This window comes from Pygocentrus nattereri, chromosome 13 (assembly GCF_015220715.1).
Source record: "Pygocentrus nattereri isolate fPygNat1 chromosome 13, fPygNat1.pri, whole genome shotgun sequence".
NCBI lineage: Eukaryota > Metazoa > Chordata > Actinopteri > Characiformes > Serrasalmidae > Pygocentrus > Pygocentrus nattereri.
In genome coordinates this window covers 31,358,116-31,502,294 of record NC_051223.1, presented here as the reverse complement: position 1 = coordinate 31,502,294, position 144,179 = coordinate 31,358,116, and the positions used below count along the sequence as shown (strand labels likewise).

The window sequence follows — 144,179 nt, the reverse complement described above, 5'->3', positions numbered from 1 at the left end:
CTCATTGTCTTGTACTATAGTCCCTGTGGCTTTCACTGATGTGAGATCAATGGTGGGACTGTTTAAACAGATTGCTTTAACAGACCAGCTCTACAGCAATGACCTGAAAGGGGTCTAAAAATGTGGAACCTTAGAAGGTTCTCTATTTAAAAAGAAAAAAAGAAAAAAAAGAAAAAGTTTTAGGTAACCTTTTAGAACCATTACTTGACTCAATTCTACACCAAAATTAGCTCAAAATGAACTCCAAAATAGGGCATTTCCTTTTCCTAGAGTGTGGTCCTGGCACTTGCTGATCAGAGAACATTTTGCAGGATTTTGGCTTATAGACAATACAGAACTTCAAGCTTTCAAGCTGTCTCAACTTTTCAATTTTCTCCTTAGTTTTTCCATTATTGACTCAGAGGTCAAGACTTAGTGTGACGCATGATGACCGCTCCAAGACTAGCTGACAGACTGAGTTTCTGACAGTTTTCTGGGGTAATGTACCATGCATAATGTTTTAGTGGTTTTGGACCTCTACCCTTCTTGCTGCCTCAAGGCCTATGTTGCCGCCATACCAAAAAAAAAAACTTGCTTGCCAGTCTCAGAGATTGCTAATTGGGTCTTTAAGCCACTGCTACAGTGCTTGACCGATCTGTGACTGTTTTCAATCTCAATCATGTCCACGCTGACACTGGTTTACATCTTTCAAGGGCAAAGTGAACATAGACCCTCAATGCTGCAGGTGTGACTTCACTCTGGAGACCCTGCCATCCAGAATGTTCCAACATGACCGCAGCTGCACAAACATGTCATGGCCAGTGTTCAGCTTCTCTCCTGAAGATTTCGGTCTGCGCCTCAGTGACACCACTCCAGAATGGCACATTTCAGAAATCAACAAGCGCAGGCGTGGTGCCGTTTTCAGGCCAACAGGTCAAACCGCACGGCTGGCTTTAGTTCCAGTTTGGCTCCAGTTCAAAACATCTCACCTTCTGTGCCAAGTGGAAATTGCCCGTTGATTGAGATGCAAGTCAAGGTATGCAAAAGAACTGTTATTCCTCCTGGTCCCAAGGGGCTCCAATCAATTGGTGTCTACTCAACGAGAAATATGAGGAATCAAATTTGCTGAAGTCAGGGTTTCTGCAATTAGGCCAGAGCAAGCACCAGAGTGGTCAGACGCACAAGGCTGAGACACCCAAAGCTGAGACTGCCAGTCAGAAGGTCTAATTAAGAGAAATGACCCCTCAAGTCATGAAAGCCAGACAGTGATTCATGAGAATGGTAATTACTTCAAGGCAACTTGTAGCTCAATAGAACAACAGGTCAGTGCCAGTTTCTTGCAGTTTCTCCACAGCGTGAAGCAGTTGTGATGTACAGCAGAGCCTACGGGCGTTCTACTGTACTTCTGTTTGCTAATTGGGGTGAATGGCCAATACTAATATTTGCAAAGAACCAAACAGGCGAGAGCATGGAAACAGCACAATCTCTATATGAAGGCATTTTTAGCCAAGCCTTGCGGCAATTCTTTGGCGCTGTGAATCTGGGCCAGAGAGTCAATTTGTCTCCTTCCTGCTTCCGTTAGGTCTCTGACAGCATGACAGGAAATCAGCGAGAGGAAGAGAAGAGCAGTAAGCCGCCAGCTGGAGGATGAAACGCCTTTCAGTGACAGCATCGCAGTGCTGCGTGTTCTCAACTGTGCACCAGAGCCAAATTGACTTTGTCACCCAGTCTTTTTCAGGTGTTCACCACATTTGTCACGTTATGTGCGTATGTGTTTGCGAATGTGTCTATGTACTTATATGGCAAGAGAGAAAGATTAATGACTGCCACTAAATAACAGAGCTAGGGGGGAATGTGCCGCCTCATTGTCTTGCTTTTAAATGTTTTAATTTGGTTCCCCTTGCGGGTTAAAAGACGAGCGCGCCCAAACAGCACTTAAGCAATTTAAATTCCATTCGCCATTACTGTGACTTTCATATAAACTCTGCAATTAAGTGCATGCCAGGCTGTGAATTTCTCTTTGCGTCTTTACAGCTTCCTGACAGTGTGAGAGAGTGCTATGTTCTTGTTTTAAAAGCAGAACTCGATAAGAAAAATAAGCAAGCTTTAAGAGGCATCCACAATGACACAACTCTGGGTGTCTGTGGTGTGGTGTGGAGTTATTGATATGTCATTAGTGGACATTTTTCTCTAATGGCTGACAGGCAGCAGTAACCTGTTGTCACACTAATGAAAAACGACAATCAGCTGTGTCACCTCTGATTGATTGCAGTATGCAATTACTGTCTGTAGAGTGAGAGCAGAGTGAAAAAGAGCCACAGCCATGTGGCCAAGTGGTCCACATCTCCCGCAGATGAATGTTCTGCTGGGAGTATATCATACAGTATGCTGCCCAACAAAAGTTTGGGGTTGCTTTGATCTTCTGATGTCTTATTCTCAGTCTTACTTTCCTGTTAAAATCAAAATTGACCTTTTTTCCAGTTTAGATGTCCTTCATCATAATAAATACTAGTTCATTACATCATCAATCAGCTGAGATATATATAGTGTCCAAATGTTGCTTCTTTTGTTTAGCACTGGGAACATGAGGCTACCACTAATATAACAGACAGCCATATCTTTTCTAAACACATCGCCAAAATGTCTCCCAACCCTCTTAAACCACCCCCAGGTCTTCCTTAAATGGAAATAATAAATGCAATAATCAATTCTTGAGATGAACCATTGCTACCTCAATTGTTACGATGTAAATAAAGTCAAGCATGGTGGTTTGAAATGATAAGAACCAGGAGTGGCGATGACTACTCAAATATAGCCATTTTATTAACAAACCTGTTTCCAAAACAGTTGGCATGCTGTCCAAAATGTAAATAAAAACAGAAAATCAAATGTTGAAGCCGAGAAGTTTTCTTGTTTTTAAAAAACAAAGGCCCTTTTTGAGTTTAATGCCATCAACACATTTCAAAAAAGCTGGGACAGGGGCATATTTACATGCACCATTGCATCTTTACATTGCACCATTGCTTCTTTTAACAATACTGTAAGTGTTTGTGAACTGTGGAGACTGACTGCTGTAGTTTTGAAACCAAAATGTTTTCCCATTCTTGCCTGATAAAAGGTTTCAGCTGCTCAACAGTTCATGGTCTCATGGTTTTATAATGTACCAAATGTTTTCAATGGGTCACAGGTCTGGACTGCAGGCAGGCCAGTTTAACACCCAGACTCTTTAGCTTTGGAGTCATGCTTGCAGAATGTGGGTTGACATTGTGTTGGTGAAACAAGCACGGCCTTCCCTGAAAAAGATGTCATCTGGATGGCAGCATATGTTCCATATACGCATATGCTCCAAAACCTGTGCAGATCATTCAGCATTAATGGTGCCTTCACAGATGTGCAAGTCATCCATGCCATGTGCACTAATGCACCTTGAACTGTGTGCTAATAAGCTGGATGGTCTCTCTCTCCATTTAAGCCTGGAGGCATCCATGATTTCCAAAAATAATTTAAAATTTTGATCCATTGGACTATAGCATATTTTTACACTTCACATCATTCCATCTCGAACACTTTGCAAATGTCTCAATATTTTCTGAAACAGGGTTGTATTCAAAATGTTGGATGCTATTTTCCCTAAAAATGTAACTGTCTGCCATGAATGCATTTTAAAAATGTGTTTTAGGCTGAAGGCTTAATTCAAAACTAACGTTTCAGGCATCGGGTGATATAATCGTATTTTCATATAGTAACTTTCTATGACAGACCTTAGAGACATTAAACTCTTTGAATATCTGGTTCCTATGTCTATCAATGTGAACAATTCTGACTCAAAGTTTATTTCAAATGAAACAATTAACATCAAACCACCCTGAATGACTTTCTTTACATTTAAAGAATGAATTATAATGAATTTTTGAGAATTTGGTGGAATTCCCCTATAAGGTCACCCGAACTTGTTAATGTGGTGTAAAACGTAATATGGCTTAATGAGACCTACAAACATGAACAAAACTTCACTGCATTGCAGGATGTCATTTAAGACGAGTGTAATGCTGTATTCCGGTGTCTAGTACGAATCTTCTTCATGTACAAACATGCCTTCATATTGAAAATTTAAGATGAACAGTTATTTCTTATTAGAAATAAGAGAAATTGTGATTGGTAGCATCCATATACCTGCTTTATGTGATTGCATTCAGCTGCAGTGAAGTTTTGTTTATTTTATAGTTCACAGTGAGTCACATTCTGTCCTAATCATTTTGAACTGGTTGAGAGAAATATAAAGGATGTATTTATGAGAAGAATTGGTTTACTATCGACTTCTAGTGTTTGTTAGACTCATAGCTCCAGTACTGAACTAAAGAAGCAAGATTTTGAAGATTTTGAAGATTTTTCATGAGTCTATTCCTTTACGTACAAAAGACTGAAGAAGTTTTAACATAAAGCAGCTATTTGCTAAAATCTTGGGTATATCTTGCAATGAAAAGCAGATTTTGCTTAAAAGACACATTACATTTCCCCCTGAGGTCCACTCATCATAGTCTTCATTCACCAATATCTCCCTAAGTTTTCTCTTAAATTTGTTCTTGAGAAATAGCCAAAGAAAAAGTCTACATCAGATACATGGCATATTTTTAAACTATAGAACTTTTCACATCTTTGTGCTCTTGGGTGTGCGTAGATTGTTTTCTTAGCTAAGAACACATTCCAAATAAGAAAACACTGGTCAATGGTAAAGAAATACCTTTGTAAGAACAGCTGAAGGATGAGACCCTTTGTTGTTGTGGATTTATGTAAAAATAAAACAGTTATAATTAATTTTTCCAAGATTGTTTTCTAAACTCTCTTCATCCGTTAAAATTAAACAGGCTCTTTTTGTTTTGTTATTGTGGCTCAAGACTCTGTTCTGATTGGCTGCCCTGTAGAGCAACTGTCTGGACTTAAATACTCCTTATAACTTAATCCTGTTGCAAGTGGAGCTAAACTGCTGTTGGCTGAAGAGGCAGACTTATGTAAATATACTGGTTTTCACAACAATTCAGAAACTATTAATTCAACAAGGTACATTTCCGAGCACTGTATGTACAGCCTTTTATTCTAGTCAAAAAGGAAGGAATAGTCTGCTTTCCACAAAATAAGGCATTTAAACAATGGACAGTTTTCCAAACTACTGTAAACTCACAAGAAGCATAAAATAAATAAGGGTTATCATCCTAACCAAGGCCGTATCAAGATGATGTAACCTTTTGTAGACAAAACAACAATTTGGTATTCACAGTTCGTGCCATTGTCTCACTGTGTGAAATGCAGCTTTAATATTTTAAGTTAGCCTTTTCAGGTTGTTAGAAACACACTTAGTTTTGTGGACCATGGCAAGCACTGTATGTGAGGGGGACAGCCAGGCTGTATTGCGCTCGTTTGTCGGAGATGTGGGATAGCGGAGCTCCATAACGACCCCAGTGTGGCGTCCATCCCTGCCTGTAAACACCCTCATCAGGCCCAGTCCCATTCTCTGCCTGGCTGCTTTTAACAGAAGCCCTTCAGAGATTGCTTCACAGCCTTCAGGGATACTAAAGTCTATCAGAGGTGTGCAAGTGTGTATGTGTGGTGTAGGGCAGGGGGCTGATTTACAGCTGGACTTTAATTGGGTTGTAAAATCAAATCCAGAGTTGTTTCAGGAACGCCAAGTCGTGATTCCTGCTGCACTGTTTACAGGAGGAACTCGACAGTCAAGGACATGGAGAGAGAGAGAGAGAGAGAGAGAGAGAGAGAGAGAGAGAGAGAGAGAGAGAGAGAGAGAAAGAAAGAATGAGAGTGCGAAGGAGAGAGAGAGAGAGAGAGAGAGAGAGAGAGAGAGAAAGACAGAGAGTGTGAGAGAGAGAGAGAGAGAGAGAGAGAGAGAGAGAGAGAGACAGCGTGTGTGTGTGTGTTTGTGTGTATGAGTGAAGGCAGATATGGGTTTTACTGTGATTAAAGAAGTGTGTGATGTGACTTGTGAGGCGTAAGCTGCGAGTTGCACCGTCTGGAGGTGAGAGAGTAGCATGTAAGTGAGAGAGAAAAAGAGGTAGAGAGACATTCATTTATTGAACTAGAGCACGAGGCATCATCATCTAGAGTGCTGCGCAGAAACAGCAAGAGTTTTCACAGCTCTTGCTCATTTCTCTATCCTTATGGTGCAACAAGCTATAGGAGTCTCGTTTACGCATAAATCAGAAAAAAAAATGTTAATTAGACTGCAGTAACTAGAGAGACTTGGGCTGACAAACAAATTACATAAATAATTGCAATTAATTGCAGATCTGCAATTAATTTTGCCTACTTAATTGCAATTAATCACATTTGCTCACCTCACAATTTGACCCTAAAAAGTTGTTTTCTATTTTAAAAAAAACAGTGCATTTGATAAAGTTATATGTCTGGACAAAAAAATAAAAAAGCTTCCTCAGAATGCACAGTCACAAGCAAAAGTTTTGGCACCCCAATCAAATCACAGTTGATTAAAAATAATGTATTCAAGTAATTGAATACATTTCAGCACGACGCATGCCAAAAAAAGTGGCCAAAAGTGACAGTTATCAAACATTTTATATTTAATGGTTTATTTTTTACCACTATGTTAAACTCTGCAAATAAATAAATTGAAATTGTGCACAAAAATGAGCAAAAAAATGCCATATCCAAGTTTGTTCCCTATAGTGGGTGTGTACTTATGTTCACAAAATATTATTATGCAACCAGGGGTATGCACGGTACATTTTACATACAACTGAATTTATTGCTTTCAACAATTTTATAACTGTGTTTTTATCACGTGAACTGTAGAGGTGGAACAATTCATAAACAAATAAATAAATAAAAATCATTGAAACTGCGATGTCTCAAATTGATACATTCTTAGATCCAGCAAAAATAAGAAGTGGATGGAAACAAACTCCAGATTCTATTATAGCAACACACAGTGTGCTGTGAATGGGCTTCAGCTGGTACCACTGTGGAAAGTGTGTAAAAAAAAAGAGTAATATCAAACATCATGTTAACACATTAACACACAACACATTGATAATGCATTAATAAAACAACAACTTTGACAGCCCTGTGAGAAATACATCTCACATATTATATTATATTATATGACACATAATGCATAAAGTACACTTAAGCCGAGAGCTAACGTTTAAAAGTTGAGGTCATCACCAAAGTGTCACCTTACCAGGTTTGTTATGATGTTATGTCTTACTTCTAGCTTTTTGACACAAGTGAAGACCTGTAAAAATGTTCAGCTAACAAAAACAAATGTAAAAAAAAGCCAGCCGTTGCTAAACTCTATGTAAAAGTAGAGCTTTTTTGATTATTTGAATTTGATGAAAAGTTGTTGTGTGTACAGTCTTGATATGCAGAAAGATAAGTCAAGTCAAGTGAAGTCAGGCTTTATTGTCATTCCAGCTCTATACAAGTACACAGTGAAATGAATCAACATTCCTCCAGGACCAACACAGCAACACAAGCGTGAGGCAGTGCAATATACACGTTGCAGACAATACAGTGCAATAAATATGGAAGACTGTCAATAAATACAAAACACGACATGGACACTACACGATACTGAGAGCATGTGGAGCTGTGCAAAGGAGGATGTAACATACTATGACATATTAGCAGCTTAGCAGATAGTCTAGCATGTATAAGCATAGCAGTCACTGAGGTATCAACCAGAGCAGCAATATACAGTATACAGTATTTGGTTGATACAGTAATTCCAGCAGCTAACATTGTTAAAGGGAAGTAAAATGTGCAAAAATGCAGTCAGATATTGTTGTGGAAATAAAATGTGCAAAAATGCAAGTATTCAGGTCTCCAGTGAATCCAGGTTTCAGTGAAATGCAGCGACTATATTTAAATACAGCATTTCATAACTTGGAACTGAGAGAAAAAGGGAGTGAGTTAGTCCCATATTGTTATATATATATGTGTGTGTGTGGGTGTTGATGAAACCGATGGCTTGTGGATAAAAACATATGCTGACATTTTCCCCATGATTTACTATGTTCTCTACATCAAAATCAACAAGCAAGCTTGAACCTGTTAAGACATATATATTAAATGAAAATATAACTCATTGCAGTATAAGTAAGGTAATTGTTTAATATATAATGACATTTATGTAATATGAATAAATTCATAGCAAAATGATAATAATACCTCTAAACACCTTAGGTTTAATGAGCACCATCGTACAACAGCTCACATGCTGGATGGGGGCAGCAGGCTCTGCTCTGAGTTGGAAAGCCAAGGAAATTTTGATCAACATATAATAAATTTAATGTGGAACATCTTAGTCAAGTTTCAGAGCCAATATTCTATAATAGGCCCTGGAGAGCTTCTCAAAGTGCCACTGGCAATGAAGAATCTCTTTGCTTCAGCTGTTCTTTAGAATTATAGTACACTAGTGACAACAACACCCAAACAGAGACAGATAGACACACAGCAGTTTGGCAGACGTAATCTCAGATGAGTTGTGGCCTCCAAAATGTGATTTCTGTGAGAAAGCAAGTTTAATGTGTTTTTGATAAATTGGCTGGTGCTGTGTCTTTATTAACAAATTATTTTCATATGTCATCTCACTATTACTGAAATGTTGTTATGGAAAACAATGAAATGTATGCACTCAAGCCAGATTTTAATAAGCCACATACTAAAGCCCAGCCCATGGAATGAATCAAACAGAACAAGTTGATCAATTCAAACGATTACCTTTAGATAATATCCCACTTTTAGAAAACAAATCTTATCTGAAAATAGTCCTGGAGCTGAATCACAGCCCTAAATACCTCCAAAGGCATTTGAGTCTGTAATATTCTTAGTGAACTCCTGAACTCTCATTATGCACCTCTATAAAGCCCTGTTCTCTCTCTGATAATTTACATCTGTGAATGAGATATTACAGCATTATCTCACTCATTATTCTTGACTGTTAAGCTAAGCTTGATTATTGAAGACAGTTTATCTAATTGGACGCAGGGGTCTGAAGGGAGCCCATCAATAGAGCCATATACATTTACTGTAAATTTTCAGTGACCTAAAATGAACTGAACTGCATGGGGACTATGTGCTCTCTCTCTCTCTCTCTCTCTCTCTCTCTCTCTCTCTCTCTCTCTCTCTCCCTCCCTCCCTCCCTCCCTCTCTCTCCCTCTCTCTCTCTCTCTCTCTCTCTCTATTGACCATAAAAAGCATGATTTTTTTACATATTTTGCTTTAGGGTGGATTTTGGGGGAAAATGTGGTTTTTAAAGGTTATGAGACTCAGTGTGATTTCAACAAAATTTAGTTTTAGCTGTTATAAGTGAGTCTATAACACGCAAAGACATTGTATATATAAGCAGTGAGTTATTGTACCACTTGATATTGTATGAATTAATTTTGTTACTGTTGGAACAAAACCTTATTTCTTTACAGGAGAAGGGAAAAAACACATTCTTAACTTTCAATGGAACTTAATTGATTTACATTTCTTCCCCAAGTGATTTTGAACTTTTCTATTGGTCCATTCATCACAAATGTTTGATACAAAGTAAATGGCAACTGGGGTTTTCAGATTCTGTTAAATAACAATAAAAAGAAAGAAACAGCAGCCACTGAGATATGTGGATTTGCCCTGATGGTCTGCAGTATGATAATTCTACCTTTAAACATCTTAGGTTTAACAAACACCATCATACCACAGCTTATATGCCATAAATATAATAGGGAAGCTGCGCTATGCCTGCAGTTACTGGTATTCCCTGCCCTGATTCAGCTCATAAAGGGTGTGCTTATTACCTGATGGGCTGAATCAGATGTTTTGGAGTGGGGAATAGCAAGGCTGGACTACTTGATCATAATGGAATAAACATGGCCGTTGTGTGCATAATACTAAAAAGTGTTGAAAATGAATTTGGTTGCATTTTTGCAGCAAATTAAATTGAATTTGCATGTATTTATTTGGTATTTTGTCATCAGTAAACATGTTAGTAATGGAGGAAAAACACCCCACACAGTTAAGCAGGCAAACACAGTCAAACAGGCAAGATTTTTGTTAATTTGCTAATTTTCTTCTCTAGATTTGCACTGAAGGAAAAAAAATATCACTTTAACATATGAGTGTTAAAGGTTACCATAAGACTATAGACGTCTATGAAGGGTTTGAAATTAATTAATAAATTGGTAGGTCCTTAGGTCATAAACACCTTAAAATCATTAATACACAGTTATAACACATACAGGGTTTGTAAACACTTTAGAATGAATTTATTAAGGTTATTTATTAGATCAGACACCATTATTAATGAGCAAACAAAATTTGTCTATGTGATGAATATGAATATTTGATGAAGCTGAAGGTTAATGCTGCCTGATGGAGAAGACTAAGTTTAGTAACCAGCAAAAGGTTTAGCAGTATAGATTAATGTGGGCTCACTATTTAGCAAGCAATACATCAATGGTAACCTTTTTATTTATGGATTATAAGTGCTTGTTACTGATTTTAAGGTGTTTAACTGAAATAATTTTAACCCATTCATAAACCCTTTAAAGGGTAGTCTGATTGTAAAGTGGTGTGCTTATAATATACGTTCTTTAATAACAGCATCATAAACTTCACAAGTCTATTTGGGATTACTTAGCAACTTTATTTGGTTTAACTGAAGTGCATGATGGTTTAGGACTTCAGTTTGTGCAGTTCTAATTAATGGAGTATAAGCTTCCATTACTTAGTTACATTAGCCCCATAGCTCCTGTACTTACTTAACATGCATTTGTAGATTGAAGAAATTGAGCTTGATTTTGTTAAACTTTTGTTTTTCAAACAGAAAAGACTAGAAATTTTGTCTCAGATATGATTCAAGGTGCAATAGTCAAATTTAGACTCAAGTAAACAGTAAGTAAAAGCTGTGGAACATTTTAGTGGGAGACGAGGTAATGTTAGTTTAATTCTCCATTAGCCCGAATGTTAAATGAGCTGAATGACTCTAAGCCCATCAGTGTGTCCGTATTACTCTATTAGAGCAAAGAACCATAACCACCGTGACCATCCACATTACCAAACCTCCTCAGGCTTTCATGCCTACAGCAAAGGGGTGGGTCATCCTGGATGTAAAACAAGGTCATTAGCATATGTAGTACAGGTAAGCTTACTTCAGGAGTTTCAGCTTCAGCAGACCAGCTTTCGCCTTGCTGACACTATAAAGGAAGGCCGCTTTTAAGAATGATGGAAGAGAGGATAGAAGGAGAAGAGGAGCAGAGAAAAAAAAAAGAGTGCAACTGTTTCTAATTAGCCATGCAAATCCTTGAGCTGACGGATTGAGTTTTGAAATGAAATTGCTCCTTTGGATCTTCAGTGTGCGTGTTAATCTCTGGGAACGTAGCTGGTTGAAGGCGGTTTGTCATTTTCAACAGAGGGTTCAAGAGCTTTTCTCATTGCCGTCTCTGCCCCTCTGACAGAGCCTCAGCTCAGCACTTATCCTCTTCCAGACAGACCCCGTCCCTCCCCCTCTAAGCCTAACACACTGAAACGGTTTAGATGTTATTTTCATCTTCTCCAATAACAGCTACAAACGTTCATTTCCATCTGAAGTTATAGTGCCTGAGCTTGAATCACTACATTAATCCTAAGTCACTAGACATTTAGGCATCCACTGGTATTCTTGTTTCTAACATAAAATGGGAATTTGTCTTTTTCAAAATACAGCTTAAACAGTTATGGGATAATTAAGTTGGCTGGACACATCAATGTTTTTATTATTTTATGTTTTTTTTTAGTACCATCTGCAGGTTGCAGTTTTCAACTGCACACCAGAGCAGTCTGATTGTGCTGTTTGGACTCAAATCTGCTTTTTTCATGGGAAATGAATGGTGGAATTCAAATCCAATGTCTTCAAATAATGTCACAAAAGGCAATCTGGGAATCATAGCAATGATCTAACAACATTTTAGCAAATACCTGGGATATCACAGCAACAGTCTAGTAGTGCCTTGGCAAACCACCTGTAATAGAAATAGCCAAGCCACACCTTAGCAACCACCTGGGAATCTGGGAATCATAGCAAAGACCTTGCAACATTTTAGCAACCACCTGGGATATCATAGTAGCCTAGCAGCACCTTAGCAACAATGTATAATGACATAGCAATACCCATGCATCTCAGCAACCACCTGGGATATGACAGTGAAAAGCCGGTGACACCTTTGCAGTAATCTGGGAGTGATAGCATTGGCCAAGTGACACTTTAACAACCACCTGTAATACCATGGCCATGGCCAAGCAACACATTAGCAAGAACCTGGGACAACATAGTACATAGCATTCTGGCTGCACAGTTTACTGTTGCTAAGTAGCAATAATGTTATAGGCTAGGCCAGCTAGCAATCGTTTCAGTTTCTATAGGTAAAAAGCACTTCCACTTGTTCCTTCCTCTTTGAAGAAGAAGAAGAATATAAGATCCACACTTGCTAGTTAATAGTAGGTCACAAGGAGCAAGTGGAAGCGCTTTTTACCTATAGAAACTGAAAGTGTGGCGCTTCTATTAAGAAAGCTAAATGCCAAGATAATTCTGTCTGTACTTAGTACTCATATCTGTCACTGAAGGCCCACCTCACCTTTGATCTGATTGTTCAGTGCAGAAAAATGCTCATAATGTAGGCTAGTTGACTGCTTCAAATGAAACTTTTTTCAACTAAAGGCACCGAGACAATTCTGCAGAAAAGAGATTGAGACAGGGTGCAGGAAATCCAAGGCACCCAGCATGTAAAAACAGTGAGTAAAATGCATCTCTCCCATTGAAGACAATTGGAAATAAGCTCCTTGGTCCATGCATGCAATGTTAATCCCCTCTTTAGAGTGTGAAGACAAGCATGCATTTCCTCCATGACATTTGAAGCATCACTATATATTTTTTATACTGCTAATGAATGTGCTTGGAAGAGAGTGCTAACTGCCCAAAAAGCACCTCAGAATGCATAATACATTAAACCTTGAGGTGGGTGACGTACAAAAGCAGAAGACCACCTCATGTTCCACTTCTGTAAGAGAAGAACAAAAAGCTTAGCCTACAGTAGACACAGGCTCACTAAAACTGGACCACTGATGACTAGAAAAAATAGATCAGATGAATTTTAACATCTGTTGAGGCACACAGATGATCAGAATTTGGCACCTACAGCATGAATCCACAGACACAACCTGCCTTGTGTCAACAGTCTAGGCTGGTGGAAGTGGTGTAATAGTGTGGGAAGGTTTTCTTGCCACATTTTAGGCCCATAAATACCAATCAATCATCGCTTGAATGATACAGCCTATTTGAGTATTATTGTTGTCCATGTGCATTTCTACATGGTCCCAAAAAACCCAACCTTGAATGGTTACTTCCTCCATGATGCACCATATCACAAAGCAAACGTGATCTCAAACTGGTTTCATGAACATGACAATGAGTTCAATGTTCTTTAGAGGCCTTCCCAGTCATTGGATCTGAATCCAATATTACACATTTGGGATGTGGAATAATGGGAAATTCACTGCACCTGTTAAAATGTAGGAATGGCATAATGCAATCCTGTCGACATGGATCAGAATCCGTCCATCCATCCATTTTCTAAGCCGCTTCTCCGTCAGGGTTGTGGGGGGATGCTGGAGCCTATCCCAGCAGTCTTCGGGCGGAAGGCAGGATGCACACTGGACTGGTCGCCAGTCCATCGCAGGGCAGACAGACAGACACAGACAGTCACTCACACACTCACACCAAGGGGCAATTTAGTATGTCCAATTGGCCTGACTGCATGACTTTGGGAGGAAACCAGAGAACCCGGAGAAAACCCACGCAGACACGGGGAGAACATGCAAACTCCACACAGAGAGGACCCTGGCCACCCGGCCGAGGAATCGAACCTAGGCCCTCCTCGCTGTGAGGAGACAGCGCTACCCACCATGCCACCGTGCCGCCCCTGCATCAGAATCTCAAAGGAATATTTCAAACATCTTGTGGAATCCATGTCACGAAGAATTGAAGCAATTTTCAAAGCAAAGGGAGGCCCACCCAGTATTAGCATAGTATTCCTATAGCGGTGCTCAGTGAATATATTTTCATTTAGAAAGTCTACTAAACCGCTGTATATGACTGAAGACAAATCAGCTCTTTCCCCCTGAAAATGTTCATTTTTTCCATTCACCTATAATCATGCAGCTCCTCTGGTTCAATGTCCTAACTGTCTCACACTCACCCCATGTATTATTCTGTGCTACTGCCACTGAAAAAGCATGCTGGTGATCTCTTTTAAAGAGTGCCAGACATAATAAGAGCTGTTTGCGTCCAAAACCCAGCCAGATCAAAAGCTTAGCAAATCAGATACTGATTTCAAATGTCAAGGATTAGCTGTTTTGGATCCAGATGCTGGCTGTAATATGCAATATGTCTACTGATCAAAGTTAATGCTTTAATATCAGACTGGTGCTCTCAGAGCACTTGGACAGTGGGCATGGTCAATGATACTCCCCTGGAAAAGGCACAGATAGGACAGCATACTGCCACTTGATTTATGAAGCTTGATAAGCACATGCAGGTACCCTCACCGTAAAACATTTGGAGACACCAGGTTTATAAAAAGGTTTTCATTCATTCATTCAATTCTTCAGTGAGTCTACTCCTCATGCCAAAGAAGAAGAGCAAACATGAAGCAGAATGAAGCAAACTATACCCAAAGCATTAGCAAAGAGCTGTTTGCTTATAGCTTTGAGGGTGAAGTTGTAAAAGCATCAGTACTCTAAACTTTTGACAAGAATCCATGCTGGCTGGTTGAATTGACTTTTATTTCAGAAGCACCAAATAAAGGACCAATGGGTGCTTTAAAGAATTGCATCTTCTAGGTCAGGATATCTGGGCTCTTTCAGGATCTCAGAAGAACTCATTGAATAAAAAAAGGAAAAATAGCTAAAACAATGTCATTATCTGTGTTCATATAATTTTGTACTAACATACTATGGCTCATGAATTAATTAATTAAATGAGGGAATAAGCAAACAGTTGGCTCACTAGATCAGTGGACAGTCAAATGGGCAAATCAAGGTGTCGGCTGCAGTGTTTGAGCTGATGCACGACTCCAGTATGGCTCAGAGATAGACCTGACAGTGATGGGAGTTGGCTGGAGCTGACGCAAAACAGCCTCTGCAGAAAAGCTTTTTGAAAGAGTCTGTTTGGAGAAAGCTGGCATCTCTAGGAGTTTCACTGTATTGCAGCACTTGGAGACACGCCGGCTAGATGCTCTATTTTTTGTGCTTATAGATACGAGGACTAAAGATGGAACTGACAACATCGTAATGGAGCTTTTGGATGAGGAATAATGAACCATTCTACAGACCAGAACTGTACCCTATTGTTAAAATAGGGGCACACATAGACAGGCACGGATTCATACAGCCTCACGCTCACACACACAGTCCTGGCCCAAATGGCTACAATATTCAGTAAATAGGGGGCTCATTCAGTGTGTATACAGGATCAATCTTCCTCTGAAGCATCTTGAAAATGACAGCACAAACATACAGTTGCAACCACAAAGTAAATGTAGCTCTCATTGTCTATAGAAGAACAGATATATGACAGCATACTGAAAGAAATGACATGGTGTGCAAAAAGTGGAGTTCAAATAAGAAAAACTGAAAAAAAAGATAATTCGCTCAGCAAGCCAAGAAATGGGTGTCCTCAGGGCAATGGACTGAGCCCTCAAAGTCCAGACTTCAACATCACTAAATGTTTCTGGGATTACTTGGATTGTGAGACACAAAAAGTACAGCTTTTAAGATTGAATTTTGGAGATGAGAAACAAGAGTCCTGCAGATTTAAATGCATTTGTTGAAGCAATAAGCCACGAGAAGCTGTGTGCTACTGCAATATTATCACGGGGAAGCGTGTTCTTACGCATGGCGTGAAGCTTTTACTTTTATAAAACTGCAGCCAACAAAAATAAGATAAAATACACAATTTTTCAGAAAATAATTTGAGTTTTTATTGTTTTTGATTGATACAAGCAAGTATTCCGCAAAGTAGCTCCTTTAGATTGTGGTAACACAGCCAATCGATTTAAACCATGAAGCAGTCACCACTGAATAAGGAGAACATTCAGTCACCCATTGCTGTATATTACAGTCGTTTCATGAATTTAACTTTTTGTCATTACCAAATTACCAATCTGGTAATCTCAAATCTCAAATCGAATCTCAAATGCCTTCTCCCTACATAGTGCAATGTGTAGGGATTTAAATACTTGATCCTGCACCCCAGATGTGCAAAATATAGCTAGGAAATAGTCATTTGGGATTCAGCCACATCCATACTTCATACATGATGCAGTATTTGGCTGTAGAGGCAAGAATTTCTAAAGTTTTATAGCTAGCACACTATATAGGAAGTACGGAGCCATTTGGGATTCAGCCTGACGCTACTTCCAACTGAAATACAAACATTTGAAGCATGTAATTCATTCAAGTGACATTTACACTTTTATACTGTCATTTTACAGTTGATTATATCAAAGGTACTTTAATCCAAAACTGTGATATTAATGATGGAGTTGTTTAGGCTGTTTGCTATCTTTTAGCCTGTTAGCTAGCTGACCAGCCTAGTTCTAGTTAAGAATACAAGTTGAACAAAATTTAAAAAGAACAAAATTTTCCTCCATGTAAATCAGCTAAGTCATCATACTATTCATTTTGCCATGCTAGTTAATGGAGCTTGCTAGTAGCTAAGGTTACATATACTAGCTACTTCCTTTCCATCTCGACAACAAAAAGTGAATTAAAGTTATCTCACTATGAAACTTTCAATTTGAGATGATCTAGTTTCAACCATCAAAAAGTGAATAAAATCACTCAGCATGGCTGCTACTAACAGGTTGCTACTGGGGTTATCATGCTATCAAAACTGGAACTGCCCCTCCATCCTTTCGGTGTCAAATGCTGAGCAAAGTCTGCTCAATATTGTCCGAGGTTTAAGAAACTAGACAGAGCAAAATGTGCAGAGCAACCTAACTTCACTGAATTAAAGTCTGGCATCCTGTTAAAGATGTGGGAGCTGAATTTGGCTTCCTATTTGCCAGCTTGTTTCATGAATTTTCCTTTCACCTTTAATGGTCCCACGTTACATTTTGGCACTGTACATTCTCGTGCCTGTACAAGCTGTAGCATTTAAGGTGGAACAGAACATTAGGTTAAGATGATGACGAATAGGATGGCAACGTCAGCCTCATTTAAAGACAATCAGTCATGCCCGTTGACAATTCAGTTCCTTGGAGTAGGTTTGAAAAGTGTTTTTGGGATTATTTGGATTGTGAGACACAGAAAGTATAAACAGCTTTTAAGATTGAGCTTTGGAGATGAGAAACAAGAGTCCAGCAGATTTAGGTGCACTTATTAAAGCAGTAAGCCATGAGAAGCTGTGTGTTACGGCGGTTTTATCACAGGGAAGGGTGTTCTTATGCATGACGTGAAGCTTTTGCTTTTATAAAACCGCAGCCAACAAAAGCATGATAAAATACAGAATATTTCAGAAAATAGAGGCTTGAATTTCTAAACTTTTATAGCTAGCACGCTATTTAGGGAGTACAGAGCCATTTGTGATTCAGCCTGGGTTTGATGCTACTTCCAACTGAAACATGAACATTTGAAGCATGTAATTCTAGTGACATTTTTGAGACTTTTATACTGCCATTTTATATTACCTATGCGCATTGACAGTTCAGTTCCTTGGAGTAGGTTTGAAAAGTGCCAACATCTCTTTCACAGCCTGGAATGATGCATTTCTCCTCATAGTCTGCTATTTTCATTGCTGTCGTTCCGTGCCTGCTGAGTTAGAATGTGGGCTGTATGTGTATTTTGTGGGTATAAATATTAAGGGTTCAAGACTGTTACACAGCAGTTTAGGAATTTGGAATTGGCCTGTTTTATCATCCTCTTTTGCAAACATGGGATTTGCATTTGAAGGAAGAAACAACAATGCTTGAGGTTTACAGTCAACTTCAGGTTCCAAACTCACCTTATGTCAATTATATAGCACCGCTAAAAAACTGAAAGTTAGTCTCCTGAAAAGAATGAAAGTAAAAGCTTCTGCTTCATTTTCTTTTGAGTATAGAATTTTTTCATGAAAGTGAGCAATCGTCAAAATCTTTATGCACAGTGTGGGCTAAAAAAACATTCAGACTTCTAGAATCCGCTTTGTTTTGAGAAGCATATGGACCATCGATCAGCATCCCATTGCACATCTGCAGACAATCAGGCTCTATTGGTTTGTGTAACTTATTCCAAATTTGTGCAACTTACTTATATATAATAGTAAAAGGTCACTTAGGGCACATCTGATATCAGATAGACCCTCTTTTTCAATCTGCAGTCTCCAAACATAGCTTAATGACTGTGGTAAGCCTTTAAACCACATGTGCCTTTAATATGTGTTTGGGCCATAATGTATCTTATACTGGAGAACAGTGCGTTCCCAGCACAGGTTGTGGTTGACCTACTATTGTTTTTGCCATGGTTTTATTTGCCATTTTGACTGTCCATGCTCTGTAAAACTCAGGCTCCAAAGCTGTTTTTGTTTTTCATTAAGGTAAATGGCATCTCTTTAAATATTCATTTGAAATTCCAAATGAGTCACAAAACTAAATGTAAAACCCGGCTTTCTATTTAGGGAAAAATGACAGATCTTCCTCAGTATTTTCCATCAAACAAGTTAAAAAAAAAGTCTTGATTAAATCAAAAATCTTTAAATCCAGCCTTGATTGTAGGCCTTGGTCTTCATGGAGTAAACATGAGTGTCAATTCCAGTGATTTACAGACAGCACAGTCATGAGTATATCAACTACCAGCAAACCCATAAGCCTACTGACATATCAGTTTACAATGCAAACATTCAGTGCATATGACCACCACTGCACTGTGATACCTGTAATCTCTGGTACCAACAATTCAAGCTTGTGTTAATTGTCGTAATTCTCTCCACACTGTTTATCCAGGCTTGGGTGACTGTCTGCGTGTGAGCACCACCCAAATAAAGCATGAATGAGCCATTCCCACCTTACACCCACCTAAATCCCGTAAAAGCCCAACACTTAATACAACCAGGCCTTAAACCTGCACCAGTCAGGCGGCTTTGTTATCATCACCTTCTTTATGGGCAAGTCAGGCGTATTCCTCACCCAGCCGGAGCTCCAGTATAACACCTCTTCTGTTCCACACCCTCCCAGTCCAGCCAGGCATTATGACCGGCCATATCCTTCCAGACAAGGCCTTAAAATATCCAACAAGTTAGTGACAGCTGGATAGAGGCCAGGGATGGATGAATATTGTGGAGCAGAATGTGCATGGACCATGGGTGTAGGCTCTCAGATGTGTGGCACATGGTGAACTGAATGTGGAAATGCATTTGAATAACTGTTTCACTGTTAGGAGATTATGGCTTTTGACAACGTACTATTTATTGTGTAATCCTTTACATGTAATTGCATAGTTACATAGTTGTAGTTACTGTGTAAATATATTAATTACTTTAATTAATTAATTAATTAATTATCAATCACATAATTAGTTACATAATCAAGTATAATTTCATTTGATTTACATTCTCTCTTCACAGGTTTTTTTTGCATTTATATAGAAATAAATCAAATATTTCTTCAAAATATACAAAACTGTCATGGGTTTTTTTCTGTTCTTCCTCAAAACAGACTCTGTGCATAACAAAACATAATAATAAACAGTCATAAATAAATGAATGCATAAATAAATAATTTCCTCTTCTTTTAACAAACTCAAAAGTGATGACAACTGAAGGTTTAGAATCACAGTTATATAGAATTACAGTTATATACAATACTTAAAAGTGCATCATACTTCTCTTATTACAGCCATGTTAAATGTGACTGCCATCAAATTTTTTGGTCAACAGCGAGGGTTCTAGCAATAATGTAACATTTAAACTCTTCATTACATGTGTTTGTTTATGCAGAGCCCTGTTTGTGTTGTTTGGTGTGGCTGGAATGCTCTCCATCCAGTCAGCAGTATTAAACCTGGCAATTTAAATAGCTTCGATTTTTCTCTACTAACACAAACATATACATGCTTAATAATGAAAGATGCTCCAAAAACAAAATGTCCACCCAGTCGTGCAGACCTTTGACCACACACAGAATCTGACCACACCACCAGAACAACAAGCACAACTTTAAAAGCAAAAGATTCCACTCATCATTTTCAGCTCTGACAACTGAAGCCCCAAAGTCTCACCAACCTATAAATCCATTTAACTCCCAAAACTACAGGCTTATTATAGAGTGCTTGAGGACATTTTTCCTGGTACTTTTTATGCATGATTGAATTACAGTAATTTGACTTTTGCCTGAGTTATTATTGTTGAATGAACTACTTCAAAGTTTTAAGTAATGTAAGACCAATAACTACTGTATGATTTAAATAATGTACTTTTATTGCATCATTTTACAATAACATGCAAAATAGCTAAATATATTGTTTCCATGTTCTTTTACAGGTGGCATTGTAATAATTGTTTTAACTTAAAAATTTGATGTAGTTAAATTCACTAAACTCAATTTTTTAAGGCAGCCCAGCTCATACTTTTTAACTAAAACAACTGTTAAGCCAACATTCAAGGTAAGCTAATGAATTCACTTTGGTAGCCAGTAACCTTTGTGAAACCTTGAGCATCGGACCTTCTTTATGTAAGGCAAAATGAAACTGTTTCTTTATTTGAATTTACATTAAACAGAGCATGTCATAACTTTGTGATGAGAGCTGACAATGTAAAGGAATCACTAATACTTCAGGCCACTGATGCCTTTCTCTGTTCTCTCCTTCTGGATGACATGTGGTGCTGTAATTGTGTCACAACCCATAGTCCAGCTGCACACTGAGATTTAACACTCAGATGCCTCAGATGGTTGAAAACCCTCAAAATGTGGTCAAAATGTAGGATAATATTATGTTGCATGATTAAAAAGAAATCAAATCAATGAATAAAAATGATAATGTAATAATATAAGATGAAAAGTGGGTTGGGATGGGATAGTGTAGTGGTTAACACCTCTGCCTTCTACACTGTAGACTGGGGTTCAAGCACCCTACACTATACCAATAGGAGTCCTTGGGCAAGACTCCTAACACCACCTTGGCCTACCTGTGTAAAATGACCAAATTGTGAGTCGCTCTGGATAAGAGCATCTGCCGAATGCCGTAAATGAAAAAATACAAACTTCATCCGTTACACAAGCACATACACTGGAAACGTAAATGTATATTACACAGAACAAATTCATGTTTTACTGAATTTAAGTTTTCAGAAGATACATTTAAAGACTTGCTACTTTCTAAAAGTGAGCCCACCCGACTTTAAGTAAATTCATCATAAGTACAGTGTAAGGGTGCAGTAGGCATTTTAAAGCAAACTCATTAATGTAAATTAACCTCTTTACGTGCCTTGAAATGTGTCATAATTAATGTTTGCCAGTGTTTATGAATAATTATAGGGTCAATATAGACACCCAATATGTCATATGAAAGCTTAGAACCTCTGCTTGCCAGCTATCTAGCCAGTTTAGCTGTATTTCCTTTCAGAAAATAACCATTTTGGGCAAAATATACCTTGTTAGCAAAAGTTTTATTAAAAAATAAGCTTAATATTTTTTATATTTGCGGTTTTTATAAATCCATATTTGATCCAATGTGGGCATGTTATACATCATTCAAACCATCTGGCTCTCCGGATTATGACGCGATGATCTGTTTTACTGTACGACGTAGGGTTTCCGAATTAGAGCCAAAAGAGTGTGGCATTTCAAACAGGAGATTTTTTTTTTCGAAAACTCAGCAGCCGTGCGTAATGACCCCTGGCGGTCGGCGGAACACTTCACACGCAAATAGCTTACAGCTCCAGTTACCTCTCCTTGTTGGCTTCAAAATGACACCACACCCGTGTATTTCCGGTAATGCATTCGGTAGTAATCCTCTTTTTTGTGCAAAGAGTGCTTGAAAAAAACAGAAGGCAAAAATCTTTTATGTCTAATTTAAACTCAAATTAAAATATGTTCTCCTTGGGCTATCGCTTTCAAACACACGTGTTCGTAAAGCTGAGATTCTCCCCTTTCCAACGACATGTCAATCAAACCTGTCGACCAACTAGGTGTCACGTGCCACAGGGGAGGCGGGATATAACCCGGAAGATTAGCACAGCAGGCACGGTAAACACAGCTTATTTGGCTTTTATAATACAGTTGAAATTGTTGTTATAACAAAATTTTGTCAAATAATGTAAAGAAATACACCATAGGATGTTGCCATCAAGAGTAGGTAATACATAAACACTTTTTTTCCTGCAAAAATTGTTAGAAAATTAGTTTTTTTCAATTTGGAGAGGTTGTGGTCCTTTGGAGACTTCAAAGGGACACTTGGAGAAATGTACACAGACATGTATGTACACTATCTACTCTAGAGTGAATAACTTCTGATCAGTGTGGGTTATCAGTTTAAAATTTTACATGGTAAAAATTTGACCCCAAGGGGCAAAATATGGAACTGCAAAAACATTTCATGGACATGACCTCTTCAGCTTATGGTCCCTAAAATCTAAAACAAAAAAAGAAATTTTGAAAAGCGCCTTGTTTTTTTTCCTATTTTTACCATATTTTGGCCATTATAGTTTAATTTCAATAATTTCAAGTGTTTTCAATTAATTTTGTAAAGGCTTTTGAGTAATAATACTTCTTAAAATTGCCTCTGGATTATATAATATTTGAGTAAAAAGCATTAATACTTGGGTATGTCATTTCAGGCAAAAATTGGCAAAAATAGGCTTGGAGTTTAAGAGGTTAACTATATACCGTAAAGTTCAGCTCTTTTATTTAAATTATTTTCAGAAGTTGCAGTTAACCACATGAACCTTATAGGTCCAGTAAAAGACAAAATAAAGCTGCTTCTGTAAATCTACTGCCAGAGGAGTCACATCACATGTACATTGCTGTTTGCAACAGTAGAAAGAGAAGCCTCAGCTTGTAGAACTGGACCTTTCTGTGTTTTACCATCTTTCTATCACTAAAGTGAACATATAAAAAGTACATAAGGCTTCCTTTTTTGTTAAGTGCACTATGGTTGTTTTTTCATCCTCTCAGCGAGCATGCAAGCTCAGTAATACAGTTGAGATTGTTAAGTGCTTATCATCAATTGGTTTATTCAGAGAAATAATATTACACGTTTGGTGTGTTCTTCTTGTTTATGTCCATGTTTCTTGACCAAAATGATCATTTTTGATACAGAGTTAAAAAATAGTTCACGCTCTTTACATATCAAAACAAATGAAATAACAGCATTCAGAAAATACAATATAAATGGAAAAAAGTATATAAAATGGCAGAAATAGACATTTCTTTACCACAGACTTAAATCCAGCAGCCCCCTCAGGACCCCCACTTCTTGCATTCTTGTATGTGAGAATGAGGAGCTGAGGTGTGGACTCACATACAGGACTTTACAGAGTTAACATTGATCACAGGTTCTTAACTGCTGGTCTGTCTGAAATTTGCAGCATTACAAACTTGGTAAAAGAAAGGAGTGGGGCGACTAGCGGCTTAGCATCTGTGTGAATGACGCTGCTTTAAATTTGTGACTGAAGTAAAGCAGGCAGAGGACCCACACACAGCTAATGCTCCTTAAACCTGGCTGAAGGCTGAGCTATTAACGGGCTCAGAGAGAGCTCTGTCTATGGAGACACTTCTCATGACTGCCAGTGGAAGCTGGAGTTGTTGTGCACAGTGCTAAGTTCACTGGTATGGAAACCAATGTTTTCGCAGTCCAACTGGAGCCCTGGTGGACCCGGCTGGCGGTCTCCACCAGGCAGGGGGTCCATGACCCTGTCATAGCAACAATTAAAGTGAGTGACACAGCAGCTCAAGCTCAGTCTGAAGAGCAATCCCTTCAAATCTGTCAGGCACCACCGTTTGACTGAGTTGTCAAAACAGCAGGGGGAGAAGATGGCCATATTTGGGACTCTGTGAGCAAAACGCAGGCAAGGATGTTGACAAAGAATTAGAAGAATGTCCAGTGAGGAGTCCACTTTCTTTAAATGGTCTTACTACATATCCTGGGACCTCTGTAGCCACCAATTTAACATACTTGGCATTTCTATATGTTTACTATGTAACCATTATGGCTTTGATCATGACTGCTGCTGTATTTTTATCTTATTCAGTCTTTTTTACTCATTTTAATCATCTGTTTTTGTTTTAATGTGCCCAAAGTTTACTGCATTCCATATTGTGTTTATGTCCTTATACTTTATCTCATCCCTTGTTTTTGAAAAATGATCTGCTACATTGTAAATAAGGGTCACCCTCAATGTATGCCAAAGTTGAAATAAAATCTGGTTGTTTGATTTATGCTTTATAGAGGCTCATCTCAGTTTTAATTGATGTTTACCTAATTAAATCCACCTTAAATTCCCCCTAACTCTAAATCTGAGTTTCTCCACATAGTTTGTTAATAGTATGAGCATTTGCAGACATTCTGTTGATGACCACACTAAAGTGGAGCTGTTTTAGTTGTAGCTTTAGTGATGTACTTCTTTTTTAACTACCTCTACCAAACGCACCCAGAATAGTTCTGCTTACACTAAATATTGCAAAGGTTTGAGGGACAGTGCCGCTAGAGTGGACAGAGTGGACCGCTGATAACCTTTACATGAGACAGGTGCTCCTTCACTTCTGTAAGCAGACTTACGAGCCACTACAGATAGTATTTACTCCAGCTAGTGGGCAGCATTAATCAGCCCCACCAAATAGGTCATCTCTTGTTCCCTCAGGGCCCACAGCCAAGCTACATAAACCTCATCCAAACACATCCAAAAAGCTCCCAGGTGTTCAAGCCACCCATGACATCACTCCCTAAAAGCACAAGCGGAACTTTGAGAGGTGCTGGAGAGAGATGGAGGAAAGCTTCTCGAAAAGTTTCAATATAATACAGTTTCTAATAACTTAACATGTAATCATCATCATTTAGTTAGCTAATTACCAGCTGCCTTTTTTTTACCTTTGCAAACATTACAGATATGAGACAATGTTATATTAAAATTTAAGCAGATTTGTTTTGACATTTTTAATATCATGGATTAAAAATGATATTTCAATACTGTAACGAATTTCTGTAATGAAGCAAAGATTATACTGTTTCAAAGTTCAGCACTACTTTAAAATAAGACTACTTTTATAAAGGGTTCATGAATGCTATAAAATTAGTTTATTAATGGTTATTAATTAGATCCTAAAGACCTTAACATCATTAATAAGCATTTACAACACATAAATAAAAAGGGCCACAGTGACCTGTTTGCCCAATAGGGATATACTGTTATATACACTATATGTTATATGTTATATATACTTATATACTATAAGTTGTACTGTTAAACCTTATATTTTTATGTTTACTGATCTTAGTTTGTCTTCACCAGTTAGCTTTCTGCCTGTCAGCTTCATCCAATAATTCAAAGTCATCAGCTGTGACTCATTTTTGCCCTTTTTGCCCTATTAATGTGTTATAACTGCTTATTAGTCAAAGTGTTTGTTTATGATCTAACCAATAACCATGAACAGAGTCATTTAAAACTATTATTAAACCTTTTATTAGGGTAGTCTTATTTTAGAGTGGTACCCACAGTTCTTAATGTATGGACACTCTGTTGCAATAGTGTTGTAATAATACATTATAATACAATAATATATTGCAATATTGCATTTTTTACTGTAATATTTGCTATAGCAATTTAAGTCTAAGGTAGAATTGTGGGTATCTCTGTCATTTAATATGCTGTTCTTTGTTAATAGGTCTGTTGCATTTCTTTGACATGATACACACTAGATGTATTTCATTGTTACTGTGATTAAACATAGCAGTGATAAGCTCTTACTGATATGAAAATTGCATGACTGCTCAGGGAGTAAAAAATAAAAAAAATCAATGGTATGTCCAACAGTTAAGGAAGACTTGTGCTTAGAAATAGAAACAAGTACATAGACATAGAGTACATAGAAATATGACAGAACATAAAAAAAACCCTGTGTGTGTAGTGTAACTCCTCTAGTGGCAGATCCTCTACTGTCATTGAGACATTCGGTTCCATTGGGTAAATAAACATTATGAGAGGTAAAATAGAGTATACACAAAAGCATAAAATTTCATTTAAAAAAATACAGTGCAACATGTCATTACAGTATGAAAGCTGTATTTGTAATTTCCAGTAACTACCTGGCAACTTTGCTGGCAGGTGTTTTTTGTTACTTCATTGAAAAGTAACAGAACAGTCAAATTCCTAAAGAAAGCAAAGTGTCCCCAAACTTTTGACAGTGGAGGTAGGAAAGAGGGCAAAAAAATGCAGCAGCTGCATCCAGTCTAGACCTGAAACAACATATGAGAACATGAGAGGGTAAAGCAGGCCATCTGTGACTGATGCGAGGGTGTGTATGGAGCTTTGCATGTGTTTTATGTGTATGTGTTGGATTACGTATGCAGTGGGAGGGTGATGGTGAGGGGGGTTGCATATTCAGAAAAACAATGTCATTTTCCTGAAGCCCTGTGTCTATCCGAAATTTCCGAGCCCAGCCCAGCCCTGCCCCGTTAGAACAACCAGCTGTTTGTGTGGCAGCCTGAGCTGTCGTCCCAAAGCTTATTAAAATGTCATTGACCCCTAAACTGCATATTTATGCCCTGCGAACTGAAGCCGCTGCACATAGGCTCATTGTCGGCGGGCCAGGCTGAGTCAGACAGACTGTGGCAGCCAGAGATAAGCTCTATGGCACAATGTGTGCATGGACCCCGTTTGATTGATGCCGCTCCATTATTATTACGCCCGTGCAAGGTAATACATTCAGAGGGGGTTGTCATAAAAAGGCCTCGGTCTAAATTAGTTGTGTCAAACCACGGCGGCCGCTGTGTCACCAGTATCACTCCATCAAAATGAGGTGGCAGTGACATGCGTGTGTGTGGTATGTGGGGGGAAGGAGCCAAAGCAGCTCAGCTGTATGTGTGGAGTATCTGGGATAAACAACAGCCGTTTCTCTGACTCTCTTCTCTGGTTTGGGGACAGTGGAATTATAAAAATGAGCAAAGCAGACAAATTTGCTCTAATCTTGGTTATTATATTCTATACAGTGGGTTGCAAAAGTATTCAGCCCCCTTGAACTTTTCAACCTTTTGCCACATTTCAGGCTTCAAACATAAAGATATGAAATTGACATTTTTTGTGAAGAGTCAACAACAAGTGGGACACAATCGTGAAGTGGAACGAAATTTGTTGGATATTTTAAACTTTTTTTAGAAATAAAAAACTGAAAAGTGGGGCGTGCAATATTATTCAGCCCCCTTGCTTTAATACTTTGTAGCGCCACCTTTTGCTGTGATTACAGCTGCAAGTGGCTTGGGGTACGTCTCTGTCAGTCTTGCACATCGAGAGACTGAAATTTTTGCCCATTCTTCCTAGCAAAACAGCTCGAGCTCAGTGAAGTTGGATGGAGAGCGTTTGTGAACAGCAGTTTTCAGCTCTTTCCACAGATTCTCGATTGGATTCAGGTCTGGACTTTGACTTGGCCATTCTAACACCTGGATACGTTTATTTGTGAACCATTCCATTGTAGATGTTGCTTTATGTTTTGGATCATTGTCTTGTTGGAAGATAAATCTCCGTCCCAGTCTCAGGTCTTTTGCAGACTCCAACAGGTTTTCTTCCAGAATGGTCCTGTATTTGGCTCCATCCATCTTCCCATCAATATTAACCATCTTCCCTGTCCCTGCTGAAGAAAAGCAGGCCCAAACCATGATGCTGCCACCACCATGTTTGACAGTGGGGATGGTGTGTTCAGGGTGATGAGCTGTATTGCTTTTACGCCAAACATAAGTTCGATTTTGGTTTCATCTGACCAGAGCACCTTCTTCCACATGTTTGGTGTGTCTCCCAGGTGGCTTGTGGCAAACATTAAATGAGACTTTTTATGGATATCTTTGAGAAATGGCTTTTTCTTGCCACTCTTCCATAAAGCCCAGATTTGTGCAGTGTACCACTGATCGTTGTCCTATGGACAAAGTCTCCCACCTCAGCTGTAGATCTCTGCAGTTCATCCAGAGTGATCATGGGCCTCTTGGCTGCATCTATGATCAGTCTTCTCCTTGTTTGAGCTGAAAGTTTAGAGGGACGGCCGGGTCTTGGTAGATTTGCAGTGGTCTGATGCTCCTTCCATTTCAATATGATCGCTTGCACAGTGCTCCTTGAGATGTTTAAAGCTTGGGAAATCTTTTTCTATCCAAATCCGGCTTTAAACCTCTCCACAACAGTATCTCGGACCTGCCTGGTGTGTTCCTTGGTCTTCATGATGCTCTCTGCGCTTTAAACAGAGCTCTGAGACTATCACAGAGCAGGTGCATTTATACGGAGACTTGATTACACACAGGTGGATTCTATTTATCATCATCAGTCATTTAGGTCAACATTGGATCATTCAGAGATCCTCACTGAACTTCTGGAGTGAGTTTGCTGCACTGAAAGTAAAGGGGCCGAATAATATTGCACGCCCCACTTTTCAGTTTTTTATTTCTAAAAAAAGTTTAAAATATCCAATAAATTTCGTTCCACTTCACAATTGTGTCCCACTTGTTGTTGATTCTTCACAAAAAATTACAATTTCATATCTTTATGTTTGAAGCCTGAAATGTGGCAAAAGGTTGAAAAGTTCAAGGGGGCTGAATACTTTTGCAACCCACTGTATATGGTTACTATATATTTGCTATTAGTAAAAAATAATAATAATAATAATAATAAAAGGAAAAATGCAAGCTGCCGTTTACATAGTGTGGACATTTCATCATGAATGAACCAACAGAAAGCCTCTAAAGCCAGATGCAATATTAAAAACATTTTTCCTTCTCATATAAAGGGATCATTGTGGAATTACTACTTTAGCAATGAGGAGAAAACATCTGTCTCTGACTCTTCATTCACACAAACTAAACTGTATTTTGCTGTTTCAGTGTTGATGGAATCATTCTATTTCCTTTCAACAGGGGAAACACTAATAGTTTAAACAGCCTTACCATTTACTATCCAGCATTTTATCATATGAAAACTGTTTAGCCTGTGTCAGTCTGAGCTCCAGACTGGTTCAGGAATGGAAAACTGGTAAATGAATGGGGAATAAAATAACAAGTGGAATAAGGGATAAAAAATAAACCTGAAAGTAGCCATATAATCTGACGAACAGCTGAATCAGAAAAGAATATGTCCATGTACACCCCTCCATTGGACTATACTAGACTAGACTAGACTAGACTAGACTAGACTAGACTAGTCTGAATGAAGCCATTCAGAATACAATTTCTACCTGAATAAATAAGGACAATCCTGTAAAAAAATCTATTAAATTGAAGAATAATAACTGTATAAACACTTGTGTCCAATTACATTCCCAATCGGAAAGTTTAAGTATGTTCTGCACATGTGTGTCACGTCATAGCGAAAGCGTATAACGTTCAACATGGTTGTAGCAGGAGGTGAAGTTTAAGCTTTGAGCTTTAACAGACGGCAGTGTTTATGTGTCTCAGAACATGATGTCGTCCCCTCACCCTTCTTAAAAAAAGTACATATGAAGTATGTTTTCCTGAGTCTGACATCATTTTAAACCAATTAAAACACAAGCACACCAAGTGAAAACTGAGGAAAACACACTGCTGCTCTTATGACTCTGACTGGACTTACATGACACTTGTTGTCATGGTAACATCTACAATAGGCAGTACTCTACATACTGTTTGTGTGTAATTTTGGATAGCACTACTTGTAGCGTGGATGTAAACTGAGATTTTCCATCAGAGTGTTGAATAGAGTGAGCATAAACACCTCAGTCTTAATCTATAAATCAGAATTAATTCAATTGGATTGGCAAAAATCTTTTCATGTAAACACAGCCAGTGTAATAATCTTGTTTCTGAGCATAAAACTTTACAGGTATCAGTTAATAATGATATATTTCTCACTCTGTCAATGTTGAGCCTTAGATTTAATACACATTCAAACAAAATAAGACTTTTATTTGACAATCAACATGAGTCATGCAGTAGAGCCTTCACATCGAGTCCAATATGTTTTAAATACTCTGAAAAATGGAAAAGGAAGAAGAAACATTCTTTGAATAGTAGTGATGGTTTCTCATTTTTCTCTCAAGCACTGCCATTAAAAGTGCGCACCCTGACTACAGCCCATTCTACAAAAAAGAAAAAACAACGTAGTCCAGCACAATACAAGATCATGAACAGAAAGGTTCTGTATGTCATGTGGGGAATTAATGCCAGCAATGTTCTGCTATATCTCTTTAACCTCTGCATTTCTATAGACCACAACATTGTCATATAAGCATCTGTGCTCTATTACCACAATATAAGGTGATCTGCTGTCATCTCAATACACATTTGCATGGACTGTATAAGCAAAGGAGCCCTGAAAGGTCAGTTTGATATTTTAATGTATATGTACAATGCAGAAAATCTAGCAGGCTGCAACTGGATTTTATTTTATTTTTTCTCAGCATTGATTAGTTTCAGACTTTGTATGAAAAACTGCTATAACTTTTGAACAGGCCAGTTTTTTTTTTTTTTTTTTAAGACGTTAAACAGTGTGCACTAAAATGTGCAGATGTGTGTTTTCTATAGCTGATGTTTTGACTTATTTAGAAAACCAACAAAGCATCATTTGACCAGGGGTGCCCAAACTTTTGCATATGACTATCAACATTTATGACAAAAAACAAACAAAACACACGCAGCAACGTCTTTATTTTGGTGAACGGATAGTTCTTTGTTTAGTGTTTAGCTATTCACAAACTTTTTTGGGCACCACAGATGGGAGAATCACGCTTTCATCATGTCACAGGCAGCTGAATGGTACCGATCTGTGCGATTTGTACTGTGTTTGGGTCTAAGAAATGTTGTTGGGACACTGAGAGGGCCTGAGAAACATTAGCTGTGCTAACTGCTCATCCAGATGTGCCGGCTACTTTAGCAATGAGGAGAAAACATCTGTCTCTGACTCTTCATTCACACAAACTAAACTGTATTTTGCTGTTTCAGTGTTGATGGAATCAACTATTTCCTTTCAACAGGGGAAACACTAATAGTTTAAACAGCCTTACCATTTACTATCCAGCATTAAAACTTAAGACCACCTCCACTTCAAAAACTCAGAATGTGCTCACCAATGTTCTTTCCATGAAACACATTAATTCTGCTATAGAGCTGCACTTTGGGGAGTTTTGTCGAGCATTTATGTGCCCTCCATGAACTACTCACACAAAAAGTAATTAATTCTTAAGGTTGCTCAAGGGGGACACCTGTGTTCTCTAAATGTCTTTAAAACGAGCTCCTAAAGTGATGTTCCTTTATGTAAGGGGAAGTTACTGTTGCCCATAACAGAGAAAGCTAAAGGCTGTTTGCTAAAGCTGAAGAAATAAAGATGCAGTGATTGACGCTTAAACAAACCACATATGCTTGTTGTCCATTTTATTGGAAGCATCTACGTTGTGCACTCACTGGCCACATTTTAGGCTCCATCCAACCTTTAGGTCCACTACATAGGTTTACAATCACAGACTGTAGGTAACTCTTGCTGTAAAATTTGTCACACGTCCCCCCTCAAGACCCTGCCTACACAGAGAAAAAAAAACACTTTGAATTTACCTGCTCATAATGTGAACACTGGTTTGACATGGATGAAGTATTATATGAACACATTCACTCATTAATTTTACTTCCATTTAGTAAGAATTGTGCAAATGTAACATTATGGAACAGATGTACACATTTGAATCAAATAAATAGAAAAATCCCAGTGTGAAAAAGGAATAACTAATGATGATCAAACAGTATCAGTGTGATAGACCTTTCTGATAAGTATGGTTCACTTTGTGAAAACCTTTGTGAAGGTTTTCAAAGCAGCAAAAACTTTTTCCATGTATTTCTAAAGACATAGTTCAAAAATGACCTTCCATGGGCTTCAATGCAGCATCACAATTGCTTTTAGAAATTCTACCACGTCATATCTTCGACAGTCTCAAATGAAATCTCCCAGAATACTTTGGGAGATCACATGACGCTACCGTGGTCCTATCAGAGATCACAATCACAATCCCCGGACTATTGATGATTCGCACCTGTGCCTACTTACTATGATGAGGCACTAGTGTATATAAACTCAAACTGAACTTCCTAACATTGCGAAGAATTGTTTTCATGCAATCACTGAGCGTTCTCTTTCTGTTCTGTTTGTCTTTACCGTGTACCGACCTGATTTCGTGCATTTCCCGATTTGGAATTCTGCCTGACCCTTTTGTACGTTCCCTTCTTAGATCTGATCTGTGTTTGACTATTTTTGCCTGGACTCTGACTTTGCTTTGTGATTTACCCTCTCTGGATATTAAAGCCTCATATCTTCTTATCCGCAAGCGTCTGGTACTCTGTCGCCACGTCACACCACACTGCTAGTGTAGTAACATTCTTTAACAATCTTAAAGTTGTGTGCAAATGTTTGGGTGTCTCTGGTGAAATTACAAGTTTTGTAAATTTTGTAAGTGAAAATAACATCCTCTACAGAGAACAAACTTCTGTACATTTTAATGCACACCCAATAAACACACCCACACCCACCCACACATATACACAATTTAAGCTGATTATCCTTATGAGTTGTGGGGGTGTTAAAGCGTATCTCAGTGGTCATTAGAAGGAAACAAAGCATAAAATGTGGCTTGCACAAAGGCTAAGGTACATTTAATATACTGAGTTTTACTTATTTATATTTTTTCTATGTGTTATGTAATATGGTAGCTGGCTTATATGGTTCAAGGCAGACTCAAGTGCAGAGTAGCAGAGACCTAAGAATGGGAGGCCAAATAAAAGAAATGCCAGAGCAGTCTTTACACAAAAGTTTCTAAAAACTAAGGAGAAGGCAGTCAACAAAAAAGGACACCATTTTTTTTTACTGCTTACACAAGGAAAACAACTGGGAGAAAGTTTAACAAAGACCCATGACCTGAAAGGATACTGTTTACAGGCTCAGCCAAGAGACATGCACATGACACCATAAACTCAAGACTGAGCAGTGAGCTGTGGGAGAGCTCTCTTTAAGTAGAGTGTGCACAGCTGCACCTGATCAGCCTCATCAGCTCATCCCGGTTCTCTGACTTTTCCTAGTGGTTGGTGGTGGCCTAGCATCCACATTACAGTTAAATTCAGCAAATAAATAAAATAGTGCTGGAAACATTGCTGACAATTGGCATGTTTAAGTTTATTTACTCTAGAAAAATCTCAACAGAAAATCAGCAGTTGCATCCCTCTGGCCAATTATTTGACCAGAGAGATGCAATCTTTTACATATGACTGTATGGTAAAACACAATATAAAAACAGAAAGCAGGTCATTTTATTACCTGCAATAATTTTTCTTTTTCTGAATTTATTTGAATGTTGGGGCAATGAGTAGTGTTATGTATGTGTAGATGTGCATTGTGTACCTGCCTCTCATAAAAATACTTGCCCACAAATAGTGAAAGATATGTCCATCAGCATGCTTTATTAAGATTTGACCATAAACATGGAAAGTAAAGATTTCACATTCATCCAGTCATGACTTTTATAACTAGTGCTGATTTTTACATGTTGTGATGGCATTCCGCTTTGCTTTACAGTCACTGATAAGGCTCAGTAACAGGATCTGACCTAGATACCAACTAGCTAATATATGGTCATGCCATTTATGATGAAGAGTAAAACCTGGACTGACAGCTAGGGTATAGATGGTAGTTTTTTTTTTTTTTCATTTGTTTTTTGTTTTTTTTGCCAAAAAAAGGTTTGAGTATGTATGTTTTGCAGTGTGTAAAAAAACAACCCTTGATTACTACATGTTATTTTGAGTCTGACTATGATGGTGCTAATTACTGAGTCATTCATGATGAGACTGCTGCCTGGCTGTGATTGGTCTATTGTATGGACTTTTCCATAGTGTTAATATGGCTTGCAGTGAATTATATTAGAATAAAGGAAATCATCAGAAATAAAGGTACTACACTGCCATTGGGGCAGTACCCCTTTTGACACTGGGGTGTTATCCTCAAGGGTGCATTTCAGACTTTAGTCAGGGAAAATAATTGTACCAACCACTGAAATCATATTTTCTAAGTTGCAGGCTTTTTATTTTACTGTTCTGTTTTAAAACATTAGGTTATACAAAACAACAAATCCATGTTTATCCTCTGGGGGAAAAGAAAAAATAAAACAATTTAAGGTGCACAATTGGACTTCAAACCACTGTTGTACCTTAAAGGGTACATTTAAATAATATTAGCTCGTGGGATCTCTTACAAAGCACAGCTGAATATAGTACTAGCTATTAAACATATTTAAATAACAATTTAATGCCATTTCATCCAATAAGCTGAGGCTGTGATGTCATTCAGTGTTTCTTATGCTCAGTTGTAAAAAAAAAATGGTCTCTATGCCTATGGAAGCCTTTTGGAGGTAAATATTGTGCTGCGTCTTATTTTAGAAGCTTGTATTCCACAAAGAAAAGACCAGAATGCCGGAAACAAAATGTGATTTTGATGATGTTCCTTTAAAGTTTAAGTTAGTACACAGCACAGTCATTCCACAGACACCAAAGCACCACAATTTGTCACCGCCCTATGATTATCCAGTGAGGCTAACAAGGTATCTTTCATGCTTCAGCTCATATTAACAAGTCATGGACGGCAGAAATTTAATTATACTGTTGGGGTCTAACAAAACCCCACTAACTGTGTAAATGAGCACTCCGCTTATGTCCCGGCTAATGACATTAGACTGGATGATGACGTTAACTAATAGTGTTCATTACATATTTTCCGTGTGGCCAGGCCAGATCCTCCTTTGAGGTAGATATCAGCAGAGGGGGGAGGTCTCATGCTTAAGGATGAAAAATGCTGCAGTGTCTGGTCACAAATGAATGATAATAACTCTTTATCGCCAAGCTGATATTAAAGACTAATGCTTCTGGCTTTTTCTTACATTGTTTTGTCTTAGACTGAAGGTTTGGCCATGGTGTTATCAGATTTCTTAAAAAAAATTGGTTCAAAGGAAAACAAACATATTCTAGCCAAGCCTGTCAAGTTCATATGTCAGCATTTTGATAGACTGAATTTAGTGCCAATAATACTGCAAGTACATTACAGAAAGACCACATTCAAAACAATAAATGGTTTTATGTACTTAATTCAGTTATGCCACATATTTCCATTCAGTCAAACTGAGCAATACGGAGTCAATATACATAGACTTTGTTACCTCAACATAAAATTAAGCTTTTGATTGAACAAAATGTAAATGTTTCAGAGTAGTGTGTCTGGTTTTGAATCAATGAAATTTTCTTTGGATCAATTTAAACAGAATTTAAAAATGATAGAAAATTACAAACTCTGTATCAAAATGTAACACATTTAACTGTAGTTTTAGCTGGAAGGCCTCTTTAAGAATGTGTTTTCCTTTGCTTGTAAAGTTTCAGTCAGTTTGTAGTTCCCATGACCTCCCATTTCTTTCCAGATTGTAATTATATGTTTCCAAAGTGTGAAGCTCTTTCTGTTATACCTGCTGTCCCCTGCTTTAACACATACATGCAGAGGCTCCATGTCTACAGTAAAGCTATATTACCATTATTTAAAAAAAATAGTCTCTGCACATTTCATTACCTAGACACATATAAGGGATGATTACACCAAAGTAGAATTAAAGCATATGGAGATGAGATGGCAGAAGTGTAATGTAGCATATACCATTAAGCTTTGAGGACTGATGGGAGCAGACTGTGCTTTCTTTCTCCCACCTATCTGAAAGAATGCCCCCCATTCTCTGATGATTGGATAGACTGGAGTGTGTGTTGATTTTGGCTTTAGCTTGAGCTCTCAGGTGTCTGAATATTTCAAGAGGGAGGAGGTTGTTTCTACTGTGGCCACTGGACGCATAGAACACCTCGCTACATCCACAGGAACATTTGGCATGAGGTAGAGGAAAGCTGATGTCAATCAGAGGATTTCTGAGCATGGTAGCAGTTTTTGGCTCATGTGTCTTGGTTTTTGACACAGTTATAGTGAAGACAACACATCTGCTGTGGCTCAATTTTGCTGCTCTGCAAAGGAATGCTGTTAGCTGTTAGGGAGCTGGAAAGAAAGAGGCCCATTCTGCTGCACAGTAACAGAAACCAAAGTGTTTTAAAGATTCAGACTGTTTTGGTATGTGTCAGTCGGTTCTGACCACAATAAAATGTGAATCTATGGATTTACTGTATCTTAAAGATTCTTTGCTTTGATTGCCCAATAATAGCATAGCAAATGTATGTAGCATGATTTTTTGAACATTTACCTACTATTAAATTGTATTTAATCTTCTAAGCCGCTTCTCCTTCTGGGTCGCGGGGGGTGCTGGAGCCTATCCCAGCTGTCATTGGGAGGAAGGCAGGATACACCCTGGACAGGTCGCCAGTCCATCGCAGGGCAGATAGACAGACAGACAGACACATTCACTCACACATTCACACCAAGGGGCGATTTAGCATGTCCAAACGGCCTGATTGCATGCCTTTGGACTGTGGGAGGAAACCCGGAGGAAACCCACAGAGACATGGGGAGAACATGCATACTCCACACAGGACCGTGGTCTCCCGGCCAGAAACTCGAACCCAGGCCCTCATTGCTGTGAGGCAACAGTGCTACCCACCGCACCACTGTGCTGCCCCCAAAATAAACAATTAAATTAAACTAATATATATATTAATATATATTAATATTTTTTTTAAAATCTAGAGAACAGGTCACTGATCTGTTTGCTAGATAGCTTAATGAACACTGGAAGTATATAATAAACAGTTAGCACAAGATGGACATTTTTTTATTCTGTTCTCTTGAATTCATACTGAGTGCTAAAACTCTGATACACAGCATGAGGACAGAGTCTGATATGTGATCTGATGTGTGAATCATGTCACTCTTTTAACCCTTTATTGGAATATGAAGGCCAAAAAGCAGAGCGATAATGTCTGCTTTGTAAACTCCATAGTTGACATCCTTGGCTCAAAAGCTTGCCAGATGTAGCAACAGCAATCAAAAGAGCCAGGAGTTAGCAAAGGGTTAATTCTGAACTGCAAGTTAAATCACTACCTTTAGAAGACCAGAGTTATAATTGTTGTGTTGTATGTAACATACATTATTATAATAACATAATGACATGTTTTCTTTTTTTTTGTGTGTGTGAATTATGAAAAATGTCTCCAGAGATAGTCTTGCAGGACAGACACCCAAGCGAGGATGGTAAGACGGCAGGGAAATAAAATGCTGTATCTTCCTTCTCTAAATGCATGAGGAGATGAGGATCAGCAGGAAATGGCTGCCTGCACCTCAGCATATTGGTTTTTAATGAAGAGCTGCTGTCCGGCTGGCCCGTTATGGACTGGTGTCATCACAGCGAGCGTCTTCCCTCCGCTCATAGCCACCATCCTTCTGGCTCCACCGCAGACTAACAGAAAGGTCAGGAGGTGAAGATGGCAGACATTTGTTTATGTTGGAGTGCAATCCATCTAATGACAGTGTCATCTCTTTAACAGAGGGCCTCCCAGTGAGGGGGTCACGAAGAACTTTCACACAGAGAGGCTGAGAAAGCTCTACCATACATCCAGTCCATTAGTATGATCGATAGACAGTCTTTTTTCCTTACTCCCTCCATTCTAGTCTTTCTACCTCTCCCTTTCTTCCTGTTCTCCTTTTTCCTGTCTTTCTCTCTTTTGTTTCTCTTTCTATCCATGTATCTTTGTCGCTCCTCACTCTCTGTCCATTCTCTCTTTCTTTCAGCTTTCTCTCTCTCCTTTCTTCTCCTCTTCTTTCTTTGTCTCCAGCCTTTCTCTTTCTGTACTTTTCTCTCTCTCTCTCTCTCTCTCTCTCTCTTTCTCTCTCTCTCTCTCTCTCTCTCTCTCTCTCTCTCTCTCTCTCTCTCTCTCACTTTCCTCCTTCCCTCTTTCTGTCTGTTTACTCCTTTTTCTTTCTTTGTTTCTGTTACTCTTTCTCACTTGCTTCTCTCTTCTTTTCTGTCTCTCTCCCCTTCATTCATTTATCATTCTGTCAATCTGCCTTCTCTTTCTCTCTCCTTTTTTTCTTTTCTCTCTCTCTCTCTCTCTCTCTCTCTCTCTCTCTCTCTCTCTCTATTCCAAAATTGATCTGTCACCAGTTGTGGTCATTGTCCATTGTCCTGATAGCATTGTGTGAATGACCTCCTGTGATGCTCCTCAGCATCAGTTACAAGCACTTGTCTGCTTCTGGGAGAGACATCCACCCATCCTGAGCCAAATACCGCCCCAACCCCAAAACACCTCCCACTCCGCCCCTTCTTCTGCCCCTTCTTTCAATCCTTCTGCGGCTGGTTTGGCTGCATCTTGCTGCCTCTTAGAGGATGGAATGTGCTTCTCTTACACACACACACATGTGTAAAGTCAAAATCATCCATGCTGTAAATCTAGTCTGCAGTTTGTATATCAGCTGCAGCCGTATATCAGGCAGGATTGGATCTAATATATGTGGGTATTTGTAAATTATGAATAAAGTGTAAATAGGCCTCAGGCCATTCAGCACAACTAAGCTCATTCTAAACATCTAAGCACCAGCTCAGATCCCTGTCTTAATTTGATTAAGAGCATGATTTATTTGCATTTCCGCGGTCACAAATGAAAGCTCTTCCTCCGGATGAGCACACTGCTCATCATCTGAGCTACAGCTGTGTATATACTGCTACAATAAATACACATGCATTCACTAAGAAAGGGCCTGTGTTCACATGAGTCATCTAAGCTTTTGCTGACCAAAAAAAGCAACATCCTTACATGTCCTCTGTAATTTAAGGTGACATGAAGGGTCCTTAGGGACAAATGCTAAATCATCAGTGGAAAATGATGAAAAAAAAAGAAAAAAACTATTGTCTGGTTCATATTTTGATCTTCCACTCAAAATGTGTCACTTTAATACTTTTTCACAATGCTAACAAGCTGGAAGGGCTAGCATGTGCTTCTTCCAGACATGTGAAGCACCAGCACAACTTTTTGAACTGCTGCTAATCTTTGCAGTGGTTCTAGAAAACTTTACCAGGGGTGGCAAAGGGATGGCAGGGAGTTTCTGCAGGGTGGCAGTGTGAAAGTGTGAGTGGTGTGGGGGGAGTTGGGGGAAGGTTGGACAGTTTGTCCTCCAATCTCCAGTTCACTTTCTCCTTAAAGTCAAAGCTGGACATATGAGATATACTCAGAATTATAATGTGCAAGCCTATGGGGGTAAAGGGGGGTGGGAGGGTGGAGAGTTGTTCACCTGGTAGTAAAGCAACTCTCTTCTTAAAGGTGCAAACACCAACCCAAAACTGAGATGGAAGCCAATGAGGTGGCAAGCCAGTAAGATTTAAGAAAATACTCTTGCCACCTAAGTCAATGCAGTTCCCCCTTTAAAACCATGCATGCATCTTTAGACACCTCAACATGCTTGGAGAACTTTAACTGCCAATTCTGTTACACCAGGTAACAGATACTCGTATTGGATTGGATGAATGTCCAGGTCCACCCTCCTCCCCATCAATCAGTGTAATACTATCCAAAGTGGGTGTCTTTTAGCTGAGACAACAGAATTGGCAGTTAGGGCTCGCCTCCAAGCATGATGAGCTGTTTACTGGTGCTTTGTTAGCAGGATTTCAAAACAATTAAATGGAATTAGCGATCAGATGACTTGGTGACTAAATAAAACCAAATTGAATTCATCCTAAAAAGTGCATTAATTTAACCCCATAATCTACAGGCTTATAATTCAGGCATTAGTAGTGTGCAATTAAATAATACAACCAGTTTGCTTCTGCATTGTGACATATTTCTGAGTGAAACACAAGGGAGGGTCTCTAAGCTAGTTAAACATTTTTTGCTCAATCACAGGCAGTGGCTGGAGGAAGAGGTGAAACCTGAGAATTCAATATTACATTGTCTGCATAAGTTTGAATTTTAAATGCTTATTTATACCACAACGTAGAAAAATTGAAAGAAGAATAAAACAAATAATAATATGGTTATGTCAGGATATGTTAATGATGAATTTATTTTTGATTATTTATTTATTTTTGTCACGATTGGCCCCTCCCCGCCCTGTCCATGTGTTCGTGTTGTGTTTTGGTTTAGCCCAGGTGTTCTTTGTTTTGTTTTTTTTAGTCCAGCCCCTTCATTTTGTGACACCACCCCTGATTGTTTCCACCTGTGTTCCCGCTTGTTCCTCATGCATTTAAAGCCTGTGTTTTCCCCTGTCTGGTCGCTGGTCTTTGTACTGTTGTTTGTACTGTTCTGCTTGTTTGATTCTGGTTTCTGTCATGTCTGTGCCCCGATCAATCCATGTTGGATCTACGACCCTGGACCGTTTAAACGATCATCCTGGATTTGCCCATAATAAATGCTGCTTATCTCCGCATATACGTCCGCCTCCTCGCTCCCCGTTACAACTTTAAAGTATTGATTATTATTTATTAATTATTCCGTAGCTATTCCATTCTAGTTGTCAACAGAGGTTATCTAATTAATACAATTTTAAATGAATTAATATTAATAGTATTTTTTTTCTGAGAGAAATGCATTGGATTCAAAATGAATTGTTTTCATATGTGAACAAAAAGAACAACAAAGCATAAAAAGATCCATCTTCAGCATGGTAATCTCTCCTAGCTGCTGCCCGGGTGTTCCTGTCACATCTTTGTTAAGATATAGCACCATATTTACCAGATATTTGCAGGCAAATAAAGTGTGTGTGGCCTAGCTCATCTGATTCTTTTGCAATTGTTTGATTCTGTTGTGGAATGCACTTTGTCAGTTTTTCCAGGTAGTATGTGAAGGAGATTAAGTAAATTACTGAGCTAATAAGCAAATTAATAAATAAATAAAACACCTGCCTTGCCTACATAGCAAGAACACAAGTACATTTGTCTACTATCAGTATATACAGTCATAATGACCACTGACCTGGCAAGGTCAAAATAGGCTCATGAATAACTGCTGTCAAAATAACATCCAACTCACTGGAAAAGCAGGAGAAAATATTTGCCAATATTTGGCATATTTGCCCGGTCCAGTGCTGATACATTACTGGCAGTTCAAAAAGATGTGGTGGTGCTTCATGTGTCTTGGGGGAAGCATGTATCAGCCTTCACCCTCCCAGCATGGTGGCATGATGTGATAAGAGGAGACCTAACCTGTAGTTGGAATTCAACATGAATAAATTGAAGAGAAAATTTAAAAAAAACAAAAAAAAAAAACCAAGGAAAACAATATGTAAATTATTTACTTTATGAATGTGAGGTATTGGCTCATGCTTCATTGAAGCACATTAACACAACTGGCATTATCACTCTAAGAGCTTAAGCTGTATTGCAGCTTGTTTTGTTGTATCCTTGATATATAGCTATATAAATTTCAGCAGTTTGTAAGAGCAAATTCTCCATATGCCTGTGTTCTCTGCAGCTCTATCTGTTTTACACATGCTGAAATTCTACCTCATATGCCCTTAGGCTCTTTTTCCTGTACTGGGACGGCACCGTACTGCCAGGCTCTGTTTTTCTGGCCTGCTCTGGCAGTAAAGATGTCTCTTACACGCTGAGATGTCCCTGAGCCATGCATAAACCTGTCTACGGACGATGCACAGGGCCAGAGCAACAAGAGTTTACATCCCAAATGCTCTGTTTGTCCTTGTGGTCATGCGCCGGTCGCAGAGCCTTTGCGGTTCAGTCATCAGGAAAAGAGTGGATGAGCGCTTCGTCAGATATTTATTTTACACAGAAATTCTCGGAATAAACAGAAATACGCATAGACTGAAAAAAGAAAATAAATGGTGTGTCTAAATTTCATGAATAATAAACAGCACTATGTTTGTGACAATTTCAAAATAAACCAAACTTCCAGCTACAGCCATAGTTAAGTAATTTGGATAATTGGCGAAGATGAAAGTGTGTCTACGGTTCCTGCATGCCATCGCCGTCTCCTCGTTTTTTGCTCCAGCACCACGGCCCATAGTGTGTAATTACCCACTGCCGGTCTTCTTTCATTCTCACACGAGAGAGAGAAAAAAAACGTCCATCCTGGCAGAGATGTTGCAGTTGGGAAAAGAAAAAAGAAGCTGTTTCTAGACTTACACAAACAATGGAAGGAGTGAATGTGGCTGTGCCGTCCACTCAGCAGTGACCCTCCTTAGCCCCCTCAGTGGACGCCCATCACCATGTATTCAGGCCGTGTTCCATTAGAAATAAATGGTGCACATATCAGCACAGAGCATTTTATCCAGACAGAAAAGACGTTTACACCTTATGACTTATGACTACACAAACCAGCCCCTAGTGAAGAGTAGGTGCAGTCGTAGTCTTAGCATCTTATAGTAGTCTTATTTCTCCTCAGAGGCAAGATTCAGCTCTCTTGTGTCGATCCAAACATCAAATTTACACAGTTTTACCAAATGAAGCCAATCATGGTGTCTGAAGTTGACACGTAGTGGAAGTCCATAAATACCAGGTTAGCATCGTGTGAACTGTATGCCTAAATCATGAAAAACTTGCCTTAAACCATGTTAAGTTAGAATCTCAAATAGACTTGCTTATGTGACTTCAGTTACAGTGTAACATACTGTGATTCTGGGGGTCATTAGAAACTACTGGGGCACATAAAGTTTTCCATTCTAGTGCTGTACATGCTATACACCACATAAATATTATGGCTGCACAACATCACTACAGACACTACATTTCCCATAAGTGCATTATCTTTCCCCTGAATGCTTTTAGCCTCAATGAATCAGGCTATACAACAACTATTCTCAGTGGGGAGCTAGGTTAGCTAGCTTGTAAGTGTTACAACCCTAGCTCAAGGGCAGTAGCATAAATGAGTCAAAACACTGAAGTTACAAATTGGAAGACAAGTTTATTATAGTAAATAGTAAATTCTAGAATAAGCAGGAAAGTTGTGATGGCTATAGGTGCATAACAGCCACCGAAAAGAAAAAAATAAGATACAAAAAATTTAAAAAACGCACAAAAATGCAACAGAAATGTTTAACAGTAAGTCATCCATGCTTATATTAAGACTAGCCTTGCAAACATGCATATTAGGTGGCTAAATCAAAGGCAATAGCTAAGTTAGCATTTCAGTTTTTAAATATATGGGATGCTGTGTATTTAGTAACTGCACATTTCCCAGTCTAGCTTGCATGAAGAGATGTTACAAAAACAAAACAAATAGGCCACAAAACAGATTGTAATACTTTTAGAAGTTCAATAAACTCAAAATGTTAAGGCAGCCCAACACTGTTTTTCTTTCACCAGTGTACATTTAAACTGATTATACAAACATTTGAAGTATTAACAGAAACACTATGCAGGCAAATTAAAGCCTTCATTCTATGCTTTCAGACATAAACCATTTTCTTATACTAATGTGCTGGTCTGCGTGTGTTAGGTATGGTGGAATTAGGACTTTTTATTCTGTATCTACAATATTGTAAGAACTATTAAACTAATATGATTTTAAATCTGGGCTAAAAACTTACTTGTATATTCAAGCCTTTGGTAATTAGTCTTCACTGTCAGATCTAAACCTGCTGGAGTCTCTGCTGCTCCATTAATACTGCAATCTGTGATCAGTCACTCATTACAGAACTGACTCTGTGTTTTTCTTTACTTTCTTTGCCTTGTCTGCCTTGACCGGGTGCTATTGTTCGCCATCCTTCTGGACCTGCTTGACCACCACTGAATTTCTTGTACAACGCTGTGCAATCCTCACCCTCAGATGCTGCTGCTGCTGTTAATCATAAACTAATCAAATGAACCACAGTTTTTTCCCCACTTTGTACTATAATACTTTATACTAACAATGTTTGCTATCCATTTACATTTACGGCATTTGGCCGACGCTCTTATCCAGAGCGACTTACAATTTGATCATTTTAGATAGGTAGGCCAAGGTGGTGTTAGGAGTCTTGCCCAAGGACTCTTATTGGTATAGTGTAGGTTGTTTTGCCCAGGTGGGGATTGAACCCCAGTCTACAGTGTAGAAGGCAGAGGTGTTAACCACTACACTATCCCAACCATCCGGTGTCGACCAGAGGAGGATGGGTTCCCCTTTTGAGTCTTGGCTCCTCTCAAGGGTTCTACCTCTTTTAGGGAGTTTTTCCCTGCCACTGCTCCCACTGGCTTGCTCATGGGGGCTTGAACCCGGATTTTTCTTTTTCTTTCCGTAATACTGATTGTTCTGTAAAGCTGCTTTGTGACAACACCTGTTGTAAAAAGCGCTATATAATTAAACTTTGCTTGCTTGCTTGCTAATATGTAGGTTACGAGGTCATGAGAGTGAAGAGACTGTAATTTCAAAACTAAGGCTGCAGCGCATGCTTTTGCACCCCCAATAGGACTGGCTCTGCCTACATTCCTTCATCATGAAGCCAAAGATGACAATGTAAAATCATTTGACCCCTGGGGGCAGTGCGGGGGGCCGGCCAGCCATGCCTCCTCCTTTCTCTCCATGAAGCCAAGCAGACCAAGGCTGTGATTTGTTAACCGCTGACCGGCCCTCGCTTTGTGTCCCCAACACTGGAGACATCTGGCATAAGCAAGCCGTCTTTGATTGAAGTCTCCATCGCCTTTCTGAAGCAGCATTGAGGCACTGTGTGGCCTTTCTAATGCTAATGGTGCTAACTATGGGAGCAGATGTGAAACATTTGGTTCTGTTCTTGTTCACTTGTAAAGAAATAATGTGGCTCTGTTACTTTTATTTTACTCTGCACTGTTCCCCTGCTTATTAAAAAAGAGAGAGAATGTGGTAAGAAAGTGCACAACTTAGGTGGCCTCAGTGAGACAGAGTGAGGGATTCTGGAATGGAGGAGTGTCTGGCAAAAGTTAAGGTTACCCAAACAGTAAAAGAAGTGTGCAAAAAAAGTGCAAACTTCCACCCATGAAAAATGAACCAAACGACTTACTAGACCTAAAAGCTGAAAATATATCAAAAACAAACACACATTCCAGCTTAAAACCAGAGTTCAGTATATCACTTGTTGTATAGTGAAACATTACATCCCTCACCCTCATTGACTTGACAGAATTTATGATTTTAAATTGTTTTCATGTTTCTGTTTTCTCAATACAGTACTGAGCAAACGTTATACAAACACAAGGAATCCCTGAGGCATCAACCAATCCTGACTGCCAGACTAGCCATTGACCTTTAGTCCTAGAAATACAACCAAACAAACATCAGTATAACTCTTACTGCTGTCATCAAACAAAATCATAAAGAAAACAAATTTTGTTCAGCACAGAATGAAAGTTTTTTGCTTTTTCAACCACAGAAAAGAAGATGAACTAATTTATCTAGAAAGGTAACTTTCAATAGTTTGTTGTTCTCCTCATCTGATGAATCATTACTGCTGTTGAAGTGATTTATTCTGTCCATTGTATTGATGATTTGAAGTGTCTACATTGTACAAAGTGGTTCGTCAGATTTACTTAAAATAATACTTCATGTGGTAACAAGTAAATTAAGGTTTTATTCAAAAAATGACTTTGATTGAAAGAATCATTCATTCAAAATGTTTATCTGGGTTGAATAACACTAGTTAATTTATTTGTTACCACATGAAGTATTTTTACATTTTTAAGCAGATCTGATGAATCACTTTTTACAGTGTACAAGTAAACAGCCAAAATAAGATATTTGTCTTCCTAGAAGTAATTTTAGCTATCCGCCTTGCTTGTTTGTTCACCAACTAATGAAGGAAAAAAACAAATACTTTCCAAAACAGCCTGCCCTCCAAAAATCCACCCTCAAAGCACTTGACATTTTTCAAATCTCAGATCTCACTCTGGAAACTAAAGCTGTAGAAATAAACTGAGCTGTGCAAGTAATATTTCTATTCATGAAGATATAAACAATGTAAATGTTTGCTCATAAGTACAACAGTAGTTTTAAGATTCAATTGTGAACCTTAATTTTTTTTTCAGGTGAAAAGCACAGATTTGTACCTTTTCCTAACTGAATGTTTTAAAACTGAGCAATAAAATAAAAAACACAGAGGTGAGATGGGGTGTGTGGAGTGAGTACAACTTAGAAAATATCATTTCAATAGATTATGGTACAATTACAGGTACTGAGATGTACCTTTGAGGGGACCACCCCAGTGACAAGAGGGGCACTGCCCCAGTGAGAGTTTACTACCTCAATTTCTGAGCATATCCTACAGCACTGCTACAAAATGTGAATTAGACTTTCCAGTTTAGGGAATTTTGCATGTTGGCCAGAATGTCAATTGCATTTTTTGGTGAGGTAGCATTTTCTGCATATGTCAGATCTATAGTATTTGACTGAATGCAAATGTGGGACATAATTAAATTCATACACTGATTAATGTTTTAACACACTGGCAAATGATTCTCTGCTCAAAACTTTGGGAAATGTAATTTTTGTTGTAAAACAACAGGACAAGCATGCACACATGCACACTCATCACAGCCAAAGACATCCAGTAGACTGCGGGGATTACGTCCCTGTTGGATGCGGAGATGATTTTATCTCGTCATGCTGTAACGCAGGTTGTTATTAATCTCATTAGACCAATATCTGTCTGCACACTCCCTCAAACTCACAGTACCATCGCATTTCATGCTACTGTTCTGTGCAAGATTATACATTTAAATGCATGATGCATTCAATTAGAAATTATATAACCTTTCATTTGAAATTGGCTGCTTGCAAGATTTGGTACATATACATCATTATAAAAGAAGAATGAAAAGGGTTTATGAGGTAATGCAGATAAATGCAGAAAGTTCACGGTTGAAAATCTAAGAAACCCACGTTTAAAAAAATATATTTACAATTATTTTGTAACTAATACACAGACCTCAAAGACCTTGCACACTTCAATTTTTGTCAACAATTTGTAACAGGCCCATTGAAAGGGGAATTCCATAGCCTTTGTATTTACCACCCCAGAATACAAGGGAACCTACACATTTCTGAGTTTTATATGTGATGTTGATGATGGTAAAATAGTGTGTAATCTGAAAAAGTTTGTTTTCTTGGGAACAATTTTTCCTTAGAACATGCACCTCTCTGCCAAAAAAGGTATAAAAATACTTTTGGGCCAAAATGTAAGCTCAATACTGTCATAAAACAATGTCTCAAGCATCAGGCACTATAAAGCACTGTGTAACAGTCAGAGACCATCCTTCATTTAATAGTTTTCCAATCAAAATTGAAAGTGAGAATTTTTCCATTTTTCATTTTTCAGCTTCAGGAAAAAAAAAGAGCAGAAAGCATGAATTAAACAGAAAATTATACAGAAGCATCAACAACTAAACACAATATAATTTCAATATAATTTCAGTATTCAGTGTGTCCTCTCTTTCTCTTTGTTGCAGCTGCCATTCTTTTCAGGAGATCTCCGCAGGGATATAAAGTTCGGTCTGAGAAGTTAGTTTTGCATTTTCTGCTTCACACAATGTTCTGGCCTCAGTTCTGGTGAGGTCAGTCCATTTTTTTTCTGCCAACACCAGCAGCTTTTTGTTTGATTTGCGTCTTTGTTTTGATTTTCTCCTTTGACTTTCTTCTCCTGATGCAAGAGGGTTTTCTTATATCTAATCTCTTTAGAAATATCTAGGAATAACTTGTTCTTAGATGTGATTTTAACTGAAAATTCAATGGAAATACCCCTGTTTTTTCTTTGTTTTTTCTTTAAACTCTGCATAATTAAATAGAAGAGATGTAAACAAAGTCATTCAGAGTATTTTTGTGTGTAATGTGCCGTTCTTTAATCCACTCTTGGCTTGTGTATATACAGGGTGTTGCAAGATAAAATAGTGTCCCCAAAGAAAACATTTTTCTGTTTTTTTTTTTTTTCAGATTTAACACTATTTTACCATCATCACTATTCCATATAATGTCTCAGAAGGCATGTGTACATGTACACCATATTACCAAACGTATTTGCTCGTCTGCCTTCACACGCATATAAAATTAAGTGAGATCCCATTATTAATCCATAGGGTTTAATATGATGTCGGCCCACCCTTTGCAGCTATAACAGCTTCAACTCTCCTGGGAAGGCTGGGAATTTTTGACCATTCTTCCGGAAGCGCATTTGTGAGGTCAGACACTGATGTAGGATGACAAGGTCTGGCTCACAGTCTCCACTCTAATTCATCCCAAAGATGTTCTGTCGGGTTGGGGTCAGGACTCTGTGCAGGCCAGTCAAGTTCTTCCACACCAAACTCGCTCCTCCATGTCTTTATGGACCGTCTTTGTGCACTGGTGTGCAGTCATGTTGGAACAGGAAGGGGCCATTTTGGGAGCATGAAATTGTCCAAAATCTCTTGGTGCTGAAGCATTAAGAGTTCCTTTCACTGGAACTAAGGGGTCGAGCCCAACTCCTGAAATACAACCCACACCATAATCCCCCCTCCACCAAACTTTACACTTAGCACAATGTAATCAGACAAGTACCGTTTTCCTGGCAACCATCAAACCCACACTCATCCATTGGATTGTCAGATGGAGAAGCGTGATTTATCACTCCAGAGAACACGTCTCCACTGCTCTAGAGTGGCAACGCTTTACACCACTGCATTCCACGCTTTGCATTGCGCTTGGTGATGTAAGCCATGGAAACCCATTCCATGAAGCTCTCTACGCTGTTCTTGAGCTGATCTGAAGGCCACATGAAGTTTGGAGGTCTCTAGTGATCGACTCTGCAGAAAGTTGGTGACTTCTGCACACTATGTGCCTCAGCATTCGCTGACCCTGCTCTGTCATTTTATGTAGCCTACCACTCCGTGGCTGAATTGCTGTCATTCCCAATCACTTCCATTTTGTTAAAACACCACTGACAGTTGACTGGAATATTTAATAGTAAGGAAATTTCATGACTGGACTTGTACAGGTGGCATCCTATCACGGTACCACGCTGGAATTCACTGAGCTCCTGAGAGCGACTCATTCTTTCACAAATGTTTGTAGAAGCGGTCTGCAGGCCTAGGTGCTTGGTTTTATGTACCTGTGGGCATGGAAGTGACTGGAATGCCTGAATTCAATGATTTGGATGGGTGAGTGAATACTTTTGGAAATATAGTGCATGTACATGTGTGTAGATATCACAAGTTCCCCCACACGTTTATCAGTCTTTACCAGTGGTGACTAGTGATTGTGGATAATATATAAAAAGGCTATATTTGTGTTATAGAAATTCCTATGACCATCACTGTAAAGAAATTTGAGACTGTGTCTCTACAATGAGCCATCTCACATCAAACCACTCTTAACAAATAGCAAAGGATGTTGCATTTAGAACCGTTTTATGTAACAACTTTCTGTGTGGAGATTTTAGAGGCATTAAACTCTTCTACTATCCTGTATGTTGATATCAGGTTCCACCAGATGTTCACCAGTCGTTAACATTGGTCACTGGTTTATCCCCTAGACCTTTCCTCTGTACAATATCAGCACTTTTTTATGGAGTTTTTTTACTCTTGGAGTGCTTTACCTTTTAAATCTTGGTTCCTCTCAGTGGTTCTTCCTGATGATCTTGGAGCGCTTTACCTTTTAAATCTTGGTTCCTCTCAGTGGTTCTTCCTGATGCTCTTGGAGCGCTTTACCTTTTAAATCTTGGTTCCTCTCAGTGGTTCATCCTGATGCTCTTGGAGCGCTTTACCTTTTAAATCTTGGTTCCTCTCAGTGGTTCTTCCTGATGCTGTTGAAGTGCTTTACCTTTTAAATCTTGGTTCCTCTCAGTGGTTCTTCCTGATGCTCATGGAGTGTTTTACCTTTTAAATCTTGGTTCCTCTCAGTGGTTCTTCCTGATGCTCTTGGAGAGTTTATTTGAGTCTTGGTGCCTCTCAGTCTTTCTTCCTGATGACTATAGAGGGTTTTCCCTTTCAAGTCCTTGTTCAGCTCAGTGGTTCTTTTTATGATCATATGGATTTTTTCCTGTTGACTCTTGGTTCTTTTTGTTTGTTCTTCAAGCTCTTAAACAGCTTTTCATTTGGGGCAATGCTCTCAAATCCTCTCTCTGAGGTTCTTTTTCATGCTCTTTTTTGGTCTTGGTGCCACTCAGTGTTTCTTCCTTATGCTTAAAGAATTTTTTCTACTTTCTACTTCTACTTTCTAATTTCTAACTAATTTAAAGCCGATTTCAGATGATGGTGTTTGGGGGAAATTGTTACAGGAATAACGTGAACTGAACAGTTTAACTGAACTGATTCCGTTTCCAACAGATGGCTGTGTTTGCATTGATTCGGTCGGATATCGATCACTGCTGCCTGCTTCTTGCTCTTCTGTCACCAAAGTGACATTTGCCTGCTGGTAGAGCGTCACCTGTACGTCAACGCCCACCCTCGATGTGATTGGCCCGCTGTCAGAGCCAGTGACGCTGCTGATTGGACACTGAGGAGCGCCCGAGTGACTTCACTGGGGAGTTCAGGCGCAGGCAGCGCGCGCGGGACAGAAAAAAAGTTTACAGCAACTTGACAGATGAGCTCGCGCGGATGGATTACGAGGCGTTTCTCTTTAAAGGCAGCTCGCGGGATAATCATGTGCACTTTTAATAACACGAATAAACGGATTTGAGCTTCGAGGCGCGCGATCTGATTTAGATGAAGACCCTTTTAAAAAGATAAAAAGACAAGATAAAAAAACAAACTTTATCAGAGCTCAGTGACGGTCACTGTGTAAAGACCTTGCAGATGCGCGTGCACGGCATATTCGCCTTCGAGTGAGTGAGAGAAGGTGTGTGTGTGTGTGTGTGAGAGAGAGAGAGAGAGAGAGAGAGAGAGAGAGAGAGAGAGAGAGAGAGAGAGAGAGAGTAGCATGGCAGTGGCTCGTGCTGCAGCGTCATGGTCCCGGAGCGCGCGCCCAGCCGGGCGACGGTGAGGAAGCAGCTCGCGCTCATGCTGCTCTCGGCGCTCGCGACCCTCTGCGTGCTGCAGAGCCTAGCTGTGACGTCTGCGCGCGCGCCCTCTGAGGTGGCGGCTGGAGGCGCGCGGTGGAGCGCTCGCAGGACGCTGCTGAGGCCGGACGATGACGGAGCCAAGCGCCTGCCCCAGGCCCTCATCATCGGCGTGAAGAAAGGGGGCACGCGCGCGCTGCTCGAGTTCCTCCGCGTGCATCCGGACGTCCGCGCGGTGGGAGCGGAGCCGCACTTTTTCGACCGCAACTACCAGAACGGGCTGCAGTGGTACAGGTGACCTCTTCATTCACTCCGTTAGAGTTATTAATCATATGAGATTGTTATTAGAACGAGATGATGATAATGATGATGATAATAATAACATTAGTAACAACAACAACAACAATAATAATAATAATAATAATAATAATTGTTATTGTTATTATTGCTATTATTAAATCTGTATCTACGTTCAAAGAGTGTGTGTGTGTGTGTGTGTGTGTGTGTGTGTGTGTGTGTGTGTGTGTGTGTGTGTGTGTGTGTATCTGGAGAAAACACGCACACTCGCTCTATGAGTTTTATTCTGTAGTTGTGAATATGATTATTAACGTGAGTCTTTACTGTGCCTTATTTAATTATTTATTAATTCTCCAGTGCTCCTGCCATGAAATTTACTCTGTTGATGTTCACAAAGTGGAGTTTTGAAAACTTCTTAACAGTTATTCATTGTACTGCCGTAGACTGTTTTTACACTTTTAAGTTGATCAGTATTCCTTTGGTTTTAAGATTTGTGGGGGGAAATGAATAAATTAATAATAATAATAATAATAATAATAATAATAATAACAACTTTATGAGTAATTTCACTTTAGTCAGTGCTGCTAAAACAGCGAGATGGACTGTAGATAACTGCAGTCTGATGTTGTGCTAATTCACATTGCCATTCAACTTCTCTGGCGTCTCTCTCTCTCTCTCTCTTTCTCTCTCTCTCTCTCTCTCTCTCTCTCTCTCCCTCTGTGTCTCTCTCTCTCTCTCTCTCTCTCTCTCTCTGTCTCTCTCTCTCATGAAGTTTCAAGTATTCAAGTACAAGTTTGAAGTATTTCAAATGTACTTAACTAATAGGAAAGAGAAGGAAAGTCTGAGAATGAATCAGGAGGTAAAAGAGAAACACATCTCTCTTCAACTGAGTGGAAATGGATACTTATTCAAAATCATTACTTGTGGTCTTTGTTTTTATCGATGAGGGATTAATTTGCTAATTTCAGTCTCTTCTCTTCTTCACTGCTCTGTATGTGTAGAATCAATGTGCTTATACTCTCTGATCAGTGTGGATGTGTGTGTGTGTGTGTGTGTGTGTGTGTGTGTGTGTGTGTGTGTGTGTGTGTGTGTGTGTGCGTGTTGGGGGGGGAGCGCTCTTGATTCTGGTATCTTGTGGCTCACACAGTGGTTTAAATGGCCTCTTTCAGTCGTGCTGCTAGCTGTAATGGGTCACAGCCCACATCACAAGCTTTTTATTAAGAAGGATTAGTGCTGTAATGAAAGGTTAGCTGTCAGCCAGTGGAGGTGTAATTCACCTTTAGACTAAGAACCATCTCCACACGCTTCAAAAGAGCCCAAAACACTAAGAAAAAACTCTAGACTAGCTTGTAAAAACTTTGGAACAGCCTGAAGAAAGTCAAACAGCCTAAGAAATATCTACAAATGCTTAAAGAATATCTAGAACAGTTTGAGGAAACTTTAAAACAGCCTGAAAAAAATAATAAAACAGCCTAAAGCATATCTAGAAACTCTTAATGAATATCTAGCACAGGGATATTCTCAGAGTCTCACCAAATTTTAAGACAGTCTGAAATCTAAAAACTAAAAATAAATTATGAAAAAAAAAGAAATCATCTAAAATCTGAGCAGCTTGAATGAAATCTATAAACAGTCTGAAAATCTTGAACAGCCTGAAAAAAAAAGTATTCAAAAGTGTGAGAGAGCTTTAAAACAGACTGATGAAATTCTAAAACTGGCTAAAGAAAAATTTGAGCTGCCTACTGAAAATCTAGAACAGTCAAAATCATCTAAAGTTCGAAGACACACATCAACTCCAAAACAGTCCATAGAAACGTTTTTTTTTACAAATGTTCAGAACTTTAAAGTAGTGTGAAAACATTGTGAAGCTGTCTAGAAAATCTAGTGCAGCTTAAGACACAAAGGAGCCTAAAGAAACCCCAAGAAGTCCTTGATGATCACTTGTTTGATCTACAAATGCTCAAACCTTTTAAGCAACTACCTGGTGAAACTCAGTTGGGTGTCAGGGTGAGGACTGAGCCTGAGGAAACACTGAAACTACTGAAAACAACATCAAAAAAACCTAAGAAAATAGCAGAAACACTCTGAACGAGCATTAAGGTTGAAAAGAGCCTGAGGAAACTTTGACAAACTGCACAACTGAATTTTACTCCAGTCTGTGCGCGCGCACACACACACACACACACACACACACACCATGATACGAGCTGGATTTTAATCCCCTGGCTCCTCACTCTTCCCTCTGAATGTTCACTCTGTCTTTTCTCCATCGCTCTCTCACACCCCTCTATTTACCGATTCATCCATTGTGCTGTTTTGTAGCCGTGAGAGTGCCATCAATCCTGAGCTGTTGCTATGATCGTATGGAACTCACTGTGGCTTTCTGAAGGCCTCGCAGCCTTCAGCTTTCCACTTAATGAATTGCCTTCTTAAGAAGGGGAGTTCACAATATGGGAAAATCGCTACCCACTCAAACAATGCAATAATAATGTACAAAAGGACAAAATTCAGGTTTCAAGATGGCTTTTAGGCAAATAGTTTGTCCATTTTATAGAGGACAGTATTCCATATGGCATAAGAAACTACATAAGCAAGTCTATTATAGATTAACCTCACACTGTTGAGGGAACAAAACCTCATATCTCCTTTGAAAATGTCTGCTGTCGTTTACATTGTGTGTAAATTTCATGATCAATTGACCAAAAGAAATAGCTCAAAATGACTTGGAACAATATCTGCTTCCATTGACTTCCATTGACAGTAAAGTCAAAAAAAGTTTTTTTCTTCTCCTGTAAAGTTGACATTTTGTAGATATAAGGTTTTGCGGTATGCAGCGTGTGTTATGGTAATTGGTGTAAGCTTCATGTTAGCTACATTAGCCCTGTAGCTTAAGTGCAAAACTAAAGAAGCGAACTCAATCACATTTGACATCAGGGGAAAACAATAAATTAGTTTTTTATTTTTATTTTTTTAACCGATGATGTGAAGGCAGTTATCCAGTTATGGTGCATAAAGTGTTTCCAATTGCTAACTCAAATTTAACAGCTCAGTCCAGCGCTCTGAGTGTGTTGATGTCAGCTGTTCAAGAGATTGAGCAAAGAACCCTGCCAGTCCGGTGTGAACTGGACCCCACATTTCTGTACCAGACATGACGATTTGATGGATACATACACATGTCTCAAAATTATAAAAACAAACATGAGAATAGTTTTGCTCCATAAATTTTCCTGCCATACCCTCCCCCTCCACCCCAAGTCAAACCCTCTGGAAATAATAGTCTCTCTCTTTCTCTGCAGAGCTAATGTTATGAATGGGGCCCCCTTTTTTCTCGCACTAATCACTGTGTCCAATTTGCTGGAATTATGGGGCTCTTTTCAGGCCGAGCTGTGAAGGCTTGAACACAGAGACACCCATCTGCAGGGATGACGGCTCTTTGTCCTCTGTAATGGCTGACGGAGAGAGTGTGAAGGAATTGCACGCTGGACTGGGAGCTGTGTGGGAATTGGGGATACTTGTGCTCAGTTGGTCTTGTTATTGTTGCGGATTATAGAGAAAAAGTCTTGAGTTCTCAACTTCACTTGAGTTTAAAACTGTGAGTGAGAAAAGTGGCACACTTTATTTTGAGGTTCCTCTCATCTTTAAACATTCAGTTGGTTAGCAAACTACCTGGTGAAACAATTATAGGGTTATGGGTTTTAAGTTAAGGTTAAGATTAGGATTGTTTTTTTGAGTTAAGGTGAAAAAGGCATTCCAGTTTTTTGTATGCTGTTATGTTATGCATTATTCTGTTGCCTCAGCTTTACTGGTTTGACAAGACCTCACAATTTTAAATTAATTTCATGAATTAATTAATCCATGTTTTCCCACCACAATACACAGCATTCTTTACTCAAGTACATTAAATGGCCAAAAGTATGTGGACACTAGACCATAACACCTATATATGTTTTTTGGACATCCCATTCCAAAACCATGGGCATTAATATGGAGTATGGACATCCCTTTCCAAAACCGTGAGCATTTATATGGAGTTGCCCCACCCACACACACACACACCTACTGACCCCACCAAGCAGGGCAGGCTTCCTATTTCAGTGACAGTGCAGTGTTTAAAGACACTGATCTCTTCCATATGACCTATTCCACTGCCAATGCTTGTCGATGGAGATTGCAGGGCTACATGCTTGATATTAAACACCTATTGGCTATGGGTGTGACTGAAACACCAGAACTCAATCATTAGGAAGGGTGTCCACATACTTTTGGTCATGTAATGGATATATTACTAACAGTGGGAATCCCTATGGTGTCAATCTATCCTGTCCGCAAGCCTTCCCACTGATCCACATGCTAGCAAATTCAACCAAGCTTTAATTAGTGTAATTCTTTCCTCCATCATCAACCGGACAGCTTTTGTCTTTGCCTTTACAGTTAGGAATAGGATGAGAACTAGAGAATGGTTCAGTTTTGAGTTTGACTGAGTATGAAGTTTATGATTGGTTTGAGCTTTGATGTGAGGTTAAGGGTAGGCTTAGCTAAGAAATTGACTCAGATTTTTTTTTATTATTATTAATTTAATGAAATAAAATATTTTTTCCAAGTAACTCTGTTGTCAGATTAACTATGATTCTGTATGTGAAATATGTGACTGTGCTGAGCTGCTAGTGAGCAATAAGGGGTGGAAGGGAACCTCTAATGTGGAAGATAGAATTTTACAGCTACTGTCAAAAGGCATAAAAGTGAGAATTAGGTTTCAGGTCAGGGTAATATTAAGGCTAAACTAATCCATGGTGAATGGATATCGGTAAAAAAAAAAAACAAATGAGTGTCTACAAGGCCTTTAAAGTGGACCATCAAAATAAAATATTACTAACACTTTAGTGGAGACAGATTCTCTGCTTTCTCTAATTATCTCTTGTTGGTGCCATTTCTAGCAGAAAACTAGGCTATTATTAAAACATTCAGCCTTCTATATGTACCTGACCTCTTTCCTCAGCATGTTGTTACTGTATCATTACCTGCCTAACTAAGCTCAGACTTAGCTTATCCTTTTTTCACACCATGTGTAAACATCAGCTGTCCTTCACATTGTGCGATCCAATGCATTAATAGAAATTCAGGGTCCTTAACAGGTGTTAGAGGCATTGCTTGCTTCTCTTACATCTTGTTTTGCAGATATTTTGTTACAGTAATGTAATATTAGTATGGAATCATCATCAAGCTCAGCAGGCCAAGACGGAAGCTGCTGTTTGTCTTTTTGAAACTGACATGCGATCAATGACTTCATCTCTAGTTACACAAAACACATTTTCATCCTTTTTGTCCACCCATACACAAGCCTGCTTATTCCTCTGACCTTTTCTTATGGTAATCCACTCTGTGAGCACACAAAGGGGTCAAAGGAAACGCTGTGTTACAACGAGGGGTCCTTGCTGAGGGTAGCGTCGTTCACGAGTCTGCCTACTCAAGTTTCCCTCAGAGCGTCCTTCACCTGTTCAGTCCACGAGGGGTGATAGGGGCTTTGCTGTGTTTAAACGGCCAGACCTGCTGGGTAAGGGTCAGGAGGCATCAGAGAGCAGGATCATGACCCGGTCATTAAAACATACATGACCTGCACCCTCAAAGGTCAGGCCAGATTCTTCCCCTGTGTGTGTTCCATAACACGTTGCATAGGCTGTGTTCATGTTACAAGGTTCAAAGGGCATATATTTGATTTTTTGCCTTAGAAAGGAATTCCACTGATTTTCTGTAATGTCTGCACAACATTAACATACATTGGTCTTCTTACTTGTCAGAACAAAACCTCATATCTCCAAAATGGTAACTTTGAAGGGAAAGGAAAAAAAAGACTTACTTTACTTTCTATGTAAGTCATTTTGGGCCATTTCTGAAGGTCAATTCTCCATGACATTTACAAAGAACATAAAGGGCAACAAGCATTTTCAAATTATGGTAAAAACTGAAAAAATGACAAAAAATGAGAAAAGTTTTGTTCTAACAGCAGGGATATGTGATGTAGATGGTAAAATAGTATAAAAGATTTTGTTTGAATGTGGCTCGCTGCCTTGAATAAGTTTTAAAAAAGATGTGTTTAAGGCCAAAAGCTTATCTCTAATATATCATAACATGATGCCTCAGATGTCAGGCAGTGTATTCATAACCATTTCATGTAATGACTTTCTGTACTGTAGTTTGTAGAGGCATTAAATGCTTTGGATGTCTGGTTCCTATCAGCACCACTGTGAACAACTGTGATTTGGTAAGTTTCTCTAGAACGGCACATTCAGAAAACACTAAATGACTTTTACGTCTAATTGATTTAATTACACAACATATGATGGATTATTTCACAAATAGTTGTTCTTTCTGTTAAAATCAAATGTGAATTTTTGTAGTTTTAGGGCAAAGGTGTGTTCACACTAATGAGAGGTAATGTGCCATGTTCACACACGAATGTGAACAATCAAAGATGAAAAATCAGATCTGAGCACAAAAAATCAGTATTCAACCAAAACCAGAGCTAGAAAATTCAGAATTCAGCAATAAATCTAGAACACGGCCTTAGACTTGGAAGTTTTTAAAACTTGCTGTAAAAAGTGGGTTTCCTCTGGGTTCTCCAGTTTTCTCCCACAGTACAAAGACATGCAGTTAGGCCAGTTGGACATGCTAAATCGCCCCTAGGTGTGAGTGTGTGAGTGGATGTGTATGTCTGTCTGTCTGTCTGCCCTGCGATGGACTGGCGACCTGTCCAGGGTGTATTCTGCCTTTCGCCCAATGACAGCTGGGATAGGCTCCAGCACCCCCCGCGACCCAGAAGGAGAAGCGGCTTAAAAGATGTGTGTGTGTGTGTGTGTGTGTGTATAAAAAGTGCTCAGGAAGAAATGGAAGGGGGGGTTGTTTTTAGAGTGGCGTTATATTGTGTTAAATCAGTGTTACAGTGTTTGTAGAGGCAGCACTGTGTCAGAGAGGAAATTCAGTAATAGTGCATTGAGTGGAGTTAATGGCAAAGACAGGGCAGCTATAGAGCTCTGGAAAGTGGAGTAAAACTCTGAGGGTGGGGGGGAGAGAAAGAGTGTATGTGTGCTCCACATTTCCTGTCCCCTCAGTAGCTCTGTGGTGAGGGTCTCTGTCTCTCTCATGTGGATTTGAGGAATGCGTATCAAAGTGCTGCCATTCCAGCTCCATTAAAACCTATTAAAAAAAAACCGGGCCTGAAATCATGGAATAATATTCCTCGCCCACACTACGGTACAAATCCTATAAACATCTTTGGCTGTTATCATTTTTCATGAGATTCTGTTCAAGGCTGAAGTTTCAAAAACAATATTCTGGAGAAATAAATGAGGGCCTGGAGCTGGACAGCTCTGTCATCAGCTGATGAACCTGTGGCCTGGTGGACTGAGGAGAATGCTATTATTATTGTGGTGCCTGGTTCTGCCTGTGTTTTTCATTTGTACAGTAAAGTACACTGAATTACATTCAAATGTGTCACATTAACACATGAATAAGCTGTACAAGAGAATTCGTGCCAAAAAGTCAATTAAAAGACAAAAGTTGTGTTGATGTTATATTATTTTTTTCATGCACATCTAACTGACACATTTGAATCGGGTGTGTTCAAAGTGCGTTTACATACATAACTGCAGATAATCAGATTTAGTGCATTTAGATTTTTGCTTTGCAACCAGCCAGTAAACTCATAGAAGGTGATGTGATGTAAACAGAATGTAAAACACAAAAACATTAAGTCACTTTACCTGAAAATATAAACATATATCATCTAGAACATGAAGAATAATTAAATCCTTCATTTTGTCAAGCATGTTGTTGGTTTCAGGTTTGCTCCAAAAGTGTTGTTCTTGCAGCAATGCTGCTTACTTTTTTCCGGTACCGTCATCTGAGAAATCTGAAAGAAATCAGAGTAAGAGTTTACATGCACTGAGAAATCTGATTACTAAGCTAAAATCCAGCTCTCTTTGTTGGACTTCCTTATCGGATTTCTAAACCTTATTCCAATCTAAGAAATCGGAGTATGCTGTTTACATGACCATTTGAATATTCAGCACTGCAGAAATCTGATTACGATCGGATTATTGAGTGCATGTAAATGCACCCAGTGTAAAAATGGCATGGTTTAATATATACAGATGTCTCCTGTTTTCTAACTTGTGTGAGTATTGCTTTTACTTAATTGAGTATTTGAATACAAAACTGATAAATTCATGTATTTTTCTTGAAGTCCTTTAACTTGGTTGTTAAAACATGTTGAAGCTAACTTTAGTATACTAAGCTTACATATACCAATAAGTTTCTTTCAAAGGTTTCTTCGACTGCTACAAGCTTGACATCGTAGAACTCTTTTCAAAAAGCTTCGTATAGAACCAGCTACAGCACATTTTCCATCAATCTGAAGAACCTTCATGATGCAAACAACCCTCATGCAATCATGCAAAGGGTTCTTTGTGTGTTAATGCTTCCATAAAGAGCCAAGAACCCTTGAAGAACATCTTTTTAAGGTTGAAGGCTACAGTGAGTGGCTACTATAAAATAAAAGAAGGAAAAGCCATGAAACAATATCCAGACCAGGTTCTGATGTCTGGCTCCAGCTATCAAAAATGCACTCCATGGTCCGTGACTCTGTGAGTTTAATATATGGAGGTGTAGCCTGCAGTAACTGGCTTGGTGCGCAATGGCAAAGATCCTGCACTGGAGACTGAGGGAAATAAAAACAATATGGCCATGGAAACAAGGACTCACACAATTGCACTCAGCCACTCACTTTCTACACCTTTCCCAGTGTTTCAGATTCACACACACACACACACACACACACACACACGCACACACACACACCTGCCTGTCTGCTGTTCGTTACAGTCTGGAAGCCCCTCTCTACCTGTGCCAGGGAGATGCAGGTTGTGTTGTAATGTTATAATAGCAGGGCGACAGGAACCAGCTGGGCTATGAGATCACACTGAACAAAGAGAGCACTATTTGTGGCTGCGTGAGCTTCTGCTTTGTGTCCCATTTTTTGATTTGGACAGGAGGCACTACTCTAACTTATTCTCTTGCAGGCCTTCTAGCGGCCACACCACCAGCTAAATGGAAATCAATTCAAATATTTTTAAAGAACATGAACAAATAAAATATTTTACCTCTTAAATTCTGTAATCAGATTCGATCAACTCTCTGTGTGTGAAATGCTGTCACTCTGTGTTGAACTGCTAGTGAGCAATGATGGGTGAAAGAGAATGCCTGCTATGAAAACAGTTCACATAAAGAGTGTCTACAAAGAAGGCTATGCAGCAGTAAAACAGACAGAATCACTGCAGCATTCTTCATAACAAAATATTATGCATAACTATCACAAAAACTGCATTTAAAAACATTAAAAACACTTTTATAAATGTTGACTTACTTACTCAGTTCATCCCATTCTCATTTCTATCAAAATATGTTCCAGAAATGTTACTAATTTTACTCAAAATCCCCAAAAAAAGCAGAAACTACATTTTGTGGAAGTTGAGAAAAGCTGAGTTTTGTGGAGGAACAAATTTATGCGTATATAGTCCTGGCACTGTATGACATACTGTTATCTATAAACGTTGCTGGCAAAATTCAGGCTACTATTGTTTTTTAATGATATTTAAATATTTTACAAGATGCACTATACCAATTGGTGCACATAAGCTTTCATTAATTGTAAAACCAAGATATCAAACATCTTGGCTGATGTGATTGAAAGAGTGAGGTTTACTACTACTACTACATTTTAGTGAGGTTACTGGTTCTATATCACCAGGGCCAAGAAAACCATTTAAAGTGTCAGAAAGCAGGAAATAAAATGCTAAAAGTTTCCTATCATGTTTAAAAGAGATAGATAAAAAATAAATCAATGTGAAAATACATCCCATCTCTCTCTGTCCGGATCAATGAGTTTGTATATTTGTGTCATCCACTGACTCTTCCTTTCTCTCTGTGTTCTTACTGTGATAATTAGAATAATCCATCACCAAAACTGGGCATGCCAGAAAGCAGAAGACAGACAAAGTGGAAACAAAAACATGAAAAGGTGGAGCAGTTTGTGTGTGTGTGTGTGTGTGTGTGTGTGTGTGTGTGTGTGTGTGTGTGTGTGTGTGTGTGTGAGGGAGAACCGATGCGGGTCAGTGGTCATTGCGGGTCTTTGTGTAGTTGATGTTTTGGGGTGAGGAGGTCAGTAATGTGATCTGAGCAGATCTTTGGACACACACACACACACACACACACACACACACACACACACACACACACACACACACAAAGATACATGCATATACTGTGATACCTTACAATCCTTAGAAATCAAGAGTTTAGCTGCTGTTTTGGTTTAGTGTTAACTGTCATTTTGTAATTACATATTAATGACATAATTACATTAATACTTGATTTACATTCTCTATCTGTTTTTTTTCTACTTTTTATATTAGTTTCAATATCAAGAAGAAAAGAAATGGCAAAAATGTTTTTTTCTACAAACACGCATACACACACATGCATGCACACACACACACTACAAAACAAAGGTACATTCTCCTTGTTAATCCACAAAAATGCTATTGTGCATTTATATTTTTACCATATAAATCAGTTTTATTAAATGTGTGGATTATACATTATAAGCTGTAGATCAATGTAAACTCAATGTAAACTATTTATTCACAATGTAAAGTGTTTTGAGGACAGAGAGTTCCCAAAAGTTATGACATAGAAAAAATAGCAAATGTTAAAAAGTATTATTATCTATTTACAGCAGTTTATTGCCACAAAATTACAATGAAATGTTATTTTACCACTAACAATTGGTTACAAATTTTCTGGATTCTGAATATTCATTCATCATTTATTGTTGATGCTGAGGTTTTTAATGCAATTTAATTTGATAATATCCAAATTATAAGGTAAGCATCTACAGCTCTGCTCATCAAAAACATCTTAATATTTGCAAATTCCTCCTAATTGATTGGAACCTGTAGATTATTAGTATCATAACAGCCTTGATGTATACATGCACCTGCAACAAATTTATTTATTTTTTGCCAGTGAAAACAGTTTTACAAACTTTTGAACATCACTGCATACACATTCAAAGCAGCTGATCCCTGGGGTCCTGTTTGTCATTGGTGGGCCGTTACATAGCACTGACAGTCAGCAGCTGCCTAAAAGGCATTCTGAGAATCTGCCCTCGGTGGGGCTATGAGGAGAAAGAGCAGGTGCAGACAACTTCCACAACACCTCCACTCCCAAACACACTCACGCACACACACCTGATTCCTTCACCTGTCAGGGTCCCGAGGGGTTACCCAGCGGGGCACTAATTGATAACTTTCGTCCAAATGGCAGAGGCCACCAGGATCAGAGAGTGTGTGGGGGCTTTGATGAGGATCGTGTGTGTGTTGGAGAGAAAGGCTAATTGATGACTGTTGGGTCACTGAGTGCAGCTCTGGAGGGACACAGCGTGTGTGTGTGTGTGTTGTGTGTGGACTGAAGTGTCAGTTACACTGGGCTTGGGTTACATTATTTGTTGATGTTGTTTGGTGTGTAGACTTTACTCCAGAGAAAACTTCAGCTCCTGCTTCAAACTTCAGGAGAAGCGATCAGGGCTGATGTTCAGTACTATGACCCATCACCACTGTATGTAAATTACTCAACCAAAACATATCCTGTATAGTGATATAGTGGTTACCAGAATTTTCAGTTTTCAAAATATGAAATGATAAAATACATTACATTTCAATAAGTAGTTTAATATCGCTGCTGTCAGAACAAAACCTATACAGGAGAAGGAAAAAATGTACCTTACTTTTAATGCAAGTCAGTGTACTGAGACTTTTTGTAGTTGCGGGTTAGTCATGTACTGTCGGCTCAGGGGATCGAACTGGTGACGTTCCTTTCACAGATTTTCAAAATGTCTACATAATGAAATGGTTAAGATATAAAGTCATTCAGAGCGCTTTGATGCTAAATGCTCCATTCTAGAGAAGCTCACTGAGTCAGAACTACTTACAGAGGTGCTGATAGGAACCAGACGTCTGAAGAGTTTAAAGCCTCAAAAGGTCACTCACAGAAAATGATTGCATGAAATGGTTATGAATATTCTGCCTGATGTCTGAGATATTGTTTTAACATTTTGGCCTAAGAAATATTTATAATGGTGAAAAATTGCATATTGCAATTTAGATGGAAAATATTCCTGCAAATTAGATGGTTCTATTCAATAAGGCATTATTAATTACTGTCTAATAGTTAATGAATTGTTAAGAAGCAGACCCTAAAATCAGGTAATGGTTAATTAACTTTTTTACCATTTTAACCAAAACGACAGCACAAAAGGTTTTATGAGGCAGGATCGCTTCAAAAATGACTCGCAATTACTGACGCCATCACTTGATAAGATAAAGGCACTAAACTTTTGGGATTGCGAGTCCATCTCCTGACTGCATGTGCAGCATTCTGGACATGAAGTTTTTCTCATGCTTGAACTAAAGCCCCATCGCTTGTAAATGTAGCCTCTACTGAAACTAAAAATGCAGAACCTCATAAAAAACTATCAGAGGCACGGTGGTGTGTTCCAGGGATGCAGTGATTTACTGTACAAGCCAGAGGAGCATGTCTGTGAATATCAATTTTATTTGCTTCCTGTGGGCACAGTGGAAGTAGTGTTTTCAAACACGGCAAATCCGACTAACCTGAGGCACTTCTCATTGTGTCTAGTTAAGAGACTCAAATCTGAAGCTGTCACAGTAATTTACTGCAGTTTTACGCTCTTACATTAGGAGTCTCTCCCTCTCTCTCTCTCTCTCTCTCTCTCTCTCTCTCTCTCCCTCTCTCTCTCTCTCTCTCTCTCTCTCTCAGAGGAAGATATTAAAGCGTTAGCTCATCATAAGCAAGTTTACATGAAAGTAGAGCTTGGTGTTGAGTTTGTGTAATGTGACTGACTGTACATTAAATAAAATAATTTGTAATCACTTTTCCCTTCATTGATCTGATAAATCTGGAGCACTACTCTAGGGAACATAATTCATAATTCATGTATATTATTTTGTTAAAGCTGATGTTGCACAGGTTTGCTACTCATTCTACAAGAGAAGTCACATACCATCACATAAACACACAAAACATCATACCACAAACCCCCTCCCTTTCCCCAGTTCACAAAATGTTGAACTGTGTTGGTGGGAATGTATGTCCATTCAGTCAACAGAGCATTTGTGAGCTGAGTGGGATTTGAGGGGGTGCTGGCTACTGGAGTTCCTCCACACCAAACTTCCGAAGCCATGTCTTTATGGATCTGTCTTTGAGCACAGTTGAACAGTCATGTTGGAACAGGAAGCTGCTGCTGCAAAGTCGGAAGCATGACTGTCTGAAATATCTTTGTATGCTGTAGCATTGACATTACTCTTCACTGGAACTAGACCATTATCCCCCCTCCACCAAACTTCACTGCTGGCACTACGGATACCAGTAAGCAGCATTCTGCTATCATCCACTAAACCTAGATTCCTCCATCAGACTGCCAGATAGTGAAGCATGATTTGTCAGTCCAGAGAACAAATTTAAATTTCCCCACAGCCTCTTGGCGGTGTGATGTATAACACGCCAGTCAATGTTTGGCATCACATTTAGTGATCTTAGGCTTGTGAGCAACTCCTCTGCCATGGAAACCCATTTCATTCCTGACACAAAGTACTTGTGCTGATGTTGCTTTACCCTATGGGTTTGCATGGTCTTTCATTTTGTGAGTGAGCCATTGTATTCTTTAGATCTTTAATTTCACAAAATAGCACTTACAGTTGACCAGGACAGACATAAATTGTAAAAAAAAATGTTTTAACTAATTTAAGTTTATTTTCAGGCTGCGTAAGTTGGGTTTTGAATAGTAAATTCTAAACACAATAATTCGGAGGGGTGTCCACATACTTTTGGCTGTATATTGTAACTTTAATTGCCATTTCAAAGTAGCTGTGATTGTAAACGAATAGGTTCACTTATCGTTTTTATCCCAAACCCTGTCATAACATGGCCTATATGCTTATACAAAGGCTGTGTCTCCGCCTGGTTAAAACATACGGGTATGTAAAATAGTATGGTCAAAATTGTAACGGTACCATTGTACTAATTTGTGGTGTTACTTAGTGTGGCCTATGCCCTGCCCTGCAATTGAAAATCAAGAGAGAGATAGAAGTGCAATGACAGGGCTAGTATGGCACTTTATCTTCAATAAATAACAATAAATGGAATGCAGAGTGAGACAGCAACCAGATACAGGTCTGCGAAGCTCAAATTCAGACTGTCCAGTCCAAAATTTAACACCTTGGAACCCAAAATCACTTGTATAGTATATATAGCAGTCCATTGTGGGATTGTAAGGCTGGCTATATGTGCTGAAATCTTCAGAGAAGTTGCGAGTTACAAGGAATAGTTGCTGTACAACTTGATAGCTACACTAAGGAATACAATAAACTTGTCTTGATCATCATTTGAATAGCTCATTTAATGAGCTCATTTAATCACCCTATTAATAGCAAAGTTGGCAGATAGTAATTGTTCATGCAGGAGCCAGGCTACATTAACTAAAGCTCATGTTTGCTTTGTTGTCAAAGCTCAAGTGACTTTGCATAAACCAACACTGCATCCTTCATAACCTTCCAAGAGACTATATTTCATTTTGTTCAAGATGTGTTGATTGATATCCATTATTGGCATTTTATTGGTGGTTTCATAAAACCTGTTGAAATGGCTTCTGAAATAGTTCATAGTACAATAAACAGGGCGTAGTTTCACACATAGCCTTATAAAGCAGGAATGCTGGAGAAAGGAAAAAGTGGACATAGAAGTGCTTTAACATGAAGTGATGGCTGTGGGTTCCAAGCCAGAAGCCAACCCATTGACCAAGATAAACACCTCAACCCAAAAAAGGAAGAATTTCAACAACTGCCATAGATCAATCCTCTGCCTCTAAGATAGCCGCAGTGCTGTCGCCTGGCTGAGCCAAACAGAGGTGGTGGTGGTGGTAGTGGCTGGGCCAAGGAGAGAGGGGAGTTGTGGGTAAATGATGCGTGGCCGGAGCACATGCACGTTACGGCTCTCGGCGGAGCGACGATGGAGGAATGGAGGCTTTCCAAAAGCACAATGAATCTCACTTTCCCACAGCACAGGCCACAGCTTTATCACAGCAGAGGGAGAAGGAGATGCTCTCCACCCAAAATCCAGCAGCCAGCAGGACAGGGTGAGGGCAGAGAAAGAGCTGTAAAAAGAAGGAAGTTTTCTCCTCCTGAGTAATTGCTCTTTTCCATCCCGGGCTTGTGTTAATGAGACGGCTGTGCAGGAGCTGAATTTTAGCACCGTTTTGGTGCTCAAGGGAACCGGCAACATTAAGTGCAGTTTGATTATAGGTTATAAATTATATCATAGGCACAATATGGTGTGATTCAACAAATCAACTTCTGATTTGAAATAGGAGAATGTGAACAGTCATCTGAGCATGCAGTGCACTTCATTTTTCTCAGATGAATTCAGTTTGATGCAATGGATATACATTCTTACTTGCAGTGTTCATCTACTGAGGCTACTGCAGATGAGCCATAACAGAATGGGTGCTGCCGTACTTCTGCCTTTCTGATTTGGAATTGCTGGCTTATAAGTGACCATAAGACAGCAGAAAGCATAACAGATATCAAACACTGATATTGTTTAAGGCTTAACTTGAAAGAATCATTACACTCATTTTTCTAAATTTCTCAGTCATTCAGAATGCCTCATTCTAGAGTACCTTGTGGACTTCAGGAACCAGGGGCTGAATTCACAAAAGTGTCTTAAGAAAGAAAATCTTCTTAAATGTGTCTTTTTCTTAACTTCATTCTTAAGAAAAAAGTTATGAGAAATTGTTATTCTGCAAGTAACGTCATATGAATTCTCTTATTTTGTTTTCTCAACGATTCTTAAGAATAAATTCCAAGAACAAGTGGTATTCTTGAAAATATGTCCCTAAATATTTTCTAAACCTTACAACCGTCTCACACTTGTCTTAGGCTGAAAGAGTCGACAAGGTCAAAATCTAAATCTAAGGCTTTATCACGGATGCTGCCGCTACTGCTTTCCACCCTCATCCGTCACCCCACAATTATCATATTTTCCAGTGAGGATTTTTTAGGTTTTTTTTTCCATGTTAGCTATTTCTTCCACCGTCACCTCTGGCTCTTGTTTGTACATTTTTTTTAGATGGTTGGTTTGATGTTTTCCTTCTGTTTTGCTCCACTGAGCAGATTAAAGGTGTGATAAGCTTGGGATTTTAGGGTGTTTACAAACATCTGATTTTACATCTCTTCACATTTCATGTGAAGGTTTGAATATTCTGGTTTTTGTCATGTGCCATGATACCCACGTTAGCCAGCGTTAAGGAACCACAAATTACAGCAGTGATAGCCTGCTTCAAGGCTAGATTTGAAGGTTGCTTCAGTTTCCATCTCCATCTGAGAGGGCATTATGAGAGAGAGGGCAAAAAAGAGTATCAAGAGAGAGAACCATGAGCATCAACCCATTGATGTTAGGCTTTCTTCTCCACTACAAAGACGTGTAAGTGATTTATTTTGTAGCCACTCCACTTATAAAGAAACTCCACTGAACAAGTGAAATCAAAAGCTTGTGCAAGCAAAGTGCTGGGGTAAACAAAGTGTAGGTTTTAGTGTATCACCTTAACCCCTACATGGCCAGGGCCTGCCAGTGAGCCCAAAGTTTTATTACAGGCTTCTATAACCTAAGAATAGCTCCACCAGTTTGCACCAAAGTCCCTGTAGTTACTGAATAATAGACTTGGTAATGTAATAAACCTGGGATTTAACAAACTCAGGGGATTTTGTTAGGTTTAACTTTCTCTGAGAGCAAATGTGTGAACTTAATCACTTAATTTGACTACAAAGTATGTAACATACACTAAATTTCCAAAAGCATCCAGACAGCCATGATTAGTGAATGAAACTTCTTTGAGATGCAGCCATTGCTGATACAGGCATACAGTTGTGCACACACAGCTTATATAATCTCCATAGAAAAGCATTGCCAGGAAGACACTCTAGAGCAGCTCTTGAGTCAGAGAGGTATAAAGCCCCCCAGCATTGGCCTCTGGAGCAGTGGAATTGTGATCTCTGGAGTTGTGGAGCTCCATCCAATACCTTTGGGTGGAGTCCGTGATCCAAAATGAATCATTCATAATCAGTGGCCGACCTCACTGATGCCCTTGAGGCTGAATGCAGGCAAATCCTCACAGAAATGTTCCAACATCTAGCGTAAAGCCTTCCCAGAAGACTAGAGGTTACGGATAAATCAAAGAGCAGCAAACTAACATGGAACGTTCCAGTTCCGCTTGAGAGCTGTTAGGAAGGGTCTCCTTGAACAGTGTTCTCCCTCAGAAACCTCAAGAGCCTTCACTGTAACAATAATTCACAAGGTGTATGAATGAGAACGAGGGGGCTGCAGTAGCTGGTAGGGCTATAAAATAATACATTCTGTATTAATCCATTAGCTGTTTTACATGAACCCATACATGAATATTACTGATGTTGTCTGCTTTTCACATTGTTTCACTCACAAATCTAGAACCTTTTTCCCAGCCTGAGCACATTCACCTCCTTATCTCATTTTCTTGTGAGTAGAGACAGCTGAGTGGCCTTCACCCCACTTAGCAGAGGGCTAGCCAGAGTCTGAGACAGATCAGTCAGTGGAAGTGAGTTAGCTGCTAGTGTAGCAGCTTAGCTCCTGTGCTGAAAGAGCAGCACCGAGGATTCTAGACACAGCACGGCGCCAGGGCAGCGAGGAAGGTGATTAATAAAGCAGCTGGAGAGTAGGAGGGGGATGGCCGCTAACTCAATTAATCCTGACCTGAAAGTTTATAATTACTAATATAGCCAGTCCTGACTCCTCATTAGAAGGATATGGGGGTGTGTGCCCGACAAACACGTCCAGGTGATGGAGGACAGGAACATCTCTGAGCTCCACAGAGATAAAAAAAAAAAGTTTATTTTTGTTTCTTCTCTGTAAAATTAGTGTACTGTTGATGATGACTGCTGCCCAACAGCGCTGTTGAGATGCCAAGAAAAAAAAATACAAGTTGCTCAGATACCGTTAAACCATCCTAGTCAAGCCATGGTGTGTATGCCTTGAAATATCTCCTATATTTTGTTTAATTACATTTCACTTGTAGCCAGTGAATTCCAGTGAATTTACAGAGAAATCCTATTGTTTTGTATGAAAAACTATCCTTTACATTTTGCCATGTTTTTAAAGCAAGAGGGAAAAAATGTAAATGAACTGTATAATGAAGCAGTGATAACTTGATAATGACTACAGTGGAGTCTGAAAGTCTGAGACTGCAATGACAATCTGGCATTTAATCCTGGAAATAACAGAAAGTTTTAGAATCTTAAAAAAAAAAAATGAAAACAAAGAAATGTTATTATATTCAAAATAAAAGAGGGCTATTTAAAATTCTGCACTTTTTCAAGTTCACCATTAAGATTGTAGCCAATTTGTAGTGAAATTTTGTACCAAAAAGGTCATATTTTTTCTTTAGTCTTATTCCTTCCATTGAAACAAACTTATGAAGCACATGCCAGCTTGAGTGCACACTGTTATTAAGGCAAATATAATTTGCACTGCACAACTTGTATTAAATTATTGGAATGCAAAATAGAAGCATGTTCACCAGTGGTCTTACTTTTGGACCCCATTTTATATTCTTATGTTAAATAACTTAGCTCCAGTCATGCCATTTGATTTGTAAAATGTTTTTCCAGTTAATTTATATCTAGATTGTTTTATTTTTCTGTGTTTTTTTCTGTGTTTTTCAGGAAAACAGAGGGTTCTGAAAAGTATTTATTTATTTATTTATTTATTTTTATTTATTTTTTTTTCACTCTGCTAACTGTTGCTGTTTTCTTTGCACAACAAGGCAATTTTGTGATGATTTGGGGTTGCTAACACATTTATAACAATTTTTCTTTACTCTTCCATTAAATGTAATGCAGAGGCATCAGAGGGTTCTTTTAAATGAGGTGTCAAATTGATTGAATATTTTTTTTAAAATCTGAGTGATTCTAAAGATGTGACTTGATCATTAATCAAGCCAAATTTAAAAAAAAAATCAAAACTAGAAATATACTTATCTGCCTGATCAAGATGGGACACACATTTCAGAGACAGTGCTATAACCATGGCAATGTAATCAACCTAGTAGGCTTTCTTTTGCTTTTTTAAGCTTTTATTTTCTGGCAGGAATTGTACTTTGAACCTGTATTAAATATCAAATTACAAAGATCTGATTGTCTGCAATTCAAGTCCTACTGTGTCTGTAACATGCTGCCATTATTTTGTTAAAAAATGTCAGCCTCAGCTTCATGTTTTATATTTTATGTAATACACATGCTCACAATGTTTGTTGAGGCATATGGCATCAAACTCTATGAGGTATTATTGCCTCCTACTGGACAGAAATGCTCATGTGAGCGTTTTCAAGTCACTGAAATAAAAATAGTTAATACACAGCTACATTTGGACAGGGCTTCATCAAATTGCTCTTAATGACTGACTCTGAAACAATTCAGACTGCTTTGAAGCTGTGCTGACATTGTTCTGCTTGTGGTATTATTGTGTTATTGTGTTAATGCATGTGTGTTAGTGGTTGTAAAGCGACTGGAAGAAAGAGAGCAAACGAGGGTGTGTCTAATGACATTTCCATTAGAACTGGACATAATAATAACTGCTGATGGGCCAGAGAGCATAAATATCTCCTTACCTCTTCCTGGAATTAATGGATTCTGGGGCAATGGCGTTGCCAGTATATACATTATGTCAACAGTATATGTAATATTTAAAAATGAAAAAGAAAAACAAATGCAAGCACTAAACAGTGTGTAAAATAACAAGTATGAACATTTACAGTGTTGCACACTTCAAGAGCCTAACCTGCCTTTGTCCACCAGCGTGATGCACTGTGCTTGATTTAGCTGCTGATGTTGTAGCTACGTGCCACACTGTATATCTGACCTCAGTTAACTTGTTGAAGTATCATCTGCATTTGGTAGAATTGGCTTTGTCATTGGATTAGAAAGGTTTGGGTTAGTGTCAGTGTCAACCCGAGGCTCAAACAGCAACACACATATATATGCTGTCTTTCTCCTTCTGTCTGTTTCTGTCATTCATCTCTCTCATCAATATTTGATTGCCAATTAGACCAGTTGCATAATTCACCAGCGCCATGATCACTTCCATTTAGAAATCTGCTCGGCTCATTCCCTGTTTCGGTGTTCCCAAAGCTCTACAAACAAGCATACACACACACACACACACACACACACACACACACACACACACACACACACACACACCCATAGACAAAGCTTCACTCACAGTAGAAGGAAAGATATATGCATATATGCTGCTGTTCTCTACCTAACTCAACCCTAACCTTAATCTTAGTAACAACAAAATCAGTCTCTTTTTTTATTTTATTCATACTTAAAGCTTAAGGTTTAAAACAATGTTGAATTGTTAACATTGACACCATCTTAAGGACCTGTTGCGACAGACCTCAACTAATTTGTTATTGTAAATCTACAGCTATTCAAACATAGAAGAATGCAATATGGTGTACCACAAGACTCTGTTTTAGGGCCCTTACTGTTCTCCCTTATTTACAGGCCCTAGGATGCATAATTTGTAAACACAATGTTTTTTGTGCAAACAAGGACTTTGCTGTAACCCTTGATGTCTCCTGTTAAAAACATCTCCAGGAATGCTTTTTATCACTTAAATTCAAAATCTCTTATGTGCTAGCTTTACAAAATTCTAAGAAATGTGTTCATGCTTTCATAACTCTTACTGTTGTATCTAAATAGGCTCTGTTCAGAATGTTACAACCTGTTTGGTTACCAGGAAATGAAGGTCTGAGCCTGTTTCTCTGGACTTATTCAGTTTACACTGGCTTCCTGTTAAATTTGTATATTTAAAGCTCTTAAGGGCCTAACATTGGCATATCTTACTGATCTGTTAAAGCATTATAGTCCATCTAGACCACTTTACTCAGCTAAGGCAGGTGTACTGCAAACTCCAATCACTCACAGCTCAGTCAAAGATCCTTTTCTTATTCTCCTAAACTCTGGAATAGCATTCAAGGATTCAAGAGAACATTAGGAAATCAATCTTGATAGATTAAAAGGATATTTGTTTAGGCGTATTATTATTATTATTATTATTGTTAAAACCAAGAGATCAATCAAGTTTTAGCAAGTGTCAGCAGGATCTATATTTTGTTCTGCCTTTGTGCAAATCATGACATATGAGCTTCCTTCTCCAGACAGTCCCACCATGGTCTCAGTCTTGTCTGAGGCATCTCTGTGGCTATATTTAGCCTGAGTGCTGCCATCGCATCCATCGCTGCACTGTATTTCAGCACAGGAAGCTGATAATCCTGCCTTTGTTTTGAGAGATGGGCCTTTGGGAGAGAGCACTGCGTAGTATCACAGCGATTTATGCTCCCCTTTAAAATCTTCATGTCCCATCACTTCCTGTTTCCCTTCGCTGTTTACTGGACACACGGGCGGGCCATATGAGCTGAATTGTGGGACATTTATTTTCCTTCACTTATCGTCTTAATTGATGTCCACCAAGGGAGCCTCCGAGATGACCGTAATGTCATTTCACAAACGATTTAGAGAAGTTTTATTAGCATAAACAGGAGCTCAAGTCCACATCGCAGCAGCTCCAAATTATGTTCCCATACAAGCAGAGAGTAGCTCAACTATTTTTGTTTTGTAGTGGAATTGGTTTGAATTGGTTCAACAGATGAAATTGTTTGGATTTGGGTCAAGCTACAAAGGGGAAGTGGGTGTGGCTTAAATTGAAAATGACTGTAAGGTACTGCAATATAGTATATATAATATATTTACTACCAGGAATCCATGTATGACTGAAGGTAAATAAATAAATAAAACCTATTTCATCACATTAATTACATTACTTATTAAGTTTAGAAACACCTCTAATAATAATAATAATAATGAAGAAGAAGAAGAAAAAGAAGAAGACATGCAAACAAATAAACAAAAAAAGAAAAATAAGTTGAATAGTACTGGAAATATCCTGCGGGAAACAACTACTGGGATATATCCCATCATTTGTGCATCTCTGAATAATACATTGGTGTTTGTGAACACTCCTAGCAGAAAACAACAGCTAAACACGTCTGGCCTTGTGTGGTCCAGCAGGCCTTGCCCGGAGGTCATTAATAACCCCCACTATCACACAGAGAGAATGAGGGGAGGAGAGGAATTGGATTATTCTTCTCTTCATCTGTCTCCTGTGTCTGTATTTGTCTCCTACAGAGAAATATGCATTGTCCAGGGGAGCCAGAAGGGAGAGGGGATGCACTCACTCTTCCAAAATGCAACATGTGCTGCAGCAGCAACCGGGACGAGGACAATATTCGAAAAGGCCATGTGACGCTGCTAATATTGAAATATAGCTGTGTTTAGATAAATAAATGAAAACCAGGTTGGCAGAGGTCAGGCCTACCTCTCCTCAGCTGATCCACAAGTTGAATAATTTATTTTCGAGAAGAGGGTCGGAATTCAAATTCAATTATTTTGCAATTATCTTTGGAATTTTGGAAAATCTAATCTGTTAATCAGATTCGGATTGCACAGTTCTGGATCGGATGATGCTGTGTTTCTAGTGGACAGCAGAGACAGATGATACACACGGTTTAGTGGTGTGATTATTGGATAGATAAAAATTTGGCTTTAGTCTGGCAAAGCGGAGCCTTGAAAACAATATATGCAAAAATGAGTGACAGAACCAATATTTCACTTACTCCAATTCAGGATGAAAACAGAGATAGAGACGCTCACAGTTTCTTGATTGTTAAGCTCATTTACCCTGAAAAAGTAGTGCACGGAATGTACTTGATCCAAATTCAAACATGTTTTAATACTTTCCACATGAAAGAATTATGTTTTTGGGGGCTTTTACTTCATTTTGAAAATGTCAGTTGCTTTATACCCTGAGTGACAATGTCATGATGAATGGAATCTTTTTTTACATGAACTTACATTTGAAAATTTACTTATAAAGCTTTCTATTTCAAAAGAAGAAAGGAAAAAGTGCAGCTTAGTGATTGAGCAAGGCAACCAGGCCATTGCCTTACTAACACATTACGTATAGCTGTGTGCAAAAGTTTGAGGGTCTCTAGTCAAATTGCATGTTTTGTTGATTTTACTGAAAATAAGCATATTAGAATATATTGACCAGGGGTGTTAAGACTTGCCTATGACTATATACCACATGTCGTGCTAATCAAGGTGAAAAACAGAGGGTTATTTTGGGGGGTGTAATTAACCTATTGGACCCCCTGAATGTCTCAGAATGAAAATGTGAGGAACAGTGGGGGGTTAATGTGAGGGACAGTGGGGGGTTAATGTGAAGAACAGTGCATTACCAAACTAGAAAAGTGCATTTCCAAGGAAGAAATGTTCAACCACAATTTTGGTGCCATTGAAGCATCAGCCAACCTATGCTGGAGTAGCCCGACAACATGGGACCCCTGAATACCCTGATGTCAGTGTTTTGACCCTGCAGTCTTCCCTGGGTTTAGCTCAGGTAGCAGACTTTGCTGGCTAACATCTCTGAAGAACATCAGATCTTTGTTTAGCAGGTAGCAGCAAGAAATATTGAAGCTGACACTAAAATCCACCTAGTGTGGTAAAGTAAACTAACTAAGCGCATTAGTTCATGTACCTCTGTATAAACAATGAATGAATGAATTAATTAATTCATTCATTCATTAATAGATTTGTTGTAACTTTGCATACTCTTAAAGACATCATTTCCACATGACACAGTTTTGTCTTTTAGTTTACTTATTTCCTGGCAGTGACTGTGTTGATATAATAAGGCCACCAAAGCACAGGGGTGAGTGGACATTTGACCTTTTTCAAAGTACTAGGACGACACCCCACCACTTTTTGATTTTCCAGATCAGTGAGAAGCAGCTCCTCTCTCTGAAGTTTTTTGTTTGTGAAATGTCTCGCCCCCTCGGCTGACATAGAGATTTTGATTGACTCTGTAGAGTTTGACTTTCTGTCTGTTCATGTCTGTGGCTTAGCAGTCCATGCAGTTTTGAGAGAGTGGATATGTTCTATGTTAGCATCCTGAACTCTGTCAAAAAGTGGTGGGACGTCATCCTAGTACTTTGAAAAATGGTGGGTCAAATGTCCACTCACCTGCAGCTAAGGTACACTGCCTAGAATGAGAGAGAGAGAGAGAGAGAGTCTAGTGTACTGAGCCATGATGGGACAAACTCATGTTCAATGTTTTACACTTGTAATTTTCCCCTACAAACAATATATAAATGCTAATGTAGGTGCAAATCAGGCTATGAATATATTAACAGTTAAATCACTACAAATATGAATGTGTTTAATCTGCATTTTATGCAATTTTTTTTTTTTTTTTTTAGCAAATGTGTTTTCTTGAGCGATGCGGTACCATCGTCCCATCTCCATTACGTTCTTTTACACTCTATTTACTTTTCTAATCACACTTTTCATGCCTCCATATTTATTCAGAGGCTCTGTTTGGTATGTACAGCACATTTGTCATTCAAGGCTTGCAGATTCGCTCGCTCGCTCACTTACTCTCAAAATATTCCCCCCATTATCTTTCCTCAATGTTAATGCGTTTTGTGCAATGATTATATCAATATGAAAAATTGAAAACCGACGTGCTGATTGATTATGGGACTTATCATCAGATGGTGGTCCACCCCCCACACGAACCAACACCACACACACACAGTTTGTATTACTGTCTTTCTGGAGTATTTTCATGCTGCACTATGTATGACTGTACGTAAATGTTAAATATAGTACATACAGTACTGGGCAAAAGTCAGAGACTGCACTTAATTTATTTAATTTATTCCTGCTAAAACAGCCAGTGCATTTTTTTTTTTCAGGAGATATTTCCAATGAGATTACATATGAAACAATACACACAGTTTGAAGGGGAAAGTCAGAGGAAATGTAGTGAAAAAACAGAAGTTTCCAAAAATGGAGATTGAAATATTTAAAAACTACACAGAAATTGGCACACACAACCATGTCAAGTGCCACTCTTGCTTGAATTTGAAAAAATCCACAGGTGCTTCTGTCTATCCTTCCACTGTAGAAGACAACTCAGCGCTATAACTCTGAAAGGATGTGTAGCTGTAAAGAAGCCCTCACTGAGAAAAGGACAGACAAAAAGGAAGAAAAATTGCACTGAAACACTAAAACTGCACAGAGTTCAAGCCTCAGCATCACTGAAATTGAGATTACTTGGACTGTGAGAAGTAACAATTGCAACCAACTTCTAAGACTGAACTTTAGAGTTGTGTAAGTAACATTCCTGCAGATTTACACAAAAATCCCCCAAAACAACAGAAGCTGTAGTAAAGGCAAAGGGTGGACGCTAAATACTGAGAAGTCTAGATGTTGAGGCTTCTGTGGCATTTTCAAAAGTCTACACAAAGAGATAAATACTTGGCAACGCACACACAGACACATATACATCCTCACACAGTTTCTTTCTTTTGGAACACAGAGCTACAAGTCAGTAATCAGACAGCCTTTTTACGATAAATGACGCAACTTACACACACTCACTGCAACAGCAGTGTGATGCCCTACATAAAAACACATACACACAAACACGCCTACCCACACACACACACACACACACACACACACACACACACACACAGCTCATAATGGAGATTGCAGCACCATCCCTCACACTGATAACTGCTCACATACAGCACTCATGCTTAAAAGCTTCTTTGTCTGGTATTTTCATACCAGCAGTGCTGCTTAACTCTTTTGCTGCCAGTGCTGCTGAAGGATCTAGGCTTTGCTTTGTTTCCTCGATAAACACTTTCTGGCACTTTTTGAAGGGTTTTCTTGGCCCTGAGGATACATAGCTGCTATCCTCTCTAATGTGGCCTCTCTCTTTCTCTCAGTAACATTTCTCTTCTTTGTTCAGAAACAAATGCATAGTTTTCTAAAGGCTCTTTGTTTGGGAATTATGGTGATATTCTACTCCTCTCATTTCAATTCAAATGTCTGATGGATATCAAGGCATTAATCAAAGAATAGTCCAATCAAAAATGAAATTGACTTGAATTGAATTTTCTACTTTCCCCCAGTGTAGTCAGTCATCCAAGACATGTTTGGCACCCAGAGTTCTTCTTTGGGGCTATAAGGCTAATGTAGTTAACAAATACTAGAGGCTTATACAACACCAGTTCGCATGACATGTCATCTCAAACTGTGTTGAGTTGTGAAGTAATGTCTAGAAGTCCCCTGCGTGGCTGAGGGTTCAGGTCAAAATTACTACTGCCTTTTTTGATGAGCTTTAAATAAGTGACATGCTTAATATGCCACTGTGCCAAATGTTTGGTCAGTGTAGCCAAAGGACAGACTATCTGGAATGTGGCAAGCACAGAGATATCAGGCTAGCTACCCAGGTTAGCTGATTCATAAAGACTATAAAATATCTGTATGAATCAATACAAATTAGTGTCTAACACTGAGGGTGTTTATATGCACTAAATAATCTGATTGTGTATTTCTGCAGTTATCTGACTATTCAAATAGACATGTAAACCATAAACCATACTCCAATCAAGAAATCCAATTAAGAAATCTGATAAAGAGAGCTGGATTTTAGCCGAGTAATCAGATTTCACAGTGCATATTAACTCTTACTCTGATTTCTCAGTCTTTGCTTGTTCAAACCAGATGGTGGTACTGGAAATAAGCAAGCAGCGTTGCCATGAGACACAGCAAAAAACTTTTGGAAACATCTATGAGATGATATTTGTTTGTATGTTCAGGTAAAGTGGCAAAGTGTTTTTTTGTTTTGTTTTTTTAAGCTGTAACATCTTCTTCTGAGAGTATATAGGCATATTAAAGCAGAAGTCTGATTACTGTCTGACTCATGTAGTCGACCTGAAGGTTCCCCATTATCTGATCACCCAAGTACATATAAACATGTTGATCAGATTGCTGACAAAATCAGATTTTCTGCAGTTATTTGATTAAGTGCACGTAAACGCACTCACTGAAATAATGCGTGATCAAAATATGTCAGTTAATCAAAATATATCTGTGTTTCTGTTTGTGTATTATTTGCCTAGACTAATGATTAATTGTTAAGCATTTAAAGATAATCATTGTTGTCATTCACCCATCATGGCTGTAAAAAAAGGATGTATCTTTATACGATGTATATTTTGCTCCCACAACATGTCTCAAAATTTCATAATAAATGGGCCTTTAGAAATGGTTCACCATTACTCCCCTTGCATGCTAACCTAACATACTATGTAGTTAAAGTCAGCCATCCTAAGGCCTGGAATTAGACTAATCGTTGGCCCAATATGTGCGATGTTTTAGCCAAGCAGCTTAGACAGTGCTAATTAGAAGACTATAAGTTACTGTTATTTGTTAACCACATTAGCCTCAAAGCTCCAATGCAGAACAAAAGAAGCAAACTTCAGAGACCAAGTGAATCTTGGCTGATTGACTGTTTGAGGTGAGGGGGAACTGTAAGGGCGGTGAAACTATTGCTTGAACAATATTTCATCAGCCACTCAGTCGCACTCCATATCGTCTCTATAGTCGTCTTTTTAGCTCTCCGTGGGCAGATCATTCTGATTCTCTGGTCTCAGAGTGTGTTGAGCCTGGACTCGAGCCAGTCCACCACCACCGCCACTGCTTTCGCCATTTATATTACTTCAGACAACTGTGACAAACCATGCAGGCTTTCTTCATCACCTCGTCCATCTCTCTTTTCATCAAGCCTTCATCTTCATCCCCCATCTCATACACACACACACACACACACACACACACATATATATATATATATATATATATATATATATCCTCTCTCACTCATTTCCTCTGCCTTTCTGTTTCCTGAAGCAGTAGTTAAAAAAAAATACTAAAAAGATGAATCAGTAGCTTTTGTAAGAGTATATTGTGATTGAAAAAGTAATATAGGCAAAGTTTTTGTTAGTTTCGCATTGGACTGATAATTGAAAATTATTATCATTGTGCTAATTCTGTGCCTAAATGATTGCAACTGCCTCAAACTGTGTCAAACTTTGTTATGAAGCATACTGGCCAAGATGACAAATGTAACCTCTGTTTCATCTGTTACAAACATGCCTATATGTATAATCTCCAGAGTGAGATTTTCTGGTTTAACCCTCTGGGGTCTGAGGGCATTTTCTTGATTTTTGCATTTATTCTTAAATTCACCTTTGAAGACGCATGCATATGATGTGATACCCACATGTTATAAATCAAAACATTAAGAACAACTTCATCTCTCGCTATAATGAGGCCCTTTTGACCTGGAGCAATGTGTAAAGAGATAATTGGACCAAAAAGCTGAAAAATTGTAAGTCGATTGGTCAGTTTCACGCAATATCGACAGATACACAAATCCACCGATTACAGGCGAGAGGCAGATGACAAACACACAAACCCACCATGTAGACACAGTGAGAGGCAGATGGCATGTGTCTCAACTAATTGATAACTCAATTATCACAAAGATATTAATAGAAACATCGAGAAACATCCGACAAAAAATTTGTCGACCCCAAAGGGTTGAAGATTAAAAAAGCCTTTTCTTATGACATATTTCGAAGGAGGAAAATGCTAATTTTGTGGTATTTTTTTCTGCTAGTTGGTGAATTATGTCTGTGTACATTAGCCTTTACATCATTCCTTATGCGGCGGGGGGGGGGCAAAATCACAGAAAGGATACAAACTATGGATTCAGTCAAAATGATGGAGCTTAGGGATGAATTCTCCCCAACAGAATAATACAAAATATAATTACCAGCATAACAAAAAGTTGTAAGCTAGAATCCCCCTTTAAGTAATCTCTAATAGACTTTCTGACCACTGTGTGATACACTGCCATCTATAATAATAGGCAAACATAAATTGCATATCTAAAAACAGCAGACATGAAGACAATTTTGTAGCGTGGCAGTGTGTCATTGTTTTTCTGAACTCTCGATTTAACCCCTCTTTCTCACTACACTAGACATCATAGTAAACAGCCTCACACTTCTCCTTCGCAGTGACCATCACTGTGTCCTTGGCGAATCGGCTGCCGCTGCTGGCTGACAGTGTATGTGTTGTTCCTCTCTTGGGCCATTTGCTTAATGGCTAATGCAAAACAGGACTGTGAATGGAAAAAGGCTCCTTCAAGCGTGTCATTAACCCCTCTCTCCCCTCCACAGCCCGGCCTGCCTTGCTCCACCTGGATAAATCACTGCGCTAACTCATTATTACCAGCTCATTATTTGTTCTGCTCTGTATCTGACAGCAGGCAGGGATTTCCTCTTAAATATTTAACGCTGCTGCGAGCCTACAGGCTAAGATTGGTGGATTTTGGAGAGAAGACAGACGTGTGTATAATGCGGAGTGTGTGTGTGTGTTACAGGGCTTCTGATGGGTGGTTTTAAGCACGCCAATCTCAGTAGCAGAATCTGTATGTCTGTGTAGTGAGGGAGTTGGGCTATTGAGCTGAGTGCAGTGTATGCTGCTTAATGCTATGATTGGCAGAGAAGGAGGAAAGGAGAAGGAGAAAATAATAGAAAGGAGAGAGAGATGGAGTGAGAGACAGGAGAAAAAGAGAGGGAAAGAGAAAGAGGGGAGAAAGAAAGAGACTGGAGAAGGACAAAAAGAGAGAGCAGGGAGAGAGGGATAGGGAAAGGAGAGAGAGGGGGAAGATGGAAAGTAAGGGAGAAAAGAAAAAAGAAAGAAGGAGAGAAAAGAGTGAGAGGAAGAAAGGCATGAAGAGAAGAGAGAGAAAGGTGAGAGAGAGAAGACAGAGAAAGAAGAGAAACACAGAGAGAGGAGAGATGGAGAGAAAGAAAGGTAGCTTAGCAAAGAGAGAGACAGAATGAAACAGAGAGAGAAAAGGGAGAGAGATAGATAAAGAACCGATGAGGAAAGAGAGAAAGAAGGGAAAAGGAGAGAAAGAAGGGGATAAATGACAGAGATAGGGAGAAGGCGGAGGAGGGAGGGAGAGAGAGAGAGAGAGAGAGAGAGAGAGAATAGGGAGTGAGAGAGTGAGAGTTAAACAGAGAACACTGAACCCACAGTGAAGTATGGAGGTGGGAGCATCATGATATGTGGCTGAATACGGTACTGGGGCATTACAGGTCATCGAATGACACATGAATGGATTAATGTAACTGGACATATTAGAGGAGAATTTACTTTCATTGGCCAGGGAAGAGCAAAAGATGTGCACTTCAATAAGACAATGACACCAGGCATACAGTCAAAGTAATTCATTACTGGTGTCTAAATAAGGTGAAAGGGCTTAGCTGTTCCCCCGATGTTTTGAAGGATTTTGAAACTCTAAATCAGAAGGACCCTTATAACTTTCAAGAACCCAAATGGTTTACAGAGACGAATAGGTCAGAACTGAAGCTGTAATATGCTACAATTTTACAGAATTGTTTACTAGAGAATTGTTTACTGTGGTGGTGATAGGAAAGTTCAGTGGTCATTTTGAATAGTAAAGAAAGTGGCTTTGTGTTGTAGACCTTGTGACTGATCATTGTTTCTTACTATCACCAGAAAAGAGTCAAAAGTGTCTGTAGTGTGATATTTCACCTTACATTTCAACCATCAAACTCTTCAGAAATTTGAAAAGTCAGTGGAATTTCTCAGTAACTTTAGGTAAGCCATATACTCTGAGTAGCTTTAAATGGATATTAAAGAGAATTAGACTGAGAACATAGTTGTCCTTTCTTTGCTATGCTGGATTAATTTGAAAGAGATCCAACGTCTTAGTGGTTACTGATATCAAAAAGGAATGCACTTGCATTTTTTTAATCCACACTTAGTGGCTGTGATTTGCAAGAAGAAAATGACAGACATCTGTCAAAAGTAGGGCTTATTCTACAGCAGTGACAATATGAATGTATTGGGTGTTACACCACCTGGCAATCAAGGCTAGTTGCTGATGTTCAATGAGCCCACTGAAGGCTTCATGGTACACTTTTTATATTATACATTTAATAGGTTCTTGGCTTGTACCTATGACTCTAGGAGGAACATTTGTCTATTCACAAATCTGTTCAATTACCATTTAAACATATTTTCACATTTTTGCTTGACTTTATCCAATAGAGCAGGTGTCATTAATACTAGAGCTGGAGTGGTTTGTTTACCATAACACCCATAGCCTTGTATTTGTGTGTCAGTCAGTCTTTATATAACATTTTTTACAGAAATACCAGCATGGGTGGATATATGGTTTCAGCAACATACTCCTGTTCTAAGATTTAAATTTGCTATTGGCAAACCTTCTTATGATGCTCTGGTGCAGTATATGTTCTTGTCTTTTGGATAGAAGTTACATTAACTGCATAATCTGCCTAAACTGTACTGAGTGTGACTATGGGATAGACAGACAGAAAGACCAGGGGTGCTCAATACGTTGATCACGATTGACCAACCAATCATACAGTGCATCTTGGTCAATGGTGTTTCATTCAAATAGATGATTACATTTCAACACTTTCCTACTACTTCTGGTGGTGGAAATGTCAACATGATTGATTGACGTGAAATGTGGCCACTGTCTCTTTAATGAACTGCTAGATATCATAGCTACACCACAGCCTGCCTAAAGCACTGCTGTGAATTTGCCTTTCTAGCAATCTAGGACGCTTTCATTTATTGGTGGCCAGTTCATGTAGCACCATTTTTGCAGTTTCCTTTTGTAACCTACACTGACTCAGATGATGAGTGCGAGACCGAGCACAAAGAAACCGATAACTTACATCTTCCATGCAGAGCAGGAGGAAGGCTATTGTTTTACACTGTTAAACACTAAATGCACCTGCTTGATTTGCCAAGAAGCCATCACCACTTCCAAAGAAGGGGAACATCAGGAGGCATTTACAAACTACACACTGAAACAAAACCCCAGTGACAAAAGTAACTAGGCAAAACTCAGGCAAACAAGTTGAGGATGAGGCCAGCCTTTATTTATTTATTTATTTATTTATTTATTTATTTATTTATTTTAAAGGTAGATCACAATGACCTGTCCAGTGGAAAAAGTAGATCTCAAGCCGCAAAACTATGAACACCACTAGACTAGACCCTATACTACACTTTTATGAGGTCTTGAAACTGCTAGATCGTGTTAAGACTGTGCACAACTTGTTTCATCAGTTTAACTGTAACTGTTCATATTGTCCATGCCATGCTGTCAAATATATAGGGCAGATTTCCAGGACAGGAATTAAGCCTAGTCCTGGGCTGAACAGTGGAGTGTAATAGGAAAAAATGTTCTAATATTCTAATATTCTAACAAAAGACCACCTGCTCTTACAGCTCTGGTCATTCTTACAAAGAGTAATTTCAAAGATAAGGGAAAAAGGTGGCCTTTTAAATGATCACGTAACCAACCACAGACATAACATCCATTTACTTATTTAAGATCAGTGCTGGCAGTTTCATCCAGTTATTAGAGAAAGGAACCTGGAACTGGACAGATCTGGGCAGTTTCCCATTCGTGGACCACACAGAATTTGCTCAAACATCCAAATAAAACCAAATATGAATTTCCAGAGGCAGCAGAGTCCAAAATGAAGACAGCATTTCACATGATTGTTGTGCCTCAGTCATTATTTTTCCTCTTCTTCTTATATTTTGGAGCCACTTTAAACGGCACTGTTGTGGTCATAGATGCCTATTTTCTTCTGAGACTTCAGCCCTAATATTTATACATCACAAGCATCCTCAGCTTTACTCTGTCCAGTAATACGTCCTAGTGCTCAATACACACACGCACGGGCACACAGACTGGAAATGCCCTCTCAATCAATGTCAGCATGCTAGACACAGAGGCAGAAAGAAAAATAAAGAGAAAAACATCTGAAGTGATGGCTTTTAAACACAAGCCGAGGAGATGATTCACCAGAGAATAAAACGTTTTAGTGGAAATCAGCACAGCAGTTCACCGGAACACAAAACCAGGCTCTCCATGCTCATCAGTCAGTCACCACTCAAACAGCAATACACAGCGTCTGCTGATGGAAGTTCTCCCGACAAACATTTACATAGCATTGGCTTTAACCTGTAGAAGGGTAGAACCTGTATTGTCATTTTCCTATACTATTTATATGTGGTTACATAACGTATTACATAGTTATAAAACACAACTTCTGCAATGTAACTAATGCTCACATCAAATTAAAGTATAATATGATCATGTTTGTGATGTAAATATTTTTGCATTCTAACTTAAATGCTAACTTATGCAATCAGTTTACATTCTGTTTAGACACATTAAAGACGAATGCAACTTTTTAGTTGTCATACACTGACCAAAACATGGCAAAAATGCAATGGCTTTATGTTTTGTTTTTTTGTTTGTTTGTTTGTTTTTTTGCTAACACTTCATTTGGATAGTCCACTTTAGACGCGTTGTAGATACTTAATTTGCTTTCACGTTACATTCAACTGAATATCCATTACATTGACCACAACTCTAAACCTGGCTCTAATCCTAACCCTAATCTTAACCTCAAACCCAAAAACTAACCCTGGTCCAAATCCTAGCCCAAATTCCACCAGCTAACTCCTTTATATGGCAGCACTGAAGATCAGATGTAGAGGAAGCACTACATTTAAAAGTGTCTATAGGCATGACATTTTATCAGTGGGGAGAACTTCATGGATTTTAGGCCTTCAGAGGAGAGTCCTAAGGCTTTAGTTTTATTGGTAAGCTTTGGCTAAAAATAAAATCTTGAAATGGAATTTGTCTAATCAAGATTTTTCCCATGCTAGGAAGATGGGAAAACTTTAGGAATTCAGGCACTGGATTGAAGTTCTTACATGTTAGATTAACCATTGTAACTAGGAGCTGACAGAGGAATCAACCAGTTGAGTTTTGATTTACAGAGGATAGGAACAATTTCATGACAATTCCATGGGGTGCTAGCAGAAATTAGCATTATCGTAAGATGGAAGAGTCACTGTATTTTGTTAAACTCCACCTGATCTAACTGTAAATTGAAAATCATCTCGTCAGGAGAATTATCCCCTTACATTTTTAAGTTTTATCACACTTTATAACCTAAGAATAGCTAAGCCAGTTTGCACTGAAGTCCCTGTAGTTACTAAATAATAAGCCTTAGCATGTAATAAGCCTGGAATTTGGGATTGTAGGGGGTTCATTAGATTGTATGACTCTCTTTAATCTTTTGTTTTATCTTTACTGTTTGTGGTTGATGCTAGCCATACTTCGCTGCTTTATCATTTTTACCACAAAATTACTAGCCACAACTAAAACACTGAGTCACAACTATTATTGATTTATTTTTATCACAAATCATCTGGCCTTGCTTTGGTTATGCCAATTTTGCCAATTTTAGATATGACCCACACATTTTTAGTGTGACTGCGTTTTAGGGGTTAAAGCTGCTTCTATATAATCGAGCCAGCTCCTGTCAGTTTCCACCAAGATGCTGCTCACTGTGCTGCTACGGAGAGAAGTCTGGTCATTTTAATTGAGGGCAGGAGCAGTGGAGGCCTAAGCTGACGTTTGAGAAATACAATACCTTGAAAATGAGTTTGGTATTAAGCTCTGAGTTTAGGTGTCTTATGTCTTTCACAAAGCTCTTGAGACCCTCCAAACTGACTTGGCAGAAACGAGAGTGTGAAAATGACAGAGGTAGCGAGAGAGGGAGAGAGAGAGAGAGAGAGAGAGAGAATAAAACGCTGCATCTAAAGCTAATCCCGTCGTCGTACTTAATGCCACAGTCTTGGAGATTCTCCTCAAACTTCCAACTTGCAGCAGCTCAGAAACAAGTGGGTCAGAGTGATATTAAAAAGTAATGCGGGCACCATGTTAGTGCACTTTCGCACGTCTCACACTCAAACTGAAACCCCCAGATACTGCTGAGAAACACACACATGCGCTTACAGTACATACACGAACTTGAATCCCAGAAAAAGGAGCTCTTACCACTGAGCAGTAACAAGGATTCCAATACAAAGAGAAAACTAATATCTGTTACTGGCTGTTTTAAGCAGCACCATTTAGTTGTATTTGTTTGGCTGCCTCTGGGGGTCTGGTTGGACACAATAATGGTTCACTTTGGGGTCTAGGCATGATTATTATTAAAGATACCAAGCCTACATTGTTTTCCACACCAATGATATTGTGCTGTCACATAAAATAGTGAGTGAATGAAGATGCTCTAGGCATGTGTACACTGAGGCATAGGAAAACAGTCAGCTGTTCAGCTGCACTCAGTTAACCTAACAGCCAACCACACTACCTGTTACTTCTATCAGCATCACATGATACTGTTTTTCTGTGTTATAAAACATCTTCATATGAAGAGTTAGTTTCTCAGAAAAGATCTGTTACTTGAAGCAGACCATTCAGTTACCTCTTATAATCTTATGAGAATGTATCTGAGTCTATTTCTAGACTTCTGCTATTTCTAGACTTTACACATCAAGTACATTAAAGTTGGTAAAATCACATCCAAATTAGGTAAGATGTGCTGCAAATTAATTCAAATGCTACAGTAAAATGTTGTTTTTTTCTTTGTAGATAGTTTGTTCTACTCTAAACTTGTGTCTAAATTTCTTCTTTTTCATGGAGTTTTGAATATTGTGGTGTATTTATCCATTGCATCCTGGTATTTAGGTACTTTGCTACCACAATACCCTACTTAAGTGCTTTATATTTTCTATTATGCATAGAAAATGCCGGCTCCTACTTGGTGTAGTAGTCACTCACCCAAATTTCACCTGCAGCTAGTTTAAAATCCCAGAATTACCACTTCCTCCAACTTATTTTTCAGTTAATATGTGGACCTCTACTTGTACAACGCAAACTGGCAAATTCTTAGGCTATAGAAGTGAGTGATAACAGTCTGAACCCCCAATTGGACCACTTGGGTGCTGGCAATTAAAGAAATTATAAGAGGTTGCAGGAGAATCTTCATTTCCTCCTTCTATTTAGTTCCATACCTTTGACTTAGAGGTCTTCAGACCTGGAAAGTGGATCCAGAAGTAGATTTTGTAGACACTGGTAGAAATGTAGTCAGTGGGAGAAATGACACTAAGTGGCCGATCAGTTATATCAACAGTTCGGTGAACCACCAGTGATTTCAAAACCCACGGCCAGAAACTGAGTTCAGTGTTGACCTCTGCTGTTAGACAACCAGACTGAATGTTTAAATTCTGAGAACTCAAATTGTGGATAGTGTCCTTTTTGTCTACTTCTACAACAATGGCAATGAGGTAAAAAATCCAAAATTGGTCAATTAGAATATCCCTGGATTGGCTGTTACACTGAACCTTCAAATTGAATCAGGACATCCCTAGAATCCAGTGTCGATTTTCTCTCTCCGTTCCTCTCCTGGCTTCATCTTTTCTCCCACACACTCAGACAGAGTGAATAATTCAGACGGCAGGCCACCGCAGAGACACAGCTTTATTTTTCCCTTCCTTATGCAATAAACTGGGGACTTGAGGAAGGCACTAGAAAAAGAGCCGTCAGGCTTAAAACACTGCTGAGAAATTTATAAGAACATACAGCAAAGCTAACTCAATAAATTTTTACTAAATCACATGTTGGTAGTTGATATGAAAGAGGAAAAAATGGCAAAAAGGCAACTTCACAATCAGTGGCAGAAAAAAATGCAGGGCTAACATGTATTTTTATAGTACAGTCCTAAAACATTATTGTAATACTTCCAACAAATGTCATGCAGTTGCAAACTTTATGGGGCAAGCTGTGGTAAAGATTTTCCTTCCAGTCTCTAACTGCATAGACAAACAGACTATGCAGTTGCCGTTAAAAAGAAGCATGAATACTAAAGGAAGTTTTGTAAGACGTTGTAAGACAGTGGTTCGAAATGGCGTCCCTGTTTTTACACTGCTTAATAATCTAAATAATAATAAAGAACTCAAAAGACATTCAAAAATGCTGAGTTAAAAACAACCTAGTACTGAGTCACTATGCAACAGAACACATGCTGGGTTATATGAATAACCCAGGGGTCATAACACAAATGTTAAGAGCCATTTTGTCCTTTCAATAAATATCAAACTACCTTGGGAGCCACAACAAATGTATGTTCATTTGATCATTTTGGCTCTAAATATGTCTCATGTTCTATGTGAAATATGTGCTAATGTTCTAATATAGGCTAAAAAATATAAAAACAGACTTACTTTGCCCTGCTTTAAGCTTTAGCTCATCTATAGCCGCCTTTCTCGCATCTCCAGCAGGAAACTTTTTTTTCAAAAGTAAAATAGCTTCTTGTAAAACGTTTTTTAACATTAGATTTTTTACAAGGTCAGTTTCTCATTTGCCAGCTTCTTATTCAAAATGTTTCTGTTCCACCTTAAGCCGCCAAAATGTAACCTCTGCACCACTTAGGGTGGAATGCGTAAATTCGAGGAAGAAGGGTGAATTAACAGTTATAGGCTACATTAACTCCAGCGTTTAAGGTCATTTATTGTTAAAACTGTGTTAGAGGATTATTATTATGCAAAGCAGGAGTATTTTACTTTTACCTAAAAAATCAAATTCCGCTTTGGAGCCGCAATAGAGGAGTAAAAGAGTGGCATGAGGCTCCAGCATGCCGACCCCTGGAATAATGCAACAGGTTTTATCCTAAAACTTACCTTAAAATGTGGTTACTTTGACCCACTACTAGGTAAATTTTAACTCTTTTATTGGGTTACAGAGAAACAGATAAACTACCAAAGAGTAGACCTGTAGGGTACATGAACCTGATAAATGGCAAGATGCAAGCTAGGCATACTTAATCAAGTGGCAGTCCCTTGGCGCTGAAGACATCAATTCATAAAATTTTTAAAAATGTAATATTCTTGTCATCCATTGTACAAATGTTCATATCCACACTGAAAGAGGCTGAATTTGCAATCTCGGCATTTAGTTGTGATTTTTAGCCTTGTGCAAAGAGACTTGTCTAGGTTCCTTTAATGTTTTGATGATATTCTATAGATTGAAATATCTGAAACCCTTGCAGTTGCTCATAGAGGATTGTTGGGCCCCATTAACCAATATATCCTAGTATTTTTTCAAATTTATTCTTGAGAAATGTCCAAAGAAAATGTCTACATCAGATACATTATACTTAAACCATTAAATTGTTTGCTCTTGAGTGTGTGTAGATTCTGTTCTCTCTCTCTCTCTCTCTAAAAACGGTGGTGAGTGAGGCCTGTTGTTCTTAAACTGTTGGAGTATTTACTGATGCATTTGGTGGTGAACCTCGACCCATCGTTGCTTTGAAGGTATAGAGGAAAAAATTCAATGCACGCATATAAATGTGTACAATAAAGTTAAACAAACCCTACTGTTTCTTGTGACTCTGAGGAACATCAAAGTCAGATGTAGCACGGGCAATGACACTGGTACATGTAGTGTGTGTGGGTGTGTGTTTGCCATATTGTCATTCACAGCCTTTTTGGTGAGTGAGTGGTATGTTCGTCATATCGATCACTGTAATCCTGTCATTATTTTTTTTTTTGAAAGCAATTACATAAACACACACACAAACAGGCAGGGGGTGGTGAGATACAGTGCATGAGTCAGTTGCAGCATTGTGAGTTTACAAGTGATTAGTGCTAACAGCCTCGGTCTGTTTACAGACAGGTGAGTAGCCACAGAGCGACTGTCTCTGACAGAGTTATAAACAACACATGAGGTCAAACCACGCTTTTCCATACACAACACACATGCACGCACTGATACTGTTCTAGTGAATCACAGCCTCACTGACCTCTGCTGGGGTTCACTGACCTGGAAAATGGCCATCATAGAGTGGGGTCCATGGAGAGAGAAAGGGAGAGAGAGGCCGGGTAGGCTCAGGCCTCAGCATAAATATTGAGCCAATTACTGGATTGTTATCTGCTCTGAATGCCAGTGCAGCACAGTGGGGGATATTTATGCCTGCTTTAGGGCTCTATTGAGGGAAATGAATCAGGGCTTCCTGTACGGCGGATGGCCCTCTTGCCTTCCATGAGATTGGTGCCCTCTTTCCTTTCATGATTAGTGCTTGCATGATGTGTAGTGCCCTCTACCCTACCCTCAACATAATCCTTATTGCACATTAGTAAGCGGCAGATTTATGCCTCGATAATATTGATAATGTTGACTAATCGCTGTAACCCTAATTTACTGTACATTAGTAAGCAGCGATTCAAAGCTCTGAAAAAGGGAAAAGTACTATTGGTAGAATGTAGTGAAGTTTCTTCTTATATTACACTTGTATAAATGCAGCTTTACAGCCGACAATATTTTTACAGCTTAGATGCCATATGTGCGCTGTATATACAAGGGGCGTTGGCTGGGCATGTAAAGATCTGGGGCTTAGCGTGGTTCATCATAGATTTTTTGAGATATCATCCCCCATAATGTTTTAAATAACCTGTAAACTGTGCATAGTTGTGCATTAATACAAAGATTTGCACAACAACAAAATGTGTAGCCATTCAGCTGTGTTGATGTCTTACTAACAAAATCATAAAAAACAAGAAAAAAGAAGAGTGAATACACTGTTTGTAGCAGAAAAATTAAATCAGAGGTGATTCCCCAGCAATATCATTCTTAAAGTCCTATGCATATTTCCTCTCTTTCTATATTAACTACCTCTATACATCTTCTCAATTGTTCTGCTGATACAGATCTGTCTCTCTCTCTCTCTCTCTCTCTCTCTCTCTCTCTATATATATATATATATATATATATATATATATATATATATATATATATAGTATCTTAGTTTTAATATATTGTGATATTGTGGGGTCAGTGAAGAATAAGACACTAGAGACATAGCTCTTTAAGTAAATGCTCTTTTATTGAACACAGCAGCAACAGAGGACCTCCACTCAGCATTGCTCCCATGTGCCCATTTATTCCATCTGCTCTGCATGACCACATCTTCCATGCATTCTTGGCTACATGAGCCAGTAGTGCGTCACTACAATATCCTAAATGCAATGATTCAGCACAACTCGTCTTGTCCAAAACCTAACAAGAGACATTCTTTTAAATATAAAAGGTCTAGCTGGGTAATGTTGAGAGTATTTTGACAAACATGTTTAGAGGTCTGCAGGGCAACCTGAGCCTGACGGATGCATTATCAGACAAAACGGACAAAATATCGGGTAAACATTTTCACAACATTATGTTTGAGGTGGGCTTATTTTCAAATGAGTGATTTTTTATAACAGATTTGCCTTTTTAACAGAAACTCTCCCTTACACACTTTCTCTATTGCACACTTTCTACTGTACCTCTCTGTCTCTCTCTCTGTCTCTGTCTCTCTCTCTGAGTTAGTTTTTCCCTGTGAAATGTTATATATTTATTTTTAGTTTGGGGATGATTAACAAATATTTAGGGCTTCAAGGGAAGCCTTGGCCAGGCGACGCCCATAGTATATACTTTCTTAATTACTGATAGGGTTTGAAACCCAAAAGAATTAGTTTTCCATGATAAGCCTTCTTTAAAATCAGTTGTCTTAGTGCACATAATGTGATGTTGCGTACCAGTGAATGACTTACCAACTATTGAAAGCTACCAAAGGAAAAACAGGCAGGGCATGATTCACAACAAACAGCAGCTAAAAGTAGATCCCAGAGGAGACGGCAATGGTGAAAGTCAAATGGCCTCATCCCTCAGAGTGATCCTTTGACCAAACTGAAAAATCTAACCATCGCTACACCTGTTGTAAACATGCTCTACTTACAACCTACAGGAGTACCACAGTAGTAAAGAGAGATTTTCTGGTTTAAAGACTAGGAAATCCAATTCTGATGATGGATCTTGAAGGTGGAAGGAACATCTGACAAACAACACCTGCTACAACCGCTAACGTTCCTTTAACTGCAGTTCCTTAAACTTCGCAAAACACGTTTACAATGGAGAGAATTTATTATTTGATGGACAGAAATGATTTTTCAGTTGAGCTGATGATTTGACACCAGCTAAAAGCTAAGGTGAGCTATCTGTCTATACATTTTACCTCAGTGGGCACCATTTCTGTGGCTCAAAGGGTAAGAAAAATTCTATGGTCAATTTTCTGCTGTAAAAAGATCTGGTGATTAAGGTAAGCGTTACATTAATACGAGCTTTGTTGTATTTATTAGCCTATAGATCAGTGGCTAGGCTAGCAGCTTTTGGAGTGATTTTGGTTAACTGTATGTCAGACCTCCACCTGAACCCAGTTTCACAGCTCTGGCCTTCATAGCTGCTGCCTGGCCAAACACAGGATGGTGCGCTGGGAGTCGTAGTCCAGCCCTGTAAAGAAGACATGAAAGGCACGCCGGGAAGGGCAGTAAATCTCCTGTGCTTGGAAGCCAAAGTCCTTCATCTGTTACATCACCTACACCACCAATAAAGCTCAGCTAGAAAAAGCAGCGGTGTCTGTTGCCAGGGGGACTGCAGGAAAACACTCTTTCATCAGCACTCTTGGTTTTACTGAGCTCTTCAGAGCCGTAACTCTGTATCCCTTCTGAGTCCGTCTATCAGCAGTCTTCTAGCTCTCTTTTTCAGGTTTTATTCCTCTTCCTTGGCCCTCCTCCTCTCCCTCACTCGCTTCCTGCCTCTCCTCGAGCCTTGTCACTGTAGGATTTTCATGCGCTGAAGAGTTTATTTAACTTTCAAATCCTTTGCAGCATGGAATATTATTCTCTCTCTCCCTCTTACTCTGAAAAATAGGTTAATACACCAGCAGTTTCAGACATTGCGCCATGAATGGAGAATGGAGAAGCATATATCTAGCCCAGTTGTGCTAAATGCATGAAATACACAAATCAGTTTTTTTTATGAAATTTAAAAAAAATTAAACAAAGAATACATAAATATATGTGCATATTTTTGAGAATGTTTGTTGAAATTGAAATGCAAGAAAATATGATCATGTTGCTTTTTTTGATCTGTATTCAAAGCTATAGACAGAGGAATTTTTCTTGCCCTGGTCACCTCTTGGTATTAGAAAAAGCTCATTTTTTAGGATATTAAAGTATGATTCTTAAGTGCTTTGCTTAAGGGCTTCTACAGTCCTGGGTAAGGTAGCTGTGCCCTGTTGGGTTTATTGTAAAGACTGTGCTAAGATGTTTAAGGATGAAACTTTGCTCAGATTCCCCATTGCACCTTGAGGTTCCTGACAACAACACAATAGCAGTGGTGCATTGACCGGCAACAAGCAAGATGGTGCTTATTAAATATGAAAAGCTACTTTTGATCTGCCTCATGTCTATTTCATAAAGGGGATAATGTGGTGTGTTTTTGGCTTGGTGGGTGGTTGGCCCCATTGGCCCAAAGTATACAGTGCTACATCAGCGCTTCTTCAACAGGAGGTCAGGTCCACCTGGACAGCGGTCCTTTGCCCATCAATAATTTGTTGTGACCTCAACGTGGTCTTTGCACTCAGTGCAATGGAAAAGTTTCTTGTACTAGTAAACTCATGATGATCACGCAATGGCATCTGCAGCATTGCACCAAATATTGTTTCCTAGTTGGTGTCCAGTTTGGAGACTTGTTTAGAAACAGACATGAGTGGTTTAGTGTTCAAATATATAATTAAGGTTGGTTTCCTAATGATAAAAGTTGGGCTTTTAGCAAGATTGAAAAAAAGAGCCCTCTTTAATTTGGCTTGGATTGGAGCTCTGAATCATCACCAGTGTTTACATAACATACATCCTGTGGAATCTCTTCGAATGTGGGATTTCCGTCCTTCACAGAGCTGCTGAACTCAAACTGAAACCAACCCATTGGCCTTTGAGGTAATGGGCTAGAGGTAATGTGAGAGGAAGGTGGGCTTGTTCTTGTTCTTGCTCTCTATCTTTCTTCTTCTTCTCCTCTCTCTCTCTCTATTTATGCACTGCCACACACTGAACAAAGCCATAGTGAGCTCTAGCTCCATCTCTGAACTCCATTGTTTGAACATGACAAACTGCTGTAGCTGTCATTCCTCACTAGCACTGCATCCTTTTGCTCCGGGGCCAAGCAAAGCTGACTAGCAGAGAAGGGTTTTTATCATGATCTGATCATAGAAGCACCCATTATATCACCACTTTGGAGAAGTATAGCACTGAAAAAGTACAACGTGACTAAGGCTTTGGTTAGTTTTACCTAAGAAACAAGAACCCTGGATTTGGGGCACCACCACCCTGAACAGATTCAAACTTTTTCCTGCTTTAACATGCTTCTTGAAGAAGCTTATAAAGACCCTCCTCTTGAGTGAGCACTGGATCATTTGATTCAATTACACTCACATTAGGGGTTGCATCAGTCTCTCAGTGCCAGATGTGATCTCGTAATGAGAATGCACATCTGGGAACAACTTCTTAAACCGTTGGAGCTGGATTGTGGTGAAATCTTTAAAACCCACCCAAAATTCCTTTTTTTCATGCTCTTTTGATGTCAAGAGTACAATTGATTGGTCTATGTGTCACATGATGCATCTGTCAATAGAGCAGGCCTCCAAGGCATTAGCTGGATCTAGGAGTTCTTTTTAAATGTACTTACAACACATGATTGATAATAGAGCATTTTGTTTAGTTCTTTTGTCATTTGAAGTACAACCCCAATTCCAATGAAGTTGGAATGTTGTGTAAATCATAAATAAAAACATACGATGATTTGCAAATACCTTTCAACCTATATTCAACTGAATACACTACAAAGACAAGATATGTAATGTTCAAACGGATAAACTTTATTGATTTTTGCAAATATTTACTCATTTTGAATTTGATGCCTGCAACATGTTCCAAAGAAGTTGGGACAGGGGCAACAAAAGACACAAAGCTGAGGAATGCTCAAAAAACACCTGTTTGGAACATTCCACAGGTGAACAGGTTAATTGGAAACAGGTGAGTGTCATGTTTGGGTATAAAGGGAGCATCCCTGAAAGGTTCAGTTGTTCACAAGCAAGGATGGGGCGAGGTTCACTACTTTGTGAACAACTTCGTGAGCAAATAGTCCAACAGTTTAAGAACAACGTTTCTCAACGTGCAATTGCAAGGAATTTAGGGATTTCATCATCTACAGTCCATAATATCATCAAAAGATTCAGAGAATCTGGAGAAATCTCTGCAAGTAAGCGGCAAGGCAGAAAACCAACATTGAATGCCCATGACCTTCAATCCCTCAGGTGGCACCGCATTAAAAACCAACATCATTCTGTAACGGATATTACCACATGGGCTCAGGAACACTTCAGAAAACCATTGTCAGTGAACACAGTTCGTCGCTCCATCTACAAGTGCAAGTTAAAACTCTGCCATGCAAAGCTAAAGCCATATATCAACAACACCCAGAAACGCCGCCAGCTTCTCTGGGTCCGAGCTCATCTGAGATGGACTGACGCAAAGAGGAAAAGTGTCCTGTGGTCTGATGAGTCCACATTTCAAATAGTTTTTGGAAATCATGGACGTCGTGTCCTCCGGGCCAAAGAGGAAAAGGACTGTCCGGATTGTTATCAGCGCAAAGTTCAAAAGCCAGCATCTCTGATGGTATGGGGGTGTGTTGGTGCCCATGGCATGGGAAACTTGCACATCTGTGAATGCACCATTAATGCTGAAAGGTACATACAGGTTTTGGAGCAACATATGCTGCCATCCAAGCAACGTCTTTTTCAGGGACTTCCCTGCTTATTTCAGCAAGACAATGCCAAGCCACATTCTGCACATGTTACCACAGTGTGGCTTCGTAGTAAAAGAGTACAGATACTAGACTGGCCTGCCTGCAGTCCAGACCTGTCTCCCATTGAAAATGTGTGGCGCATTATGAAGCACAAAATACGACAACGGAGACCCCAGTCTGTTGAGCAACTGAAGTTGTACATCAAGCAAGAATGGGAAAGAATTCCAATTAGTGTCCTCAGTTCCCAAACGCTTATTGAGTGTTGTTAAAAGGAAAGGTAATGTAACACTGTGGTAAACATGCCCCTGTCCCAACCTCTTTGGAACGTGTTGCAGGCATCAAATTCAAAATGAGTGAATATTTGCAAAAAACAATAAAATTTATCCATTTGAATATTAAATATCGTGTCTTTGTAGTGTATTCAATTTAATATAGGTTGAAAAGGATTTGCAAGTAATGTTTTTATTTATGTTTTACATAATGTCCAAACTTCACTGGAATTGGGGTTGTAAATTGCCAGCTTAAAAGTAATTTTCAGTGGAGACCCACCACTGACAGTGGGAAAAAAATCAAAGACTAGATTGATCCTGTGTCCTGAACTGGCCCTGAAAGCACTGCAGATGAGGTAACTTGTCAGAGCCTGTGTTTTACCAATGTTTTATTTAGCATTGCAACAGATGACAAAAAAACAGTTTGTTATGTGTCACATTACTGCATCCCTCTAAAAGCCAGTCTGTTTAAAACATCGTAGGACAACACTCCCCCTACCCCTCTCTCTCTTTTGCTCATTCAGCAGCTTGAGTGTTCATCCGAGCATAACCATCTACCAGCCCAGCTGTGCTGCAGATAAACTCTAGCTGTCGCACTTAGAAAACCCGCTACACATGCACTTTGCTGAAGGACTGGGGTGTGTGGTGGCATGTGCCCAGCAGTCACATGGTCAGAAAGAGCAGCACATGAAAGAGAAGCTCTTCGTTTAGACCAGAGGGCCTCGACGAAGCCTTTGACCCCAAACTGCTAATGCTGTTACGGTCTGTAAACTGTGCCTGCCACGGGGGGCGAGAGAGGCCATTTTGTCAGGCCCTAAGCCCCCTGCTTAGTCGAAAGGGATGAATAATTGAGGGCCTGGATTCTGTACTTGGGCTTTAAACTGGAAATTCTTGCAGTGCCCTAAATGGTGAAGGAGAGGAAGGTTATAAATCATTAACATACTGCTTTTACCCACTTTTGTTCAGGTCACTGTCCTGAAGGGCAACAGTGATAGAGGATGAGAACAAGGGAGTGAGTTGAAGAGGCTGATGTGAATGTGAAAATGAGTGGATGGGGAGCAGACAGAGAGATTTGAAGAAGGCGGGGGGCTAAGTGTTGTAGACTAATAGATTAGCCTCTTTTTTCTGTTTCTTTAAGAAACTCCCAGGTCAAGCTAAAAGTTGGAGAAAGCCACAAGCCAAATATTATTCCTGCTCCCTCTGGCCAGTCGGAGGTTTTGCTGCTTTTGATGGATTCTCCAATGTGTGGTCATTTCTCATGACCGACTTTCTTTTCTTACTATTGCTAAGGAGCTACCACAACAACATCGGCTTCACGCTGTGATCTCTTCTCTACGCTTTCACTCTACTGTGAAGCCCAGCTATTTATTTTCAAGCAGACATCATAGTTTTGTAAAGCAATATGGCTAAAAATGATATTTACCCAGTGCTACTGTGAAGGAATCTGGCAGCCATGTATACTTTGGACTTCAGAAGCTTTGAGAGGCAGCTTTGGTGATTACTTGAAGTATGAAAGAGCAGTCTGAGTGTAAGGAGATACTAGTTGTGTCTGAGGTCTTGTGGTGATAAAATAATTAGAAGTGTGTGTAAACGACTGTAAAAATGTATTCCTGACCCACAAAAGCTTTACAGGCTCTTTCGGTTACAACTTGGCCAATTTCTGCTCAGAAAGTTTGTGAGTCAGTGTCAGACTGCATTTGTTTCACTCTCCGCAAACTGATTGTTTCAATGGTCATTGTCAGATCTCCTGTAGTTTACTGTACGTCATCTGATAGTTGTGAAATGTTTACAGATGCAGTCAGTGTTTTGAAAATGCTGTTATTTACTGTCAGATGTAGTTTTCGGTATTACAAAATCTGGATATCACTGTCAAAACATGGTACTTTGTATTGTTTGTTAGATCCATTGCTTCCTGTGTTGGATTGGTTAAACAAAAGGCTATTATTATTTTATTTATTTATTTTTTATATATGTTGCCTGAAAATGTGCTGCTACACATGCCAAGTGGTTATGATGTGAGAAAGGCAGATGTCTGTCTTTCTCTAGAGAGTGTTATAGGTTTCATTGGTCAGTGAGACCAAGAGCTTTTTACTTTAACAGGAAGAGGTCATTTGGCTTACAAGCAAAATGACCAATCATTGTTTTTGTGTGGCAGGCAATTGACCAGTGCTACAGCAAACTATGGTATACAGTGCTCAGCAGCCGCTGGACAGTGCTGTGTTGGTAAAATCAGAGAAAGTGCTGAAAATTTGTAGCCTTTATAGTCAGACCCTCAGTCTATTTTGTGCATATTTTGCCAAGTCTGCTTCTCATCAGATAAAGAAATGTGGACAAACAAAAACTGTAACTGGCAAGATTCTGATGCTTGTGGTCATCTGAACTTATATATTATGAGCAGAGAACTTTAGGCTGATAATTGCATCTTTCTGATCTTAAAATTAAATGGAATAATAACCTTACTGATTGTCTCTTTTTCTCAGAGATCTGATGCCTAAGACCCTGGAGGGCCAGATCACCATGGAGAAAACCCCCAGCTACTTTGTAACCCGTGAGGCTCCAGCCCGGATCTACGCCATGTCCCGGGACACCAAGCTGATTGTGGTGGTAAGGGATCCCGTCACTCGGGCCATCTCAGACTACACCCAGACACTGTCCAAGAAGCCGGACATTCCCTCCTTTGAAAGTCTGACCTTCAAAAACAGGACTACGGGTCTGATCGACACCTCATGGAGTGCCATCCAGATTGGTATCTACGCCAAGCATCTGGACAACTGGCTGCAGTACTTTCCCATGCGTCAGATTCTGTTCGTGAGCGGAGAGCGGCTGATCAGCGATCCTGCCGGAGAGCTGGGTCGCGTGCAGGACTTCCTTGGGCTCAAGAGAATCATCACAGACAAACACTTCTACTTCAACCAGACCAAGGGCTTCCCCTGCCTCAAGAAGGCCGAGGGAAGCAGCAGACCCCACTGCCTGGGCAAAACCAAAGGGCGGACTCACCCCAACATCGACCCTGAGGTAGTGCAGAGGCTCAGAGACTTCTACAGGCCCTTCAACATGAAGTTCTACCAGATGACTGGGAGGGTTTTCGGCTGGGACGACTGACCAAGGAAATGGTTCAAGGAAAGACCATACACTGTGAGATATGCTTGTGGTCACACTTTTATTAGAAAAACTATACTAATGCAAGGGGAATTAACGTCCTTTAAGTGTTCATCAATCTCATCAGCAACAGAGACGTGTACTGTGCTTCATTCTGGGAAATACCTGCCACCTCACCATCCTAGTCTGATAATTCAGACAAGTACTCACTGGAGTCTTGGATGGCCCAAACACTGCAAATTTACTGTTTACCCTGCTCTACCACAGCTTATTTAACTCAATAATGGTGTTTTACATTTGCATATTTATTGGACATTTATTGGATTTGGCAGATGCTCTGGTGCATAGTGATGTGAATTACTGTAAGTTCTTCTTATGCTAGTCTAAAGGTACTAAAAGGTATCAAGGTTATAGCAGAAAGTGCCAGTATATTAGCATATGGGTGCTCAATCCTGGTACTGGAGATCTACCACTCTAGAGAGTTCAGGTTCAACCCACCTGGCTCTATTGTTTAGATTCCCCTGTAGGCATTCATTACCTGGATCAGGTATGTTAGACTACACTTAAAGTTAAACTCTGCATGTTCGTAGATCTCCAGGATCAGGACTGGGCACCCCTGTATTAGCATATCATTGCTGTTATACTCTCTATAAAATAAAGGTCCAGTGAATGATTCTTTGTAGCAGCACACAGAAGATCCACTTTTGGCTCCCTATAAGACCTACTGAAGGCTGGATTTCCATTCAAATGTGTCACAAATGTTACATGCATTTAAGAAATTTCGGCAGAACAAAAGCAAATGAAGTCATGCTTCCAGTACAATCATGCAAATAAACTTTAGATGATGTAGGTTACCATGATTAGGGGCTCCGTCAAGAATTATCTTTACAGCCATTTGCCATCTTTTTATGATTGTTTACAGCTCAGAGACACTGGGCAGGATGAGAAAAGGCTCACTGAAGGCTAAAATCTCTGTGCCATCCTGACAATGTCCACTATACATTTGGGAATGAAAAAGCACCAGACAATTCTGCAGTCTGCAAAGCCATTATTCAAAGAGCTTTGGATTAGGCATTTCGGAAAGCTTAAAATGACCTTCAAAAAAGCTATGCACCATGATCGGACCATCTGAAGGGCCATTTTTTGCACACTTATGGCTTGATATGTCATTGTTTATTGAAAAACGCCTTTTCCATCACTCTTTTTCGCATTTCGGCTTTAGCAATATTCTAACTTTTCTACCTCGTCCTAGCCTAAAACTCTTTGTAATATTTGGGTGATTTTTTTTTCCAAATTTTGGGCGTTGTCCATTTATGGTTTTTTGCACATTTTACAAAATTCACATTCACAAAACTACTAATAAATTGTTCTTTGGAGAACCATTTTTGAAAATCAGATATGTGACTGAAGAAGTTTAAAAAGCCTACACATAGTTACTAGGAAGAGCCCTTCAATGGTTATAAGACCCTTACATTACGTAACCTTTAAAAAGCTGGAAAGTTACCATTTTGCCACCGAACACCACACAATCACCACCCCTAGGTTAAATGCTGTATGTTGTAAGTTAGTGGTAGGAGAGGTGAGCCAGTAACTGGAAAGTTAGGGGTTCAAATCCCAGGACTGATGGGGTTAAATATCTGGTTGTACCCTTGGGCAAGCCACTTAACCCTCCCTAAAGCCTCAGGTGCCCTCCAGGCAACACTGTGCTGCTCTCATCCTGCACATAGATAGACAAATTATGCAAATTTTCTTTTGTAAGACCAATAAAGTACATAACATGTGTAAAGCAAGAAGAACAGTAATGCTGCAGTGTGTGGACACCCAGGACTGGAGCTTGACACTTACTCTAACGTGCTGAAAAGGAGATGTGGGAATAACCGAGAGACTGGACCTATCAGGACATCGTGAGAAACAGTTATAGAACATTTCTAAGGAACTATGCATCGAATCTCGGTGGGTTATGAACTATGAAACTTCCAGTGCAAATCCAGTTTGTCCAGTTTGGCCATATTTTAAGAACTATCAAGCTGCTTGCACAGGTTTGCAACTTTTTAAAAGAAAAGATGAAAAGAAATTATTTTTTAAAAGTTATTTATTTAAGAAGAATGCTGTACACATATATAGTGTAGCTATTTTAAATAACCTTCACTGAGATCTCTCCTCGTCTGTATTTTATACCTTATAACTCAACTGTCTTTTTCTGACCATTTATTTCTGTAGGTATTTAGCTGTGACACCTTGTATTGTAGTTTTCACTTTTCTTTTTTCTCATCTGGCATTCTAGTCACTTTTGAGTTGATTCTTATGCCAGCTACTATATTTCTTTTACAGCTAGTGCAGTGTGAGAAATGGAGGCATGGCAGAAGCTCAGTGTTCAGAGTCATTCAACTGAACACAGTGGATTTTACTGTCCCAGTCTGTCTTCTTGTCTCCCTCGGAGGGTCTGGGTTGCGTTGAACAAAGCCACTTGTGTAGTTGTTTCTATTATATTATTTTCAATTGTCAAGCTTTCAAAAGCCTGTTTTTTAATGCTGCTGTGTAAATCCTGTCTGGATGTGGATGGATCTGTTTGTGTGTGTGTGTGTGTGTGTGTGTGTGTCTGTGGGCCCTGTGTGTGTGTGTGTGTGTGTGTGTGTCTATTGTGCCTCATTTTGCAGCCTTTTCAGTAGCAGTTTCAAGACAGCAATGCAACTTTCTTCCACTGCAGTACCATCAGTCATATAATAATGTTTCCTTTGTTTAATTTAAACCCTGATGGATTTTTTTATATAAAGCACACTTGTAATAAAATGAAATTATGTTTATGAAAAACAAGAACCTGAAAACAATATTTTTCTCTCATACACATTGCTTTAATACAAAAATAGTGAAGTTCATCTTAATTTGTGGAAAGAAGTGCCTTCATTACAATGAATTCTATGAACATAAGATTGAGATTTACTGACTTTATTAAAGCTAAAAACATCTAATTCTTGAAAGGTCAATAGCTGATTCACTTTGGTTAGCCAAATGATTATTGATGGCTTTCCACATTGCATGTACATGGGTTCATTCTTGGGTTGCTATGTGTGTTTCTGTCTGTCTGTCTGTCTGTCCATTTGTTTGTTCAGTATCAGTTTAAGTATTTTAAAAAATCTGCAAGAATAATTTTCCAAAGTTCAGTCTCAGAAGTTGGCTACATTGTTGTTTCTCACAATCCAGTTAATCTCAAACACATTTGATTTTGGACAAGTTGAGCTCTGTCTAGTTTGTGTTGAAGGGGAAAAGTCTGTGATTTAGAACAAATTTGATTCTTTTTGTCTGTCACCATTTCTCACTGAGGGCTTCTTCTCCTTTTAGACCCATAGTATTAAGGTGTGTTCTCACAGTGGAAGAATGGACAGAAACACCCATAGATTTTTTCAGAAGCAGGAGTGAAGCTTCATTTTCTCTTGGAAAGCTTTAAGTACGTTGTTAAAAATAAAGGTTCTGCACAGGTGCACATTTTTTTCCATCAAGTTACAATGTAAATGTTCCCTCAAAGGTACAGCAGCGGTTTTAATGTCCAACTGTGTACCTTAAATCATTTTTCCCAGCTGAAAAGTACATATTTGTACCTTTTCATAACTGAATGTTTTAAAACAGAACAATTAAATAAAAAGGCTGAAGACGAGACGGGGTGTGTGGAGTCAATATAACTAATATAACTAATATAATTTCAATGGATTATGAACAATTATGTTCCCTGACTAAAGGTACTGAGATGTACCCTTGAGGGCCTCAGTGACAGTTTCAAACGTTTTGTTTTCTGTTATTTTTTTATCTCATGGTAACATATACATACATACATACACACACACACACACACACATATATATATATATATATATATCTATATCTATATATATATATATATATATATATATATATATATATATATATATATATATATATAAAAATCGCTGTTGTCGGCAGAAAACCCTGTATCTACAAAATGGTAACTTTACAAGAGAAGGAAAAAAACATTTAATGTAAAAAAAAAAAAAAAATCTTTTAATGTAAGTCAATGGAACCAGACATTATACCCAGTCATTTTGGGCCGTTTCTTCTGGTCCATTCTTCATGACATTTACACACAATGTAAAGGACAACAGGTATTTTCAAACATCCCAAAAACACCATCCCTACCGTGAAGCATGGGGGTGGAAGCATCATGCTTTGGGGGTGTTTTTCTGCACATGGGACAGGACGACTGCACTGTATTAAGGAGAGGATGACCGGGGCCATGTATTGTGAGATTTTGGGGAACAACCTCCTTCCCTCAGTTAGAGCATTGAAGATGGGTCATGGCTGGGTCTTCCAACATGACAATGACCCAAAGCACACAGCCAGGATAACCAAGGAGTGGCTCCGTAAGAAGCATATCAAGGTTCTGGAGTGGCCTAGCCAGTCTTCAGACCTAAACCCTATAGAAAATCTTTGGAGGGAGCTCAAACTCTGTGTTTCTCAGCGACAGCCCAGAAACCTGATTGATCTGGAGAAGATCTGTGTGGAGGAATGAGCCAAAATCCCTGCTGCAGTGTGTGCAAACCTGGTGAAAAACTACAGGAAACGTTTGACCTCTGTAATTGCAAACAAAGGCTACTGTACCAAATATTAACATTGATTTTCACAGGTGTTCAAATACTTATTTGCAGCAGTAACACACATAAATTATTAAAAAATCATACTTTGTGATTTCCAGATTTTTTTTTTAGATTATGTCTCTCACAGTGGACATGCACCTAAGATGAAAATTTCAGACCCCTCCATGATTCCTAAGTGGGAGAACTTGCAAAGTCGCAGGGTGTTGAAATACTTACTTTCCTCACTGTATATATATATATATTCAAACTAATTGTGTCCATCTAAAAGACAGATCCTCTTTCTTCTTTAGCAGTGCTGCTAGTGTTGTTAGTAACCCATAAACAGTGCATGTATTATGACTGCAGGCTCTGAAAGCTCTGAGCAGAAGCGTAGAGCATCACATTAGACCGCAGCCCATCCCTCTGCATTAATCCCCCACTCCAAAGGCCTGGACAGAGTCCTATCTCCCCCACTCCACCTTCTCTCACTGTCTCTGCTTATCTCTTCCTCTTCTCTCTGCCAGGCAGCTACGGAGGCCTCCAGAGGACTCCACACAACGCTTCTCATTGGAGAGCTCATTTTTCCAGGCCTGAGTTTGTCCCTGTCGAGGGTTTGGGTTATAGGTAGTGAAAAGGCTAATTTGGCTGAGTTTGAGTTTGCTGTCTTTTTAGACTAGATGCTAAGAAAGGGCAGACTGTGGTTGGGGGGGGTACTGGGGGGAGATGGGGTTTTTGGATGGCCCAAAAAGTGCTGGCAACCTCAGTCACTGCTCGAGGGAAGTCACATTTGTTGTTTGTTTTGAGGGAACAACAGGGTAAAAAAAAAATCTAAATTTACCTCAAATGTAGTCACTCAGCCAAGATATGTTTGTGCACAACTTTTGCTACTTTAGTTTTGTGTTGGAGGCAAACCAACACTATCATTCAGATGTTTGCTGTTCAAGAGTTTGAAATCGATGTTGTTTAGAATATAAAACCAGCTTGGTTGCAGACAAATGTATATAATGTTTCTATTAAATGTATATAATGTTTCACATAATTAAGGAACATGTAAAAATGAAAAATTCTTAGATGTTTCCAGAATGATGAACAGAGCTGTAGATCTAAAACTGAGAAAGCTGTGTAGCATTAAGAATGAAGTTAAAAAAGAATGAACATCCTTATTTTAGAAGTGGAAACCAAATTAATTATATAGCTTTCGTTTCGTCTGGATCGCTTCCTGCTTGGCCTTTGTTTTAAATAAATCCTCGGTCTTACAGAATACTTTCAATAATTACAATAGTTTGTAATAGTTAAATCATTGTATATTAATGTACAGTATATAACAATAACTGTTAATATGGCACATGAATCCATATGTTTGAACAGTATGTGAATGAACAAGTAACAGAAGCTTATATCTCAACAATTAGCACCAAGGAAACTTCACACCTGAATCATCAAGCACTTCACAATCATGCAGACAAAATTCCAGCTCTGGGGTCTGAATGCATTTTCTTAATTTTTGCAGATATTCTTAAATTCACTTTTAAAGGCACCTGCATATGATTTGTTCACATAAGTAAAGCTAAGCTTTTACAAGCGATATTAAGAATTATATCTCTACCCACTGCACACATTGTTTTGATGCTTCAAATGGGCTGACCAAAGTGTTAGGTTCATAAAAGTAGTGGACTGTATGAATCAAATAGTAGATAAATGTAATCCTCATTGCTGTTTTCCAAAACTGCTGCAGTGACTTCAGTGGCTGTGAACTTTTTAAAAGTGACTCATAGCTCCAGAAGTAAGTCAAATGTGATCTTGTGTTCGAATCGGCAGCTCTACAGATGCAGGAACTGTTTGAATCATATTTTTGCACAGTTCCGCTCTGTGAACAGAAACACAGAGAAACCCCAGGGGGTTACAGATGGCGGGAGGTACTGTTTTAACTGTTACTATTGCTGGGAAAAATGCTTGGCCCACTGGAAAATGAGCATTTTAATTTATTTATTTATTTATTTATTTTTTCTGCTGAAGAATCTGAAATTCTTCTGAAATACCCTCCTCGAAATGCTAGTGGGACAATTAAGCACAAAATTTAGGTTAACAAAAAATGAAATTTTTTTTCTAAAAATAGGAAAGGAATCCTGACAGGGATATACAGTTTGGGCTTTCAACTACAATCATTGTATTCATACTGTACAGTACAAATACATATTTCTTAAAGCTACTATAAAATTTAAAGTAGGATTAGATAGGTGATAAAAAAAACTACATGCTTAAATATGTGTAACGCTGGGGAGCGAGGAGGCGGACGCATACGCTGAGATAAGCGACTTTTATTAAGGGCAAATCCGGGGTCGTGGTCATGACAGTTCAGGTTCATACAGCCAGCATGGATGGATTGAGGGATTGACATGACGAAATACAAACAAATCCAAACACCACGTCAGAACAGGCTTACAAACAATACAAACATCAAACAAAGACCAGCGAAAACAAAGGGCAAACACAGGGCTTAAATACACGAGGGTAAACGAGGGACAGGTGGAAACACAGGTGGAGACAATCAGGGGGGGAGTCACGAAACAAGAGGGCAGGACTGAAAACCAAAACAAAAGCACATGGACAGGACTGGGAAGTAAACAAAATAGGAGCACATGAAGGAGTGGGAGGAGCCAAGCATGACAACTTGCATGTCACCTCATAAAGCCAGTAGCCTAGTGGAGCGAGAGGTAGGCCAGCAACTGGAAGGTTGTGTGTGTTTAGATCTCAGGATAGACTGAGTACCTGGTTGAGCCCTTTGGCAAAGGCATTTAGCTCTCTGCTGCCATGCTTCTCCCAGACTGAGCATACTCCATTGTAGGATCAATAAAGCACATATACAAGCTCTGTCTTTGGTCTCTATGCTTAGGTTTCAAGTGCAAAGTTGTATTATATTGATGAAGTTGTGATGACAACCGTAGACAATTCACTCACATCCTTGACAGACATGTCCTTCACCATGTTTTGACTCTTTTCAAATACCCTTTCAGGGAAGTGGCCCGAGGCACAATCGATGTTACAAAGTGTTCTTCTACACATTGAGTGCAATTACACATTTCCACCAGAGAAGTCTCCAAATCCCCAAATATTACATAGTGTAGTCTAACAATTTGACTCAGTTAAAGCAAGTATGTGATGGTTTAGACATGAAATTTGACACTGATGATTGGGCTTCTTATCTATAGCACAAAGCTAAACAAGCAAACATGTTGGTAGATTTAAGGTAGGAAAGGATTATACAACTTTGAAATTTCCACTGAACTATCTCTTTAATTGTATTACATCTAGCTAGCTTATATCACTCTCAAGGCCCTCATCTCTCTCTCTTTCTCTCTCTGACTCAGTCTCTCAGTAAACCTTTACACTTTTAGTAGCACACATTCTCCACCCATCCGTCTCTCCATCCATCTACTCAGACATCTGTTTGTTTTAGCTCTGACAGAAATTCACCACGTCTCCGCTCTCGTTGCCCTGCTGAGTGTGTTTAAGTGGCAACAACAGACAGCTCAGTGTGTGTAAACCCGACTGAGGGTGAAATGAAATTCCTGAAGTCAGGGTCTCTCAGAAACCCACCAGCCTCTGAGGTCTTCATTAAACCCCAGTCTCACCACCTGCCTCTCTGAAACAGTGAAAGTGCTTATTGAAAAAGAAGGGAAAAAAATGCTTATTGAGAAAGAGGAAAGAGTTTAAAACTAAACTCACCCACCCAGAACAAACAGACCAGTAGGACAATCAGAAGATAAAAAGACTTCATCTGATTTAAGCATGTATTTAACCTCTTATACTTCAATATTACTGTTCAGTAACTACTGTCTATTATTCAGAAGGTCTATAGAACCAATATGCAAGTAATACTGTATACATACTGTTCAACTTTATTTCCATTATACATATGTGGGGGTGCAATAAACATGGTGCATAAACATGAAGACAAGGACATGAGTGCGCATGTAGGTTCTATATAGAACTATCTACACCACATTCTCCATCAATCTGAAGAAAGCTTTCATGATACAGAGAACCCTTTAATTATGCAAAGGGTTCTTTGAGTGTTCATGGTTCTTTAAAGAACCAACGACTTTACTAAAAAAAATCCTTTGAAGAATCATTTTCTTAAAGTGCATAGACACAGAAGTGCACTGTTGCATAGAGAGTGAGTACAGCCAACTGAACAAATTTAGAAATAAATAAATAAATGGTTCCCAAATTGTTCTTGGATTGACAATATGGTTCTAGATCAGGGATGCCCAATCTTATTCATAAAACACACATAAGAGTGGTGACCCATAGTTTGGTAAAACTTTTCATTCATATAGGACCTTTGCATTTTGTGGAAGTCCTTTAAGCTTCCCTACGAAACAGTGAGTTAAATGGGTAGTGGTTGAAATCTTGCCCTACGAAATGGGACAACCCTCAAATATAAAAAAATAAAAAAACATTGTTTCATTAACAGCTTCTAGCGCTGCTCTGTGGGCGACCCGGCCCATCTTCAGTGATAGCAGAGAAGAAAAAAGTTCAACAATCTCACTGTTGATATTAATCAGCTTCTTGTGCGAATTTTCCCGTTACACCTTAAATGGTGCAGCAGTCACATTCTGGCGCTTCAGGTGTCAATACAGCTGGACTATTTAGGGTGGAATGGGAAAATCAGCTAGCTAGCTACTTAGACATGAGCATGATATTAGTTTTTTTTATCCTTGTTATGAAGAAAATGACCATAATACATTGAAACAACATTAAACTAATATAAAACAATGGTTATCTTTTTTTTTTTTTTTTTGCTTATGACACTCCATTTGCAGTGTACCTCTGAAAAGACCTAACACTTCACCCTTCCCCCCAATCTCAATAAAAATTGGGACACCCTAACACTAGACGTGAACACGCAAAACAGAGGGCTAAGGGCTGAGTGGTAGGGGCAACAAGTCTTTGTTCCCTTTTAAATATGCCAGTAGAGTAGTCATGCCATGTGTATATCCATGATGGTCACAGTAAAATGGAACAGAATGTGAATTTGAGCTTTCTGTGGGTTACCATGTTGTTTATCACTATGTAAAATAAGCACAAAGATGCTTTCTATTGATGGATGCAGTGCAGCAGTACCGGAGTAAGCAGGCAATTCAGATTCAAATAAAGGCTTATTATTATCTGTTTAATCAGAGAAGCCATTAAAGGCACTTAATGTGTGAAGAACATTCTGATTTGTGTTTTTTTTGCAGGAAAGGCCATTATTGACACAAATAAAATAGTTAAATCTACTTCAGCTTTGTTAGATTATGTCAAAATAAATGCAACAACCACACTGTGAGCTCAGGATATGAACGCATAAGAGAAAAACTAGCTTTTTTGTTGTTGGTGTTGATACTAAAGAGTTAACAAGGTTATTGACACTAACTGTCCCACGCAAAAGAACGATGCATTGGAAGGTTCTTTTGGGAGTCAAAAGTAGCTCTTCTCATGCATCAAATAACCCTTTAAGGTACTTTTATTTGTAAGCTTGGATAATAAAAATGTGGGTACACATAAATTCTTAGTTTAAGATGGTAAAGCTATTTGTAATACCTGTAGATATTTGTATAATTATAAGTTTATTTTTAAATGCTTTTTTTTTCTTTAAAGAAAACCCAGTCACTTCAGACACAGTATTATAAATACAAAGCTTTATTTGTATCTACACTTTCTGGATCTTGTTATTTCTTCCAGACCGAGTCAGTGAGCATACACTAAGCATACTGATATGAACAAACATTTATAACATTACTGCAGTGAGATAAGGACAGAAAAGCAGTTAAAGCAATAACATCTGTTCGACTGCCTGTGAGCTGTGTCTTCAACTCGAGACCAAGCAGGGCTTAATTAACAGAGCATGTGATGAAGTTGAAAAGAGATGCTTCAGAATGGTCTTGATTAGAACACGCACCCAAACAATCACAGAACCTCTGTCAACACAGCACAGTGTGGAGGCACCTGTGTGTGGGGAATTTGTGCTCACCTGCACTTAGTCAGCCTCGTTTAAATCCCCCAGAGCTCTGATAACCACCAACGCACACACAACGACACACGCACTCACAGCTTTTTTCTCTCCACACAGTCGAGCTGAATGTAGCCTCCGGCAGAACAAACAGGCATGACAAGGAGAGAGAGAGTGGAGCAAAGCATGAGCGCACGGCCTGTTACAGTAACATTCGGTCTGGACAGATGACCTGCTGCACTCTTCTGCTGCCTGTAGGTCAGTTACAACAGAGACTCAGTTACAAGTGGTCTTCCCAGCTGAGGCAAATGGACACAAATCAAGAAGAGGTCAGGAAAGGGAAGTCTGGAAGAGGAGAGGGAAGGCAACAGAGAGAGAGAGAGAGAGAGAGAGAGAGAGAGAGAGAGAGAGAGATAGTGTTTCTATAGATCAATGTTTGTGTGGGTTTGTGTAAGAAACACATTATTTTTTTCATGACTATTGTTAACCTCTCTAAATCCCCGTAAAGCTTTCTTTCAAACTGCACAGAGAAAAGCACGAGAAACTACAGAGCCCTGCTGATGACATACCACATATTCAATTCATTACAAATTAATGTTACACACCGTTTTTCAGACTTTGGGACACATTTATTTCAAAACAATGGGAACCAATTGTTCATTGTGTGGCCATAAGGGACAGTAATGCAGTCTCACGTTGTGCTCTAAAGTGCAGGGGTGTGGCTAAAATAAGGCCTATGGATTATGGATTTATCTATGGATTAAAACTTCATGTTTCGGTAGTACCATGAAATGTGGGACAGCATTTTGTGAAGAAAAAAAACAAACAAACTCATAATAAACCTAAATCTGATATGATAACTTAAAAAAATCTTAATTATCTTAAAATAATTGAAGAAGAAAATACAACAAAAATATAAGTAATATTTTTTAAATGTAGTTTTATTTTTTAGTAAACTTTGGGGGTTTAAGGTTTGGGACAGACATTTTAAGTATGGTGATTTTCTATATTTAGCTTATTAGTATCTGTATTAGTTCCTTGACTTTAAATAGATCATAAAATTAGCCTTGCAAATACACACATCTCACTCACTCACACACACACACACACACACATACTAATCTAAACTGTTTATCCTTCTGGGTCACAGTGGGGCATTGCAAATATATTCTAAGTTCTAAATGCTTATTTTTTAATACTTCTTTTTACTGTGGAATTGCAGTTTAAAGTAATTCAGTAGAATGGTCCATATACATGTGTTTATGGTTGTGACATCACAACTATGATGAATTAAAAATGGGCTGTTTTTGCAGTTTACTGCAAGGGCTGTATAGACTGAGGAGTGAATCATGTATTAATGAATAATATGAAACTTTTCCATAATAGATTAAATTCATTTTTCTGTAATGTAGGCCCTTTAAGTGAAGAGCTGGATCACACTGCTGCCTTTGATGTTGTACTGTGATGGTGGTCTGCACCAGTCTGACACTGTTTTACTTCAACCTATCTGCGGTGGGCCGCAGTGAGGATCAGCTCTTTATTTTCTGTAGATCTCAGAAGACACTGCTTAATCCTGGTAATATTCTGAGCAAACATGGCTCTTAATGCACAGTCCCAGAGCCTGTATTACAACAACAAAACAGCACGAGACCACGGCTTTCCTGAAAAATCTCACTCTCGCTTCATCTGTGGAGTAGATGTGAACAACAGACCTGCAGCAAATGTGTTTTCCAGTATGGCTGTGCCAAAAGCTAAATGCCTTGGGCAACACTAGCAAAGCTGTGGAGCTAGCACTCATTGATAGCTGTCATGAAGTGGATATTTTATGACTGAAATAGAGCTCTGTGACATTTATGAATGCTTTGCAGGTCTGCATGCTGACTGGAAAAGGAGTAGCATTTCCTTTGAAGTGCAGCTCTGGAGGAAAACATGCTAAACAGTGCAATTAGCGGCGGCTAAGAGCAGGCCTCTCTGCAGACCTTCCTGAAGCAAAGGAACAGCTCCTCTTCAAAAGAACCCTAACTGATCATGACACTTGATGAAAGCTGCATTCATATTAAGCTCAGATTTTCCCTGCCATGGATGAAAAGCAGGGTGACAGTGGTCTAAACATCCAGGCCTGAGAAGCCTGGGGGTAGAGTGATTTCTCCCTAGGGGCAGGAAGCTAGAGCTAGGCTGCTGGAGGTCCTGTCACTTTTCAATGCTTCTGCAAGTCACTCAGACACACTGGAATATGTGGTTTGTGTCAAGCATCCTGTCTTCAGCGCCTTGTTCCTCATTGTTGTTTAGTGTTAAAATGCAGGCTGTCACTCACCTTAAATGCCAGATCGAGGTTACATAAACCAGTCAGCAAAAAACACTACAAAATGCATAACATAGCCTTTATTGTAGCTCAGCAGGGAACACTAAAAAGCCTTCCAGGCCTTCTTATAGGCCTGATTCTGGAAACTAAAACTGTAATCTTCTTTAATGTTTACATAATAAAACAATCATATTCAAACTCTGCAAGTGTTGTTGTAATGCACTGTAAACTTGGTTGGAAATAAAAGGGGTAAATCTTGAGAGGCCCGAAGAAAAACTATCAAGTAAGGATTTTCCTATGCTATCTACATAGATATAGCCAAGCAGGCTTTCCCAATGGTTAGGCAGTCAGAAGCTCAACAGAAGGCCTAAGATTAAGTACCAACATGATTAGGAAGTGACAGTGTAATCAACTAGTCATGTTTTGATTTAACATGGGTGAGACCAAGTTTATGAGAAGAAAACTCTCTAGGTCTTCTGGAAGTCGTCAAAAACTGTATGGCCAAAAGTTTGTAGACACCCTGTCTAACATCCATTGCTAACAGGTGTATAAAATCAAGCACATAGCCCTGCAATCTCCACAAACACCCACAGTAGAATAGGCCACACTGAAGAGCTAAGTGGCTTAAAATGTGGCACTATTATAGGACACCACCTTTGCCACAAGTCAGTCCTAGTAATTTCTGCCCCTAGATCTGCCCCAGTGTAAAGTGTAACTACTGAGAAAGGGAAGCATCTAGGAGCAACAATAGCTCAATCACAAAATGATACACCATGCAAACTCACACATCTGGGTTGCCGAGTGCTAAAGTGTGTAGACCTATCCCCGCTGCATCACTTACTCCAGAGTTCCAAACTGCCCCTTTAAGCAACAGCAACACAAGAACGGAACAGCAAGAGCTTCATGAAATGAGTTTCCATGGCCGAGCATCTGCACACAATCCTAAGATCACTATGCGCAATGCCAAGAGTCAGCTGGAGTGATGTAAAGCATGTTGCCACTTCATGTGGCCTTCAGATTAGCTCAAGAACTGCATAGAGAACTTGATGGAAAGGGTTTCCATGCCCAAGCAGCTGCATCCAAGCCTTACATCGCAAAGCGCAATGCAAATTCAAACCAAGCATCAAATGCAGTGGTGTAAAGCACCACCACTGGACTCTAGAGCAGTGGAGACGTGTTCTCTGGAATGACGAATCACGCTTCCCCTTCTGGAAATCCAATGGATCAGTCTGGGTTTGGTGGGTGCCAGGCGAATGGTATTTGTCTGACTGCATTGTGTCAAGTGTAAAGTTTGAAGGGGGAATTATGGTGTGGGGTTGTATTTCAGGAGTTGGGCTCAGCCCCTTAGTTCCAGTGAAAGGAACTCAATGCTTCAGCAGACCAAGAGATTTTGGACAATTTTGTGCTCCCAACTTTGTGGGAACAGTTTGGGGACGGCCCCCTCCTGTTCCAACCTGACTGCATACCACTGCACAAAGCAAGGTCCATAAAGACATGGATGAGCGAGTTTAGTGTGGTAGAACTTGACTGGCCTGCACAGAGTCCTGACCTCAACCCGATAAAACATCTTTGGTCTGAATTAGGGCGGAGACCTCGAGCCAGGCCTTCTTGTCCAACATCAGTGTCTGACCTCACAAATGTGCTTCTGGAAGAATGGTCAGAAATTCCCATAAACACACTCCTACCCTTTGTGGAAAGCCTTCCCAGGAGAGGTGAAGCTGTTATAGCTGCAAAGGGTAGGCCAACATCATATTAAACCCTATGGATTAAGAATGGGATGTCATGTGTCCATATGCATGTGCAGGCAGACGAACGAATGCTTTTGGGAATATAGTGTATGTCCCCTCAAGTGATGAATCATGCTTCACTATCTAGCACTTTCTGATAGATGATCAGGACACTGCTATCAATTGGAATGCATAATGCTACAGTTTGGTGGATGCGGGATTATGATCTGGAGCTGTTTTTCAGAGTTCGGCCCGTAATTATATAGTTAGTCATAAGCTTCCACCTTTGTGGCAACAGTTTCGGGAAAGGCTGTTTCCTGTTTCAGCATGACTATATTCCTGCGCACAAAGCAAGGTCCAAAAAGGCATGGTTTAACTAGTGGAGGAATTCCAATGGCCTACACAGAGCCCTGACCTCAACCCACTGAATACCTTCAGGATGAATTGGAACAATGACTGCAAGCCTGGCCTTCTCATCCAACATCAGTGCATTTTCAGAAGAGTGGAGCTGTAAATGAGGAGGGGGGATGTACATGTATCCTTTTTAATGCTCATGTTTTTGGTGAGATGTCCAACAAGGTGTGAGGGTCAGGTGTTCACATACTTTTGACCAAGCCTCAAATGTCTGTGTTTTATCTATAATGGCCAAAATGGTATTATTAGAAAACCCACAGGGGAGATAGAGTTGCATAGACTCTGCATTTTGCCATGTTTTTGTCCATTTTTTATATCAAAACAAAAGCAATTATTTTGTAGGTTTGAACCAGCCAATACAGCATGTGAATATAATCTATGACATTATGTAATTAAATTATTTTTTACAAGGGCTGTCAAACTTTAATTGTGATTAATCTCAGAATTTCGTATAGTTAATTGCATTTTTTATCTGTGTAAATGTTATAGAAAATAAGGATTTTTAAGTGAAATGTACTTATGTTAAAAGCTGCTGGGACAAAAGAAAACTGTAAGGGAGTTTTATTCACTCACATACTAGGCAGTAACACTGACCCTTCAAAACATAAAATTGGATTTGTAATATATTAGGGAGCTGTAGTCTCAAATATAAGACATGTAGTCACACACTACTGTGTCTCAGTTCAGATATGTGTAACAAAAAAAAATAAAAACTAAATAAAACCTCAATTGTGCTGAAGCTGTATTCAGTCACAGCCTATAGGGCTTCACAGTACTGAGCAAACAAAAATAAGTTGGACTTCATTAAAGACATGTAGTGCCATACCGCAGTGCTACTGCACTGTAAACAGCGAGTAAACGTGGTTACTCACTAGCCACGTTTACATGCAGCCTAATAATCCGTTAATAATCCGACTAATAGCGCAATCCGAATAGAATACGTCCATGTAAACACCTCAATCGGAATAGTCTAGTCCGATTGAGGCCATTCGGAATACAATTTCTATCCGAGTGAACGGGGTGGGTAAACCTCTAAATAATCCGTTAAACAGAAGAATAATATCCGTGTAAACGCCTGAATCCGATTTCACTCTAATCGGACCGTGTAAGAATGTTCTGCGCATGCGCGGCGCGTCATGGCGAAAGGTTTATACCGTTCAGAAGCTGGTCTGCAGAGGAGACGAGGTTCATCCTCTGAGCTCTAAAAGACGGCGGTGGGACGGGCGTCCAGCTTCTGTGTCTCAGAGCACGACGCCTTCCTTTATAAATGCATGTGAAGGACGTTTTTCTGAGTCTGACGTCAGTTTAAAGCCATTAAAAACAAGCGCGCCGACTGGAAACTCGTCTCACGCCGACTGGACCTCACGTGATGTTCGCTGTCATGGTAACGTTTAGTCTCAGCGCTGCTTCACGCATGCGCGTCACTTTACATCGGATTACTTGTAGCGAGCATGTAAACGAAGATTTTCATCAAACTGTTGAGTAGAGTGAGCATAAACACCTCAGTCCGAATCTGTAATCCGATTCTATTAAAAAATCTTTGCATGTAAACATAGACACTCACTCCTCTACTCTTAATGAGAGATGCCGCGCACGGTCAAGTCTCAACGTGAACTACGGATGACTCGCAGGGCCAAATAGGATTTGCGTTAACGGCACTATTTTTTTAATCGCGTTAAATTGAGATCGCGTTAATGCGTTATTATCGCGATAACTTCGACAGTCCTATTTTTTTTTCACATTTAGCAGAGCAATGATTAAAACTTTTGACTTTCATTTGTTACAAATTTGTTATAAAAGTAAGAAGCATCCACAACTACTGAGGTTTTCAAAGTTGTGACTGAAGCACCTCTAACTCAGATTCCCTCTGCATCAGTCAGTCTTCACGTTCCATCAAATAACTTATGCAGCAAACAAACGGCGTGTCTTTGTGATTAGCACTGTATAGAAACAAGAGGCGCTGTCTGGTTGTATGCTGTCCCGAAACAAATAGCTTTAAATAAGTAATAAACAATTTTGTCTACTCACTGAGCAAGCTGTGTTTGCTTTATGAATTAATGAGAAGCACACCATTTACCTAGACCTCATTATAGAGAGCAGACTCAGAGCTCCCTCAATACACACACATAGTACACACACAGACACACAAACAATAATGCACAACAGTGACTTGTGTTATAATACAAACTTAATCTCAACACATTAGCAGAATTAATGCCAGTCTCCCCCACCATATAGACACACATGACAAAAGGTCTGAAGTGAGCAGAATGAGAAATTACCTAAACTTTTTATTTACTTCATGAGACATACGCTCCAAACACACACACATACACACTTCAGCACACCCAGTTTGCTCAGTCAGGCAAAGGCGAGGGAGCGATGAGGTTGTTTAATAATTAACAGTGTTAGAGTGGCAAAGTGCTGTGCAGAGGGAGGCCCAGCAAACCGGCCCAGGCTAAAGTCAGCAGCTCCCCCCAGAAATTATTCATAACCTCAGGAAGGCTGGCTGAACCCACACGACTCACAGAGTGCAGCACCACAACCAGCTACGCTACACATCACAAGTTTGGAATCACCATTTAAAAGTCCAGCATCACCGATTTAACCAATTTTGCTGCAGATACAAATAATTGTATACAATTGTTCCTACGTAATGCTAACCCTCTGCAACTTCACAGAGTTCAAATAATTTGTACAAAGCTATACAGTACAAAGCTATACAAAGTCCAGATTGATGACCAGGGCTGTAGAGAATTCTACATTGACTGACAGCTCTTTCCTTGACAAGACAAGTCAAGGAAAACCCTAAAACAGCTACAATACAACTACAATATATTCTCAGATTCTTGTTTCTAAAAACAGTTTGATTTAATAAACTCCATATCCTACAGAGTGTGGTTAATAATATTTAGATCTGTAAGATATAAGCTAAATCAATAACTATTAACATGATGAGTGACTCTGAACCTTTGAATGGTAGTGTTGTTCCCCAAAGTTAGACCAGGCTGGAAAGATACTCTTTCCAGTCTTTATTTTGTAGATTTATGTGTTAGTTGTATATATTGTATAAAGACTGTAATAGGATATGTAGTTAACTGTGTGTCTGTCTGTGATTAATCAACTTTTTTGAACTGCACAGATCAGGTTGGAGGCCAGTTTACCAGATGTGTCTTTGTACAATGGCCCTTCCTTTCAACCCTCTGGCTTTACATATTTACACACACATGCAACTGTAGTTGCTTGAAACCTAAAAGAGACTAAATTGCGATGAAGATTGTAAGCTGTCCTGTAAATCACTTAAAACTCTGCCGCAAAAGTTCCAAGTGTCTCAACTCAATCAAAATGCAGGTAATGCATCATGTGATCATGTCAACCAACTTCATTTCAAGAGAATAATTTCACTGGAATGATACACAACAAAATAAAACATAAACCAAACAGATGAAAAATACATAGTAAAGAACCATAGATAGATAGATAGATAGATAGATAGATATTGTTTGTTTTGATGTCAAAAAGACCCAAAATGATATTTTTTTTTCCACAAAAGAAACATAATGGTTATTTTTTATCAAATTCAAATAATAATAAAACATCTCCTCTTCTCTGTACAAACACAAATCTGATATGAATTAAAGATTTACAATCTACACTTTCAATGTAATTCCTCATCTTGTTTCAATGATCTGTGGGTGAGAAATGATTAACAATAAATACAGAAGAAGCATTTCAAAATCATTTCAAGATGATTTAAGCATTTCCTACCATCAGTATCCCATAATAACAACTCTTGTTAACCCTCCCTCTCTCTCTCTCTCTCTCTCTCGTTGTGTTGTTATGACGTCTGTGTTTCTTTCCCTCTGCTATGACAAATGCTCTCCCATGGGAGTCATAGTGAGCGGCAAGTTTGAGCTGTTGCTGCAATAAAGCCCAGTTTGAGCCTCATAAATACAGCAGGTATGGCATTTAGTTATTTTTCCACAGGAGCAGGTTTCGTCAGGGCCTCAGTGTGTGATGAATGCATTTCAAGCAGGGCCGTAGTGTAAACATGTTGTATTATGACTGAGCTGTCTGAGGTGTCCACTGCTGCCTAGAATAATTCACACAGCTCTGTCATGTTTGGCTAAAGCACAATACTTCGTATTACTCACTTTTTCAGACATGTACACAAGTTACATGGCATATTTATTTGTAAAATTCATGAAAGACACAGAGCCAGTGACACCTATGGATTGGAACTGGAAAGTCTGTATAGAAAGCTTTAAGGAAACTACAGTGATTCATCTACAGTGAACTGACACCAGGGAATGCTGTTAAATCAGTGTGCTGAATGTAACACACTCTACATTTACCAGTGTGTTTAGCCAGTTTTCCTAAAAAATGCACTTTTCTGGACGGTCCACTGTAGATTTTGAGTCTTGAAAATTGTTTAAAGGTTAAAGAACCTCTAGATAATGTAAAGATTCTATACCAATTAATTTCATTCTTTTATAGAACTGTACATCTAAGCCAAGAACCATTTAGGAATTCTTGTTTTGATTTTATTTGGATTGTACTCTATGGCCCTCTATAGATCCTATAGAACCAATTTCTGGAACTTTATAAAAGCTGCCTAAATGAACATTTATTTATTTATTTATTTATTTATTTGATTGTTTGTTTGAAAAACAAACCTTTTAAAGGTTTTTCACACTCCCTTTATTTTTGCAAAGAAGCTTTCTAAAAATAAATTTAATAGACATCAGGTTAAATTCGAGTTAACTGGAAGTTCAGTTCAAAGGCAAGTTAAGTACTGTATATAAAAAATTCCTGTGTTAAGTCTAATTAGGTATCTATGTATAACTTAATAAAATAAAATTAAATGTGACTCTAAAAAGATGTTAGCAGAACTTTTATTTTGACGCTGTACATTCAACTAAACATCTATTAACGTCACTCAAACTTCTCCATAACTCTATATTCACTTGAGTGAGTGAGTGAGTGAGTGAGTGAGTGAGTGAGTATGTAAGGGGCTCAGGTAACAGATCCCAGGTGGTGAGCCTGGAGCACCTTCGGGTCATCCTCTGGAGGCTGGTATTTTGTCGCAGAACCTTCGCTCATGCTTTGTCCCTTCACTGTCATCTGATGCCAGCTCAAAAGAGAAGGGGACACAAAGAGCCCCTTTTAATTAGCAGCAAACAGCGGATTCACTTGAGAGCTGAAGGTAAAAGGTGTGCATGGCCAGCATGGGCTTTGTAGCGATCCTCTGCTTCACTTCTTATCAACTGATATTGTGTGTGAATGTGGATTACATCATGTGTATCAAATTCCTCAAGTCTACTGTATCTCCTACAGGCCCTGTGCTCAGCAAGCATCATATTCATTACACACTGTGTACCCAAATACAATGTGAGGAGACTACAGTAGTGTATTCAACCATAGTTGTCTTTTGGCAGTAAATTCCTAGTGGACAATTAGCGAAAGATGACAGTTGGCTCTGTTTTTTTGCAACACACTACCATTCAGATGACTGATATCCCTGTTTTCAATCATGTAAATTTAATTTTGTTGTGGAAAAATGGATAAAATGACTCCAGGTTTTAAATAATGCAGATGATTCTATAGTACAAATCTCAATTAAAACAAAATGGAATGGTGTGTGAAATGCTAAATATACACTGCTCAAAAAAATAAAGGGAACACTTAAACAACACAATATAACTCCAAGTAAATCAAACTTCTGTGAAATCAAACTGTCCACTTAGGAAACAACACTGATTGACAATCAATTTCACATGCTGTTGTGCAAATGGAATAGACAACAGGTGGAAATTATTGGTGATTAGCAAGACACACTCAATAAAGGAGTGGTTCTGCAGGTGAGGACTACAGACCACTTCTCAGTACCTTTCTGCTTTCTGGCTGATGTTTTGGTCACTTTTGAATGTTGGTGGTGCTTTCACACTCGTGGTAGCTGGAGACGGACTCTACAACCCACACAAGTGGCTCAGGTAGTGCAGCTCATCCAGGATGGCACATCAATGCGAGCTGTGGCAAGAAGGTTTGCTGTGTCTGTCAGCGTAGTGTCCAGAGGCTGGAGGTGCTACCAGGAGACAGGCCAGTACACCAGGAGACGTGGAGGAGGCCGTAGGAGGGCAACAACCCAGCAGCAGGACCGCTACCTCTGCCTTTGTGCAAGGAGGAACAGGAGGAGCACTGCCAGAGCCCTGCAAAATGACCTCCAGCAGGCCACAAATGTGCATGTGTTTGCACAAACGGTTAGAAACTGACTCCATGAGGATGGTATGAGGGCCCGACATCCACAGATGGGGGTTGTGCTCACAGCCCAACACCGTGCAGGACGCTTGGCATTTGCCAGAGAACACCAGGATTGGCAAATTCGCCACTGGCGCCCTGTGCTCTTCACAGATGAAAGCAGGTTCACACTGAGCACATGTGACAGACGTGACAGAGTCTGGAGACGCCATGGAGAGCGATCTGGTGCCTGCAACATCCTTCAGCATGACCGGTTTGGCAGTGGGTCAGTAAAGGTGTGGAGTGGCATTTCGTTGGAGGGCCGCACAGCCCTCCATGTGCTCGCCAGAGGTAGCCTGACTGCCATTAGGTACCAAGATGAGATCCTCAGACCCCTTGTGAGACCATATGCTGGTGCGGTTGGCCCTGAGTTCCTCCTAATGCAGGACAATGCTAGACCTCATGTGGCTGGAGTATGTCAGCAGTTCCTGCAAGATGAAGGCATTGAAGCTATGGACTGGCCCACCCATTCCCCAGACCTGAATCCGATTGACCACATCTGGGACATCATGTCTCGCTCCATCCACCAACGCCACGTTGCACCACAGACTGTCCAGGAGTTGACGGATGCTTTAGTCCAGGTCTGCGAGGAGATCCCTCAGGAGACCATCTGCCACCTCATCAGGAGCATGCCCAGGTATTGTAGGGAGGTCATACAGGCACGTGGAGGCCACAAACAATACTGAGCCTCATTTTGACTTGTTTTAAGGACATTACAGCAAAGTTGGATCAGCCTGTCGTGTGTTTTTCCACTTTAATTTTGTGTGTGACTCCAAATCCAGGCCTCCATTGGTTAATAAATTTGATTTCCATTGATTTTTGTGTGATTTTGTTGTCAGCACATTCAACTTTGTACAGAACAAAGTATTCAATGAGAATATTTCATTCATTCAGCTCTAGGATGTGTTATGAGTGTTCCCTTTATTTTTTTGAGCAGTGTATATAACACCTAATAATAACTCAACAGTTCTTAGGTGACTGAAGGCACTAGTTGGCCCAATTTTGAATGTGGATTCTGTTGCCAAGTCTTTAGATGTGCACCTGTTTTGTGCCTTCACCATCATACTTTGTGCTTCATAATGTGGCATATGTTGTTATTATTAGGACATAGTTCTGGACTGCAGACAGGCCAGTCTAACACTTGGACTTACTAGGGGTTGGAATCTCTAGGTACCTCATGATTCGATTCAGTCATGATTCAGAGGGCTGCGATGTGATTATAAAATGATTATCAATGCATCTTGATGCATCTTTATTAGTAAAATATCTGCGAGATGGGACGTGTGCAACGTAGCGCGAAAGCTCTGGCTCTTAATGACTTAGAACTGACGTGCAGGTCACATAGCAACGAAGTCTCGCCAAGCTAGTAGTAAACAAGAAGGCAGACAGAGATTTGAGACGGACATTTGTAGATAAATGAACTTGTTCGCATTTATAAGCACCTTAGTTGGTTTCCTGGAACATTAAATCTGCAATGAGAGGCTGTCAAACACTAAAAAGTTGCAAAGATGAAGTCTCTTCTCTTTTGAATTCTTCCACTCCACCTTAAATGGTGCTGCATTTACATTCAGTGCCTCAGTCAGAATTTAAGGTGGAACAGAGAAATCCAAACAAGAAGCTGGAGAATGAGAAGCGACTTCAGCCTCGTAAAACAGTCGAGCATTGAGAGACATTTTACAAGAAACTGTTCTACTTTTAAGGAAACATTTTCTTGCAGAAAAGGGAGGAAAGCGGCTATAGCTGAGCAAAAGCTTAAAGCAGAGCAAAGTAAATCAGCGTTTACGTTAATGTTTTTAACCTATTCTAGGACATTAGCACATACTGATACACACTAGACATTAAATGTTGTGGCTCCCAGGGTGGTTTGATTTTGTTGACAGGACAAAATGGCTCCTCTTAACATTTGGGTTGTAGCTCCTGATCTAACCTGGCTTTAATGCAGAGGGAGCTGGTAGGATTTCTCGCTCATCCAGTTGTGTTTTTGTTATGTGCTGCCACAGACTGTCCAGGTGCTGCACTTACCCATTTTCAAGTTCTGCCCTTTGCATTCTGTCAACATTCTGTTATATATCAAATATTTAGAAAATCATTTTTTAAATTTGTGAATCGATTCAGAATCATTCACATCTGCATTGCGATGCATCTAAGAATCAATTTTTCCCCCAACCCTACTGGATACACAGCCATACCGTTGTAACATATCGCTGCTGTCGGAAGAAAACCTTGTATCTCCAAAGTAGTAACTTTACAGGAGAAGGAAAAAACATACTTTACTTTCAATGTAAGTCAATGGAACCAGAATTTTTCCCATGTCATTTTGGGTAATTTATTTTAGGCTTCTTTATTCTTCATAAAGTTTACAAACAATGTATAGAGTAACAGATACTTTCAAATTATGTCAAAAACTGAAAAATGCCAAAAATGGAGATACAAGGTTTTCTTCCGACAGCAACAATATGCAGGATGTGGACTGCCGACGTTCTGACGAACTAAGCATAGGTGTCTGAAAAACGTCATCTAGAGTGCTCTGAAATGTAATCTACCAGTATTTATGGTGCCTTCACAGATGGGCAAGTTACCCATGCCAGAGGTGGTAATACACCCCCATGCCTTGACAGACCCTAACTTTGGAACTTTACGCTGGTAACAATATGGATGGTCCTTTTTTTCTTTTGCCTGGAGAACATGATGTCCATTATTTTAATAAACAAATGGCTTCCACTCTGCAAAGTACAGTCTTAGCTTGCAGTAGTGGATACATTGACAAATGGAATTTTCTGACAACAATTTGTAAGATTATTTCCAAGCCTATGTGCTGGTGTTCATCACAGAAGCATGCATGTTGTTAATGCAGCACCATGTGAGCGGTCAACTGTCAGAATCATTCAGTCATGGTTTTCGAGTCTTTTGATATTTTACACTGTACATGATGAAATATGTCATTGAGGAAGACTGTTCTTAATTTGTGACTAGCATGTACACACAGATCAGGCATAGCATTATGACCACCTCCTAATTTCTACGCTCATTGTCCATTTTATCAGCTCCACTTACTATATAGGTGCATGTTGTAGTTCCACAGTTACAGACTGTAGTCCATCTGTTTCTCTGATACTTTGTTAGCACGTTTTATCCTGTTCTTCAGTGGTCAGGACCCCCATGGACCCTCACAGAGCAGATACTATTTGGGTGGTGGATCATTCTCAGCACTAGTGGAACACTGACTTGGTGTAGGTGTGTTAGTGTGTGTTGCGCTGGTCTGAGTGGATCAGACATAGTAGTGCAGCCTCACTGTCACTGCTGGACTAAGAATAGTCCACCAACCAAAAATGTGAGCAGCGTCCTGTGATCACTGATGAAGGATTAGAGGATGTCGTCTCTGACTTTACATCTACAAGGTGAACCGACAAGGTGGGAGTAGATAATAGAGTGGGCAGTGAGTGGAAACAGTGTTAAAAATCCCATTCCTTTATCTTCTTCATCTTGGTCTACAGTCTGAGTAATGACTAATGCTTCAGTATAAAAGGACCATCCACTTAAGGCCTAGAACTTTAAGGACAATTAGGAGTTGAGTCTTGCTGCTTTGCCAAATATACACACACACACACACACACAAGAGCAGGATGCAGGCATAAGAAAGTAGATTTATTAAAGTCCATACTGAAAACATGGGAATTCAAAAACACAAAACCAAAGGAAAAGCCAAACTATCAAACCAAAGCAAGAACACCAAGTGACTAGTAAACTGAACAGACTCAGAAAGAAATATAAAGAACAAAAGATTACAGTGAACATGACCAACCAACTGTAGAAAAACCATGAAACCAAAGACTCAAGGACAGATGAAGCCAAGCAAAACACAAGACACAGATGAGGGGTATACATACAGGAAAAACAAACAAGTAGCACCTGGAAACAATTACTGCACAAGACACAGGTGAGGGGCATGACAAAGGAATGGAGTTTAGGTGGAACTAGAAAACAATTTAAAACATATGGCTGGAGTTAGGCTGGCAGAGAAAGGACTGCGGCAGAAGCAGAAAAGGGAAAAGACAGACGGGTCAAATTATAACAATGTTCCTGGTCTCAGCACTTTTGGAACATGTTGCAGACATCAGCAATAAAATTCATAATGCAAACATTAAATATCATGTCTTTGTACTGTTTCCATTTAATCACAGGCCAAAGTAAAGGTATAAATCACTGCTTTCTGTTTTTTGCATTTTACAAGCTGTCCCAACTTATTTGATCTGAGATTTGTATAATAGAATTATTTGCAGCGTTATTTGAAACACACTAATATGGTGCTTTTAGTAAAGAAAGTGGGTTTATATAGAACCATGAACACTCGGAGAACCTTTTGCATGATTAAAGGGTTCTTTGCATTATGAAAGGGTTCTGTAAACTGATGGAAAATGTGCATGAATGTGCTATAGATGGTTCTATATGGAAAAAGGTCTATAGAAGCTTGACATTGGAGCAATAGAAGAACCCTTTTGGGTGCTATGTAGAACCATTTTCAAAAAAAGTTCTATATATAACCATCTACAGCACATTCTTCACCATTTCATTACACAAAGAATACTTAAATCATGCAAGGGGTTCTTTGAGTGTTGGTTCTATAAAGATCAATTTTCTTTACTAAGGAACCCTTGAAACACCATCTTTTATAAGACTGCATGCAGCTAAATTGCATTAGACTCATTTTATGCATTTTTATGATTGAACAGCTTGAATATTATGTAAAGTGATTCCAAACCTTTAAATAGTGGTGTATGGAAATCGGTCAGAAGGTTAGCACTGGGCAGTGGGCTGATCTCCTGCCTGAACTGGGGCTGTGTTTGCTTAAGCGTTCTATCTCGCCCTTGTTATTGAAGCAGCCTGTCATAATGAGCAACATGCTGAGGCTTCTTTCAACAGCGGAAGTCTCACTTGTCTGCCAGCCTTTCGTCTCTCTCTCCTCGCAGCATGGGCGTCGCGTGTTCCTCCACCGCAGCCCAGCACCTGGAGAAACGATGACAAACGAGTCTCAACGGGAGACGCCCACAGCAGCCTACGCTGACAAAGTGCAAATCCATCACGTCTCCAGGTTCAGGGGTGAGGTCAGCGCACCCTCCATCACACCCACACAGTAGTCCAGGGGAGACTTCCTGTTGACGCTGGGCCTGCAAAAATTCGTCTGGACTATGTCTCATTTACAGGGCTAAGAACTTTGAAGGTCACGTTTCCTTCTCAGTCTTGATCTCCTATATGCTTTTGCGAGCTAATCACTGAAAATAGAGCACAGTCAGGATGGAGGTTGCTCAGAATTTTTCAACATAACTGTGTAATCCAGGCATTAAGATGTAGGCAAAGCCATTCTGAGTTTGAAGGTTTGCTGTTTTATTTGTTATTCAGAATGACCAGTGAATCCACCAACACATGTCCTCAGAGTTTCTATGTGTAATGTTGACAATGGTAAACACAATAAAATATGCATTCTTTGAGGACTTTTTTGCCCTGCATGTGCGTCACTGCATGAGTGCAAGTAAAAAATATATGTTTTAGGCTAAACTTTTATCCCAAAACTACCATAAAACAGCATATTAGTCATCAGGTAATGTATTTGTAGCCATTTCATGTAATAACTTTCTGTTAGGGAGCTTTTAGAGGCATTAAATGAATTTATTATTGAATATTATTAACCTCTTATGTCTGGAATCTTATTTTAACATTAGGACTGAATTTAAGCCAGAAGCTATTACAGAACAACAGTTCTTAGTATTATCTTAACTCCAGATAAGACAAAATTTCTTAAATTCTGTCCTAACTTTAAGACAACCCCAGAGCTGTCTTAACCTCTGTTTTAACCACCTGTTTCTGTTGTTTTGTGCAGTGACAGGCAGGCAGTTCACTATAACTGGCATAATGATGCTACATTTATCTGCAATCAAAACTGTGTTTTGACTCTTTGACTTTAAAAACCCCAGACACTGCAGACACAATCTTCTCATCCCCTTTATTACCTTTGTGAGGCACTGTTGAAGAAAACTTGTCAGATAAAATATAACAGTGATGGTGGTGCATAATGAGGGGGCAGAGCTGAATATGTGTCTGTTTATTAGGAGGAATAATGCTAGCGAGGTTGGCTAAAGCTTTTGGGAAACTGAAACTGAAACTGGAGAGCAGCGACACACTGATAAACAGCACAAAGCACTGAAGCAATATTCTTAACTTTCAGTTTATTGTAATGGTAATGGTAGCTATCTCTCTAGCTTACTAACTTGATTACTTTGACTGTGTTAATATTTCAGCTGTGTACATATGGTCAGTTAGCAGACATCACAGTTGATTGTCGACTTCAATTGAGTCAGTAAATATTTACTGATTTAAGATAATATGCTGTAAAATACGATTTTTAATTCAAGATAAGATTTGATTAATTAATACAAATTGTGAAAAATCTTATCTTGACCTGTCAAATCTTAAGTTAAGAAAAAAAATGATGTTTTTGTAATATGGCCCCTGGTTCCTATCACCACCGTTATGAAAAATTCTGACTTAGTATGTTTCATCTCAAACCACTTTTAATGACTTTGATTACATCTTACCAACAAATTTTGCAAAAACTTTGTAAATATCAATGTATTTAATTTTTAATTACTGTTAGATCATTTATCTGACAGTAAGGATAATTCAGGTTTGTTTTCTTTTTTTATATCAGCTGTCAGTTGTTTGTGGATAAGGTGGTGAGAAAGCAGTGATTGTGTCTCTCGTATCTCGTTAGAGACCACAAACTTCACTGTCTCATCTGATCAAGGGGTGAGAAGTAGATATGGCTTCATTATGAATCCTTGATAGATCATATCAGTGTGTGCTGGCTGGGGTAGAAGGCATTTCTGTGTATAGTTGGTGCTTTGGACACTAAGTGATATGTTCCATTAATATCATTTTTCTGAGACATGCCCAGGACAAGGTCTACAGGTCTGGTTTCATTCTGGAGTTCCTCAAAGTCTGGTTCAAACCAAGAAAGCGACAAATGTCTGCTTCAGGGGCGTCTAGGGAACCCTGGTGTAGATCGTAGGCCAAAGAAAAGGTCAATAAGAGCAATTACAGTGATGGAGGAGTCACATTCAGTCACTCATCAAGGTGCTTTGTAGATTTTAAACATAACAAATGGAGAAATATGGGCAATGCATCACCATAAGTCACACAATTTGTTTTAAAGACATCAACTACAATATGTCAGAAAAAGATGACCGGGCCATGCAGAGCAGAACCTAGCCTTGGGCAAAGTTTGTTAAGGGGCAGTGGAGGACTTTTATGAATTTCTTCACCACCAAAGTCCATATAAACCACTTCAATCATGGCTGAAGCTTTCCATTGGCAGGGCAGGTTATGTGGCCTGAATTAAAAGAGCTTTATACCCTGAATTTAAACCGTGTCCTCTCCAGCACACCAAAGAAATTGAGTTTCAAGCCAAAAAAAAAGCTCTCCCGACTTTTAAAATCCCTGACCGGTCTGCATCGACACACACAGGCCTCCCTTTGAGGCCCGGGCAGCAGGATTGGCTCTTCACTAGAGTTATGGAAGTGCTGATCCTATTACGCGCCCCTTGAAGAATGTGTTTGCGAGGCTCAGGAGCTTTTAACCTTTCACTAGTCCTGCCTCTGAATCACCAGCACTGCCCACCTCCCATTTGAACTTTGCTTTATGTTAACCTGACGACCCCAGAGATGTAGGAAAGCATCTTATGGAGGGGGAGCAGTGATCTGTGGCTTCTGGGGAGTGCCTGCCAACGGATATAACAACCAAATCTTTTGGTTTAGTAGCATGTAAGTTGCATGCTGACCTATTTTATTTGCAAAATAAAAGAGCATTAACTATAGTAGGAAGAATGAAAATGTGATTTAATGTAGAAACTATATTCCAAAAAAATGAGGAGGGTATGTAAAATCGCAATAAAATCAGGGTATTTGTGAATTCTGTTTAACCTGAATTAAATTGAAAATAATACAAAAACTCAATACACACATTCCAAATTTAAAGCCTGCAACATGTTCCAAAAAATGTGATGGGGGCATATTTACCTCTTTGTTACATCACCTTTTTTTAAAAAAAACAATATTTAAACATTTAGGCACTGAAGACATCATTTGATGTTGAAATTCAAGTCTTCAGCTGTGCAACTATGTGAGGCCTTCACGGTTATATTTTGAGCTTAATTATACACCACATGTTGTAATGTTAGACAGGACTGGGCTACAGGCAGGCTAGTTTAGCGCTCACACTCTGATTATGCAGCAATACCATTGTAACAAATGCAGAATGTGGCTTGGTGTTGTGATGTTGAAATAAGTATGAGTGTTCCTTAAAAAAGATGTAATCTCGAAGGCAGCATATATTGCCAGAAAATGCGCTCAGCATTAATAGCCTTTCACAGATGTGCAGGTTATTCAATAAGACCCCCCCATACCAAAGCTTACACTAGTAACAATCTGGATGGCCCCTTTCTTCTTTAGCCTGGAGAATACAACATCCATTATTTCCGTAAATTATCTGAAAGGTTGACGGGTGAGACCACAACACACACTTCCAGTGTGCATCAGTCCATTTCAGATGAGCTCAATTCCAGAGAGGTCGGCAGCATTTCTGGACATTGTTGACTTATGGCTTCCACTGGGTTTAATAAGTGTCTTAGCTTGATTTTGTGGCTGCAGTGAAGGAAGGTGTTTATTGACAACAGTTTGTCAAACTATTACAGAGTCTATGTGGTGATATCCATAACAGAAGCATGCCAGTTTTTAATGCAGTGCCGTCGTTGTGGCCTTTACACACAGAGATTTTGCCAAATTCTCTAAATGTTTTTTTTTTTTCTTTTTTATTATTTATTATGCACTGTAAAGGGTGAAATACCTAACATCCTTGCAATCCCTGGCTGAGAAAGATTATTTTTAAATTGTTGGTGAACCTTGATCCATCTGTACTCATAAAGGACCTAACCTTTCCTGGATTCTCCTTTTATCCAAGCGTGACTGCATCATGTGTGTAAGGTGTTTTTGAATATTTCACAACGTTTATAGTCTTAAATTGCATCTGTCTCAACTTTATTGGAATGTGCTGTAGTCAACAATTTCAGAATGAGCATATATTTACAAAGAAAATTAAGTTGATAAAGTAAAATATTGAATTATGTTGCCTTTTGTGGCATGCCACACCTTTCTACTGGTCATGTTTAAAAATAGTTAAGAGATCTATATGATTTATAAGAGATATAAATCATTGCTTTCTGTTTATATTTACATTTTTATCTTCTGTCCCAACACGTGGGCATGGTTCCTACTGGCTTTGATTCCTGGCCACAGAAGACTGGGGATCAACAGAAGACAGAAGATCACTGGGGATCAACTCTTTAGTTTAATACTTCCGTTTCTGTTTCAAGATTATTTGTCATTTGCACAACATGTCAGGACATTTATGCATTGAAATGCTTGTGGTGAGGCTCAGATAATCACTCGGCAGAAAGTAAATAAGTAAAAGTAAAATAAACAAATTGAAATATATTAAATATACACAAAATATAGAGAAAATATACACAAAATACAGAGACAATATACATTTTAAAGTGACTTAAGTGACTGTGTTATTGCTCTTTAAAGTGGCTTAGTGTTAGTGTTATTGTCCATGGCAGAGATGATATGATATAATAATGATGCTGACAGAGTGACTGAGTGAAATGACAACTGGCGAAGGACCCACAGCTTCACAGCTTGTTCAGAAGCCTGACAGCCTGTGGGTAGAAACTGTTCATTAACCAGGTTGTTTTAGCCTGTATGCTGCCTGATTGCAGGATAGTGAACAGGCAGTGTGCTGGGTGACACTGTCGGCTGGCAGGTTTTTAAATGGTAATGTTTTTTTGTTTTAGCAGTAGTGGTGTTGTTTTGCTGAGTGAGGGGACAGTCTTTTACTCTAACACTGTGGCCTAGTCTATACTGTTTACATTGCATCATTGTACCAACTTATTGTACCAAGTTCCATTCTTCCGTAGACCCCTACTGCTTTTTTGCCTGTGGTCATCCACAACCTTAGCTGAAGAAATGAATGTTACTCATATCATATGCCATTATTGATGCAAGCCCCTCCATTCAAATGAAACAAAAGCTAATTGTGCACTTATCTTGGAGAACCTTTAACCTGCTAAACTTGAATGAGTGAGAGTTACCAGCCAGGTCCATTAGATCCACACACACACACACACACGCACACGCACACACACACACGATAAAAAAACACAGCTGGAAGCCAAAAAGCTAAATGACCATAAAAACCAGAATAAATAAAATACAGAAAGCAATAATGCTTACATGATTGGTGACTTGAAAATATAATTACATATTATTATAAAATATCTTGGGAGTACTCCAATAGTGGCAGTTGTCATATTTTTACATGAATTTTGAGCACCTAACATTAAATTTCTCTCAAATGGATTTAAAATGAGTACCTCAGCTGTATAATATTACATTAGCCGTGTTTTTTAAGCCTGACAGCTAAAGCTTACGATTGGAGGAAATTGGCTAATCGCTTCAAAACAAGGTATTAATTTTGCCCATCAGTGGCCACTTTGAGCCAGTACTTTTCTGCACTGCTGATTAGAAAAGAGCAGTACACTGAATCTGACAGTACACCACAGTGGTGATCAGCACCTTGCACCACAAACAGATTCTGGTTATTATCAGTATGATTTAGAAACTGGATTTTTTACTTATTTTATTTTTTTTGACTCTCAAGCCAATTTCACAGATGAATATCAAAACAAATATGTACACATTTCTAAGCAAAATGGTTATGCATTGCTACATATTTTCATCACAATTTCTTCTTTTTTGCTCATGTTAACCTAGTAATTAACAGAACGCCTATGATTAACACCAAAACTTAGATTGAAAGCATTAAGAAAATAAAGTAGTAGTTCAGGTCTCAGAGACTATTAGAGGTAATCTGGGGAGGTCAAACCAGTATGTGGGCACAGATGTGCTACGTGGCAAGCTGAGCTACATAAAAGGCTGCATTTGGTTTCATTGCACACTGCTGATTTCACTTGCAAATAGGTTTGTATGCAAATCAGGCCGAGGTGAGGTAGTTGTTAGGAAGGTGGCCAATGCGTTACACCGAGGAAGTAATGCTTTTAAAGGTTAAGGTAGACAACTTGCTGCACCACACTGATACCAAATTAAACTTTAAACAGACTGATGATGATCTCAAGAGTAAAACACCTTGCATCCATCATGTTGTTATAGAATAGTTTTAAAATGTCAATGGGGAATGTTTGAAGCCATTACATGATCAACTATATGCACACATACACCAATCAGCCATAACATTATACAACACCTCCTTGTATCTATACTCTATATGAATTTAATATGTATCTCCATCAGCTTTGCTTACTATATAGAATACTTTTTGGTTCTACAAATCACAGACTGTCCTTCTGTAACTCTACATACTTTATTAGCCCCTTTTCACCCTGTTCTTCAATGGTCAGGACCCCACAGGACACCACAGAGCAGGTATTATTTGGGTGGTGGATCATTCTCAGCAATGCAGTGACACTGACGTGATAGTGTTGTGTTAGTATGTGTTGTGCTGGTAAGAGTGGATCAGACACAGCAGTTTTAAAGAATCAAAGATCCTAATAAAAGAATCAAATGATCGATTTTAGTACAAAGTAGAAACAGCTTTCAAAAACTAACAGGCTTCTCCAATAATCTTCACAGTTAGGCTTTAAGATTGAGTTCTTTTTAAGATAGAGGCTTCAATAAGGATCACATTGTACAAAGTAAAAATATGTTACACGCATGCTCCGGTGTATACCACTTAGCTTGTTGCTAAAAAGAAACATTAAATCCTATGTACACTGAATCCCATAGTTAGCTGATATTAGCATTATTGTAGCAGTGGTGATGAAGCACTTACAGAAAAAAAGGGTAGTTACAAATTGAAAGCTCCTATCTTAACATATTTTATATAATGCCACATGGGATAAAAATAAATAAATAAATAAACAGTTTATGGACTTATTTCAATAACCCATGCTTTATTTTATGTTGGAACATGTTATGCCGGGTAAGCTAGCAGGCTTTAATATAGATAGCTAGTGTTAGATAGCTAATGTCAGCTAACTTCACCACTAGTTAAGTATCAGCCTGTTGTATTTACCCAGATCCAGACCATTTAATGCAGCTCAGTTAGCTCTTTTAACATTTAAAAAATGGAAAAACTGGAAAATACATTTCATTGAATTAATTCACAGTGAAGTTGATGGTCCTTCGCTGATTTAGAAAAGTACTTTTGGTGCTTTTAAAGTCAAGCTGATGATACTGTATGTTCTGGTGTAGTATTACAGTACTGTTAGAGTAGTAGTGCAGTGCACACTTAAAGAAGATGGTGCTTCGAGGGTTCTTTAGTAAAGAAAATGGTTCTATATAGAACCTTGAACACTCAAAGAAACGTTTGCATGATTAAAAATTTCCTTACATCGTGAAAGGGTTCTTCAGACTGATGCAGAGTATTGATGAAAATGGTTCTATATAGCACCCAAAAGAGTTCTTCTGTTGTTATAGTGTCAAGCTTCTAACAATAGAAGAACCCTTTTGGGTTATATATAGAACCCTTTTCAAAAAGATTCTAAACAGAACCGTCTGTAGCACATTTCTGCACATTTTTTATCAATTTGAAGAAGTTTTCATGATGCAAGGAACCCTTTAATCATGCAAATGGTTCTTTGAGTGTTTGTGGTTCTATATAGAACCATTTTCTTTACTTCTTTAAGAGTGTAGCCACACTGAAAGGTGCAGTGCAATCCTCTGTGTAAAACTGCAAAAACATTAATATCACACAGTACATTATTATAGAAGTTACAAAATTTCTCCACAGTGATATTTATGGAGAATTACACAGAAGCTTCAAAAAACTAAATATAGGTTAGTTTTCGGTATTTAATGCCTTCACCCTTTGCCTTTTTTATGGATTCCATTCTTTTTGGAAGACTTTCAGTTGTTTTCAGGAATATTGTTATATCACATGACATGCATAAGCCCATGAGCCCAGTTAGACCAGAGTAAAACGTTGTAATCTAGATTTTTCATACATCACAGTTGTCAAATAGGAGTAATAAAATTTGTCCGATCTGTTGTCACTTTTCACCTTCATGACATTTGTTTACATCTTTTGATTTGATAGCAAATACATCAGTGTGAATGGTAAGCAAACCAGAAATAAATTGCAACATATCCTATTCTGCTTTGGTCCAGACCAACAGAACTAATCTAGATATAATCATACCCTTAAAATGAATATTCAAGGGTGAATTTTAAGCCTGATTGCCTGGTTGGAAGCGATAGTTACTCTGAGGCTTTCTGTAAATGATTTACTCTAGATGACAGCATTGTTTCTCTCAACAAGGAGCCCATTGTCAGCCCTGTATATTCCCCCTTTTGATATGACACAAGGGTAAAAGTGATGTCAGCAAGTAGCATAAAGGTTTGTCCTTGAAACCATATGCCTGCCAGTACGCTAGCAGCAGCAGCCCTGGGGGAAAAAGACTTCCTAAAGCATTTGAGTAACAGACGACAGAAGAGTAAGACGTAAATGAGGTGTGTTTGTTTTCCAACAGGCCTGCAATTAATGCCATCTGCTGATGGCTTTGAACAGGTTGCTGCAGAAGCCACACCACACACAGAAATGCCAGTGGAAATGGCTGCACCTGACATTGAAAAATCAGGAAAGCATAGCTTTAAAGGCAGATTTCAGATAATATTAGCAGGATATAATACACTGCTTCACTATTATGTGCACTACCTGTCAAAAGTCTCTTTTAAGATTTTAACATGAAATAGCTTTTAATACCAGCAAAGAAAACTTGCTCAATTTACTGAAAACACTTTGAAAATTTAGGTCTCCCCAAACTTTAGATGCATACAGTGGCATAACTACTTGGGGGGCCAAAGGATGGGAGGTATATATATATATATATATATATATACACACTTAACACACACACACACACGCTATATTTCCAAAAGAATTTGGTCGTCTGCCTTCACACGCATATGAAGTTGAGTGACATCCCATTCTTAATCTAAAGAGTTTAATATGATCTACACTGCTCTAGAGTCCAGTGATGGCACTTTACACCAATGCATTGGACACTTTGCATTGTGTCTCTATGCACTGTTCTTGAGCTAATCTGAAGGCCACATGAAGTTTGGAGCTCTGTAGCGATTGACTATGCAGAAAGTTGGCGACCTCTTTCATTTTACATGGCCTACCACTTCGTGGCTGAGTTGCTGTCATTCCCATTCGCTTCCACTTTGTTATAATACCACTGACAGTTGACTGTGGAATATTTAGCAGCGAGAAAGTATATATATATATATATATATATATATATATATATATATATATACACACACACACACACTCACCGGCCACTTTATTCGGTAGACCTGTTCAATTGCTTGTTAACACAAATAGCTAGCTCAAGTGACTTTGAACGTGGTGTGGTTGTTGGTGCCAGACGGGCTGGTCTGAATATTTCAGAAACTGCTGATCTACTGGGATTTTCACACACAACCATCTCTAGGGTTTACAGAGAACGGTCCGCAAGAGAGAAAATATCCAGTGAGCAGCAGTTGTGTGGACGAAAATGCCTTGTTGATGTGAGAGGTCAGAGGAGAATGGGCAGACTGGTTCCAGATGATAGAAAGGCAACAGTAACTCAAATAACCAACCACAATCTCTGAGGAACGTTTCCAACACCTTGTTCAAAGTCTGCCATGAAGAATTAAGGCAGTTCTGAAGGCAAAAGGTATCCAACCTTTTACTAGCTAATAAAGTGGCCGGTACACAAACAAAAAATCCAAAAATTCATACCACTTTTACAGAAGTTTGTGGAATACATATTTTAAAAATGTTTCTTAATTTTGAGTCACTTCAGGAAAATGCATATTTAGGGTGCTTTCACCCTTAGGGTGCCTTAAATGTCTAAACAGGTCAAATGTAATCATAACAGTATGTTATGGGTAAATGGATTGAAGTGGACCAAGTTAGACATATGTGCAAGTGTATAATGAATGAATTCAGATGAAATTCCTTAACAAGGAAAGAGGTTTTGGTGTTCAGATACCATCTCATTTTCATGTCTGTATAATGGAATGTCTGCTGCAATGTTTTGTTTTATTGTATGTGCTGGAAGAGTTTAGTTACAGGTAACTTTCTGTAGCTAAAGAGGTTTACATCAGGCCTTTTGAACTGTGTCTCATCAGCAGACTGCCAGAGGCCCCTGGCCCTGCCATTAACCCCATTGATTCCAGCGGATTTGTTTCACTAATCTGTTCTCTCATGGGATGTTCCAGTTGTTGAAGGCATGAAATCTACACCCTTACCTTTGAAGGAAAAAAACAAGTGCACTTAACTGCGTGCAGCCTAAAATCTCGAAAATCTGCCAATCCATGCCATAAGCTTTGATCATGAGAAGTGTAGGCCCTTCAAAAATGGCTGGACAGTCTACAGAGTGCACTGTAAGCGTGCCAGAGACTTAAATATTTGGGTTTCTTTCATGTGCTTTAGAGTAATGCTCTTTAGAACAATCTCTCAGATACTAATGCGAGAGCTTGACACGATCTATTCTGCCACAGAAGATGTTTAAGGGCACCATAAGGTTATAATTCTTATATTAAAGCACTAAAAATATGTTCTGTTTAATAATATCCATACTGATTTAATAATTTAATTGCTTAATTTTTCAGAAAATTCAAAGGGCAGCAAATGCAATGAATTAAGGAAACATGAAACAGTCTTCAAGTCTAAATAAAATGTAGAACAATTTTTGTTGAAGAATCTGTGGTGCAAATTATAGTTGCCAAAAATGTTCTTTGCAGAAATGCCATAGAAGAACTATTACTTTTACCTAAAAACTTTTCAGTTAGCCATTTTTGTAATTAATATATGTGAGTGTGAAGAACTTTTTCAAACTACAATGAGCCTCCAGTAAATTAAAAGGTTCTAACAACATTTAATTTGGTATAGAGGTCATGCTTTTTGGTTGGTTGATTTGGCTGGTCCCCTACACATGCTCTGGAGATACATAAATCACTATCAAACTTTCTAGTCATATTCAGTTGATTATCAACAGCAGTATGGTTGTGCTGAGGTTGTGCTTTAACAGATTATTCGATATTATATATATATATATATATATATATATATAATTTTTTTTTTAATAGATTTAGTTGAGCATTTACAAAGCATCTACAGTGTACCATCCAAATAAAGTGTTACCGGTACAAAACGTATATTATTATGTCACATTCAAATTTCAATGAACCTCCAGAAAATAAAAAGGTTCTAAGAACCCTACATTTGGTATAGAACATCACATTCTTTAAAATATGAGTTTTTTAAAGGTTCTTCAGTAATAGCAATGATTATATATGGAGTCATGAGAAAGAACCATTTGAAAGCAGTCATTGTTTAGTGCATAGCTAAATGATTCTCCTTATAATGGAAAACAGCTCCACATGGCTCTTGAAAGACTTTATAAAAATGGTTCTACATAGTGCCAGAAAAGTTCTGCATAATGATATAAGTCATAAGACACATTTTCTGGTACCATGTTGGACCCTTTTTGCCACAAGTATATGTGAAGGTTCTTTAAACCCTCATATAAATTCTTCACACTCACAACTTTCTTTATCAAACAATGTTCTTTAAGGAAGTAGAAGCATTTTTGTCTATGGCTTCATCATAGATCCATTTGTGGTACTTTTTTAGAAGAGTATGAAGTATTAAGATTTATCCTCAGTGTCACCCTGAAAAGTCTCATAATTCAATGGGACACTATGTTTCTATGTGTACATTCTGATTCTCATGTCTGTTATAACTCCCCCGCAGTAATGTCTCTGCATTTCAAGCTCAAGGGGACAGCAAGCCCAGAGCAATCTGCACTGTTCTAGGCTGTTAATTTTAATATAAGGAGGTGGAAGTACAGGGAAAGTGTATGGAGAGCTTTTAAAGCTTCTTCAACAAGGCATCAGAATGGATTTTTACACACCATGGCACTCCCACCCCCCCACCCCCTTGCCGTCCCTTTAGTGATCAAAGTCCTACGTGCTACAGAATTTAGATACAGCTTACAAATGTGTCTGAGAACCGTTCATCAAGCAGAACAGAGAGAAGCAACCCTTTACTTTCCCTTTGAGGTCACAACCTTTCCAAACGACCTATCGACAGACACTTTTTTTGACCTCAAAGGGCTAATCCTCTCTGTTCAACCTGTTCAACTCTGGCTGCTTTGGCTGTGTTGAGAAAATGGCAGTGATTTCTTTCATACTAAGGCTTATTATTCAGCAACTACAGGGACTTCAATGCAAACTGGCTGAGCTATTCTTAGGTTATAGAAGTGTGTAATAAAACTATGGGCCTGCTGGTGGGACCCTGCCAGTTGAGTGTTTAAATGCACCAATGCACCATCTCTAAGTTTGTTTTCACACCTAGCTTGATTGCTAAAGAGTTTTGTGACTTTGTGTCTTTTTCATTTCGTCCAATTGGTTTCATAATTCAACAGCTAAAGGCTAAAGTGTACCATATTAAACATGTGGGTGTTCCTTGATCGGCTGGGATACAAGCTCTCTTTTACTTTCACATCTGCCTCTATTAGATTAGGGAAAAACATCAGTAGCCTGTCACTGTATAAAACCCCATGGGGAAACTGTACAGCCTATTTTATCAACTTTGTCTTGGAAACAATTTTTTCTCTTCCAAAGTAAGGCGAGTAATTTTACCTCTTTCACCTCTAGCTACGTTTGTGCAGAGCAGGGAAGCCAAAAATATGGTACTAAAACAGTAAAATCATGTGACTGAAACCCTGGTAAAAGCACAGGAAAGTATGCTGTGATGGCGAATCCCCTTGTTCAATGAAGACTATCATAAAATTGACATTAAAAAATATTTTTTCACTGCTGCAATCCTAAGGTTCCCTCTGTGAGACTAGACAACTATTGTCTAGTCTCACTTGTCTTGCAAGACATCTATTTTGACTTTCTCAAATTGTTCATGGAGCCCTCTTGTGGCTCACATGCTCATAAAACTCATGGGATGGTCTGGGATGGTGCAAGCCACAGAAAAACCACTTTGGTTTCATAAAGAATATTTTAGATGTTTAAATAGATCAGTTAAAACTGCTCAACTGAAAGGTTTAGGGAACCAAAAGTGGTTCCTCTATGGCATCACTCCAAAGAATACCTTTATCACTTTACGTTTTAAGCGTGTGCCAGCTGTACTTTCACTGTCTAATCCTGATGTCTTGAATGAGTAACACATTGACCTGCTGTGTGAACCCACTACCCAGCGGTGTGAGCCTAGCAGTGTTTTAATGACTGCTCATCTGTGCCTGAGCCTGAAGACCTACAAAACTGCTCAGCTTTTACCATCAGCCCACCTTGGGGACAGCTGTAGAAACATTTTCATAGCTTCTTTTTATTTCATTTTCTGATTTGAGGATTTATTAGCAGCTCCACAGCAGACCTTCAGCACACACAGTGCAATAGCATCCTCCATAGCAGAAATATTTATATTATAATGAATCAGGCACCACATATGGGTCCCATTTCAGCACTTTTGTAATATGTTCTTACCAACTTTGACTGACTATAACTATGTTGTACCAGTGATCAATTGCAGCATTAGGAGTTTTAAAACACTTTCACCTGGAGTGCAATCGGCCTCAGTTAGGTTAGCATTAGTGGGATAATTAGCTGACCATGCAAATATAATGCAAAATGTTTTTTTAGATGTCTGAGCAAGATGTTTTTTGTTTGGCTATAAGTTAGTTTAAATCATGTAAATCATGTTATCATTTAAGACATGTACTTTCTTTTTGTTGTTGTTGTTATTGGTAGCTGTGCAACCTTTAGCTTGCTAATTAGGAAGCTAGCAGAGTAATGAAGTTGTATCGGCAGTCATAAAACAGGTGAACTGGTTTGCTACCTTAAATTCAATGTCATCATAATGAATCAAAAGTCATGCTTTTGAAATATTAAGAATTTTAATTTAGAATTTTGTCAGGCTGCTACATTTTAGGTTTAAAAAAGGAATAACATCACATCACAATGATTTCTGTGTATTTTCTGCTACTGAAGTCGAACACTTGTGTTCACTTGACTGTTACAGGATTCTAACAAACTTCACGTAAGCCAGTAAAGTAGTGACGCAGCCCTTAATATGGCATCAGAGATTCCCCCAAAGGGAAATGGCAGGGGCAAGTGGATGGATCAAAACACCAGGCTTTATCAGGAGGAACATGAATTTGAAGGGGAACTGAATTGGATGTATTTGGGTGTGTATTTTTGAGATGTGCTGTCAGTTTGCTAGGCTCGCAATAGTAGGCTAACTGTAACTATGTAACTTTCATACAAGTTCACCTCAAGGTTCCTTTAAGTGAGGCTCTGAAATATTTCCATGTTGGGATTTTTAGACTGCTCGGAGTGCAAGTCACTCTTTCTGCAGTTAATTTGGCTTGTGAACGTCTGCTGTCATTACCAGCAACGTCTGTTGTTGAATTATTTGCTCATTTCAGCTGCACCTACACTTCATTTTAAATCATGAAAGTGACAGTGTGGCTTCTGTCTATCTGCAGTACACTCAGTGCAGAAGCCCAGGGCCATGCCAGAACTCATGAAGCAGGCAGCCACGGTAATGATGTTTTTTACTCAATAGAATATTCATTTTTACAATTAAATGTCTGTGTTTTTGTTTTTTTTGACAATTCAATTATATGATCGAATTTATACAACCCCAATTCCAATGAAGTTGGGACGTTGTGTAAAACATAAATAAAAACAGAATACGATGATTTGCAAATCCTTATCAACTTATATTCAATTGAATACACTACAAAGACAAGATATTTATTGTTCAAACAGATAAACTTCATTGTTTTTTGCAAATATTCACTCATTTTGAAGTTGATGCCTGCAACACGTTCCAAAGAAGTTGGAACAGGGGCAACAAAAGACTGGGAAAGTTGAGGAATGCTCAAAAAACACCTGTTTGGAACATTCCACAGGTGAACAGGTTAATTGGAAACAGGTGAGTGTCATGATTGGGTATAAAGGGAGCATCCCTGAAAGGCTCATTCACAAGCAAGGATCAGGTGAGGTTCACCACTTTCTCGAACAACTGTGTGAGCAAATAGTCCAACAGTTTAACAACGTTTCTCAACGTGCAATTGCAAGGATTTTATGGATTTCATCATCTACAGTCCAAAATATCATCAAAAGAAGATTCAGAGAATCTGGAGAAATCTCTGCAAATCAGAAAACCAAGATTGAATGCCATGACCTTCGATCCCTCAGGCAGCACTGCATTAAAAACCGACATCATTGTGTAACGGATATTACCACATGGGCTCAGGAACACTTCAGAAAACCACTGTCAGTGAACACAGTTCGTCGCTCCATCTACAAGTGCAAGTTAAAACTCTGCCATGCAAAGCGAAAGCCACATATCAACAACACCCAGAAACGCCGCTGGCTTCTCTCGGCCTCAGCTCATCTGAGATGGACTGACGCAAAGTGGAAAAGTGTCCTGTGGTCTGATGAGTCCACATTTCAAAAATGTTTTTGGAAATCATGGACGTAGTGTCCTTGGGGCAAAGAGGAAAAGGACTGTCTGGATTGTGATAAGCGCAAAGTTCAAAAGCCAGCATCTCTGATGGTGTGGGGGTGTGTTAGTGCCCATGGCATGGGTAACTTGCACATCTGTGAAGGCACCATTAATGCTGAAAGGTACATACAGGTTCTGGAGCAACATATGCTGCCATCCAAGCAACGTCTTTTTCAGGGACATCCCTGCTTATTTCAGCAAGACAATGCCAAGCCACATTCTGCATGTGTTACAACAGCGTGACTTCGTAGTAAAAGTGCGGGTACTAGACTGACCTGCCTGGAGTCCAGACCTGTCTCCCATTGAAAATGTGTGGCGCATTATGAAGCTCAAAATACGACAACGGAGATCCCGGACTGTTGAGAAACTGAAGTTATACATCAAGCAAGAATGGGAAAGAGTTCCACCTACAAAGCTTCAACACTTAGTGTTCCCAAACGCTTATTGAGTGTTGTTAAAAGGAAAGGTAATGTAACACAGTGGTAAACATGCCCCTGTCCCAACTTCTTTGGAACATGTTGCAGGCATCATATTCAAAATGAGTGAATATTTGCATAAAATAAGAAAGTTTATCCATTTGAACATTAAATATCTTGTCTTTTGTAGTGTATTCAATTGAATATAGGTTGAAAAGGAATTGCTAGTCATCGTATTCAGTTTTTTTTTATGTTTTACACAACGTCCCAACTTCATTGGAATTGGGGTTGTAGTATTTGTTGGCAGCCCTAGCTGTAACAGATCACACTCAAAGTTTAGTTAAGTATTTATGTGGTAGATTAGCTCAGGGGTCAGCAACATGTGGCTCTTTTACCGCCAAAAAAGTTGTAAAGCTGAGGTCAGTTTCTCTTTCACCAGCTTCCTGTTAGAATTCTTCTGTTCCACCTTAAATGGTACAGCAGTTACATTGTGGTGCCTCAGATTTAAGGTGGAAAAGAAAAATTAGGACAACAAGCTGATGAATGAGACCTACCAGAGATGTGAGAAAAGTGGCTATATCTGAGCTAAAGCTTAAATGTACTGTATGTACTGGAACATTAGCACATACCGAGACATATTTGCAGCCAATATAGTAAAATGTGACTTTAATAAATGGATATAAAATGTTATCGCTCCCAAGATGGATTGATTTTTTTGTCTGTTGAAAGGACAAATTAACTCTTCTTAACATTTGGTTTGCCAGCCCCTGGTTTAGGCTAATTAATTATTTCAGATTATCCCTTATTTTTCTTTCCAATATCCCATCCAGTGATTTTGACCAATGTCAGATCGATATTGATACTGAGTATCGAATCAGCACACCCTTAGTTCTGATTGGTACTGAAACGGACAAATGGAACATGGACAACCCTGGCTGGTCACCTCTGAATATACTGTGCTGAACTCCAGAATAAGAGCACGGTCAATGATATCTCAAATCTACTTGGTTGCCCGAGATGCTGCACTGGACTGAACCAGCTGAGAAAGATGAAAAATAGCTGATGGACAAAGTATGAGAGAATGTGATAAATATAGTGTGATAAAGACTATTTATTACTGAGCCTAATAACTGTAAGGTTGACAGTGCTGAAGATGCTCATGAGGAACAAGAAAAGGTCATTTTCTCTCTCTAACTCTCTCTCTCTCTCTCTCTCTCTATCTCTCTCTCTCTCTCTCATACTACACCAATATCTTTTTGGCAGTGTTGGAAGCAGCTGTATCAATGCTGATGCCCTGCTACACTCTCCAAGGCTCTGCTTCTCTCCAACCACTTCCAGAACAAAGCAGCTGCTGAGAAACAGGCCAAGTGGCAGCCAGCTTGTGTGTGAATGTGATAAGAGAACAGAGTGAACAGAGATCACAAAACAGTAAAACAAATGAATGAGAGACAGGAAGAGAGAAAAAGAGAGAAAGAAAGCAATAATGTCTGGCTTGTACTGACTGCAACTGTGCAAGAATGAGAGGGCAAATTGGTGGATGGGTAGAAGAGGGTGGAGGAAAAACATGACAGTATGGACAAGGAGGGAGAGACATGATGAAGTAATGGATCAGACCAGAAGAGGAAGAGAAGGAGGAAAAGAACAGAGAAGTTGCTCTGAAAGAGGGGTGTGGGATGTCAGGTACACTAAGATTTAAATGACCTCTAATCTGGTTGGTCATCCTATATTGTGTATCAATCAAATGGGTTGAAAAGTTGAACAAAAGGGTGGAGTTAAACTGCTGCTGTGAGCTGAATCCACAGCCATAGGTTAATGTGTTCATGGTTGTGACATCATGACCGATGAAATTCCCACAGGCTTTTTGTTGCAGTTTCATTCCCATTTTTGGACTGTGTGTAGTTAGGAGTGAGTAACATATTTTCAACACTTTTTCATTTAAAAAGCAAGGAAAGGTTACGTTTTTCAAGGATGCGGCCCCTTTACAGGGTCACTGTAGCCAAAATGGAAAATTTAAAGGGCCCATATCATATATATTTCTGCACTTTTTGTTTTTGTGGTTTGATTCACCAAAATGGTTATAATTCATTTTTACTTGACCATTTTCCAAACGCTCTTTATTCCACAGAAATTATCCATCTGATTTTGGTC

At 39.0% G+C, this 144,179-nt stretch overlaps 1 protein-coding gene across 2 annotated transcripts; it reads left to right on the top strand.

Moving 5' to 3' along the window:
- Positions 1-51,014: 51,014 nt before the first annotated feature.
- LOC108429207 (heparan sulfate glucosamine 3-O-sulfotransferase 3A1-like) lies at positions 51,015-103,110 on the top strand. 2 transcript variants are annotated; one of them, XR_005131303.1, is made up of 3 exons: positions 51,015-51,373; positions 98,952-101,523; positions 101,902-103,110. XR_005131303.1 is itself a non-coding variant. In XM_017700788.2 (2 exons), exons 1-2 carry the CDS (start codon positions 51,027-51,029, stop codon positions 99,571-99,573), a joined length of 969 nt encoding a protein of 322 aa, XP_017556277.2. In that variant the 5' UTR covers positions 51,015-51,026; the 3' UTR covers positions 99,574-103,110. The 2 variants fall into 2 exon arrangements, 1 of the variants encoding a protein (XP_017556277.2); XM_017700788.2 differs by having other exon boundaries at positions 98,952-103,110.
- Positions 103,111-144,179: the final 41,069 nt, after the last annotated feature.

Excerpts from the sequence above, each read along its gene's own strand:
- LOC108429207 (XM_017700788.2), top strand. The coding sequence starts at position 51,027 with ATGGTCCCGGAGCGCGCGCCCAGCCGGGCGACGGTGAGGAAGCAGCTC. Across the intron at positions 51,374-98,951 it reads AACGGGCTGCAGTGGTACAG|AGATCTGATGCCTAAGACCC; the intron begins GTGACCTCTTCA and ends TCTTTTTCTCAG.